Source organism: Metopolophium dirhodum, chromosome 1 (assembly GCF_019925205.1).
Source record: "Metopolophium dirhodum isolate CAU chromosome 1, ASM1992520v1, whole genome shotgun sequence".
NCBI classification, from domain to species: Eukaryota; Metazoa; Arthropoda; class Insecta; order Hemiptera; family Aphididae; genus Metopolophium; species Metopolophium dirhodum.
Window position 1 is genome coordinate 136,793,473 of NC_083560.1, and position 144,179 is coordinate 136,937,651.

At 32.6% G+C, this 144,179-nt stretch overlaps 14 protein-coding genes, 1 long non-coding RNA gene and 1 pseudogene across 15 annotated transcripts; 7 read left to right on the forward strand and 9 right to left on the reverse strand.

The window, feature by feature from the left end:
• Positions 1 to 7,037: 7,037 nt before the first annotated feature.
• On the forward strand, positions 7,038 to 9,374 carry LOC132932589 (putative zinc finger protein 840). Its single transcript, XM_060998967.1, has 4 exons — positions 7,038 to 7,098; positions 7,583 to 7,819; positions 8,978 to 9,118; positions 9,181 to 9,374. Exons 1-4 carry the CDS (start codon positions 7,038 to 7,040, stop codon positions 9,372 to 9,374), a joined length of 633 nt encoding a protein of 210 aa, XP_060854950.1.
• A 1,274-nt stretch (positions 9,375 to 10,648) lies between these two features.
• On the reverse strand, positions 10,649 to 11,948 carry LOC132932590 (uncharacterized). The gene is made up of 5 exons (XM_060998968.1): positions 11,845 to 11,948; positions 11,607 to 11,757; positions 11,274 to 11,525; positions 10,755 to 11,129; positions 10,649 to 10,654 (listed from the first exon to the last, which is right to left on the reverse strand). Exons 1-5 carry the CDS (start codon positions 11,946 to 11,948, stop codon positions 10,649 to 10,651), a joined length of 888 nt encoding a protein of 295 aa, XP_060854951.1.
• A 12,283-nt stretch (positions 11,949 to 24,231) lies between these two features.
• LOC132937329 (uncharacterized) lies at positions 24,232 to 27,054 on the reverse strand. Its single transcript, XR_009663651.1, has 5 exons — positions 26,936 to 27,054; positions 26,720 to 26,823; positions 25,688 to 26,023; positions 24,729 to 24,938; positions 24,232 to 24,628 (listed from the first exon to the last, which is right to left on the reverse strand). It is a non-coding gene; the product is annotated as an uncharacterized LOC132937329 (long non-coding RNA).
• Positions 27,055 to 30,465: 3,411 nt separating this feature from the next.
• Positions 30,466 to 31,303, forward strand: LOC132932591 (uncharacterized; annotated as a pseudogene).
• A 2,449-nt stretch (positions 31,304 to 33,752) lies between these two features.
• LOC132932592 (uncharacterized) lies at positions 33,753 to 34,499 on the reverse strand. The gene is made up of 2 exons (XM_060998969.1): positions 34,316 to 34,499; positions 33,753 to 34,120 (listed from the first exon to the last, which is right to left on the reverse strand). Exons 1-2 carry the CDS (start codon positions 34,497 to 34,499, stop codon positions 33,753 to 33,755), a joined length of 552 nt encoding a protein of 183 aa, XP_060854952.1.
• Positions 34,500 to 41,086: 6,587 nt separating this feature from the next.
• On the forward strand, positions 41,087 to 48,459 carry LOC132932593 (uncharacterized). Its single transcript, XM_060998970.1, has 3 exons — positions 41,087 to 41,238; positions 47,524 to 48,080; positions 48,179 to 48,459. Exons 1-3 carry the CDS (start codon positions 41,087 to 41,089, stop codon positions 48,457 to 48,459), a joined length of 990 nt encoding a protein of 329 aa, XP_060854953.1.
• An 8,707-nt stretch (positions 48,460 to 57,166) lies between these two features.
• On the forward strand, positions 57,167 to 59,000 carry LOC132935958 (uncharacterized). The gene is made up of 2 exons (XM_061002602.1): positions 57,167 to 57,332; positions 57,420 to 59,000. The coding sequence occupies exons 1-2, from the start codon at positions 57,216 to 57,218 to the stop codon at positions 58,983 to 58,985; spliced, it is 1,683 nt and encodes a 560-aa protein (XP_060858585.1). The 5' UTR covers positions 57,167 to 57,215; the 3' UTR covers positions 58,986 to 59,000.
• Positions 59,001 to 60,932: 1,932 nt separating this feature from the next.
• Positions 60,933 to 63,082, reverse strand: LOC132932594 (zinc finger MYM-type protein 1-like). Its single transcript, XM_060998971.1, has 6 exons — positions 63,071 to 63,082; positions 62,925 to 62,999; positions 61,955 to 62,260; positions 61,771 to 61,891; positions 61,467 to 61,704; positions 60,933 to 61,398 (listed from the first exon to the last, which is right to left on the reverse strand). Exons 1-6 carry the CDS (start codon positions 63,080 to 63,082, stop codon positions 60,933 to 60,935), a joined length of 1,218 nt encoding a protein of 405 aa, XP_060854954.1.
• A 2,797-nt stretch (positions 63,083 to 65,879) lies between these two features.
• Positions 65,880 to 66,359, forward strand: LOC132932595 (uncharacterized). The gene has a single exon (XM_060998972.1). It carries the CDS (start codon positions 65,880 to 65,882, stop codon positions 66,357 to 66,359), a length of 480 nt encoding a protein of 159 aa, XP_060854955.1.
• Positions 66,360 to 75,393: 9,034 nt separating this feature from the next.
• Positions 75,394 to 77,983, reverse strand: LOC132935834 (uncharacterized). The gene is made up of 2 exons (XM_061002465.1): positions 77,820 to 77,983; positions 75,394 to 77,732 (listed from the first exon to the last, which is right to left on the reverse strand). Exons 1-2 carry the CDS (start codon positions 77,934 to 77,936, stop codon positions 75,624 to 75,626), a joined length of 2,226 nt encoding a protein of 741 aa, XP_060858448.1. The 5' UTR covers positions 77,937 to 77,983; the 3' UTR covers positions 75,394 to 75,623.
• Positions 77,984 to 93,252: 15,269 nt separating this feature from the next.
• On the forward strand, positions 93,253 to 95,842 carry LOC132935847 (uncharacterized). Its single transcript, XM_061002476.1, has 2 exons — positions 93,253 to 93,416; positions 93,504 to 95,842. The coding sequence occupies exons 1-2, from the start codon at positions 93,300 to 93,302 to the stop codon at positions 95,610 to 95,612; spliced, it is 2,226 nt and encodes a 741-aa protein (XP_060858459.1). The 5' UTR covers positions 93,253 to 93,299; the 3' UTR covers positions 95,613 to 95,842.
• A 9,040-nt stretch (positions 95,843 to 104,882) lies between these two features.
• LOC132932597 (uncharacterized) lies at positions 104,883 to 105,362 on the reverse strand. Its single transcript, XM_060998973.1, has one exon. The coding sequence runs from the start codon at positions 105,360 to 105,362 to the stop codon at positions 104,883 to 104,885; it is 480 nt and encodes a 159-aa protein (XP_060854956.1).
• Positions 105,363 to 108,159: 2,797 nt separating this feature from the next.
• Positions 108,160 to 110,309, forward strand: LOC132932598 (zinc finger MYM-type protein 1-like). The gene is made up of 6 exons (XM_060998974.1): positions 108,160 to 108,171; positions 108,243 to 108,317; positions 108,982 to 109,287; positions 109,351 to 109,471; positions 109,538 to 109,775; positions 109,844 to 110,309. The coding sequence occupies exons 1-6, from the start codon at positions 108,160 to 108,162 to the stop codon at positions 110,307 to 110,309; spliced, it is 1,218 nt and encodes a 405-aa protein (XP_060854957.1).
• A 1,173-nt stretch (positions 110,310 to 111,482) lies between these two features.
• LOC132935835 (uncharacterized) lies at positions 111,483 to 114,072 on the reverse strand. The gene is made up of 2 exons (XM_061002466.1): positions 113,909 to 114,072; positions 111,483 to 113,821 (listed from the first exon to the last, which is right to left on the reverse strand). Exons 1-2 carry the CDS (start codon positions 114,023 to 114,025, stop codon positions 111,713 to 111,715), a joined length of 2,226 nt encoding a protein of 741 aa, XP_060858449.1. The 5' UTR covers positions 114,026 to 114,072; the 3' UTR covers positions 111,483 to 111,712.
• A 19,071-nt stretch (positions 114,073 to 133,143) lies between these two features.
• Positions 133,144 to 134,178, reverse strand: LOC132932599 (ATP-dependent DNA helicase PIF1-like). The gene has a single exon (XM_060998975.1). It carries the CDS (start codon positions 134,176 to 134,178, stop codon positions 133,144 to 133,146), a length of 1,035 nt encoding a protein of 344 aa, XP_060854958.1.
• A 1,834-nt stretch (positions 134,179 to 136,012) lies between these two features.
• Positions 136,013 to 136,366, reverse strand: LOC132934632 (uncharacterized). Its single transcript, XM_061000960.1, has one exon. The coding sequence runs from the start codon at positions 136,364 to 136,366 to the stop codon at positions 136,013 to 136,015; it is 354 nt and encodes a 117-aa protein (XP_060856943.1).
• Positions 136,367 to 144,179: the final 7,813 nt, after the last annotated feature.

Consider the following 144,179-nt stretch of genomic DNA (forward strand, 5'->3'; position numbering starts at 1 on the left):
AGTTTAGCATACGGTTGCCGCATGATGCCATGAAATTCGTACTTGCCGCGGTAATGCGCTTCCTGTCGCCATCCATCATGATTGTTAACCTCCTAAGTACATTCACAGGATAGCAGACTACCTCCTCTTTCCAGGGACGTATTTTTTATAGCTGTAGGGTGGATGGTTATTTTTAAATAATTTTGCTAAGCTATAGTTTAGCATACGGTTGCCGCATGATGCCATGAAATTCGTACTTGCTGCGGTAATCATCTCCTCATCGCCAACCAATTCAAATGTTAACCCTAGAAACGTTTTAAAAGGATAGTAGTCTACCTCCTCTTTCCAGGGACGTATTTTTTATAGCTGTAGGGTGGATGGTTATTTTTAAATAATTTTGCTAAGCTATAGTTTAGCATACGGTTGCCGCATGATGCCATGAAATTCGTACTTGCTGCGGTAATCATCTCCTCATCGCCAACCAATTCAAATGTTAACCCTAGAAACGTTTTCAAAGGATAGAAGACTACCTACCCTTTCCAGGGATGTTTTTTCTAATAGTATGTGTAATTTAAATAAAACCGTGTGAGTCTAATATGTAACATACCGGGTGAGATATATACATGTGTAATGTTCCACACTACCCAAGGGGTCTTACACGTAAGCGCGTTTTTTTTTTGATAAGGTGGTTCGCCAGTAGCCATATCCACCAGTTAAACACCCTATCTAGTTTTGTACCTACAGTTATGCGGTTGAAGCATTACATTTCCATTTATTCGACAAATTTTAAATGTTATGTCTCCTGATAATATGTCTTCACTGAACATACCGTTAGGTTTGATTTACAAACAAGGAAAAACAATAATTGTATCCCAATGGCCAGGTTTACTCTATTAGTAATTTCGATATAATTAGAAACCAACACAAAACATAACAGCTTTATAATAGAAGCTTTACATTACCATTTATCCGTACATTTTAAATATACAAACCGATAAATATATAAACCGACGCGCAATTTTTAGTAATTTTGATGAAAGCAATAAAGATAATAGTTTTGTACCTACACTTATGTAATCGAAGGATTACATTACCATTTATCCGTACATTTTAAATGTAATATCCTATGATAATATGTTGTCACTAACTTTAGAGACAATTGATATGAAAACCGACGTGCATTGTTTAGTAATTTTGATGACAGCAATAAATATAATTGTTTTGTACCTACAGTTATGTAATCGAAGGATTACATTTCCATTTACACGTACATTTTAAATGTAATATCCCCGGATAATATGTCATTACTAACCGGACCGTTACGTTTCATTTAGAAACAAGGAAAAATCCATAATAATTTCCCAATGGCAAACTTCTGGACACCAAATCATTCGGCACATTACACATGTTATAAATGGCCGCAATCAAAACGACGTGCTCCAGATGAAGATATATTTTTTTTTTGCAAGAAACCAACGTGCAACGGTTCCGTTCAATGTTTAATGATTTTGATGAGAACAATAACGATATTGTCGAAGTAAAAGAATTAATAATTGGAAACGATTATAGTCGTGATCGTCCAATGGTTATACCTTATTATTTATCATTGAAACGTACTTACCGCTTGTCGTCATTGTCGAACATCCTTCATCGTTCAGTAGAGATTGCAAAATGAACGGCAGTGAAATTTGTGGTTAATAGATAGCTCATGCCATCAACACGATAATATACTGACAGTGGTGCCTCATGATTACAAAAGTTGAAATTAGAGAATTTGAAATGTGGTGTCTGCATTTGGTCGTAGGGCTGCGTCTTTTTTTATCAGGTTTTGCGCCCGTTACTGTACATCGTTAGCGCTTCCTGCCGCCATCCATCATGATTGTTAACCTCCTAAGTACATTCACAGGATAGCAGACTACCTCCCCTTTCTAGGGACATATTTTTTATAGCTGTAGGGTGGATGGTTATTTTTAAATAATTTTGCAGCAGAGCGACATCCACTTGCCCACCTTCTTAAGTATTTAAGATACTACTCAAATACTTTAATTGTAAAGTATTTCAAATACTACTCAAATACTTTGAAGAAGTATTTGGAATACTTTTCAAATACTTTTGGTTTTTAAAGTGGGTTTCTAATTATCGGGATATAAACACATAGGTAGTAGGTATTCTAATAGTTATCTAATAGTTTGAAAGTGAATATTGTTATTCAATATTCAATAACTTTCTTTAGAAATCTACTTTTCACAAGCCTTTGGGCTTCGGCTAACACAATAATACAGAACATTAAATAAAAATATTATTCTATTATTGTAGTTGACAATAATATTTTTCCAACCAATTATTTCGAATAAAAATAAAATGTTTGAAATAAAAAACCAAAGTATTCAATACCAAAAAGTATTCAATACAAAAAAAAGTATTTAAAATACCATTCAAAATACTTCATGCTGAAAGTATTTAAAAAGTTATTCAATACTTTTACTCAAATACTTTTACTTAAATACTTTACAGGACTGGCGATGAGGAGATGATTACTAATTCAAATCATTAAAAATAGCAACAATCAAGAAGCCAATCCAAACATTTTAATAAGACACAATAATAATATCCAAGACATCAAAGTACCTGCAATAGAAAACCAAACAAAGGAATTTTATACAAATGAATCGAAACTATTTAATTACATAAATAAATATTATATTTTTTTATTTTTATACTAATGTACATTGGCATTTAAATTATTGATATCGATCGGTGTGGCTCGTGAATGATAATTATTGATATCGATCGGTGTGGGTCGTGAATGATAATTATGACTAATGGTTCTGAAACATGAAATGTTAATAAATCAATTAGTTATTTTTTAGCTTGAGGCAATAGGTAATTTATGTTTTTTATGATAACTTACATTTTGTCGTCGATGCCGGGTTAATAGGTTAGGTGCGCCAAAAGCTTGTCCACAAGGGCATTTAAACGGACAAATATAGGTATGTTTGACATTATCATGGTAACTTAGGTTACGTTGATCTTTAAATACCATTTTGCATTTACTACATTTGTGTTTCACCAATAACTTGTGTTGCATGTCTATGTGCATCTTTAGGTTGTGTTTCAATAGAAATGACCTTCCACATACTGTACAATCGTGCCCTATACCACCAAAATGTGTGAGGAAATGCCTTTCTAAGTTGTCTCTGCGCTTAAATAATTTGGGGCAATATCTGCATCGGTGTGCTCCAGTCACGGAGTGTGTAGTGCTATGGTTCATGTACCAAGATTTATATTTGAATTGTTTTTTGCATTCTCTGCATTCATATAAGTCTTCCGGAACTACATAAATATCAAAATGATGCATTAGTAAAAATAAAATATATAGTTAGCATTGTCATTACTTTCATCGGTAGTTGAATTGGTAGAATCACTACTATCGCCATCGTCACTGCCACAACTACTATCATCATCATTGTCTTTGACCCCATCATCCTCATTATTGATAATATCCATAATATCATCAAGAGTCATAGGAATTGCTGTAATTTAAATATATTAACTATTTTATTTTAACAGCCAGCATATTTCAATATACTATTACCTTTCACATCAGAACACTTTGTCACCGTTGTTGGCTGTGTCACTATTACTTTCTGTGTCTTTTTAACGGGAATCAGTGGATCCATTTTTACTGTTGTAATAAAAAAAAAAAAATTAGTCTACTATATGAGCACTGACTGATGAGACAAAAATATATAGTTAGCATTGTTATTACTTTTATCTGTAGTTGAATCGGTAGGATCACTGCTTTCACCATCGTCACTGCCACAACTACTATCATCATCATTGGCTTTGACCCCATCATCCTCATTATTGGCAATATCCATAACATCATCATGAGTCATAGGCATTGCTGTAATTTAAATATATTAACTATTTTATTTTAACAGCCAGCATATTGAAATATACTATTACCTTCCATATCAGAACACTTTGTCACCGTTGTTGGCTGTGTCACTATTACTTTCTGTGTGTTCTTAACGGGAATCAGTGGATCACTGCTTTCACCATCGTCACTGCCACAACTACTATCATCATCATTGTCTTTGACCCCATCATCCTCATTATTGGCAATATCCATAACATCATCATGAGTCATAGGCATTGCTGTAATTAAAATATATTAATTATTTTATTCTATAGTATATGAGCACTGACTGATGAGACAAAAATATATAGTTAGCATTGTTATTACTTTTATCTGTAGTTGAATCGGTAGGATCACTGCTTTCACCATCGTCACTGCCACAACTACTATCATCATCATTGGCTTTGACCCCATCATCCTCATTATTGGCAATATCCATAACATCATCATGAGTCATAGGCATTGCTGTAATTTAAATATATTAACTATTTTATTTTAACAGCCAGCATATTGAAATATACTATTACCTTCCATATCAGAACACTTTGTCACCGTTGTTGGCTGTGTCACTATTACTTTCTGTGTGTTCTTAACGGGAATCAGTGGATCACTGCTTTCACCATCGTCACTGCCACAACTACTATCATCATCATTGTCTTTGACCCCATCATCCTCATTATTGGCAATATCCATAACATCATCATGAGTCATAGGCATTGCTGTAATTAAAATATATTAATTATTTTATTCTATAGTATATGAGCACTGACTGATGAGACAAAAATGATCATTTGCCCAACCCCAAACTTTTCCAAAATAATTTATTTCACCTGCTTTTTTGGAGTAGAATCCCCTACCGTTGTCTTCGCAGGTCTGGCACTGACATTCACAATTCTGAAGTCCAAAAAAATCAGGGCCATACCACACTGTAATTTCCTCGTTTGAACTTATGGAACGAATAGTGTTCACGCAAGACAATGTTTTGTTCCTGCTATGCCACTGTACATTTGGTTTGCAATCATGATTAATGAAGGCAACAGGACCAAGAAACATATAATCCCTGTCATTGGTACTAGATGCCACAGTGGAAAAGTCATTGACACCCGGAACCAAAAATTGGTTGCTGAAAGGAAACAGTTGTCCGCACAGTTCGAATAACACTGTTTTATTAGGTATATATTTTTTCGCCACTACCTTAGCACCTAATTTAAGCACATTATAAATTAGTATTACAAAAAAAAAAAAATCACCATAAATTATTACCATTCACTTCATTAAATCGATCATGTGGTACTATCTTATATGGAACATCTGGTGAAATAAATTTCGTATAAATATCTCTTTGTTTTTTTACTATTGCCACTTCGTTATCTTTGATATTGAACGATTTTGTACCATTTCTGTGAGTCTTTATGCCCAAACGTGGTTCCACAATGACTTTTAAACATGAGTCATCAGCGAGGCATAAGACAGCAGCACGTCGATCCTACAATACAAATGCATATACTAAAACAAAACATTTAACCCTACACTGCATGATATTTTGTATTTAAAAAGTAATTACATTTATTGGAATAATTATGGTTTTAATAAATAGTACTTACAATTATGATTTCAAATATACTTTTTTTAGAATCTATTGCGGGTTTACAGTTTGATAAAATATGATAAACACATCGGTACTAGACAAGTCATAAGATATTGGGTAGTGAAAATAAGACATATGATAAATATTACTGTTACCATTGTTGTTATGATGATATTGATATCACTATACAACCTGGTATGTTGAGAAATGTCTACAATGCGCATTAATGAAGAAATATGAAATAAAGACAGTTATTTTCAAATAAAATCAGTATGTAATCAAATGGTTACACTATGCAGTGTAGTAATAATATAATAATAATAATATCACAATAACGATTATTTTAGTGTAAACAATAACGTATATTTACAGATTTCAGTGGCCAGTCTGCATCATCCATGCTCAGATTTCGGTTTTATTATTAAATAAATAATAAATATTCTCTGCAATAACAATAACAATTATTAGAAAAACTCATAAGGGAATTCGGTATTTTTTGCCAAATATTCCAATTGTTATATTGAAGCGATGTTAATCTATTATTTAAAATAAAATGCCGTATGTTAACCGACTAAATTATATTTCGGTAAAAATTATAAAAGAAACATAAAATATATAGATTATTTTGTTAAGAGAGTGCCCAAAAATATTATTGGCACGCCTATGGCGGCGTAGGTATCACATCTGTCGTGTATTTATACAATATACATCATTGCATTTTTAATTCGACGGAAAACGTGGCGAAATACGCCGTGTAAAGCCCAGGATTTTTAATTCACACTACTAATAGTCTAATATTGTATGAAATTGTTATAAATTATAAGGGCCGTTTAACATAATAGTTAATACTCACATGGTCGTCTACAGTCATATTCATGCTAATCGCTATAGTCGTTGTTCGTCACCATCGAGTACAGCTTGCAAAATGAATGGCACTACAATTTTGTGGTTAGTAGATAGTTGCATTCAACACGTACTGACAGTGTTGCCGCATGATAGAAATGTTAGTACAGTGCGAATAAACGAAGGTTGGGTTAGATGAAATAATATATATATATATATGAATAATTAAATAAATAAATATTAAAACATTAAAAAAACACAATCATCCAACATCTTATGATAAAACACATGCTATCTCTCTTAGTCCGTTTGGCATGATAACATTTCATAAGATGTTGGATGATTGTGTTTTTTTAATGTTTTAATATTTATTTATTTAATTATTCATATATATATATATATATTATTTCATCTAGTTTAGCGCCCAGCCGAATTTTTCGATTTTTTTTCGGAATCCTATGTATTTAAACGAGTCTACAACGATATTTTCTAAAACATGCATTCTAATAGTATGTGTAATTTATGCATGCTCAATTTCAAGAGCCGAGCTTATTTAATATTACACCTTGGTACATACCATGGAATTCAAAATCCTCAATCAGTTGCTCACACAATGTCAAATTGTACATACCACATTTACATTTAATAATTTAACTGTAAGCATTTTTTTTTAAATACATTTTTACTTGTTTTACAGTAAAGACTATGGTAGTGGACCCACCAGAGTCAACTACAGTGAAAGTTCCTGAATCATCTGAAACTGAAGGTAATACTGCTATTATTTTACTTTTCATTGAATGAATTTCTGCACTATTGTCAACCAGTGGCGCCCAAGATATATTTTTCAGGTGTAGCAAGAAAGAATTTAACCCACCCACCCACCGGCCACCCTCTTACAGACTTAAAATTATATTATTTTATACATTTCATCATATTTTAGTTGATAATATTAGTAAATATTAAGGTATTAGTTAATATAAATTGTGATTATTTATGAACATATTTCAAGTTGATTTTTTTATGTTATTATACCCATCCTCCCCTTATTTTCAAGGTGTAGCGACCGCTACACCTAGTAATAGGGTTGGACGCCACTGTTGTCAACTATATACCTATTGTACCCAACCATAATATTAAATGAAAAATCATAACTTAAACACACAATCATTTATAAACTTTAATCACCTTAACTCCTTAATAAAGGATGTAAATTGGACAGAGATTATTATTAAATTATAATTGATTTTTAGAGACCATCAACACAACTGAAACCAGACACGTGATTGATGACAGCTGTGATTTAGAGTTAACTCCAATTGACGTTAGCGACGCATTTTCCAAAGGAGACTTGGGTGGAACGCAATTCCAGTCGTGTTATACATGTCATTGTAAAGCTACATTCAAACATGAGTCATGGTACCTGAAGCATCAATTGACACACGGGCCAGGAACTTTTGAATGTAACAAATGTTCAAAAGTGTTCAAACGTAAGGATAACTTGAGACGACATTTAACGATACATTTCGGTGGCACAGTATACAAATGCAAAAAATGTCCGGCAACTTTTAATTTAAAATTCAACTTGTCATATCATACGAAAACTAAGCATAGTAATGCTTCTTCTTCTTCATGCTCAAAATGTGACAAAAACTTTTGTGACGTTAGGCAACTAAAGTACCATGATAACAGAATCCACACTGGAATAATGCCATTTAAATGTACCGTATGCAATATCAGATTCCATGCTCCAAATGAATTATACCGTCATCGCAAATTAATGGTGATTATACAATTTTATAAAAAAAACTATTATGTTAGTGTATTAAACTAAATTTTTTTTTTCAGAATCATTGCAGTACATAACATGTCTATAAGTGTATGAGGTTTATGTTTGAGTATTATTTTACATTACATTTTTATAACATAATAAGTAAACTTTCATATAATTTAACAATGGATGTATTGATTTTACAATTATGTATGTATTTTTTTTTTTTTTTATATTACTTGTATACTATTGCGTACTACGAGGTACTTGCTTACATCTAATATACATTACATTACAACTGCTGAAAATTCATTGTTCTTTTGTTCTTTTTGACATTGAAAATCATTGCAAACGCATATGACACATAAATACATATGTAAACTAAATCGACACACTACACAGTCTATTAGACATTGATAATAAACGAAACGTAGTATTGTGTTGAGGTTCAGAGTGCTAACTACATAAGTCTAAAAAAAAAAATTGCAAAAAAAAGGGTGTCCGGTAAAGTAACAAAGTTCCAAAAATCGTAAGATAGCGAACTTCATTAAGCCATAACTTCGAAACTAAGTCCGACCGCCAAATTCTGACTTCACCATCGTTCTCAGTATAGTTAACTACATAAGTCTAAAAAAAAAAAAACCCAAAAAAAAGGGTGTCCGGTAAAGTAACAAAGTTCCAAGTCAATAAATGAATATAAATTTTTTTTGAAATCTGCTGAATATGTGAGTTTTATTAGTTACATTTTGGATTTTTATTTTTGTTTTTAAACATTTAATTTGTTCATTTTTGTCTAATCAGTCGTTACTCATATAGTAAAGTAGACTGGTTTTTTTAAATCATAATATGACCTTCATCCATTGTGATTTATATACAGCAGTAACAATTGATCGCCATAGACTATATGACAGTGATGATGATGTAAGCAATAATAGTTCTGATGATGAGAGTGATGAGAGTAAATACAATTATGCTAGTTCTACCAGTGACGATTGTACCAATTCAAATAGTGATGAAAGTAATAACAATGCTAACTGTATATTTTATTTTTATGGAGGCATTATTTGGATATTTTTTTAGTTCCAGATGACAAGTATGAATGTGCTGATTGCCACAAATTGTTTAAATTTAAATCGTGGTACAATAACCATATGACAACACACGCTATTGTTGGGGTACATCAGTGTCAATATTGCCCTAAGAAATTCAAAAGAAGGGAAAATCTTAAAAGGCATTTCTTAGTAATATATGACATGAGTTGTAAATTTATTTAATATTAGAGTCTTATTAAAGCTAAAACAATTAAAATTTAATTTTTTAATGTTTAATACCTTTCGGATAAAATAAATTTATAAATTTCATTAATTCAGAATTATCTGAGTAAAATTTTAATTTTGATTCTGAAAATTGATTTATTATAACTGGAGTTGTAGGAGGTCTGTATGTTATTGATTCCAAAGCATGCTGGTTTTGTATCATTTGAAGAATTTCCTCCACGGTTAGTGATGAATCCATAGATTTTTTGGGCAATAATTGGAGCAAACTCTTTAAATTGTTTTGATAATTCTGTACCTCAGTTATGTAATTTTCTTGAATTTTGTCGTAGGAAACGTTTGGAAAATGAATTTTGAGAATGTGATCTATGAAATTTTTAATAAAGAAGTATTTTTGTTGAATGGATTGAAATATTTTTATCAGTGTAATATTAAGTGTAAGAATTACTTCGTCGAATAGACGAATGCTAAGTAATTGACGTTTATACGACAAATCGTTATCAATAAAGAGTTGAATAACAATACGTAGAGAATTACAGGATTTTGCAAAGCTATAGTTTAGCGTACGGTTTCCGCAAAGAGGAGGTAGTCTGCTATCCTGTGAATAAGTTTTTAGGGATAACATTTGAACTGGTGAGCGATGAGGAGATGATTACTGCAGCGAGTCCGGATTTATGGCATCATGCGGCAACTCTACCTCACCACCACTTTATGCAAATTGTAAGTATCCAAAATGCATTTCCCAAAAAGGGGATATCCTAACGAAGCCAGGGATGTGCTTGGCTAAGTCGTGGTACAATAATTCGATTTTTAATGAATTATAAACCGAATCGTTTCTACCGGAGTAGAGTATATTACGTACAATTGATACATATCGTACGAAATAAAATATCATAAAGCAAGCGTTTGCTGAACTAAAATTTTGAAAAATTATTTAAAAATAACCATCCACCCTACAGCTATAAAAAATACGTCCCTAGAAAGAGGAGGTAGTCTGCTATCCTGTGAATAAGTTTTTAGGGATAACATTTGAACTGGTGAGCGATGAGGAGACGATTACCGCAGCGAGTCCGAATAGATTGCATCATGCGGCAATCGTACGCTAAACCATTATTTTGAAAAATTATTAAATAATAACCCACAGTCCTACAGCTTTAAAAAGTACATCCCTGGAAAGGGTAGGTAGTCTGCTATCCTGTGAATAAGTTTTTAGGGATAACATTTGAACTGGTGAGCGATGAGGAGACGATTACCGCAGCAGGTCCATATAAACGTCAAACCTGAAATGAAGAATGGATAATTCTAACAGTTGAGTAAATAAAATTAAATAGTATTTTATGGATAATATTTCTGTATGTATTTTTGTATTTTTGAAGGTGCTCGATAAAATTGTAATTTTGAAGATGAAAATGATTTTAATGTTGATGGTGATAAGTTTGATTTTTGGAAATAATTTGTTGGATTCTGAGAGTGATGTTTTGCTATTAGTTCTTTGATTTCTTGTGCTGTCAATGTTGAGTCTTTTGTTATTTTTGGAAGTGTGGCTAAGAGGTTTTGTAATTCTTTCTTGTAAATTTCTGTTTCATTATTATAAGTTCTGTGTATAGTATCGAAGGTTGTTTGATGGATGTCTGTTATATAAATTAAAAATTTTTTGATGAAATTGATTTTTTTTTGAAATTTTTCGAAAATTAGTTCCCTATTGACTGGTCCTGTACATTTTTGAATATATTTCGAAAATACTGTCGTTGGAAGCTGAAACAAACACACAATTAGAAAGATGATTTAAATTTGTGAACCATTAGTGCCTTCCCAGAATGCATTTCGTAATGAAAATATTATAATAATATTTGTATACTAAAAATTGCTGTCTTGGTTAAAACAAATAAATATAATTACATTATAAAATATTGCTGTTTTCATGTACACTTCTTCTGTTATGATTAAAATTTCATTTATAATGCCTTCATCTTTGTGTTTTGTGATTTCTTCAATAATTGATAATTTTCCCTGATATTCGTTTTTAATATTTTTTGTTAGGTAATTTTCTTCTGTTAACTGTAATAGTACTTTTTTAGTTCCTGATTTGTTAATAAAACGATGCCTTATTATGCACATTACTACGGTGATATGATTATAAATATTGTACAACTATAAGAAAAATAATTGTAATTCCATTAATACACTTTAAATAATTATATAGTAAGTAAATTTCTAAACATTATATCATACTGTGTGTTTTTTATTGACGGAATATTTGTAATAGATATAAAGGCATGCCAAAATCAAACGTTTGTTAAAATCAATTATTGTTGGGACGAAAAATTCAACTATCGATTCATCATCTACAATTATTTGAAAATTCCCAATGGTTGTTGGCAATCTGTTTTTTTATAAATTAATATAAAATTATAATATGTTTAATGAAGAATTAATTATTTTAGTGATATAATATGGTTTTTTAACTTACTGTGGTTGACTGTATCCCATGTCATTGAATGGATTGGTCCACCAACTTTCCAAAGTTGAAATAAACAAGTTGAATTGTATATCTACGGAATATATGTTGTTCATTGTAATAAACGATGAGTTATTAATAATTGATCTTCCGTTTGAATCAACAAAACCAAATATTTGACTTGAGTATGTGTTGATATAATTCACAATGATATTCAATTTCACCAATTCTTGTTTTTTTAGCAAAAGTGCTTTTAACACACTAACGTCACAGACTTGGACACTGAAAAATGGTATGCAAGATGATTAGTTTGCTCAACATTACGCAATTTCACTTACCTATTGAGCGTAGGAGTTGTTTTATAGAAAATCAGAGAAGATAACATAAAATCTATATTTTGTATACACTTGACGTACTTGAGATATTCATTTATTGTTTCAGATGGTTCCAATGATGTAGGTTGGTTGTTATAACAAAAATTTATTGTGTCTATGGATTTAATTTGTGAATGTTCTTGAATGGGAAGTTTTTTTGCAATTAAGAATTTGGAGTAATGTATGACTTTTTGACTTTTTAAAATATCTTTTGTTTGTTTTTTTAGAACTGCTAATTTTTTTTTTCCGATTTTTTTGTCAAATTTAAAATTTATGTAATCTGTAGCAATTTTGTTGATTTTGTTAATATCTGAAAATACAATGCTTTTTTCAAGCTCCTCAGCTTTTATGTAATTAAATATATTTTCAATGTTAGTGTATCTTGTAAGAACCTGTTATTAAATATTGTGTCATTATTGTTATGTGTGTGATTGTAAATATATTATAAAAATTGTGACTTACATTTTCTTTTGTATTAATAAAATATTGAATCAAATCACAATTTTTTATTAATAGACCCTTAAATAACTCAACACCTTTCACGTTTGTTCCAAAACTTTGGATGAAATGGTATAAACAATCCATAGTCAGTTGTGTGGTGCTCGTAAAGTGCAACATTGAAGAGGCAATCGACAATATAACATTCTGTTAAAAATAAATGAATACCATTTTGTATTGATAATATTACAAAAAAAATTTTGGTAAGTAAAATTTAAGTGTCGGATTATCTAAAAAAAGTCATGAATAGCTTACCGCTGGACGTTCTCTGGATACATTAGAAATCTTTTTTACATGAAAAAAATCTATATGCCATATAAGGGTTTGTTCATATATGAAAGATTTATCGCAGAAACAACACTGAATCGTTATGCATTTATACTGGTGTTGTTGTACATTATAATTGCGATCACTTCCCCCTAGCAAATTAACTAAAAAAAATAAAACAAAAAATTCTGATAAGTACATGTCAGTACCACCACAAACATCACAGTTCCTGTCACACTTCCATTCTCAAGTGGTTAGGTTAGGTTAATAACCCACAGTCCTACAGCTTTAAAAAGTACATCCCTAAAAAGAGGAGGTAGTCTGCTATCCTGTGAAATTGTTTTCAGGCATAACATTTGAACTGGTGAGCGTTGAGGAGATGATTACCGCAGCGAGTCCGGATTTATGGCATCATGCGGCAACCGTTTGCTAAACTATAGCTTTGCAAAATTATTAAATAATAACCCACAGTCCTACAGCTTTAAAAAGTACATCCCTGGAAAGGGTAGGTAGTCTGCTATCCTGTGAATAAGTTTTTAGGGATAACATTTGAACTGGTGAGCGTTGAGGAGATGATTACTGCAGCGAGTCCGGATTTATGGCATCATGCGGCAACTCTACCTCACCACCACTTTATGCAAATTGTAAGTATCCAAAATGCATTTCCCAAAAAGGGGATATCCTAACGAAGCCAGGGATGTGCTTGGCTAAGTCGTGGTACAATAATTCGATTTTTAATGAATTATAAACCGAATCGTTTCTACCGGAGTAGAGTATATTACGTACAATTGATACATATCGTACGAAATAAAATATCATAAAGCAAGCGTTTGCTGAACTAAAATTTTGAAAAATTATTTAAAAATAACCATCCACCCTACAGCTATAAAAAATACGTCCCTAAAAAGAGGAGGTAGTCTACTATCCTGTGAATAAGTTTTTAGGGATAACATTTGAACTGGTGAGCGATGAGGAGACGATTACCGCAGCGAGTCCGAATAGATTGCATCATGCGGCAATCGTACGCTAAACCATTATTTTGAAAAATTATTAAATAATAACCCACAGTCCTACAGCTTTAAAAAGTACATCCCTGGAAAGGGTAGGTAGTCTGCTATCCTGTGAATAAGTTTTTAGGGATAACATTTGAACTGGTGAGCGTTGAGGAGATGATTACTGCAGAGAGTCCGGATTTATGGCATCATGCGGCAACTCTACCTCACCACCACTTTATGCAAATTGTAAGTATCCAAAATGCATTTCCCAAAAAGGGGATATCCTAACGAAGCCAGGGATGTGCTTGGCTAAGTCGTGGTACAATAATTCGATTTTTAATGAATTATAAACCGAATCGTTTCTACCGGAGTAGAGTATATTACGTACAATTGATACATATCGTACGAAATAAAATATCATAAAGCAAGCGTTTGCTGAACTAAAATTTTGAAAAATTATTTAAAAATAACCATCCACCCTACAGCTATAAAAAATACGTCCCTAAAAAGAGGAGGTAGTCTGCTATCCTGTGAATAAGTTTTTAGGGATAACATTTGAACTGGTGAGCGATGAGGAGACGATTACCGCAGTGAGTCCGAATAGCTTGCATCATGCGGCAACCGTACGCTAAACCATTATTTTGAAAAATTATTAAATAATAACCCACAGTCCTACAGCTATAAAAAATACGTCCCTGTAAAGGGTATGTAGTGTGCTATCCTGTGAAATTGTTTTCAGGCATAACATTTGAACTGGTGAGCGTTGAGGAGATGATTACCGCAGCGAGTCCGGATTTATGGCATCATGCGGCAACCGTTTGCTAAACTATAGCTTTGCAAAATTATTAAAAAATAACCATCCACCCTACAGCTTTAAAAAATACGTCCCTAGAAAGAGGAGGTAGTCTGTTATCCTGTGAATAAGTTTTTAGGGATAACATTTGAACTGGTGAGCGATGAGGAGACGATTACCGCAGCAGGTCCATATAAACGTCAAATCAGTGTATAACTTTACGCGGATACCTCTACACTACGAGATAATGGTAATAACGTTTTGTAACTTTGGCGATACACTTTCTTAAGGTCCCCGAACAACGTCGTAAGTGCTGGTGTCGATCGGGGTAGTCGTGGTTTTTCGTCAAAAAATCAAGGGGTACCCCCCCGTTGAGAACTTTTGGAGTTTGTCCGGCATCATGCGGCAAATATATTATATTATATCAAAATTTTGGAACATTCTTAAAAAATAACCATCCACCCTACAGCTATAAAAAATACGTCCCTAGAAAGAGGAGGTAGTCTACTATCCTGTGAATAAGTTTTTAGGGATAACATTTGAACTGGTGAGCGATGAGGAGACGATTACCGCAGCGAGTCCGAATAGATTGCATCATGCGGCAATCGTACGCTAAACCATTATTTTGAAAAATTATTAAATAATAACCCACAGTCCTACAGCTTTAAAAAGTACATCCCTGGAAAGGGTAGGTAGTCTGCTATCCTGTGAATAAGTTTTTAGGGATAACATTTGAACTGGTGAGCGTTGAGGAGATGATTACTGCAGAGAGTCCGGATTTATGGCATCATGCGGCAACTCTACCTCACCACCACTTTATGCAAATTGTAAGTATCCAAAATGCATTTCCCAAAAAGGGGATATCCTAACGAAGCCAGGGATGTGCTTGGCTAAGTCGTGGTACAATAATTCGATTTTTAATGAATTATAAACCGAATCGTTTCTACCGGAGTAGAGTATATTACGTACAATTGATACATATCGTACGAAATAAAATATCATAAAGCAAGCGTTTGCTGAACTAAAATTTTGAAAAATTATTTAAAAATAACCATCCACCCTACAGCTATAAAAAATACGTCCCTAAAAAGAGGAGGTAGTCTACTATCCTGTGAATAAGTTTTTAGGGATAACATTTGAACTGGTGAGCGATGAGGAGACGATTACCGCAGCGAGTCCGAATAGATTGCATCATGCGGCAATCGTACGCTAAACCATTATTTTGAAAAATTATTAAATAATAACCCACAGTCCTACAGCTTTAAAAAGTACATCCCTGGAAAGGGTAGGTAGTCTGCTATCCTGTGAATAAGTTTTTAGGGATAACATTTGAACTGGTGAGCGTTGAGGAGATGATTACTGCAGAGAGTCCGGATTTATGGCATCATGCGGCAACTCTACCTCACCACCACTTTATGCAAATTGTAAGTATCCAAAATGCATTTCCCAAAAAGGGGATATCCTAACGAAGCCAGGGATGTGCTTGGCTAAGTCGTGGTACAATAATTCGATTTTTAATGAATTATAAACCGAATCGTTTCTACCGGAGTAGAGTATATTACGTACAATTGATACATATCGTACGAAATAAAATATCATAAAGCAAGCGTTTGCTGAACTAAAATTTTGAAAAATTATTTAAAAATAACCATCCACCCTACAGCTATAAAAAATACGTCCCTAAAAAGAGGAGGTAGTCTGCTATCCTGTGAATAAGTTTTTAGGGATAACATTTGAACTGGTGAGCGATGAGGAGACGATTACCGCAGTGAGTCCGAATAGCTTGCATCATGCGGCAACCGTACGCTAAACCATTATTTTGAAAAATTATTAAATAATAACCCACAGTCCTACAGCTATAAAAAATACGTCCCTGTAAAGGGTATGTAGTGTGCTATCCTGTGAAATTGTTTTCAGGCATAACATTTGAACTGGTGAGCGTTGAGGAGATGATTACCGCAGCGAGTCCGGATTTATGGCATCATGCGGCAACCGTTTGCTAAACTATAGCTTTGCAAAATTATTAAAAAATAACCATCCACCCTACAGCTTTAAAAAATACGTCCCTAGAAAGAGGAGGTAGTCTGTTATCCTGTGAATAAGTTTTTAGGGATAACATTTGAACTGGTGAGCGATGAGGAGACGATTACCGCAGCAGGTCCATATAAACGTCAAATCAGTGTATAACTTTACGCGGATACCTCTACACTACGAGATAATGGTAATAACGTTTTGTAACTTTGGCGATACACTTTCTTAAGGTCCCCGAACAACGTCGTAAGTGCTGGTGTCGATCGGGGTAGTCGTGGTTTTTCGTCAAAAAATCAAGGGGTACCCCCCCGTTGAGAACTTTTGGAGTTTGTCCGGCATCATGCGGCAAATATATTATATTATATCAAAATTTTGGAACATTCTTAAAAAATAACCATCCACCCTACAGCTATAAAAAATACGTCCCTAGAAAGAGGAGGTAGTCTACTATCCTGTGAATAAGTTTTTAGGGATAACATTTGAACTGGTGAGCGATGAGGAGACGATTACCGCAGCGAGTCCGAATAGATTGCATCATGCGGCAATCGTACGCTAAACCATTATTTTGAAAAATTATTAAATAATAACCCACAGTCCTACAGCTTTAAAAAGTACATCCCTGGAAAGGGTAGGTAGTCTGCTATCCTGTGAATAAGTTTTTAGGGATAACATTTGAACTGGTGAGCGTTGAGGAGATGATTACTGCAGAGAGTCCGGATTTATGGCATCATGCGGCAACTCTACCTCACCACCACTTTATGCAAATTGTAAGTATCCAAAATGCATTTCCCAAAAAGGGGATATCCTAACGAAGCCAGGGATGTGCTTGGCTAAGTCGTGGTACAATAATTCGATTTTTAATGAATTATAAACCGAATCGTTTCTACCGGAGTAGAGTATATTACGTACAATTGATACATATCGTACGAAATAAAATATCATAAAGCAACCGTACGCTAAACCATTATTTTGAAAAATTATTAAATAATAACCCACAGTCCTACAGCTATAAAAAATACGTCCCTGTAAAGGGTATGTAGTGTGCTATCCTGTGAAATTGTTTTCAGGGATATTAATTATTATGGAACATTTAAATGAGTTTATTAAAAAAAAAAATAGAATTTAATAATTTATGATAATAATAATTAATAATACCTACCTAATTATTATTAAAAATTTTAATAATAATTTTATTCGATTTTACCTATACATTTTCTTGTTTAATAATTAAGGTTAGGTTAGTTAAGAGGACGCTACACCCGCATGCGTTGTCTCCGTCTAACAAACGCACAACATAAAAAGAAACTGTTTTGCACGGGAAAGAACCGAACCGTTTTTGCTATGTTGTAAATTTGTTAGACGGAGACAACGCATGCGGGTGTAGAGTCCTCTTAATAGATTTTAAATTATACAAAATGTAGGTATAGGGGGTGTGGGGGCAAAGCCCAAACAAGTTTACCCTACAAATTTATTTCGACCCCCCCAATGAAACATTCTCAATTACGCCACTGGTTGAACAGGCCACAGGCACATGAACTGCTTGATGGAAACAAGCAAAAAACTTTTTTTTCTTGTCACTTTTAATTGGGCATGTCAACACAAAAAAAACCATCGACCCTACAGCTATAAAAAATACGTGACTTTGTAAAGGGTAGTAAAGGATACTCTGCTATCCGGTGTACATAGAAGATATTACTCACAATCGTTGAATGATAATAAATTGTTCCTTCGATGCCCTTGGCAGGGCAAATTTGCTAAATAAAGCTCAGTACTCCTTTTTGCCGCGTCAACAATAGTCTTGCTCCTTGTCGAGATCATAATTACACGGATAGTACACGACCAAAACAAAAAACGGACAATAACAACGAGTGTTGAAACGATACTCAATAAAAAGGATTGATATTTATGACGCTTTCATAATAACATAGAAGTAAAACATATGCGGCAAACACTATACATATGTCCTAGTTAGTGCGTGCGTTTTATATATCGTCCATGCTGTTCTGCACGCAATGTGATAAATATTTTTTGGTTAAATTATTGATAATGAATTTACTTTGTGTGTTTTACCTAAACTGTAGGGACATCTTCATCAAAGAAACGCTTTTATTTTAGAATCCATAGTAAATAATAGTGTAACAAAGTCCCACAAAACAATACTTTTTAGAAAGAAAAAATAACAACATATTTTGTAGGCTTAATGGCACGTGACAAGAATTATGAAATTATTATCTAGATTTATTATTTTTAATAAACATGCAAATGATAAATGTACCTACAATTAATACAATAATGCCTGACTGTTTAATGTAATTATTAGTTCGTAATATTTAGTCTATATTGCTTTGTTTGGCACTACAGATATTTGATAACCTCTTATGTACTTCGCACGGGCCACGTTCAAATCCAAAATTGAACTTTATTCATATTTGTTACATAATACATAGGTACCATGTAAGAAAAGGCACTATATTAACTATTTAAATAAGTAAGATTAAAAAAAAAGTTTGTTTCAAAATAAAAATTATACAATTATTAGAAAATTATTTTATCGTGAATTGAGCTAACCCATTATATATGCTACAAAGTCAAATTAGAGGATTCAGCCGTATTAACTATTAACATATTAGAACAATTAATTAGGTCAGGATTGGTAGGTATACTCTGGAATTCTCAAAATAACATTGTTAAATCATTGATTGTTATTATTTAATATGGGTAATATTTACGTAATACAACTCGCATAACAGTGTACCTATAATAGGTACCTGCATCATATAACATAGGTAAGTGATAAGTGTATCTATGATTTATTTGGTGACCCATTCACCATTGACCATTGTATCAAATATCTAATATACATTATACAATGTTCATAATATATCACTCTGTAATGATTTTTATCTGTCTCAACAATGGAAAACAACTCAAAACATAAAAAAACGTAAAAAAATGTAAAAGTTAGTGACTAACAATAAAATAATCACATGGAAATATCGAACTATTATAATATAACAGGAACCAGTGTTTTTTTCACTTACAAAAATTTTAAGTATAATATATTATTATTCGTATAGCATAGGCGCAAATAGCCCAATATTTTGATGGGACACTAAAACCCCATGATCTTCCTATATTATTTTCTAAAAATTATATATGCTTATAGTACTAAGTACGGAACTTTGAATTGTGAGATTAAGTCCTCTCCCCCCCCCCCCCCCTATTTGTGCCAATGATTTGTAGCTTATAAGTTATAGTCGTTATAGGTACCAATATCATGTACCTACCTACCACAATATTAAATATTGTTATTAATATTTTTAGATTTATAAATCTATTTGCTTGTAGCGGATATACATCAGACAATATAATAAATTATATACATCCTTCAAACAGAATATTAGCATATTCTAATTATTAATCATGCAGCCACGCCTAATTATTTTGTTACCATAAAAAAATTATATTTATTAACATTTATGTGAATAATTTTTGATAATGTTCAACAATTTTAACACAGTTTACTGTGTACAACTTTTTATTTTTCCCATGCAGAAGGGTGCTTAACATTTTCAAGTACCTACCTAGCTCAATTGGTCATTGGAAATCACAAATTACATTAATATTATTTTAATGTAGGTAAGTATACTATATTTTAATTTTCATTTTGTTTTTTATTTTTTATTTAAGAAGATTTACCTAATAAGATGTAATAATAATATATTATAATAGATTATTTTAATTTTGTATTCACAATTTAGATGCTGCAGTTGGTCCCAAATATTCTAATATTGTTTTGCGTTTTTAAAGAATATTTTATAATCACAATTGTATAATTTAATAAGTGTTTTTTTTAAAAAATACTTTTGTGTCTGCTATTACCTTTAAGAACAGTAAAAACGCATAGATTTCTTCAACAGTATCTTTTCTGATATGAAAGTAAATCTACTAGGTGCCTACTCGGGGGGTCAATAGTAAAGTAAGTTTTCAAAAGCGCCAGGAAAAACAAAATAAAAAGCAAGGAAAAACGGGAATTTTTATGCAAAATATGTTTTTCACAAAATTGAATTTGGTTTTTGGTGTACCTAACTCTAAAACAAATGATCGTAAATACATGACATTTTTTACTCAATGTTCATAAATTTTAAAATGCATTTGAAATTAAAAATGTATAAAATATTCTACTTTCATAGCCAAGAATTGGAAATGTAGGTAGAACAAGGGTTAAGTAGGTTATTCTTGAACAAAAAATCTCAAAAATCTCAAAAATATAAAAGCACAGTTTTTATTATAGTCATTTTATGTTCAAATTTGGTGGAGGAAATTACATATTAAATAACCAAGAATAACGATTTTAGCCATTTTGTATTGTAATATTACAATATATTGATTTAATATACCATACCTAATTTACGCTCAAAAATTCAAGTTGATGCCGTTAGCTTAAAAATTAGAGTGAATCGACCTATTATCAAACTTGATGGTAAGAACATTATCTGTGTTTTGTTGGAAGTATTTTTCGTTAATTTAGTTTTTAAGTGAGTTATGAGCGTTTTTAATTTACATTTATTATACACTCTATAACTCACTTAAAAACTGAATTATCGTAAAAAACTTCCAACAAAACATAGATAATGTTTTTACCATCGAATTTTATAATAGCTCGATTCACTCTAGCTAACGGCATAAAACTTGAATTTCTGTGCGTAAATTTGGTATGTTACTCGGAGAAAACACATGCGGGTGTGGCGTCCTCTTAATAATAACTAATAAGTAATACAAATATAAATATAATATAAAATATCCACACTGACAAACCGTCACCGCTCAGAATCGTTTTTCGTATACAAAGATATTATATCATTGAATTCAAATTTAACACAATCCATTACAGTGACCCACTTGTAACCTACAGTACAGCAGAGCACCTTTTTTTCTTTTGTTTTTCCTTGCTCTTTTGAAAACTATTGAGAAACCTCCCGTTGTCAAGAATTCACCAACTAGATTCACTTTCTCATCGAACGAGATACTGTTGAAAAAAATCAAAGCAATGTTACTGCCCCAAATGGTGATGATAGACACAAACAATTTTTAAAAAAAAAAACCAAACATCATTGTAATATCAATACCTACGCTCCGCTCAGAATCTAAAATTTAAGTTTTTTAATGTTTGTTATATGGACATTCAAATGACAGAACAAGTTCTGTTGATGACGGTTTAGTTATCCACGGAATATAATCCGTGTAATTACGTGAAGTGGAGAAACCGCGGTTCCATAAGGTACGTGAAATGGATGCAAACGTTGTTGTTCATTTCGTGAAACGTACAATAACACGATGCGCAACATATACATTTATTTAATATACAATTAAACAATTTAAAACAAATAAATTATGTACTGACTACTTATGACTCATTGTGTCCATCGAGATATAAATATATAAAATTAGCAAGAATTCGGATACAGGATTTACCCCACTGGGTGTATATTATAGTGTATGTCTATATGTCCTGTCGCGGCTGTCGGTATCATCAAAGGATCTTAAAGGTACCTTAATTATTATAAATAGATCACTGCGATATATTTTATTTTATTTAATGAAATAATTTCAACCTCTGAAGCCTATTGTGTTAGACCACTTGTGTTCAAGCTGTGGACTTATACGCATCTCCTGTTTTAAGCCAACGTTTCCATTTAAACAAGGCAATTTTATTTAAATTTACGTTTCGCATTGAAAATGGACGTTATTGTCACTAATAGGTCGAAAGACGTTTATGCCCATGAAGGATTTCAATATATATTCGATAGGATGAGCGCAGACAATATCACAAAATATTATAGATGTCGCAGAAGGGATATTAATTGTAAAGGACGAATTCACGTAAATAACCGACATGTTTTAGTTAAGGGAACCCACGGTGGTCATGACGAATCTCCTGTGGATGTAGAGGTAAGTTAAATTATAATCAATATTGAAAGGATAGACGTTTTATTTAATAGTTAAATTGTAATGTTGTATGCTTGATTAATTAACAGTAAATATTCATTGTCATTAAATAATTAAATACTACATTTTTTAATTTTTTTACATGTGCACGTAATGCAATTAAAAAAATTGTAAACATTTTGTTTTGTAATGATTAAAAAAATTTATATTTTCAGACTTGGGTAGTATTCCGATTACAGTATTCGGAATACTTTTTAAATACTTTTTTTTGAAAGTATTCTATACGGTATTTTGAATACTTTTTACGATTATTCTGAGTACAGTATTCGGAATACTTATCTTCTTATATATGTATACTCTAATAGTCTAATATATTACTAATTATTACTTATTAACTATATTAATTTGAATATAATTTATAAATTATAACTCATAAATAGCCAGATAGGTGTATATTATCGAGATTATAATAGTGTTCATTCATAAACATAGAATTGAAAAAATAATATTTTTGCTATTGAAATCTAAATCCACTAAAAAAAAGTATTCGAAAAATATTTGGAATACTTTTTGTGAAATATTCCAAATACTTAGGAATGTTATTATCATAAAGTATTCGAATACATATTCTGAATACTTTTTTTAAGTATTTTAAAAGTATTTTACCCAAGTCTGTATTTTATTTTCTATAACATAAATGTTTTTAGAGGATAGGATTGTTTACTAAAAAAATGTTCAATTAATCTAATCTATATTTTAATTAGATGGCTTCGACAATATGTAGGATAAAAAGAAGAGCTGCTGATACATTGGAAGCCTCGGCCGTAGCAATTAACCAGTGTATAGGTAAAATAAATATTATAACATATTTCTTACGTCTTACAAAACATTAGTTTATTCACTAAAACATAGTATAAAAAACACTTTTCATTGGAGCCAATATTATTATGTCAAATATGAATACAATAGTTAATTCAGATTTTATTAATTTACTTTAGTTGAATGTACAATGCAATTAATTATTGAATAATTATTGAATATTATTCTTTTTATGTCATTAGGATAGGTACTTATTAGTTATTAATATTTTATAATTAAATTTTTTAAGTAAAATTAATTTAATATAAATATTATAAATATATTTGCATGTATATTGCATATTTGTATGTATTATGACTTAAACTATAATGTATTAATTTGTTTATATGGGTTATCTGTTGCTGGTAAAGGAGCCTTATCATCTATAAACACACTAAAAAAAACTGTGCGACGGGTAAGACGTCAAAATGGGCCACAAATTCCTGTTGCCCCTTTAACATTATTTGAATTAGATATCCCTGACAGTTTTAAGGAGTATGAAGTCGAACCAGGAGTATTTGAGAATTTTTTATTATGTGATACTGGCCCTGAGAATAATAGAATTCTTTTATTCGGTCGTCAAAAAGGTTTAGAAGTATGTTCTTAAATCATTTTGATAGTATTATCTCCGTCTTAATAATAAAACCAATTCATTTTTAAGAATTTCTAATTTTTGGATTCATTTTAGATATTATCAACATCTGAACAATGGTTTGTAGATGGGACTTTCAAAATAGCTCCCATACTATTTTCTCAAGTGTTCGTAATATTAGGATGTCGAAATGGAGGTGTACATCCATGTGTTTATGCCATATTGCCCAATAAAAGTCAAGCAACATACAATAATTTGCTTGTACAAATAAAAAATTTATCGCCAGGCATCAACGTAGGAAGTGTCTCTGTGGACTTTGAACTAGCGATCCACAACGCGTTTAGGAACGAATTTCCTGAAGTAGAAATTCGTGGGTGTTTTTTCCATCTTCTTCAGAATTTGAAGAAACAAATTGGAACTGCGGGATTGATGGCGTAAGCTGAAATATAAAATTTTAAATGTAAACTATGTACAAATTATAATTATGTATTTTTTTTTTAGTTCTTATAGAAATAACGCAGATTTTAATTTATACGCACGTATGATAACTGCCTTGGCGTTTGTTCCTCCCATAAACGTTGTTGAAAGCTTTGAAATATTAAGTGAAGAGTTGGAACGGGTAGAGCCTACATTACAACCAATTTTAGATTGGCTGGAAATGTATTATATCGGAATATTGAGAAGAGAAGGCTTGAGGAGGGTACCAGCATTTCCGATTGAGACATGGAACTTGTACAATAGAGTCTTAACTGAACAAATGGTAAGACATAAAACATTTTTAAAAATAATCTTATGTTTCTATACAACAGTAATAAATTATAGTAGTAATTATTAAACAATTATTTATTAAGATCAAGTTAGGAAAAGAAATTAACACATGTTAAAATAAAAGTACTATGGAATTAATTAATTATTATAATACATTTTTATAAAAAATTGAGCTCAATAATTAATCAATACAAAATGTATAGTATTGGTGTAGCATTTGCACTGTATTATACACTCATTCATTTTGTTATACAATTTATATGGGATATTCAAATTTCAAACTCATATAATATAATATAATTTATACACAATTATAGGTTGTGTAAGATATAAATGATATAAAATCTTAAGAAATTAGCATCTTTTTTGGTTTAAGTATAGATTGTTTCATTAATTAATAATGTATCATGGGAGGCACACAATTACAATCACAATCACAATATAATATAATAAATATACAATCTTATGCATACTTAATATAATATTTTATTATTTTATTTTATTTAAATTGTTCTATCTATTGCTATATTATCATTATTTAACTTTTAATTTAAAATAAATAAATATAATAGTGTGTCAGTGACCCAACTATAATCAAATGTTAAATAATATTTTTTAAAAGTGTCCAATTTATAAAATTTACAGATTTTAGTCAATAAGAATAATAAAATTCCATTTATGTAGTAATATTAAACCAATTTTTTTTATACTTTTAAAATAGCTGATTTACTTGAATTGGTTTTGTTTAAAATAGAAAACAAACAACGTAGCAGAAGCTTCTCATCGGCGACTGCAAGCACAGCTCAGCATGAATCATCCGACGATCTGGCAGTTTATAATTGAATTGAAAAAAGTTCAGGCAGAAAGAGATCTGTATTATGAGTTTCTTGTTGGAGGCCATGAACCACCACCATTAAAAAAAAAATATGTCGAAGCATCAGACCGCATTTTAAATTTAGTTCAACATTTCAGGGACCGTAATATTATTGAGTATTTGAGAGGTTTAGCCCATAATTTTGTAATGGACCATTAATAAAAAATGATAATATTCACTGTTTCACAATTTCTGCAAAAAATAATAATTCACAAACCTAATTTAAGTTAAATAATAACCAAGGATAAAAACATACTTATTTTATAGACTAAATTGGATATCCTTTATTGCAGAGAATTTAGATTCATGAGGTTGATACATATATCTACATTAAACAATTTGTCTAAATATTAAATTTCTTATTTAATAAATACCTATTAATGTAGTGTAGTCACAAACATAATAGATACCTATTTTAATATTCAGTGGGAATAACTAATAGGCGATATTATGAATTAACCTAACCTTAGACCTTACAATCAAAAACTTATCAGAAGTTAGCCTCTTTTAAAGATCTTAACAACACATAACTACATAAGTAAATAGGTAATAATATTTTAGTATATTACTATATGGTACATGGTCATAAATTATGAATATCCGATTACAAATTATAGAAATATCAAATATTTTACTTATCATACCTAATAATTATGAGTTCCAATCTAATTTTAAAGGTGAGTACGGAGAGCTTAAAAGTTCATTAGAATGACTCAAAATTAGTATTCTATTTATGTCTATGGTATATTGGTATTAATAAGTAACATCATGTGGCTTGAATTTTGAGTTAATTCACTTACCTATTCGTCATAAAAGTTAAATTTCACGTGCGATTCACTAATATTAAACTATTTAAACATATAAGTCAATTTTACAAGTTATACTCACGTTATTTAAGTTGAAAAGTTAAAAACGTCAATCAATAGGTAGGTAGTAGATAGATGATGCGTGCTGAGTAGTAACAGACATGAGACAACAGTAATCAGTACCAACTATAAAAATGAAAAGTAAGAACATTAACTACCCAGCCAGACGCCAGTACCCACCAGCGACCATAGAATGACAGATAAATAAATTAGTAATTAGTTATTTTTCATACAATACCTGGAAGCGATAATATGCATTGTGCATATAACCAAATACTATATACGATCGTATATAGTATTTGATATAACATTACAACTACTTACTGCTCAGTATTTATTTTCGAATTTGAAATTTTTTAACGACTACGAGATAAGAGATTACTGATACTGATTTGATTACTGATATGATTACTGGTAGCATAGAACAATTATACTGGTAGTCTGTTGAATAGATAACAAAGATATGGGCACAATTATAAATTATGGATAATAACCGTGGTTGTAGCATAGACCTAATACCAAATACTATATACGACTATACGGGACAGCTATGGTAAAAACTGGCGTCCAGTTCTTATCAGTTCCACCCGAGATTGTAGTTGTGATTGCCGTAATTTACCCCTTAAAAATAAATAAGTTTATACCTATAAATATCATATTTAAGGAGTAATTTTAGGCAATTTAATAGCAATCTCGGGGGAATTGATGAGACGGATCGCCAGGTTTTACAGTAGTAAGTGTACCGTATTGTCGTATATAGTATTTGCTTATACTAAGGTTCCATCTATTACATAGACATATAATACATTGAGTAAAAAATGTCATGTATTTACGATCATTTGTTTTAGAGTTACACCAAAAACCAAATTCAATTTTGTGAAAAACAGATTTTGCGTAAAAATTCCCGTTATTCTTTACTTTTTATTTTGTTTTTCCTGGTGCTTTTGAAAACTTACTTTACCTTTGACCCCCCAAGTACCAAGTAGTTCACTCCAAGGTTTATAGATAATTATTATCTATAAGCCTTGGATTCACATTCCTATCAGAAAAGGTCCTGTTGAAGAAAATCTATGCATTTTTACTGTCCTTAAAGGCTATCACCTTTAAGGACACAAAAAAAATTTAAAAAAAAATACTTATTATATTATACAATTGTGATAGTAAAATATTCATTAAAAAGCAAAAAATTATTCCAATAATTATCAAAATTATTTGTATGTTTGGGATCAACAGTATCTAAATTATGAATACAAAATTAAAATAATCTATTATAATATATTATTATTACATCTTATTAGGTAAATCTTCTTAAATAAAAAATAAAAAACAAAATGAAAATTAAAATATAGTATACTTACCTACATTAAAATAATATTAATGTAATTTGTGATTTCCAATGACCAATTGAGCTAGGTAGGTACTTGAAAATGTTAGAGTATACATATATAAGAAGATAAGTATTCCGAATACTGTACTCAGAATAATCGTAAAAAGTATTCAAAATACCGTATAGAATACTTTCAAAAAAAAGTATTTAAAAAGTATTCCGAATACTGTAATCGGAATACTACCCAAGTCTGAAAATATAAATTTTTTTAATCATTACAAAACAAAATGTTTACAATTTTTTTAATTGCATTACGTGCACATGTAAAAAAATTAAAAAATGTAGTATTTAATTATTTAATGACAATGAATATTTACTGTTAATTAATCAAGCATACAACATTACAATTTAACTATTAAATAAAACGTCTATCCTTTCAATATTGATTATAATTTAACTTACCTCTACATCCACAGGAGATTCGTCATGACCACCGTGGGTTCCCTTAACTAAAACATGTCGGTTATTTACGTGAATTCGTCCTTTACAATTAATATCCCTTCTGCGACATCTATAATATTTTGTGATATTGTCTGCGCTCATCCTATCGAATATATATTGAAATCCTTCATGGGCATAAACGTCTTTCGACCTATTAGTGACAATAACGTCCATTTTCAATGCGAAACGTAAATTTAAATAAAATTGCCTTGTTTAAATGGAAACGTTGGCTTAAAACAGGAGATGCGTATAAGTCCACAGCTTGAACACAAGTGGTCTAACACAATAGGCTTCAGAGGTTGAAATTATTTCATTAAATAAAATAAAATATATCGCAGTGATCTATTTATAATAATTAAGGTACCTTTAAGATCCTTTGATGATACCGACAGCCGCGACAGGACATATAGACATACACTATAATATACACCCAGTGGGGTAAATCCTGTATCCGAATTCTTGCTAATTTTATATATTTATATCTCGATGGACACAATGAGTCATAAGTAGTCAGTACATAATTTATTTGTTTTAAATTGTTTAATTGTATATTAAATAAATGTATATGTTGCGCATCGTGTTATTGTACGTTTCACGAAATGAACAACAACGTTTGCATCCATTTCACGTACCTTATGGAACCGCGGTTTCTCCACTTCACGTAATTACACGGATTATATTCCGTGGATAACTAAACCGTCATCAACAGAACTTGTTCTGTCATTTGAATGTCCATATAACAAACATTAAAAAACTTAAATTTTAGATTCTGAGCGGAGCGTAGGTATTGATATTACAATGATGTTTGGTTTTTTTTTTTAAAAATTGTTTGTGTCTATCATCACCATTTGGGGCAGTAACATTGCTTTGATTTTTTTCAACAGTATCTCGTTCGATGAGAAAGTGAATCTAGTTGGTGAATTCTTGACAACGGGAGGTTTCTCAATAGTTTTCAAAAGAGCAAGGAAAAACAAAAGAAAAAAAGGTGCTCTGCTGTACTGTAGGTTACAAGTGGGTCACTGTAATGGATTGTGTTAAATTTGAATTCAATGATATAATATCTTTGTATACGAAAAACGATTCTGAGCGGTGACGGTTTGTCAGTGTGGATATTTTATATTATATTTATATTTGTATTACTTATTAGTTATTATTAAGAGGACGCCACACCCGCATGTGTTTTCTCCGAGTAACATACCAAATTTACGCACAGAAATTCAAGTTTTATGCCGTTAGCTAGAGTGAATCGAGCTATTATAAAATTCGATGGTAAAAACATTATCTATGTTTTGTTGGAAGTTTTTTACGATAATTCAGTTTTTAAGTGAGTTATAGAGTGTATAATAAATGTAAATTAAAAACGCTCATAACTCACTTAAAAACTAAATTAACGAAAAATACTTCCAACAAAACACAGATAATGTTCTTACCATCAAGTTTGATAATAGGTCGATTCACTCTAATTTTTAAGCTAACGGCATCAACTTGAATTTTTGAGCGTAAATTAGGTATGGTATATTAAATCAATATATTGTAATATTACAATACAAAATGGCTAAAATCGTTATTCTTGGTTATTTAATATGTAATTTCCTCCACCAAATTTGAACATAAAATGACTATAATAAAAACTGTGCTTTTATATTTTTGAGATTTTTGAGATTTTTTGTTCAAGAATAACCTACTTAACCCTTGTTCTACCTACATTTCCAATTCTTGGCTATGAAAGTAGAATATTTTATACATTTTTAATTTCAAATACATTTTAAAATTTATGAACATTGAGTAAAAAATGTCATGTATTTACGATCATTTGTTTTAGAGTTAGGTACACCAAAAACCAAATTCAATTTTGTGAAAAACATATTTTGCATAAAAATTCCCGTTTTTCCTTGCTTTTTATTTTGTTTTTCCTGGCGCTTTTGAAAACTTACTTTACTATTGAAAAACGCCTAATAAGTTTAACTGGGACTTCATTTTGTGTATTTAATCTTTTACTTTCTTTTTTAAAACCTACTTTAAACATAAATTCTGTTAAAAAAGAGAATAGATTACTTATTTTCTTAATAAAAATAAAACTGGGTATTAGCTATTCAGCAATCAGTGTGTTATTTGGAATCGATCCTTCTACAGTTTCAAGAATATTTACTGAATGTCTTAATTTTTGAAGTTCAAAGACTAAAGACTTTATTATTTTTTGGCCCGATAAATATTCAGTAAAACAATGTTTACCTGAAGCTTTTAAAATAAATTATCCAGATTGCAGATGTATTATTGATTGTACTGAAGTTAAGGTCGAGCAACCAAATACTGTAGAACAACGGGTTTATTTATATTCAAGATATAAAAGTAATTATACAATAAAATTTCTTGTGGCAATCAACCCAAATGGTATGATTTGTTTTGTTTCAAAATGTTATGGTGGTAGGTCAAGTGACTCATATATTACAAACGATTCAGGATTTTTAAAAAAAATTAGAACCCGGTGATCAGGTACTTGCTGACAAAGGGTTTCCTGGCATACAAACTGAAATTGAAAATAGTAACAGTATTTTAATTATGCCCCCAATATTGCATAATGGCCGTTTTTCCGAGACAGAAATACTGGAAACATATAGTATAGCTAGTGTTCGTATACACATTGAAAGAATCTTTGCACGAATGAAAATGTATGGTATCCTTAATAAATTAAAAATTAACCTTCTTCCCCATGTTGATGATATTGTACATATATGTTGCGTTTTAACCAATCTGCAATTACCTATAATTAAGTCTTAAGGTGTATTTTTTTTGTTTAATAGTTAAAAATAAGTTATGATTTGTGTACCTACCTAATTAATACTAACTGTATTAACACTGTATACTGTATATTAATAATTATTATGCCTAAAAATGTAACTTTATATAAATATAATAAATATTATATAAAAAAATATTAAAATTATTATAAACTAACATTGATTTATAAAATAAACTTTATTTCACAAATATGCATTACATTTTTATTTATAAAAATTATCAATTAGTATTGCACATTATAACAATTGCCTGGAAGCTAATTCTGGCAAGTAATAATTAAAAAAAAATGTTTCTATTTTTTTTACAGTATTTGATAAAAATAATTCATCTCTTTGTATAGTCAATGCCACTGGTTCAATATTATTATAAGTAAAAAATTCACATGTTAATAAACCAGTACAGTACATTAATACACTTAGCATATCATACGATCAACCAGAATAAATATTCAAATGCATACTAATCCGCGCTCTAATGATAATCAAAGCCCATATCATATACACAGAAAATGATATTTGTCAAATATTTTTTTGACCAGATAATAGTGTAATACTCAATATTATACTCGCAGTTATAAACGAAACTTATATTTTCCAAAAATATGTTTGACACATTAACATTTTGTTCGAAAATTCAAAATCTTAAAATAAGTAATGTAACCAAATAATTTGTTCAGAATATTTGATTTATATACAACTATAATGTCTGTCCATTAAAAAATAATTTTAGTCAAAAAATATAGCGGTCGTGTTTTGTGGAAAAAAAATATAATATAAACAGAACTACTACTCTTATTGAAATTCTATTAAAAACAAATTTGGCTTATCAATTTCTTGATTATTCATTTTTAATTTTTTTTATCTTTTAAATTATCAGTATTTTTAAAACGATATTTATTTTTTTAGTTATTGATGTTTTGACACTGCGTGTTTGAACTCATAAACGAAAAAGCGTACCTACTTACATACTTTATACCATATTGTATCGGTATTATATATTTTGACAGTCGACATTGTTTCGGGTTTTTCTTCACGCTTTTTCATTACGTACTTTCCACACGCGTCACTGGTGCATTATTCAAAAGGTATGATACTTATGATACTATATTAGTTGATGTTGATTATATTATATTATATTTATTATATATTATAATTTGTAAGTATTATATTAGTATTAGTATTTATATTATATTGATTATATTAGGTAGTATAATACTATATTTCTTATAACATAGGACATAATGAATACAGAACAAATTACTGGATGGTTAGAAGAGAATATAAATGAAGATGTAGATTTGTTAAAGTTTGATGACGGGAATGAATCAGATAAAAGTAACAATGAATTCGTTGAGAACACTAATCATAACTCAAATTCTGAGGAATCTGATGAGGAATGTGTAGAAAATTTAAATTTATGGTTATCGGGTCCACAATACTTGAGCAAAGATAAAAAATCTTATTGGAATATGCATCAACCTCCTAAAAATACCCGCACAAGGTCACATAATATAATTAGACAGCTGCCGGGTGTAAAAAAAATGCTCAAAATGATAAAACTATAGAAGATGCGTGGACATTATTTTTTCCTGATAATATACTAGAACAAATTGTCAAATACACTAATAAACGATTAGATAAGTTTAGATCTAGCTACGCTAGAGAAAGAGATGTTCTTCCAACTAATTTGATTGAAATAAAGTCAGTTATAGGCCTTTTATATCTTGCTGGCATTACGTTTTGATGACTCTGATACACGTGAAGATCGAAAAAAACTTGATAAATTGGCACCGATCAGGGAAATGTTTGATGGATTTATTGATAGGTCTAAAAATTACTACAATTTTAATTCAAATGTAACTATAGATGAAATGTTAGAAAGTTTTCGTGGCCGTTGTTCTTTTCGTCAATATATGCCGAACAAGCCTGCGAAAGATGGTTAAAAGTGCACGCGTTAGTCGATTCTAAAACATACTATGTTTACAATTTGGAAATATACGCAGGTCAACAACCAGAAGGTCCGTATAAAGTAGATAATAGTGCAAGCGTGGTAATCAAAAGATTAATTGGTACACTTCATTTCCTCTGGCAAATAACCAACTAAAAATTCATAATTTGACAATGGTCGGGACTGTGAGGAAAAATAAAAGGGAAATACAGTCGACTCTCGATAATTCGAAATTGACGGGACTGTTGAATAACTTCGAATTACCGAGAGTTCGAATTGTTGAGTAGTTCGAAATAACAAGGGCAAAAAAAATTCGAATTATAGAGTTAAGAAAAAAATTTTGTTTTTTATTATTGTACATACATACATACATACATACATATTAATTATTTTAGTAAATTAGGTGATATGACATACATATTAGAGTTATTTATTGTTAATTTTAACAATTTTAATTATTTATTATTATTATAAAAAATTATTATTTTTTAAAGAAATCTGTAATGGTTTTCTGCTTTATTGAATTTAGTTTCATTTTTTCAATAGTATTTTCTTTAGTAAATAAAGCATCAAAAACCTCAACAGTGACTTCTGACTGGAGCGAAAAATGTCGTAATTTTTCCAAGGATGAACTGGCTTCTTTTAAAGTCACAAGAGGTAGAGGACTTGTGTCATCTTCATTGTCTTCATCAATGCTTAATGTATTTTCCAAAATTTCGGCGTCAGAGAGGACTCCCCATACAGCAACATCTTCATCTACATTGACATAATCAGTGAAAGATACATTTTCTTGAGTTGGCAGGGAATTCCATTGTATCGATTCAATATTCAACTGGTCGTTTTCTGTTTCTTAAATTTCTATGGTAAATCCCGATTTTTTAAAACACTTGAGTATCGTAGAAGGAGCCACTTTTTTCCATGCCTTATCAACAAATATCATAGCAGTCAATACACTAATGTTTGGCGTTTGTTCACTTTCAATGCATTCCAAAACATTCTTTACAACTTCTTGACGGTAAAAAGTTTTACAATTCTTAATTATACCTTGGTCGAGTGGTTGCAACTTCGATGTGGTGTTAGGAGGAAAAAATTGAAGTTCTATATTAATTAAAGGTGGGGGGTTATTATGAACTGTACAGTTGTCTAAAAACAGCAGAATTTTTCGTTCCTGTTTTTTCATGTCTTCATTGAGTGAAAACAACCATTCATTAAATAATTCTGTCGTCATCCATGCCTTTTTATTTGAACGATAAGTTATAGGAAATTAACGTATGCCCTTAAAACACCTTGGTTTGGCAGCTTTTCCTATGAGGAGTGGAGTTAACTTTTCGGAGCCGTCCATGTTTAGGTACTGCTAATAAAATCGTTAACCTGTCTTTACTATGTTTCCCGCCGTGGTATTTTTCTTCTTTAAAAGTAAAAGTTTTATCTGGTAAACATTTAAAAAATAGAGCGGTTTCATCTGTGTTGAATACGTTTCGTGGCTCGTAATTTTTTAACAAAGTTGAAAGTTTACGATGCCACTCTGAACACACGTTATCGTCAACACTAGAACTTTCTCCACAAATTTTTTTGAAAAAAATACCGTTTCTTTTCTTAAAATTCGTTAACCATCCATCACTAGCTGAGAAAAACGGGATGCCCAACTCTTTGGCGAATGATTTTTCTTTTTCTTTGAGTAAGAGGCCACTTACAGGCACATTTTGCCCTCTGCATTACCTAACCCATTGTACTAAATACTCTTCTAGTCGTGGATGCTCACCTTTACTGTTTCGTTTCCGACCACCGCTTGATGACGCAGTGATGATTTTATTTTTGTCCTTCAAAATCGTAGACAGTGTACTTAAAGGAATGTCAAATGTCTTAGCCACTTCGGTTTTTTTGTCACCTCTTTCAACCGCTTCATTCAATTGTTTTTTTTCCGAAATCGTCAAAGATTTGTATTTTTTAGAATAGTGCGTCACATGAACTTGACTTTACAACCGACCAAACGAAACTAAAATAAAACTACATTCGGCTGACGGCTATCGACGACTCGACGAGTTAAATTACGATTAGAGACGATTAAGAAATAAAACGATAAGGTTCTTACAATAATATTCTATAGTTATCGACAATAATAATCTAAATTTCTCAGTTCGTCGTTAGACTCCGTACAGTCAACACGTTGCTTATCGCGTTTCACGAGTACCGATTTTAATAGCTTCCGATAGCAGTATACTATACACGCACCATATCGCAGGTAATATGCTCGTTATTAATACTACTAGCTAAGATACAATACACCCAGCGGGCGCAAGCCCACAACACTATAAAATGTTTACAAAACTACCAGCTTTAAAAAGCCCCTCCATTCGTCAACCACCTTATCCAAAAGATGCACAAAAACAAAAAAATAAAACGTCACCAACCACACCCAAAAGCTTACCCATATTAAATTCATTAAAAAGCACATCAAATCCTAAACCGCTACATCAAATGTCACCAAAAAATTCACCCAACGTCAACACTTCAACCAGTTCTATCTACACGGATATCAACAAACAATCATTCGCCTCAACTGTAGCAAACAGCTTAATACCCAAAAAAGACCAAGCTTTATTAATCGATATAGACGACAACATCCCACCCAAAGATTACATCATTGCAATCGGCAAATTAGTCCAACCGTCTAATATTCTATTTGCGTCCCGTATATCTAAAGGTCGCTTATGTATATTCCTATCAAGCAGCTCATTAGTAAATAATCTAATTGATAATAACCCATTTATCACAATACTACACCAACGATTCAAATTACGAAAATTTTTCAATCCGAATAAAAGAATAATATTATCTAACGTATATCCTAATATACCACCTGACATAATCGCAAACGAATTTATCAAATTAAATATACCTCTTTATAGCCCTATAACACCGCTAAGGGCCGGAATTCAAGTTGAAGACTTCACGCATATTTTAAGTTTTCGTCGACAAACTTTTATCCAACATGACGATCTTATCAAACTCCCACCTTCCATACTTATAAATTACGAAGACACCAACTACAGGATCTTTTTATCAGATGACTCTCTAACCTGCTACTTGTGTAAGGCCCAAGGTCACATTGCGTCTCATTGCTCAAACCAGATTAATTCACACAACATAATGTCACAGGTAAACAACGATCAACCCATTGCAAACACACCGTCTAAATTAGACGTCTCGTCAAACACATATAATACCCCTATAGTACCTACCTCCACATCGAACACCGACACATCTCCCCTTGAAACACCCAATATCACTTCTGAGCCTACACCGCCATCAAATCTTCCACCAACATCATCGATGACATCAAAACCAACACTTCAAAATTTAGATGCGATTCCAAACTCTGACGTTATCCTAATGGAAATTGATCAACCAACACGCAATAAAAGATCTCTCCCCGACTCATTTCTAACTCACTCTCCACCTCCATCTCCATTAGAACCAAATTAAAACTCAAAAGCAATGCCTGCTCCACAAAACCCAGTGGCCCCCCAAAACGAAATCATCGAAAAAAAAAAGAAAAAGAACAAAAAATCAAAATCAGCAGCACTAACAACATTTTTAGAAAATATCGATGCTTATCTAGAACCAGCAAAAAAACTCTTCACCGATCAAAACAATTTTAAAATCGATTTTATTACCTTTAAACACATTTTTGAAAATAATCAAGGCCACTTCGAACCATCTACAATTTATAATGAATACAATATATCAAAAGAAGATTTATTGGACATTATTATGTCTATCAAACCAACCCTACAAAATGGTAGCATCAAAAACAGATTAACCCGCTTCACAAAAACGTTAAAAGCAGAACCCTATGATTCTGACGAATCAGAAGCTTAATTCATATTTCAATACATAATCAATGACACATATCAATCCTTCACAAGACCGCAAATCTAACATTATAAAAATAAAACCTACAATGCAGCACAACAATACAAAATATAACATACTACAATGGAACCTAAATGGTTTCTACAAAAGAATCAGTAATCTACAAAGTATAATAAACAAATACTGCCCTGAAATCATTTGTTTACAAGAAACAAATTTTACAAACTATAAAAAAAACACACTAAAAGGATATACAAATTATACCAAAATAAGAACTAACGCAATCAGAGCCAGCGGAGGTATCTCAACATTTATAAAAGACTCATATTCTTCCGAAGAAATACTAATAGATACTCCACTTGAATCCGTAACTATTTCTGTTCAACTCAAACAAAAGATTACAATCTGCAACCTTTACCTCCCTAACCAATCTCTTTTCACCGAAGCAGACTTAAAAAACATCATTCAACAACTCCCTCCGCCGTTCTGTGGTATCACCCGTATTAGACAATACGCGGTAAACCAACTATCGCCTTACCCTCGTATTCTCTAGTTAATGACACTCTCTAAAGTTAATTAGAATGGCACTGTTAACTCCTTGAGGTACGATGGTAGGCGCTTGTCAATTCTTAGTTCGTTCCTATCTAGTTGAAATGACTCAAAGATTACATATACCTTGGCACTATTCAGTTTAATAAAACTTCATTGACACATAGTACGTATATCCCGGCGCTGTTCCTAAGGTAAGAACGTAAGAATGACTAAAATAATGTTTAACTCGGGTTTTCAGGTCGGAAACACTTTTATTGTATTTAAAACAAACATAAATAAAACACTTAGCAAATTCAGATCGCCTAGCCCGTACTACGATCGGCGTTTCACACGCACGTCGTAGCTACGTCCTCGCCGAATCACTCAGCGACAACCGGGCCGTGCCTGCGCGTACGGCGGTGTTATATAGAAAATATTATTGTCGCCTCAGCACATTATTGCTTCACTGGCCTGACCTATGTCAATAATTTACAATTTGAAATATTCCCACCTATATTACATATATATAAAATAATATTATTTTGACGACTGTCTGCAATATACGACAGTTCATTCTCCTAGGTGACTTCAACAGCCACAACAAATTATGGGGCTGCATAACTACAAACACTAGAGGGAAAATAATCGAATCGGTCATAGATTCTGAAAACCTAATTACACTGAACAACGGTAAACCAACTCATTTTGGCACAGTATCCGGTACGCAATCAGCTATTGACTTATCTTTCACAATACCTTCTTTAGCTCCTCACCTTACATGGGACACATTATCTCATCCATATGGAAGCGACCACTTGCCCATAATCACGAAATTAACGTACAGAAATACAGAAGACATTCAAGTAGGCAAACCAAAATGGAAACTAAACACCGCTGACTGGAATCTATTCACATCCCTCTTAGAACAAAAAATAGATTCAATTGAATTTGAAAAACCAAAAATTAACAATTTAAATGAAGTTACACAAAATTTCACAAATATTATTCTAGAAATAGCCAACTTAACAATAGGACAAACTCAGGTATGGCGAAACTCACATAAACAACATAAAAAATGAAGCAAAATCTAAACTCAATATAATAAAAACACTAAGTAACCTCGAATGGGGTGCAGAAAGCAAAACATTACAGACAATACACAACTCAATAATCCTCTCAGCACTAGAATAAGGCTCAATACTATATGCAGGAGCATCTGCGGTTACAATCAAAACTTTAGATCCTATTCACAATACAGCCCTAAGATTGTCAATTGGTGCTTTCAAAAGCAGCCCTGTTCTCAGCATCATAAACATCACAGGCTCTAAATCACTTGAAAAAAGGAGAATAAAACATACATTGGAAGACTCTTCAAAAACATTAATAGCAACAAAAAATCACTTCAGCACTATATTAAGAAACTCAATCAACCAATTCCAAAATAACGATATAAACAATCTTGGCACTCGTACAGCCACCTATGCCTCAGACCTCAATATTACTTTTACAAACCAAATTAATCCTCAAGTCTCTGAACAACCACCATGGATTACCTCAAATCTTCTCATCTATCTCAACCTAACTGAACACAAAAAAAAAAGAAACCGATTCCTACATTTACAAATCAAACTTCTTCGATTTAAAAAACAGTCTTCCACCACATCAAGAAATATATATTGACGCATCCAACAACACGGAAGGAACTGCTATCGCAATAATCCAGCCAAACTCCCAAACAGCATTTCAAATCCCATCATACAACTCAATCTATACAGCAGAATATCTAGCTCTTTTAAAAGCCACAGAATTAGCTGCCTCCTCGGATATCCAATCTTCAACCATATACACAGACTATCTCAGCGCCCTCACAAACTTAGCAAATACACAAAAAACAACCCAATAGGCAACCTAATATTAAACATTATATTCTTATCCAAAAAAGACATCAGATTTCTATGGGTACCTGGACACAACAACATACCTGGTAACGAAATTGCAGACGAAATAGCCAAAAGGGCAACGAAAGAACCAACTGATTTCTGGAATATAACAACACATTTAGATACAAAACTCTTTATAAACACTAACCTTGACCAAACCTGCCTTCAAGAATGGAAATCAGTAAGAAACAACAAGCTAAGAGAAATAAAATCATCCACCCTCCCTTGGTTGCCTGACACATCACTCCCGCGTAGACATCAAATCGTACTCAATAGATTACGAATTGGCCATACACGTTACACTCATGAACATCTAATGAGCAAAAAGGATATGCACCTCATGCAACACCGTGACCACTGTCAAACACCTTCTAACAGAATGCCTCCTCACAAAAGACACCAGAGACAAACTCATGCTCCCAAGCAACCTTTGTGAAATACTAGCACCAAATACGGAAAGAACATCTTCACTCCTAGAACTTCTCAAAGAAACAAACCTTCTGCAAAAAATATAACACAAATTCTAACATACCACATACAATTCACATTTTTATATATTATTAGTATCATATTAATTATCTTATATACGTTTTTTTTTTCTCTTCTGTATGCTCTAGTATCATTAAGTAAACTATAATTAAACTGTAACATGTATATCTTAAACGCCAATAACCCTGGCAGTTGAGGCGTATTTCTAAATAAAAAAAAAAAAAAAATCTAAATTTCTACACGATTGTATAGTATTTATTAATAAAAAGATTATAAGAATACAGATAAAATACATTTGGTGAATATACTTCGAATTTCCGAGCATTAAACAAATGATACTTCGAATTGTCAAGTGTTAGTGGCCAGTTTTCCAAAATTTAATTTCAAATTACCAAGTGTACTTAAATGCATTGTTTTTGTTTGAATTACCACGTGGTTTTCAAGGAACCGAGTATTTACTTCGAATTACCGAAGGTTTCGAATTATCGAAGGTTTGAATTATCTAGAGTCGACTGTACCTCCATTATTTACTCAAAAACTAAAAGAAAGACCCATCAACTCAAGTATTTTTGGCTTTCAAGAAAATATGACTTTATTGTCTTATAAACCGAAACAAAAGAAGATAGTGTTGTTATTATCAACCATGCATCATAGTGATGAAATTGACCAAGATTCTGGGGAAAATTGTAAACCTGAAATCATAAATCATTATAATTCTACAAAGGGCGGAGTTGATACTGTGGATTTTATGAAAGGAAATTATTCCACAGCCAGAAATAGTTATCGATGGCCAATGACAATTGTTTTTCGTTGTTGAACGTTGGTGGCATAAATAGCCAAATAATATATACAAATAATACACGACATATTTTACCAAGAAAAAAATACCTCGCTAATTTAGCAAAAGTATTAGTTCTGCCAGAAATGAAAAAAAGAGTACAAACTCAAAATATTCCGATTTCAATAAAAAATAGAATACATGAAATTACTGGCACAAAACAAGAAAAATTTGAAAAACAAGGTAAGGTACCAGGAAGCTGTGGTTATTGTGATTGGTGAAAAAATAGAAAAACTAAAACTGTATGTGGAATATGTGAAACATATATTTGCAAAGAACATAGTGGACAAACAGTATGTGTTAATTGTCAAAATTCAAATGAGGATCATTCAGAATAATATCAAAACCGTATCGTATTCAAACATATTCATTCAATCAAATTATTTTTCATTTATTTTCATTTTAATCTTAAGTATAATAGTTCCATTAATACCAATTTTTATTGTAAAATATAATAAATAAATAAATAAAGTATAATTTTTGTAAATCATTAATAAATGCATTTGTATGTAAAATTTTAAAAAAAAATATGAGATATAACTGAACGGTCAGGAAGACCTTGTGCGACCACATGCGTTACATACAATGATGCGACTCATGCTCCTCATGAATCTGCCTCCCGAGAGAACATGCCGGTTTTGCCCATCCCTCTACATCACCTTGCTGTCGAAACTGGTTCCCCTATGACAGGGTGTCGCGTGGGGAACTAGTTTTGATCGGTGCGTGGCATGATCTCTTGTGGGACAGAGTAGATATAGTATATTATTTAAGATGTTACGAACCATAATATTTAAGGTCGAACCACTCGAACCGAACATTAAAATAGTAAAATTGGTTATTATTTAATATTTAATATTTATTTATCATTTAGCCACCATGCCACAGAATTATTGACTAAATATTTTGGATTAGTGATACGGCCCAGGGCTAGGAACTTTATGCATTTGCATCTTTCTCAGGAAGCTGCATATTTCAAATCTGATTCGATAAAAATTCGTTTCATGAACCATACAGTTGAAATACAACAACTTATGTTGCATATTTTTGCATATTTTACTAAATTTATATGATTATGCATATTTAAAGATTTTGAGTACCTATATAAATGCATTTTATGGTAAACATTTTTAAGAAATCTACAACAAGTTTTTGATACTTGACTATTGTAAATTAAATAATTTAAAAATAAATAGCCGCCGTACACGGTTTCCTAGTCTATATTTTGAATTATACTATACCGAGTAATAGTTGAAATATTGTGTAAATGTTTATAAATATTATAAATTATAATCGTCTTATTTAATTAAAATGTTTTCAAGAATAAAATATTTATTTTTACCAATAGCTGTCATTATTGCCGTCGGCGACGCTCGCCCGTATGGTTTATAGTGTTTTTACTAAGAAATAAGAATTGGCCTTTAATGACCGTAATGATTAATAATGGTTTTAAATTTATATTGAAGTCGCTCGTTAGATAAAATTAAACAAAATACCCATATACCAATGGGCAATGATATTGACATATTGTATGTTCGTACTATAATATGCTTTAAGCTTATAAAAAGCATTTAGTATTAAGTATTAACCTTTTCAAGCTACCTGTTACAAGTAATAATTATCATGCATTAAGAAAATTAGGCAATCTAAAACTTGTGTTTGGTAAGTAGGTATCTACCTAGTTACTATACTTATAGTTATTAAACTAAAATTATGTACCTATAGGTACCTAAATAAATTTAAAAACAAGTCATTAATTTCAATTTATTAAAAAATGTAATTCTTTATTAATATTATTAAAACTTTAAATCACTAAAACTATAGTAATTAATAAAACAAATTTATAATTTAGTGACCAAGCATAAGAATATTTAGTAATTTATTGTAACTTATTGTAATATTATGATCTATAGAACTAGGATAGGCACTTATCTGTATCTTTCATAAAGATAGAAAAAATACATACAAACATATCAATTAAAATGTAACTATACTCTTTATTGTTAAGTAAAAAAAAACAATAATAATAATAATAATAATAAAATACATACAAAAAAAGGTGGATAAGTGGATGTCGCTCTGCTGTACAGTAGGTTACAAGTGGGTCACTGTAATGGATAGTTTTAAATTTGAATTCAATGATATAATATCATTGTATAAGAAAAACGATTCTGAGCGAAAACGGTCAGTCAGCCTATGATATTAACAAGTATATTTGATGATATTATTGTGAATAAAGTAATTTATATATAAGCTATTTACGTGGAGCCTTGTTTTAAATTTTCAATCCTTAGCCATAAAAGTTAAACAATTTATACATTTTTAACTACAAAATAATTAATAAATTATAAATTTGATAAATGTTGTAAAAATTTGAACTTTAAATGCTTATAAAAAAAAATTGTGCCTATGTATTTTTAATATTTTTCAACTGCTATTAGAACGATATATCAGGAGCCTTATATTAAATTTTCAGGTTTTTTTACCCAACAAATAAAAATTTATTGATATTTATAGAAAAAAAAATTGAAAACTGACAATGTCCGTAAACAGCTCAAAAAGAGTCAAAATATTTTCAACATTTTATGGTGTATACAAAATGCTAATATTACCATTCAGTGAAATTTTCAAGTATCTACAGTCATTCGTTTTTTAATTGCAATAAAATAAGAAAATTGTTACATGAGAAATCGAGTGAATATCAAATGTTGTAAAAATATAAATTTCAGACGCTCATAAAAATTTAATTTAAGTTTCTTGTGGACATTTTTTTTTTGATAAAGGTACACAAACTTATGAGTAATCTTATATTACATTTTAAAATCTTAGATTTAAAAAGAAAAATTTTTATGAATTCTCAAGTCAAAATAATTTGCTAATTTTCGTGATTTTTCCGTATTTTGTCAAAATTTGAACTTTAAATGCTTATAAATAAAAACTGTGACTAAGGATTTTTAATTTTTTTCATCTGCCTTTGAAACAATAACCTAGGAGCCTTCTATTAAATTTTCAATCTTTTTTACTCAACAGATAAAATTTTATTGATATTTATAGAAAAAAAAACTAAAAAAATTTTCAAAATTGTATGGTGTATAGAAAATGCTAATATAAATATTCAGTCAAAATTTCATGTCCCTAAGGTCATTTGTTTTAGAGTTACACCAAAAACCAAAATCGATTTTCTCGAAAACAGATTTTGCGTAAAAATTCCCGTTTTTCCTTAATTTTTCTTTTGTTTTTCAATTTTAACTTATGACCCCCCAAAGTCCCAACTAGATTCACTTTCCTATCAGCAAAGTTACTGTTGAAGAAAATCTAAGCACTTTTACTGTCCTAAAAGGTGATGACAGACACAAAAAAAAAAATAAAAAAAAAACACATCATTGTAAAATCAATACATTCATCGCTTCGCTCAGAATCTAAAATTATATGGTATGTAACAATGCAATAGCTACTGACTTGTGAACATCAATTGGGAATGAAAAACATTTAAACATTATAGAATCCACATCTATTGATATTAGTGGAGGATTTGGAATAATATCATGAGCATAAAATATTTTTATGATATCTGATGACATTGGATGGTGGAACATTGGAGATAGGTTATACTTAAGAACTTTAAATTTAATTGTACCATTTATAAATTTAAGTATGTGTACTACTTTTATTAAACCATGATCTTTTACATAAATAAAATTATCTTTTAATATAAAAGATAGTACTATCAAATTAGCAGTTGTTCAATAAAATTCTTCCATTGTCACCAATATTTCAATAATTTAAGTTAGGTACTAAGACATCGAGCCAAGGCAGTAGCGGTGGAAGGGAGGTCCCTACCCCATTATTTTTAAAAGTAGAACAAGTGTTTTTATATTTTGAACGTACAAATGATGTGTCTAGTATCCATTATAAAAAAATGTTGGACCCCCACCCCATATTTTTTTTCAGTTACGGCCTTGCACCGAGTAATTCCTTTCTGTAATACTTACGTAACATATTTTGAACAAACGGCTTTCAAATGTGTATTTTAAACTATATAAAAAAAAATTAAATAAGTTAAAAAACACTAACTTCTATTCTAACTTAAGTTACTATTTTTACCAAACTAACTTAACTACCTCGCTAAGTTAGAAATTTGCAAATTTAAAAAACTAATTTATATTCTAACTTAGTTAGTTTTTGTATCAACATAACATAACTTTAACTAGTTGAAAAAAATGAATAACTTGCCCAGCTTTGCTAAAAAACTCATAGAAAGTTATAGGTTACTATTGGTCATTGGTTTCTTTCTACTTTTTTAATTTATCAATTAGTTACAATATAATATGATAATCATCTTGAAACAAAATTAAATAATAGCAACTACATTATTTGTTTCCATAACATATTAGTTACCTATATCTTTATTAAAATTAAATACAGTGAAACCTCTACTAACGGACACCTCCCAATAGCGGAAACCTCCCAATAGCGGACGTTTTTTGGGAAACGGGGACATTTTCACTACTTTTCAATAGGAAAACCTCCGAATAGCGAACTCTCCGAATAACGACATTATTTTATTAGGGGATTTTTAAAACAATGGTAAATCCCTAATCATTATTTGAAAATACAATCTGTAATATGCCTATCTGTAATACGTATTCACATTCGTATGCACTCTTGTAATAATGTAACATAATTACGATAACAAACTCGTTATGGGACGATACGATTATGACAAATTCGGTTATCGGTGAAGCGATTATGTGTTATGACAAAATTATGTCAGTTAGTGACGGTTTTCGACGCGATGACTACGTTAAAACGAAAGCGGTTGTCGCTTCGCGAAAAAATTGGCATTTTAGATTACCGTAAAAACAACGGAAACATAGGAATTCGTGCACTCGCAGAAAAGTTTCAAGTTGGAAAAACACAGATCGCGGATATTGTTTCTAACACAGAAGAAATGTATAAAGCGTGGGTTGAAAATGGAAATGAAGAATGAAAATTAACGAAACTAAGAAAATGTGAAGGCAGTGTGATTGATAAAGAACTTTTGGTCTGGTTTAGCAAAACTCGAGAAAAAAATTTACCAGTTTCGGGACCAACAATACAAGAAAAGGCTAAACAACTTGCTGAAGTTCACGGATTAAACGACTTTAAAGCTTCAAAAATCTAAAAATGTAATAATAAATAATAAATAATAATTTTTGATTTTGATTGTAAAAATATACTTTAAATAATAATATGTAATTTGTAAAAATATAAAAATGTAATAACTTACAATAAATAATAAGTAAAAACATTACATATATGTACATACATAGTACATTATTATACAAATAAATTTCAAAAATGTATCCCTTCTGAATAACGGACACCTCCGAATAACGGACAAAATGTTGGTGACCAAGAGTGTCCGCTATTCAGAGGTTTCACTGTACATGTATAATAATTATTTATGTATAATTTTAAAAATGTATAGTTCAATAAACTTAGGCTAGCAAATTGTTAGTTGTTGCTGTAACACTGTATACGCATATGTTTTCTGTTAACTGTGTTCCGTTGTTTGTGGAAAATATTTATTAAAATCAAGGAGCATAGGTAAAACTATATACAGGGCCGTATTTAGAGGGGGGCAATGGGGACATCTGCCCCGGGCGGCCAAATATTGACTTATTTAGGGGGGCGGCCGGGCACCGCTGTAGCCTGGTGTAATATTGTATCAATAAATATTTTTTTGGAAAGAATTTGTACTATGATTTGTACCATCATTTTTTGGCGTTATATGGCAATTAATATTATTTTAACATAGGTAACCACGGTCCGCGATTGCAGATAGACAACACAACCATGACATAACCACAGTTATTATAATCTATCATCATATCTATTATCAAAATTATTTTCAGCTATTCTCATAGATATGGCTACTCTTGACAGTTAAAATATTATTTTTTAAATTGACTGATAATACCTATCTGATTTAACCGATGTTATATTTTTTTGAAAGTTATTAATCTTAAAAATGCCCGTCTTCTATAACTATGTAAATATCTATTATTAAGTAACATTCATAAATTATCATAAATGAGTTTATTGAGTTGCATGAAAGTAAAAAAAAATTATTAAAATAGTATCTACATACTATTGAACATAAAAAAGGTAGGTACATGATATTTATGCTTACTATATATTACAAACAGCTCGAGCATGCTTATGCATTATAACCTGCAATGCAAATTGTATAAATTAGACTAAAGTATAACTTTTGTATTGTAGATAAGTGGCGTTAGGTATATCATGTATTGATTTATTATGATTAATATTTAACAGATCATTGCCAGTTAGTTATTGCTTTGCTTGCTACTTGCTAGTGTCTAGTTCGCTCAATTTAGTTGGAAAAAATGCTGCAAGTTGCTGCCATGATGCAAATGAATTTTTTAGACGCCTACAAAACCTTTATACATTTTTCTCTATTTCTACACACCGTTGGAAAATTCTAAATTTATCACTCAAAAGTCTTTCCGAAACTCGGTGGTCAGCAAGAGACGAGCGTGTAAGTCTCTAAACAAAAATTGGTGTTCGGTTTTAAGTGCGTTAACTACAATAACTGAAGATAAAAGTGAAAATGTTTCAACTTGCTTTGAAGCAAAAGGTTTATTGAAAAGTATAAAAACCTTAAAAACATCATTTATGTCCATATTTTGGGGAGATATATTAGAACGGTTTAATGCATGTAGTAAGAAACTACAGTCAATTCAAATTGATTTGGGTATTGTGGTAGAAATTTACCAGTCGTTGATAGGTTTTGTACATGATATTCGGTGTGATGACATGTTTAATGATTACAAAACTCGAGCAATTGAGAAATGTGGCATTTCAAGTTTGAATACAAATAATAAACGTGAAAAAAAACGTAAAAGGTTTTTTGATGAAGGCAACGGTGAGGAACAAGTCTTTGATGATGAATATGAAAATTTTAAAGTAAACACTTATTTTATGATATTAGACCAAATTAAATCTGATTTAGAAAAAATAAAAATTGCCTATGACAATTTAACTTCAAAGTATAATTTTTTTTATCACTTGTCAGAACTAACACCTGCTGAAGTTAAAAAAAATTCTGAGTCACTGCAAAGTTTATACAAAAGTGATTTAGGATCCTCATTTCCTATAGAATGCGTTCATTTTCAAAGTCATGTTAAAAGCTTAAAAAAACAAAAATGTGTTTTCCAAAAACAATTTTAGAAATTAGTATTTATATAAGAAATTACAACCTTGTAGAAGTCTATCCATACATAGACATTGCATTGAGAATGATACTCTGTACTCCAGCTACAAATTGTTCAGCTGAACGGTCTTTCTCTACACTAAAGAGAGTTAAGAGCTATTTAAGATCAACAATGAAAGAAGAAAGACTAAATGCATTAGCTGTTCTCAACATTGAATCAGAACTCACAAGAGAATTAGACTACAAAGATATTATAGAAGATTTTCCCAATAAGCAATCTAGAAAAAAATTATTGTAATAATCTATTTATAAATAATCATTGTGGGCCCCCCAGCCACCAAAATTTTTTTTTTTTGCCTCCCAAATAATATACCTAACGTTATATTATAAAAGAGTCATCTGAGAATCATTTATGATTCATTCGTTATAGAAACTGGAACCATTTGAGTTTTTAATATTGTAGGGCGTTAAAATAAAATGATGGCCAAAGAAAACACAAAAATAATATTAAATCATTTAACCAGTGTATAATAAAATTCACGACATTCTTACATTACATTCGACTTATACGATATGCGGTCGGGTATCGATAACGAATGTTAACGATTAACGTCTAATAGTCGACGACCGTATCGTTCCGCGTACACAAATATATATATATATAATAAACAAAAGATAAAGATATAAAATAGCGTGTGCGTGTTACTAGCAGATACAGACAAAAAAAAACATTGAAATAACAAATATTTGTAGTAATACATGTGATACAGATAATAATATAAAAAAAATAAAAAACAAATGACAATGACAATTTTCTCTGATCAGATTTATTTAACCCATTTTTTGTAACGATCTGGTCCTATAATACCTTCGTACGGGCGTCGCGTGACCTGAAAACCTTCAATGTCACTCACGACATATCTATCCCGATCTAACACTTTTTTAATAACGTACAGTCCTCGAAATTTTGGGATTAGTTTTTTATTTCGTCCGACTGTTACGTCCGTGTTGGTTACCATTACATAATCGTTCTCTTTATAAATAGTTGCCTGTTTATGTTTCGCATCATAATATATCTTATTCGCTTCCTGAGATTTAATAATACGATTCGCTGCCTCCGTCCTCATACTCTCGAAATCAATTACATCCTCAGACACTATGTTATCCAATATTCTACGTATTTCATCATTGACTTCGCCTATTTGATTTATTCCAAATAATAGCATACTTGGACTTTATCCCGTGGACCTGTGTACCGTGTTATTAATGGCGAATTCGGCCTTGTATAAAACTCGATCCCATTTATTTATAGAATCTGTTAGCTTAGGTACGATGGATTTTTTTACGATTTCGACCTGACCGTTTGCCCTGGGGGTGCCCGAGGCTACTAATATCAACTTTACTGATTCACTTTCAACAAATTCCGAAAAAGTTTGTGACGTGAAAGACGTACCCCGATCACTTATTATTCGATGTGGTTTGGAATATGTTCGAAAATAATCACGTAAGTGTTTAATCACTTCGTCAGATTTCGTAGTACGGCACAAATAAAGGCGGATGAATTTTGTGAAGACGTCAATGACAACAAAAATATACTTATTTCTGGAGCCTGTTTTTGCTAATAGACCCAAATGATCGATGTGTATGGTTACGAATGGTTTGTCCCCCTTTGGAATATTAAAAAGTAAACCTTCCTTTTTACCACTGGGAATTGAAAACTCAATACACTTCAAACAATTGGACGGTTTTTATGAGAAGGGGCACAAGTCATTTTTTGTTGGTTTTCAGGAGATGCATAAAACATTCCAAAATTTTTATTTTCTACTTAATCTAAATTTCTTTTTTGTTTATGTTTTATTTATAATTGTCCACGTTTTTTCAACTTCCTTTCATTATAGAAATTACATTATTATTCAGTTATTAATGACTTGTGACCAATTGCACATACAATATTGACTTGTGACCTTTCTCATATACTGACTTGTGCCCTATTGCACATTTAATAAAAAAAAGATATTGACTTGTGTCCTTTTTCATACACTTCAAAATAAAATACTAATTAATATAATACTGCTTACTGATTAATATAAATTAATATTCTCAAAAGTAATAAAATAGACATACAATTATTAATGAAGTATAATTTTATTATTTAAATAATAATGATAACAAAGTAAGTTTTAATAATATTGCACACCTTCTTTGGTGACTAGATACTGATTAAAAAAATATTAAAAATCAATACAAATATTTAATAATATTGTACACCTTCTTTGGTGACTAGATACTGATTAAAAAATAATAAAAATCAATAAAAATATTTAATAATATTGCACACCTTCTTTGGTGACTAGATACTGATTAAAAAATAATAAAAAATCATTAAAAATATTTAATAATATTGCACACCTTCGTTGGTGACTATATACTGTTTAAAAAAATAATAAAAATCAATAAAAATATTTAATAATATTGCACACTATTTTTGGTGACTAAGTATACTGATTAAAAATTAATAAACATCAGTCAGTTTAAATATATAATAATAATAATATTAAACACCATAACAATAAAATATAGCTGTAAGGGTAACTCCATTTAAACGTTACTCATCATCGGATAGTACTGGGTCATTTAAATTTTTCTTTGTTTTTAAATTTTTATAAAACTCATGGAACACATCTGGAATCAGTGGTAGTAGTGATATAAGATCTTTTTTTTTTCAACTGTAATTGGTAGTTCTTCGTCATAGGCCAAAGGTAAGCTACTTACATCACTATTTTTACGGGTCAAATCTAGTTCAAAAAATTCAGCTTCATCTTTTAGTGATGTCTTGTAAAGAACTGTATTCTTTTGGTCTTTAACGTAACTCATCCATTTCACATCACGGAATACAAATTTTTCTCCATTTGTATTTTTTTTTTTTTTGGTACTTGGTTTTTAACAAACTGTTAAAATCATAAAAATTGCTTTGCTTCATATCAATTACATCAAACTTTTCTCTTCCCACCCAGCGAATCATTTGAGTCCAATCATAAGGGTGGTTTATGGGTAAAGGGTATCGTTTGCGTCCTTTTTCAATACGTGCATGATCCTAGTCACACTCCATTCGTGTGTGACCCGGAACTAAAAATTTGTGATCAATTATAGTGACAATATCTTGATGCTCCATAAACCAAAGAACCATTGCCATCATAATACTGTTCTTGTTTTGGCCAGAGCAACAGTCACTATACATGACTACATGGTTAATTTCTGTTGAGAGACATTTTAAATAATTAATAACACAAGAACCAATATCATTCCCTCCCCTCTTTGCAATAGGTTCACTCCATATGAAACATGATGCTGTTGAAGTATTTATATTATGAACAGTTAAATTATATGTCCATAACTGGCGCTTGTAAAATGCAACCGAAGACTCTAAAAGTGGAGTTGGGAGGCACTGCTGGAGATCAAATGATAAAACGCATTTATTGTTAGTAGATGTAGAAGAATCAATTCTTTTTGAAGAATATGCTTCTTCGGCATCATCCTGATGGTTTTTTTTTTCAATGTTTAATTCGTTTCTTTTTTCACATGAACATTTTGATAGTTGCATTTTGATCCTGTCACATTGAGCACAGGTATCTTTTTTTGGATTTTTCACTTTCAACCCTGATAGTTTAAAATGTTTTTCATAAATGCTTCTCCAAACAGGAGTTGGGACAGTTTTTGTATATTCGTTGTAAGCAGCTTGGAGTGTAAAATAAGGAGGTAGATACTTTTTACTGGTAACTTTTCGACAATAATGACTTTCATATGTTGGGAGTTTCTTAATATGATCTTTTACAGCTTGTATGTCCTCAGGGGTTCTTTTATTTTTTGGCTCTGTGTGACCCCTTCTATCAAGTGTCACATTATTAGCAATAGATTCCAATTTTTTATTGCAAACATTGCGCAGAAATTTAGTAGTTTCGCCAAAAATTTTTAAAAAGCAGCCCTTGCAAACCTGAACTAAGAGTTTATTATTATTAGGAATAAAATAATTCATAGTTATATTCCTGTTATTTTGTTTTTCCGGTGTCAATCTATGTTTCCGGTTTACTTTTGTGTTGTGAAAAGTTACTAATCCAGAAATATATGAAGTTCTTCTATTGTGGTTTTTCATTGACCAATATGTAGCAAATAATTTCTCACGTAATTCATCGTCAATTTTTGAATTACATTTTGCTCTACAGTTTGGTAGTTCTTTTGAGCATCTACTTTCAACAGTTTTACCTTTATTAGTGCAATATTTGTTACCAGAATTCCTGTTTGTCTTTATGTAATTTCGATACTGAACAGTCTCACCTTTTATGCTAACTCTGGCTTTCCTGCCAATAACCGGATTAGCCTCTTGTTCATTGTTAGTCAACAATAAAGTGTCTTCTGGGGTGCCAGGAATTTCATTGTTAACCAACAATAATGTATCTTCTGGAGTGCCAGGAATATCATTGTTGATCTGCAGTAAGGACGTATCTTCTGGGGTGCCAGGAATAATACTTATATCGTCCGAATGATTAGAATACTATTCCAACCGGTCTTCACTACTCACAGCCTAAAGTTGAGATTGAATGAAAATTATTATTTGAATAGACAAAAAATACTATTTTAAATAAAAATATAAGCTCTACTGAAATTAAAAAAATGTATTCTTCATAACATTATTGCTATAAAAGTTACAATTTTAATAATTATTAAAATTAATAAAATAAGTTAATCACCTTGGACACAAATGCATGTAATTTCTCATGATTGTTATACTCATATACTAGCTTTTCAGGCTCATTTAGTGAACAATTATTATTATACATATATTCATCTTCAGTTATAACTTCAAAATCATTTCCATTCAAATGTATAATGTTATCTTTTGGTTCCTGAGTTGACTATTTGAACAAGTTTTATAAAAATAATTAGGTACCTAACTACCAAATTCTATAAATTGAACATAATTGTTTTATTTTATAAAGTACTTACTAATTTATTATATACTTCTAACTCATTATTATTTGTATGATTCTGTGAGACATTCACCCATTCCTGTAGAATTCAATTAATTATTTAACTTATAAAATTACATATTCTTAATTCACAATGAATATTATACATTAAAGTAAAATAATAATTAATATTTTATTTCTATGTGTCAATATTAATAGCTATAAGATAGTCAACTATTAGTTGGTTTGTTTATATTTTAATTATCCCCACTGAAGAAACCCATGCGAAAGAGCATGAATTTTTACACTATTATAGATGAAATATAAATAAGTATAATATACTTAAGACTAGTTTAAAACATACCTAATCTATTTAAGTTTATAAAAATAATAACTGATATAGTAAGATATAATAAAATACAATAATTTAAACAAAAAGTAAAAAGAAAAAAAATCTAATAATAGGTACTTGATAACTTAAATAATTAATAGAAGCAATACACAATTTTATTTTAGCAAACTTGTAATTCATATAATATAATATAAATAATTCAGTTATCTATGTCTACAATGACAAGTGTTTTTACTTGTATTACATAAATATTTTTTTAACATAATATAGTATTTTTCTCTATATTTAATAAAGAGCCAATTTTATATTTTTAATTTTAATTATAATATAATAATTCTAGGATTTAGATTGTTAATTACTTGGATTTTCTGCTGTGGAAGACCATTAAAATCTAGTTTCCTTTTTGCAGAGTATTTCAGATTAGTTTTTGAAGCTTTAAATTACATTATTATTCTGAATTAGTTATTGGTATAACAGAACTAATATAGATAGATAATAATATAAAGATACTCACTTGTAACACGAGACAATAAATTTAGTGTTCTTTTAGACATTGTGTTAGCTAATAAAAAAGATTATAAACAATATAAACTAATACAATAACATTATATTAAGAGTTAAAATTTAATATAATATGACTTGTGCCCTTTTGAATAAAAAAAAAATCGTTAATTTTGACTTGTGTCGTATCGCATTTTAAAATACTGTGATAACAAATCCTCGTGCGACCACGACAGTGCTACCATTCGATTGGGCGTAAAATTTCACACAAAATTAACGAAAAAAAAAAAATGTCAAAAAATGACTTGTGCCCCTTCTCATAAAAACTGTCCAATTATCGATATAATGTCGCACTTTGGCCTTCATACCAGGAAACCAGTATATACGTGAAATGTTTTCAATTACTTTCGATAATCCTACATGGGCCATGTCGTCGTGGCACGATCGTATAAAATTTGTTACCATAGATTCCAGAACATAGAACCTAACATGCTTATTTTCTTTCCGATAAACTAAACCATTACGTAGTTCGTACAACTTATCATCAGCGTTCTGTAATTTATCTCTAATTTTGACAATATTTTCGTCGGTATATTTGTCTCGAAAAATGAGTTGAATAAATCGATTAAATACTCGCGGGGAATTTGTTAAACCAAATGGCATTTTTAAGTACTCGTACTGTCCCAATGGAGTAACAAAAGACGTATATTGGACAGATTTTTCATTCATACGTACATAGTGGAAACCGTTCTTTAAATTTAAAGAAGTAAATATTTTTTTTTTTTTTTAATCGATCTAACTGATCGTCAATGAGTGGGGTCGGAAAATTATCCTTAATCGTAATTTTATTTAGCTCTCTGTAATCTACACATAACCTATAACCACCTGATTTCTTACGGACCAACACTATCGGACTACTGTACGGGCTATTGCTTTCTCTGATAATACCTTCAGTTAACAATTCATCAATAATAACTCGTAAATCGCGTTGTTCACTGTAAGACAGACGTCTAGGGCAAAACGTAATTGGTTGTTCGTGTTTTAAAATTATTTTCATATCAAAATCAAAATCCTCGTTACGTAACTCCTATTTGAAGACTAATCGACATCATATAATTCACTAAATATATTCCTCAGTTCTGAATTTAATTTGGGGTTCACATTCAACGCTGTATTATCGTTACTTTTATCGACACAATCATCGTAATCGGTACACAATATTTCTTTAAAATTAATATTGGTTTCGTCCGAATTCCCCGTGTCTAATTTTACTATGTCTATCGTATTATTCTTAAATTCAATTTTAAATCCTTTTTTGCTTAAAAAGTCCCTTCCCAAAATTGCATTCGCTTTCATGGTATAATTAGACACAACATAAAATTTTAAATACATTTCAAAATTATTAATTATTACGTTCGTTTAGAATATACCGAGTATATCCAACCTCGCGCCGTTCATACCACAAAAATGTTTTTTACTCACCGTTTGCGTGGTATATAATATAGTTGGAACTAACTCACTCTTGATTATACTGATTGGACTTCCTGTGTCAACCACAGCGTTGACATTGACGCAGTAAGATTCTGACTCTTCCACTGGAACGTTGTACCTCGTGCGGCGCTGGACACTCATCAGGCGAGTCCTACGCTCGTACAACATCAATGCTCATCAATCCGGCTGACTTTTCCCTTTTTCCGTCATCATTACCTCGCATGAGTACTGGACAAAATCCTCGTTGGTGTGCCGTCGACCCACATTCGTAACACGCTCCCTTTTCACGTTTAGGTTTTGGGCACTGCAGTGACAAATGAGTTTTTGAGCCACAATTGAAACAATATGCACGCGGCGGTGCTGCACCTTTTCCTCCTACGGCCACTTTTACGTCCTCTTTTTTAATTGTCACAGCATTGGTTGGACTCGACGTCACCGATTTTTGTAACATGACTTCTTTAGTACTTGATATTTGCCGAAATCGTACAGAACGGGACGTATCGAGCAATTCATATTCTACCATGTCACTTAATAAATCGTCTTCGTCCACGTGGTTTCGACCAAACAAGTACATACTCAACTCTTTCGAGTATAAACCTTCTAGTATTTGAATTTTACTTTCGTAAAATGACATACCAATTTGTCGACATAAAAATACCTTTTCGTGGTAGTACTCACGTACGTTCTCGTTGGGTAACTGGACGCGCCGCGACATTTGTTTCCAACGGTCGCCCATCATAACTACGCCGACAAAAGTTTTATGAAACTGTCTTTCAAAATCTGACCAGTGTTCTATCTCTCGGGACGCAAACCAGTGTCGAGCCACACCTTCTAAGTTGGCCCGCACAGATTGGAGTTTGAAATTATCCGGCCAACGATGTAAATTCGCTACGCCGTTTACAGTTTGAATCCAATCGAGAGCTTGCGAACCCGTACCCAGACCGTTGAATATCGGAATAGACTTGTTCAGGTCAGGAGCAATCGTTATATCATTCGTTGGTCGATTGCTGTTTTGTTGAACTTTAAACAATTCCATTAACATACTGTTTTGTCTTACGAGTGTGTCGACCAAGGTTTGCATCTACCGGATTCACGGGAAAACCTGGCGACGCTGATGAAGATGACGTAGATTCATGGTTTTTATTCATCTCTTCCGTTTTATCGTTCCCTTGAGGTGGATTAACTACTTCCGGCTTATTCTTTGCATTCAATTTATTTTTGTCATTCGTTTCGTTCATTTTGGTACCTTCATTGTTTACTCGCATTCCGTGTTAACACAGGCATTCGTACATCATCCACTCATTCATTCATATCCCACTTCTGAAACTGTAGGGCGTTAAAATAAAATGATTGCCAAAGAAAACACAAAAATAATATTAAATCATTTAACCAGTGTATAATAAAATTCACGACATTCTTACATTACATTCGACTTATACGATACGCGGTCGGGTATCAACTACGGTTGGGACCAGTGTTGCCAGATGTACGGTTTGGATCGTACTTATACGGTAATTTAGAGCAAAGTACGATCTACGATCTTACTTTGAGGACCGTACATAAATGTACGATCTTACAAATTTCAACAGACCATTGACATTTATTTAGATCTATGCTAATCATACGCTATGGATGGGGCCATGCCCATCTCGACCGAGTAAACAATTTGAAGCACATATAAATATATAAATATATGAACATATTATATTATATTATGATAACTGATAAGATATAATATCTTAAATCATGATTTACCTTGTATTTTTTATTGTTCTTGATAAGAATACAATATTTTATATCTTTGTTGGTGTTGCGTCTTTATATTTTCTATTTACAATGTCGGACATAGAAGATACGCCAGAGGTTTGTTTAGATTTTATTAGTAATTTGATTAATTATTTATGTAATATATTTGAGATAAAATACTCCTAACCAAATTATTTACAATAGGTGTTTGAAGAAGAAGGACCGTCGACACCAAAAAAGAAAAGATCTCTAAGGAATGAACTTTCCAAACATGAAAAAGAAAAACACAGAAAGCAAAAATATAGAGAAGAATGGGAGAGCAATAAGGAATTTAAAGGTTGGCTTAAACCTGAAAGGGATAATCCCTTTAAGGCTAAATGTATCATGTGCAACGTGAGTTTTGTTTCTGAACTGAGTTGCATTAAAAAACATTGTAACAGTTCGAATCATATAAAGTCACTAAAAAGTTCGTCTCACTTTAAAAATATTATGTTAAATTTTCAAGTTATGGCGAAATCTAATCCTTTAAATAATTCTGTCAAAACCGCAGAAATTAAATTGTCTGCTCTTTTAGCTGAACATAATGTAGCATTTTCATTAATCAACCATTTAGAGCCCTTATTAAAAGAAATTTTCCCAGACTCTAAAATTTGTAAAGAAATGAAATTGAAACGAACTAAAGCTACAAACATTATTACAAATGTAATTGCGCCTGTGGAAAAAGAAATGTTAAGTCTAAAACTGAATAAAAGTAAATTTTCAATTATGATTGATGAGTCAACCGATGTTGCTTGTATATCTACCATGTGTACTGTAGTACGGTTTTTTGATACAGAGTCCAAGATTATTGTTACAAGGTTTTGGGACTTAGTACAGGTCTTTGATGTAAAAGAACCAGAGACAGTTGATAAAGGAGCAACTTCAGAAAATCTGTTTAGTAAATGTATTCAGTCATTTGAAAATCATAATGTTGATGTAAAAAACATTGTTGGATTTGGTTCTGATGGCTGTTCGACAATGATGGGGTCTAAAAATTCTGTTTCAAGCCGGCTGAAAATCACATTCCCGGGAATCTTCGTAATGAAATGTATTTGTCATTCTCTTCATTTATGCTGCAGTGAAGCATGCAAGTCCTTGCCCCGAAGAATTGAAGATTTTGCTCGGAATGTATTTAATTTTTTCAGCCACAGTAGTAAGCGACAGAGCCAATATATAGAATTTCAAAACTTTTTCAATATTTCTGTACATAAATTGCTGCACCCATCTCAGACGAGGTGGTTGTCGCTATTTGCTGTTGTCCAGCGTATTTTGGAACAGTGGATGGCTTTACATTCATATTTTAATGAAAAGTGGTTTTCAGAAAAACTTGTTGCTGCAGAAAATATTTATACCCAGCTGAATGACCCTTTTACAAAAATGTATTTTTTTTTCTTGGAATGGGTGTTGCCAAAATTTAGTGCATTAAACCAGTATTTCCAAACTGAGCAAGTGGTATTGAATAATTTAAATGAAAAAATGGAATTAGTTTACAAGGAATTATTACTATGTTACATGAAAAGGGACTATGTTCTCCAAACTCCATTAGCTACATTGAATCCTGCCGATCAAAGTAAATTTATGAGTCCTTCAGAAGTTTATTTAGGAGTTAAAGTCCTTACTCATACAAAAACCCCAGCTATAGTACAAAGGCCAGATTTGCTAAAAGAATTTATTTCTAGATGTGTTGATTTTCTGAAAGTTAGCTGTGTACAAATAAAAAAAACGTTATGATTTTTCTAACCCAATTTTACGATTATTAAATTTGTTAACACCAAAGGTAGCTCTTTCTTCAAAAACTAGGATTGAATATCCATCTGTGTTATGCCTTACACAACTACTGCCTAGAATGGTGAATCAAGATCAAATTCAACTTATTGATGATGAATGGCGAACATTACCATTAGTGGCTTTACCAGAAAATATTAAATTAGAAAATCAGCCTGATAAATTTTGGTCATTAATACTTGATTTGGAATCAGGTCAATTCAAAGAACTTGCTACATTTGCTTTGAATGCATTTTGTCTGCCTCACTCTAATGCTAGCTGTGAACGAGTTTTTAGTAAAATTAATTGTATTAAAACAAAATCTAGAAATAGATTGATTGTTAAAACGGTAGCTTCTACAGTTATAGCTAGTGAATGCATTAAAAAAGAAAATGGGAACTGCATTACATTTCAACCAACTAAAACAATGGTAGACAGTATGACATCATCTACATTGTACCCAACAACAAATAAGACTGATACCTTTGAAGACTTTTTTCTAGAAGACTGAATTATTATTTAAAATCTTTATTATAAAAAATGTTTTTTCACCAAAAAAGAAAAGACTGTTAATTTAAAATTGTTTTGTTTTATACATTTATAATCATGTTATAAAAACATAGTTATTATAAAATATGTTTTTTTTTATCAAGGAAGATAATACTTTTAATTTGTTTTGTTTTATACATTTATAATCATGTTATAAAAAACATAGTTATTATAAAATTTGTTTTTTTTTTATCAAGGAAGATAATACTATTAATTTGTTTTGTTTTATACATTTATAATCATGTTATAAAAACATAGTTATTATAAAATTTGTTTTTTTTTTTATCAAGGAAGATAATACTATTAATTTATTCTGTTTTATACATTAATTATAATCATGTTATAAAAACATAGTTATTATAAACATTGAGGTATATAATATAGTTTATATACCTCGATGATTATAAAATATGTTTTTTTTTTATCAAGGAAGATAATACTATTAATTTATTTTGTTTTATAGATTTATAATCATGTTATAATAAACATAATTATTATAAAATATGTTTTTTTACCAAAAAATAAAAGACTTAATTTAAATTCTAAAATCAGAACTATTTTCGATTTTGCGAGATCTAAGTTAAATTTTTGTGTACGGTTTTGAACCAGAAAAACGAACTTGGTTGTACGGTTTTGAACGAGAAAAAACGAACTTTTTGATAAGACTGTACGATCGCTACAATTTCATAATCTGGCAACACTGGTTGGGACTACTACCTGTCGATAACGAATGTTAACGATTAACGTCTAATAGTCGACGACCGTCGACAGGTCGTTCCGCGTACACAAATACATGTATATAATAAACAAAAGATAAATATATAAAATAGCGTGTGCGTGTTTGGTCGGTCAGACGACGACCAAAACGTGCGCAGCTGTACAATATTATTTAATAAAAATAAAAATTAAAGAAATCACAATAGTTACTATTTAGGTTGGTTCTTTATACATTATTGTACTTTTTGTCATTGTAGTTCTTAATTGTATAATATGTGTTAAGTAAAAATTATAATCGAGTGTACAAAATGACAATTTTCAAAAAATTGTCATAATTTTGAATATTTTCACCATTTTCAACTTCACTGTATATACGTTTCGTTTTCATGTTCAAAGGTCCAACAACATCATCGTAAATAGTTGTGAAATGACGAAGCTCAGTAACTAATTTTAAGTGGTCTATTGATGCAAGTTCAGATAATTTTTTCAGTGCAGTACCTGGTAAGCCTTCTTTAACATCCTCAAAATGTTTGGGGAGTAAATATTGCATATCTGTAATTAATATTTTATTATGAGAAAATCTTTCTGTGAAATCATTCTGCAATCGGTCTATTATGCATCTAAACACTTCAACACGATATTTATCTTTCACATTAAGTGGAGTTTCATCTCTACACAGTTCATCGGCAATTCGTTTTTTGATCTAATACGAGGTTGAGGTAATTCACACTCAACAATTACATTTTCAGACAGTTTAAGATCCTCTAAACTATTATTCATTTGTTCTGAAAACTGTTCTGCTTCATTAAAAATATCTTCAAAATTTATTGTAGAAATATGTTTAATCGTTTTTTCAACCATTTCCCAGGCAGACAGTAAATTCAAGTTGGATGATTGTAAATATGTTGAAGTAAGACCAACTGTGGAAAATATGTTTAAAAAAAGGTGAGCAGTTAATATGATTTGGAATTCGCATAGTTTATCCCTCAAAGATATGGCTTCTGAAGAGGTTTTTGAATCAAATGTACCACAGGTCACAACATAATCCAGAGCACTGATAACTGTAGCATATAAATTGTCATCTCCTTTAAATTTCCATTTTAAAGCCTTTTCTCTAGACCACCAACGAGTATTACCAATTTTTTGGAGTTTCTTTAACTTAAGATGACCTAAGTGCTATACTGTTCTTGTTTTTTCTTCCATATATCCATACGTTTATATGATTCTGAAAAGAATGTTGACAGCCGATTAAGCAGTCCAGACAAATTTATAGCAGCTATATTTGAACATGTGTCACAAATACATAAATTTAATGTATGAGCATAACACCAAACATATACACTTTTTGGATTTTCTTTTTGTATGTGCGCACGGAGACCATTAGATTCACCACGCATGTTGGCTGCTCCATCAAATGATTCTCCAATTATTTTTTTAAAGTCAATACCATGATCATTAAAACATTTTTTAAGAATTTCAAAATAACCCTTTCCAGAAGAATCGTTAACCTTTAAAACTGAAAACAACCGTTCCTTAATTTCACTATTTACCACATATCTAAGAAAAAGCGCTTGATCTTCCGCTCCAATGTCTTGAGTACTGTCAACCTGAAAATATAAGAAATTAATGTATAACATGTATAGTGAAAAGACTATAAGTTTATATTTTACTTGAATGCTAAACTGCTTGTCAGCCAATTCAGTTCTAATAATTTTTCTCATACACAAAAGTATTGCATCAATCACCTTGTTTACTGTAGTTTTGGATAGTAAAGTTACTAAGTTTCCTCTTCCTTTGAATATTTTTGACTGACTATCCAGTTTTGTTTTACGCTTTTTGCTTTGGTCAATCGCTAATTTCAAGTATTCGTTTAAAATTGAATCACGACTAGCAGTAAATTTTAGTAGTTCAAGAAAATTCCCATGGTTCAGACTAGGGTAGTTTATATCTAATGTATACAATGCTTCTGATTGAAACTACGTTGAATTCCCCTTGAAACTACTATTACCCTAAATAGTATTTTGCTCTCGATAACTCGATATAAAATGAATCGTTTTTCGTTATCTCGAATAAATTGCTTCACAAAAGCCGGTTTTCAACTACTATTTCTGATGATAAATGGAATTTTGTAGCTGATCATCTTAATTTAGATGACAGAAGTTTTTCATGTGGAAATAGACAACAAGTAATATTAAGCAAAATTTAATGACAGATATTTAAAAAAAAAATAATATATTCAGTCATTTCAATTATTTCAGTATTTTAAGTATTCAAACTATGTATTTTAGGCATTCATATTATTTATTATTCATATACATATCGTATTTCATTTATTTTAAATTTTTTAATAATACTCGATATCTCTAACTTTTTTCTATCCCCCTTGAGATTTTGCATAACGAGAGTTTACTGTATTATTTTATTTATTAGTTGTTAGTAGTTACTGTTATTAGATGTTATTTTTATATGTATATTGTTAATACGTTTGTACTATTTAACTATTAGGCACAAGCCTGTTTATTATAACAAATAAATAAAAAAAAATAGATAAATATTATGCACACAGATGCAACAGAAACATAATATTACATAAAACATTAATAATTTCTAGATACTAAAAATTGTAATAGTTTGACAAACCTTAACAACGGTGGAACTGGTGGAAGCAGAACAATTTATATCTTCTCTGTTTTTAACCTGAACAGATATATTTTCCTAAAAAAAATTTAAAAATATAGTTTAATATAGTTCATAATATAATAATAATAATTTATTAAGGTGGGTACACACCGGAGCATTTAGCCGTAATGTAACAGAGTTCGTGCTCACCTGAATGTTACAATGTTACAATGTTACAACGTTACACGATCAGTGTGTACGATAGAGTCGAGCGCTACCGTGTACCTATTTGGTTGTTCGCCGGTCTATCCATCAGTTATTCACAGTTTGTTCTCGAGTTAGTTCACATCGTGTACAATGTCTTCTGTGAGAAATTTACAAGTCGCTAGCGCATCATTTATTTTAATTCATTCTATTTTAAAAAAACGAAAAAATAAAAAAAAAGTGAAAGAAGATGGTGGCAAACAAATTTAATGAAGTCTAGGGACATATGCAGTGGATCATATTTATTAAATTGTCTTCAGGAACAGGAAATAAGTGGACAGTACAGAAACTTCATTAGAATGTCGTCAATTGATTTTGAATATCTAATAAATTTGATCGGTGAAAAAATCTCCAAAAAAGATACGAATTTCCGAAAAGCCGTTCCTGTGAAAGAAAGATTAGCTGTTACGCTACGATTTTTGGCAACTGGTGATTCCTATCAAAGTTTGCAGTACCTGTTTAAAATGTCAAAACAAGTTATTGGACAGATTGTTCCCGAAGTATGCCAAGCAATTGTGGAAGCTTTAAAAGAAAATATACAACTATGCATGTTCTATGAACATTTTGAATTATATACACTTTTTAAAGTTTCGAACATAATTTAAAAACAAATCAAATATAAATAAATTATTCCTGTTTAATAATACAAATAAAAATGATAATACAAGTCCTTTTTTTGCTTATTAATAATAATAATTATTATAATGATAGTAAAATAATAACAAAGAAATAAAATAACAAATGTCAAATACTTATAAAAACAAATAACAATAATATTGATGACTCAAGTCCCTTTTTTGCTTAATATTAATAATAATAATAGGTAATTGTTATTATTATAATGATGGTTTAATAATAAAATATTAAAACAAATACCTAATAATAATAATAATATTGATAATTCGTCCTTCTTATAAAAATATAATAACAATTGTAATTTTAATAATATATAAAAATAATAATATTGACGATTTAAGTCCCTTTTTCTGTTTTTTAACTATTAATTATAATATTAATAAATTTAAAAAAAATAATAATAACAAATGTTAATAAATGTATTTTACACTTATTATAATAAAAAAAAAAACAATTACATTTTAATCTAACTGCTTAAAATTTTGTTTAATTTTAATTAAGATCATAGGCATTAAGAGTGGGGGAAGTGTTAGTATTATAAGCAGGAGGCGGAGGGCTAGGATTGTATGTAGAAGACGAAGGACTAGGACTGTAAGTAGGAGGTATAGAGTCAGGATTGTATGTAGAAGACGAGGAACTAGGATTGTAAGTAGAAGGTATAGGGCTAGGATTGTAGTTAGAAGACGAAGGACTAGGAATATAAGTAGAAGGTATAGGGCTAGGATTGTAGTTAGAAAGTGACATATGAAGAGGATGGATTTGATTTATATTATTAGCAGGTTAGTTATATTCATAAAACCCCTGGCAAGCTTTAAAAATGATGTTACCGAACTCATGTTGAACAGCATTTCTTGTTTGTGGGGAAAAACTTTGTAGCTTAGTTTCTATGTATTTTCCATACGCACTACATTCCGTTTCTTCTACCGGTTTTGCCGCAGCAGTTAAAATTGAAAATGCCTGGTCAAGCATAATATCATCATCTGTTTTTTTCTTTTTTTTTTGGATGAGATGATGGAGTATTGAAAATCACTGAATCATTTAGGTTTTCAGTGGATTGTAACACATCGACTTCGGGTTCTTTATTCTGATTTTCAATTTCAACTTGTTCTTCGACGACCTTAAGTATACAAAAAAAATTAATTGAATATAAATATTGATTTTATACATATATATCTACTCAGCTGTACAGTGGGTTACAATTGAGTTACTGTAATGGATTGTGTTAAATTTCAATCTAATGATATAATACAATTTTATAAGAAAAACGATTCTGAGCGAAGACGGTCAGTCAGTCTATAATATCTTACTAAGTTTGATGATATTATTGTGAATAATAGTATTTATTAGTATTTAATACAGTTGGTTAAATTCATTTTCCCCAAAAAAATTACATTTGAAAATGTCATTGCGTGTTTATAAAATATAACAATATACTCTAAAAGTTTCATATACCAACAAATAATATTTTTAAATTACAACAAAATAACTAAAATCATTATTCTTGGTTTTAATATGAAATTTTGTCCAAATTTGAATTTAAAATAACAGTAAAAATAACTGCATTTATATATTTTTTAGATTTTTTGGTTACAGTATGAACTATTTATGAAAATCTTTGTTTTAAATTTTCAGCCATTAGTTATAAATACTGAACATTTTATAATTTTTTATTTACAATGATTAATAAATTTCGAGGTTTTGATAAATTTTGTCGAAATTCAAACTTTAAATGCTTATAAAAAAAAAATTGTGACTGCTGATTTTTAATATTTTTCATCTTACTTTGAAACAATATATTAGGAGCCTTCTATTCAATTTTCAAGAATTTTTACCCAACAAATAAACTAATATTTGAACTTCAAACGCAGTGATAATAAATAAAATTTAAACAATAAAAAATTTGAAAAATAAAATTCGAGTACCCATAATTAATATTTTCTTCTAAATTGTGATAATTTTTATACAAATATAATATATTATTATTTAAAAATTTAGATACCTACGACATCTGAAGGCTGGTTAGCTATTTCAGGAGGTTACGAAGATCGTTGGAATTTTCCCCATTGTTTAGGAGCAATGGACGGAAAACATGTAGTCCTACAAGCTCCATTTAATAGTGGAAGTGAGTATTTTAATTACAAAGGAAATTTTAGCATTGTATTATTTGCACTCGTTGATTCCAACTATAACTTCATTTACGTAAATGCCGGATGTCAGGGTAGAATTTCGGATGGCAGAGTTTTCAAAAATTGTGAGTTATATAAAAAAATGGAAAATAACTCGTTGAATATACCAGCCCCAATACCATTACCGGGAAGAGAAATACCACTGCCATATTTTGTACTTGGTGATGAGGCATTTCCACTGAATGAACATGTCATGAAAGTGTTTTCGGGTTTACATCCCAAAGGTTCTGTTAAAAGAAATTTCAACTATCGCTTATGCAGGGCCCGCCGTGTTGTCGGAATTTCATCTTCGGTGTTTCGTGTTTTACGTAAGCCTATTGGAACCCGAAAAAGCAGAGGTTATAGTGATGGCTGTAGCACACCTCCATAACTTTTTACGGAAAAGTATGAATTCCGTGAACATTTATACCCCGAGTGGCACATTTGACAGAGAAGTTGGTGGACAGATAACTGAAGGAAATTGGAGATCAGAAAACAACAACATGACGTCTTTATTACCAATCCGGAATATGCCTCGTAGATCGGCGTTGGATGTAAAAGAACTTCGAAACGAAATTGCAAATTATTTTGTAAATGAAGGGGCGGTTTCGTGGCAAAGTGACTACGCATAATTTTATTTTATTTTTTTACTAGTACCTACATATAGTGTGTTTTATTAATTTTTATTTATAATTATTATACATATTGATTATACATTTAATAAACATAATACATTCATACATTTATAGTTTTTACTTACAGTATCTAATGTAGGTCGTGGATTGTCCTTATCCATAATAAAGGCAAAATGTTTGAATGCGAACCATGTGCTCTCATAAACTTCGTCTGTTCCTTGTATAAAAATATAATAAAAATATATTATAAATTGCAACTCTATGTAGCTACCCAGAAGAGTTGTCAAATTTATCGAACTTTTCATGTTAATTGTATTTTAAATTAATTATATATTGTTGAATTATAAATGTAAATAATTTGCACGGAGGTAACTACTACAAAGTCAATGTCACAAATTATGAATGAACACGTGCGATTGCGGCGTCCGAATCGCCCGTGTGTTATTAAAAACTAAAATTAATGGAAAATACATTGGGAAAGTATTTTTAATACTAGTTGAGGAACGTTCAAAATTAAACATGCGCGTTCGAACGCGACCAAACGTGCGTCTCATTGCCGTGTGTGAATAAGCCCATATAAAAGTACATTTTTAATTTTAAATACTGTTAAACAATAAAGTTTGATAACGTGTTAATTGTTATTAACATCAAAGTTTCAAAACATTTTAATTTTAAGCAACGATTAACACAAAATGTTATAACGTTTTGATTCTAAATAACGAAAACGAAATATTTTTTCAAATTCAATCCCTGATTATTTTAATATTTATAAAAATTGTTTTATAATTACCTGTGCCAGTTCTCTGACTATTTTTCATCTTCATTTTTTCTCGTCGAAATGATGCATTAAGGCTGGTTATTTTTTTCCTACATTCATCTGGTGTAATTTTCATTTCTTTGGCCAAATCATCCCACGCATCGGATTTCGCAAATTTGTTGTAATACTTTGGGTCCTTTGGGAACCATAGTACCGGTTTATTTTTGTAGCATTCAATGAGATCTAACACTTTTTCGTTAGTCCAATTCATTTCAAATTAATTGATTTAAATAAAACACTTATTGGTAAAATTTAATTGAGTCAAGTAAAAGTACTGATATGAGGATCAGCGATCAGGGCGATTCGATGCGAGCAACTAGTTTACCGTACACACTAGCGTCGCGTCGTAATGTAACATTCCTTTGATGTTCGTCAAAATACCGACACTCTGGTGGATCGACGGCGTCGCGAGCCGAGCACGTACGAATGTTACAGTAACACCGTACACACTTGAGCATTACAGTTACATTACAGCTAAATGCTCTGGCCTACCCACCTTTAAACATTTTGATAGTTTGACAAACCTTAACAACGGTGGAACTGGTGGAAGCAGAACAATTTATATCTTCACTGTTTTTAACCTGAACAGATATATTTTCCTAAAAAAAATTTAAAAATATAGTTTAATATAGTTCATAATATAATAATAATAATTTATTAAACATTTTGATAGTTTGACAAACCTTAACAACGGTGGAACTGGTGGAAGCGGAACAATTTATATCTTCACTGTTTTCAACCGGAACAGATATATTTTATATAACGGGGGGGGGGGGGGGTCTAAGGAGTCCGGACCCTCCTCCCCCCAAATGATTCGTATTTCATACATGTTAAATGTTGTGTTTTTACATGATTAAGAAAAAAAAAATTTTATCATACAATATGACAATACGATTTTGTAAAAAAAAAAACAAAGATTAAGATATCAACATTTTCTATTATTATCATGGCTTTTGTTATCAGTTTGGTACCAAACATGGTTGAAATAGAGAATGGTAAACAAGCCGACCCCGCGTAGCGTATCCCGCCTATGTTCCGGTAACCGTTTTCATAATACGGGTAACTAGTGATGGGCAAATTCCTGGGAATATAATAAGTTTTTAAATATTGATCATAATTTTCAGTTTTAAATTAAACTTATGGCTGTAAATGATCCAAATTACAGTTCTTTACTGATATTATTTTAGTTTGGATTTTTATTATTTAAAAAAATGTTACTAAGTAACCATAATTTCATTTTTTAATTAAAATGTGTACAATGATCACAAAATTAACTATCCAACTTTTATTTTAGGTTAAAAAATAAAAATAAACATACTGAAATACTGAATAACTTTTACTTATACATGTAATGAACAATATATATTTATATATTACATTAGGTACTTCAGTATCATTATTTTTTTTTTTTTTTTTTTTAAATTCATTTATTATAATAAATTATACATAGCTCAAAAAGAGCAAATTTACAATAATATAATAATAAGATGAATCTATCTACCACCTGTAAGCAAGCTTGTGGTGATGGTAGAGAGTTACAAAATCTAGTAATTAATACAATAATTGATAAAAATATAAATAAATAAACAAATACATGAATTTTAATATACATTAACAGTAAACACTAGTCTAAATGAGTTTCTAACCAGTTGAAAATTAATTTTTTGAGATTCGACTTTTTAAGATTCCTGGAGTTATCGTATATACTTATTTTAATATTAATTGGCAGTGAGTTGAAATATGTGGGACTAAGATAATTAACAAATTTTTGCCCAAAAGATTTTTTAGTATAAGGTATCTTAGCATTGTATGCTCTATTTCCTCTTTTTTCATTAATGTTAACGACGTCCACCCATTGATAATAGTTTTTAACTATGAAAAATATAGCTATTTTTTTGTAAAGTTTTTCTAGTGATAGAACATTGAATAGTTTAAAGTTTTCTATTGTTGATCTTTCTAGGCTTATCTTACTCAGACAGATCCTAATTATTAATCTTTGTTGTATTATTAGTGGCTGTAGTGCGTTTTTGGCTGTACCTCCCCAGACCAACAGGCCGTATTGTAATATTGCTTGATATAAGGCAAGATAAATTATTCTTAAAGTATGAACTGGTAAAAAATTCCTTAATTTATAAAATTTGAAAGACACTGTTCGTAGTCGTGACACAATATTACTCACGTGTAGATTCCATCTCAAGTTATTATCGATTATTAATCCTAGATATCTAGTGCACGACACTCTGAAAATACTTTGACAAATTAACTCACCACAAGGTTCATTTCCACAATTGTGTATTTTTAAATGATCAAAATTATTTTCATCCTTATGAATAAAGAAATTAATAAAATTTGTTTTCTTATAATTAATTGTAAGTTTTCTTTGATTCAAGTAACCTAATACTTTTTTGAAACTGAGTGTAGCTTTTGTTCGAACGTTATCCCAAGTATCACCAGAAAAAAGTAAACAAGTATCATCTGCATACGTTACGACTTGTCCATTGATATCAAGATCACATATACTATTTATATATAATATAAACAAAGTAGGACCCAAAACACTCCCTTGAGGTACTCCACAAGTAATTAACATTTCATCCCCTAAAATGCCATTGATTTTTACTTTTTGTTTTCTTTTGTCTAGATAACTCTTGAACCATTTAAAACTTGATTTTTTTATACCAAAATTAGGAAGTAAATTGATAAGTTCAGCATGATCCACCGTGTCAAAAGCTTTAGCCAGGTCCAGAAAAATTCCTGTTGCTTTTTTACTGTTATCAAGTGCATTATATATAAATGATGTCGCATTATATAACGCATTTTCAGTACCTAATTTAGGTCTGAAACCGAACTGGTTTTTAGACAGAATATTGTTTTTTTCTAAAAATTGTATTAACCTACTTTTTATTACCTTTTCAAGTATTTTGGCGAAATTACTGATCATTGAGATAGGTCTATAGTTACTAATACTTGTTCGATCACCACTTTTATATAATGGTTTTATAATGGCTAGTTTAAATATATCTGGAAATGTACCTTCCGATATGCTTAAGTTATAAATATGGGTTAATGGTACTGAGATATTTTTTGCTATGAGTTTTAGTGTTTTAACTGATATGCCATCATGTCCAGCTGCTGTCTTATCTTTTAAATTGTTGATAATTAATAAAACTTCGTCGACACTGACTTTTTCATTAAAAATTGTATCAAAAGATTCAGTTGTATTTGGTTCATCATAATGAAAATTCGATTTATTTATCAAGCCTCCAAGGTTACTCCCAATGGTTGTAAAATACTTATTAAAAATATTGGAAACCCTAATTGGGTTTAAAGATGAATTGATATTTTCATTACCAAAAAATATTGAATGTATTTCCTCATAATTTTTAATTTTGCAATTTGTATTAGCTACATCATTAATCAGTTTAAATGTTAATTTTGGGCTATATGAAACCTCTTTGAATTTATTTATGTAATGATTGTTTTTAGCTAATCTTAAAATTATTGAAAATTTATTTTTATAAAGTATGTAGTGTGCACGTAATTTGTGATTACTTGGGTGTTTATGAACTTTTAAGGATAGTTTTTGTTTATTACGTAGAGAGCAAAGCAAGCCAGGTGTCATCCATTCTTTTAGACATTTGTTTTTTGAATTGGCTGTTTTAGTTATTGAGGTCATACTTATAGCACTATCAACCATATTAATAAAAACATTGTAGCATTCATTAACATTGTTATTAATATACACTTTATTCCAATTGTATTTTTTTAATATTTCATTCAGATCGCAGTAATTTATTGTCTTATATACGTTATTACTTTTTTGTTGATTCTGGTTATGTATTTGAATACCTATAACTGTTGAGAAGTGGTCCGTAATACTAGTTTGAATCACACCAGCCTCAATTTTACCGTTAACGTTAATGTTATTATTACTTTTGACAAAAATATGGTCTAAACAAGAATGTTTGCTACCTAGCGGTGTTCTAGTAAACACATTAATAAATGATTCGTATCCATATTGTGATATCTTATCAAGATATTCGTTATTAGTGAAATTCGGACCCACAATGTTTATATTCATATCACCAATTATAATTTGATAGCCTTTATTATTTATTTCGTCTTTTAGAATGTTATCTAAGATGGGCAAAAATTCATTGATGTCACTTGAGGGGGACCTGTATACACATAAAATGGTAAATGGAGTATTATTTATTACAAAATTTAGTTTCATAAGATTAGCCACAGTATGTTTGTATTCAACTGATTCTATACATAATTGTGTTCTGGTAAATACAATTATACCATCATTTTGGTTTCTTTTAATACTCGAGAAAGACAGTCTATGTCCAGGAATCTTAAAATTACAGTATTCTACATTATGCCAGGTTTCAGTTAATATTATTACATCTAATTTACAGCAGTTAGTATCACTGTTAAGAAACAATAAAAATTCATTAAAATTCATTATTAATAAAAATAAAAAGAAACAGTACTCTTAAATCTTAATTAATACTTTTAAAATAACAATATTATGAACTTATGATCAAAATTAGAAAACAATTAATAAAGTATCCAAATTACTACTTTGTATTTAATTAGGTTTTAAAAATAAACATAACTACTAAATAACTTTTTACTAATAAATGTAACAAATAAAATAAAAATATAACTAGACTTCAGTCTCTTTGTTTAAATCACTTTAAAATAATAGCAAAACAGTACCCTTAATTAATACTTTTATAATTATAATATTATTAGTATTAAATGCATGGTCATTTTAGTGGCATTTTTACAAGAATATTGAAATTTGCAATAACAGCATTCAAATATCTTTTTGCCTTTTACAGTTTTTTCTAGGTAATATGACCAACAATTTCAACAAAAAATTTGATAAGCAACAAACAAATAACGAACTTTATATAGGTACTAACACAATATACACTAGATTTAAACACAACAAATTGTAACACAAATGTTAAGAAGTTTGTGAAGTGTGAAACAAAAAATTAACTTACAGTACTATGGTAACAGAAATTAAAAGTATAAAACTATGTAAATTATTCTATAATCAATTATAATCTAATATATTGCTTATCAATATTATGTTGGTCAACAAAGCAGTTTAGCCAATTAATGTGAACAAAACATACTAATTAATACTGTTACTCTAGTACAGAGTAATACAGTAGTATAGACTGTCATTCTATTCCCACTCAATTTTTTTTTTTTTTTTTAAGGATATTTCTCGAGAGGCTGGGGAATATTCCTAGTGGCACATCACTACGGGTAACCATGGGTCTAACATTATGTTTGAGTTTGGAACCGTTTTCATGTTTTTCGGAGGTTAGACTTCAGATGGACGAACGGTTTCTCTTATTTATGGTTATGCATTACGCGATCTACGAAACCGTTGGAAACTCTGCTACTCGGCTACTCGCACGTGTTATTTAATTTTTTTTCTGTGTTTTGTTAAATTTCATTGTGGCTTAAATTGTTTAACACGAACTTTCTGTTTTAATTTAAATAAAATGAACAACAAACCAAAAATAACGTCTTTTTTCACTGCGATTCGGTGTCGGTCTGCAGAGTCCACTTGTAGTAGTGAGGCCTCTAGCGGGACTTTGAATGTGTAAAGGTCTGTCAACGAAGACGATGAGCAAAGTTTGAATAAGAAATTAAATTCTCAGGTATGTTACAATTAGGTATTTACTGTTTGAAACCTGAATTTATTCTTAGCTTGTTTATATAATTGAAATCTATAGTCGTTAAGCTTGCTTTCTTCATAGACCATAGTTATACATTTTGCTAAATGCTTATACTTATATTTTTTAACATGTGAAATGTGGATGGACTATGGTATTTACACTGTTGGCTGGCTTATGAAATTTGCTTGACGGTATTTGACATTTACATATAATATATAGAATAAAAAATGTGAACAACAACGATAAAGTTATAACTCCGCAAATGACATTTGTTTGTTTGCAAATCGTTCCTTAACTGATAAAGAAAAAATTGAAAAAATTTTTTTCTTACTTTTTTAAGCGTAATAATATTACAAACTACAAATACAGCATTCTCGCTTGAAACGCTTCTAGTATTTGACTTAATTGGTCGGCAGAGTCCTACCCCCACCTCCACGTGGTGCCGACTGGAAACGGAATTCCGGTTCCGGCCAACGGGGGAGGCACAGAAGGCAAACTGTATAAAACCGAACACCGGCGGGTCAACACGAGCGACCAGAGAGGGCCAACATCGCCCTCCAACTACCGACAACAACACAGACCGAAGGCTCGATGCATAGACGACCGGGAAGGTTAGACGGGGACCCAGGGGCTAGTAAACTCAGCGCCCCAGTATCATCATCCGAAACTGCCCCACAGCGGCAGGCGTGCCCCGGGGCATTAGTAGGACGCCCACAACACGATTCGTCACCGTCCGGGTGATCGCGATTGATCAGAAAGGCCGCTAGTCCGAACGCCTCAAGAAACCGCCGACCGCTCGACGCACCGAGCAGCACGAACGAACGAACGAACGGAGGAAACAGAAGGAAAACTGAACAAACCAAAACACCGGCAGGCATCAGATCAGAGCGGGCAAACATCGCCACCACCCGACAACAACAGCCGAAGACGGACTCTGAAAGACGAGCGGAAAGCCGCTCCACACCGGCGCACACGCACCCCCAATCACCTCATCCGAAACGGTCCCACAGCGGCAGGCGTGCCCCGGGGCATTAGTAGGACGCCCACAGCACGGTTGGTCACCGTCCGGGTGATCGCGATTGAGAGTGAGAGGGGCCGGGCCCAGCGTCAGGAGGCGCCGCAGACCGCAAGGCTCGCAGAAAGACGAGACAACAGGAAAACTGGCAAACCATCACCGGGGAGACGCAAACTCCAGTACAATGGAAGGAGAACCGCGAGGCACGAGACTCGAGGCCGACTGGCTAACAAGCCGGGCCGGGAAGACCATGAACGTGACTTCAAGACTGGCGGGCAGCAAAGCCGGGTCGAGAAGTCAACAAATGCAACCAGCGGGCCTTAAGCCAACAATGTTATTTTATTAATAAAATGTAAAAATTAGTTTCAATGTGCGCCCATTAAGGGACAAAACAAAAGGTGTGAATATTAAATTGTATAAAATGTCACATTTATTTAATTTCAATAAACGATGGCGGCGTCGCGGAAGTAATGCGAAAGCAGTTCCCGCGACGCCGTCGGTTCAAACAGGAAAAAAAAAAAGAAAAGTATTTGACTTCATTAACTACTTACAAAGAATTGTAATAAAGCAAGTTATAGGCATAATAGGTACAATATTGTAGCTGTAGGAACGGTTTTTTGAAATGAGTAGACACTTTTAATATACACAACACATTTATTCAACGACGACACGTTTATTCATATACTATAATATGGTTATCACAGACAGATATTGTAATACGTGTGACGACGACCACGGTCAGTGTTGCCAGATTATGAAATTGTAGCGATCGTACAGTCTTATCAAAAAGTTCGTTTTTTCTCGTTCAAAACCGTACAACCAAGTTCGTTTTTCTGGTTCAAAACCGTACACAAAAATTTAACTTAGATCTCGCAAAATCGAAAATAGTTCTGATTTTAGAATTTAAATTAAGTCTTTTATTTTTTGGTAAAAAAACATATTTTATAATAATTATGTTTATTATAACATGATTATAAATCTATAAAACAAAATAAATTAATAGTATTATCTTCCTTGATAAAAAAAAAACATATTTTATAATCATCGAGGTATATAAACTATATTATATACCTCAATGTTTATAATAACTATGTTTTTATAACATGATTATAATTAATGTATAAAACAGAATAAATTAATAGTATTATCTTCCTTGATAAAAAAAAAAACAAATTTTATAATAACTATGTTTTTATAACATGATTATAAATGTATAAAACAAAACAAATTAATAGTATTATCTTCCTTGATAAAAAAAAAACAAATTTTATAATAACTATGTTTTTTATAACATGATTATAAATGTATAAAACAAAACAAATTAAAAGTATTATCTTCCTTGATAAAAAAAAACATATTTTATAATAACTATGTTTTTATAACATGATTATAAATGTATAAAACAAAACAATTTTAAATTAACAGTCTTTTCTTTTTTGGTGAAAAAACATTTTTTATAATAAAGATTTTAAATAATAATTCAGTCTTCTAGAAAAAAGTCTTCAAAGGTATCAGTCTTATTTGTTGTTGGGTACAATGTAGATGATGTCATACTGTCTACCATTGTTTTAGTTGGTTGAAATGTAATGCAGTTCCCATTTTCTTTTTTAATGCATTCACTAGCTATAACTGTAGAAGCTACCGTTTTAACAATCAATCTATTTCTAGATTTTGTTTTAATACAATTAATTTTACTAAAAACTCGTTCACAGCTAGCATTAGAGTGAGGCAGACAAAATGCATTCAAAGCAAATGTAGCAAGTTCTTTGAATTGACCTGATTCCAAATCAAGTATTAATGACCAAAATTTATCAGGCTGATTTTCTAATTTAATATTTTCTGGTAAAGCCACTAATGGTAATGTTCGCCATTCATCATCAATAAGTTGAATTTGATCTTGATTCACCATTCTAGGCAGTAGTTGTGTAAGGCATAACACAGATGGATATTCAATCCTAGTTTTTGAAGAAAGAGCTACCTTTGGTGTTAACAAATTTAATAATCGTAAAATTGGGTTAGAAAAATCATAACGTTTTTTTATTTGTACACAGCTAACTTTCAGAAAATCAACACATCTAGAAATAAATTCTTTTAGCAAATCTGGCCTTTGTACTATAGCTGGGGTTTTTGTATGAGTAAGGACTTTAACTCCTAAATAAACTTCTGAAGGACTCATAAATTTACTTTGATCGGCAGGATTCAATGTAGCTAATGGAGTTTGGAGAACATAGTCCCTTTTCATGTAACATAGTAATAATTCCTTGTAAACTAATTCCATTTTTTCATTTAAATTATTCAATACCACTTGCTCAGTTTGGAAATACTGGTTTAATGCACTAAATTTTGGCAACACCCATTCCAAGAAAAAAAAATACATTTTTGTAAAAGGGTCATTCAGCTGGGTATAAATATTTTCTGCAGCAACAAGTTTTTCTGAAAACCACTTTTCATTAAAATATGAATGTAAAGCCATCCACTGTTCCAAAATACGCTGGACAACAGCAAATAGCGACAACCACCTCGTCTGAGATGGGTGCAGCAATTTATGTACAGAAATATTGAAAAAGTTTTGAAATTCTATATATTGGCTCTGTCGCTTACTACTGTGGCTGAAAAAATTAAATACATTCCGAGCAAAATCTTCAATTCTTCGGGGCAAGGACTTGCATGCTTCACTGCAGCATAAATGAAGAGAATGACAAATACATTTCATTACGAAGATTCCCGGGAATGTGATTTTCAGCCGGCTTGAAACAGAATTTTTAGACCCCATCATTGTCGAACAGCCATCAGAACCAAATCCAACAATGTTTTTTACATCAACATTATGATTTTCAAATGACTGAATACATTTACTAAACAGATTTTCTGAAGTTGCTCCTTTATCAACTGTCTCTGGTTCTTTTACATCAAAGACCTGTACTAAGTCCCAAAACCTTGTAACAATAATCTTGGACTCTGTATCAAAAAACCGTACTACAGTACACATGGTAGATATACAAGCAACATCGGTTGACTCATCAATCATAATTGAAAATTTACTTTTATTCAGTTTTAGACTTAACATTTCTTTTTCCACAGGCGCAATTACATTTGTAATAATGTTTGTAGCTTTAGTTCGTTTCAATTTCATTTCTTTACAAATTTTAGAGTCTGGGAAAATTTCTTTTAATAAGGGCTCTAAATGGTTGATTAATGAAAATGCTACATTATGTTCAGCTAAAAGAGCAGACAATTTAATTTCTGCGGTTTTGACAGAATTATTTAAAGGATTAGATTTCGCCATAACTTGAAAATTTAACATAATATTTTTAAAGTGAGACGAACTTTTTAGTGACTTTATATGATTCGAACTGTTACAATGTTTTTTAATGCAACTCAGTTCAGAAACAAAACTCACGTTGCACATGATACATTTAGCCTTAAAGGGATTATCCCTTTCAGGTTTAAGCCAACCTTTAAATTCCTTATTGCTCTCCCATTCTTCTCTATATTTTTGCTTTCTGTGTTTTTCTTTTTCATGTTTGGAAAGTTCATTCCTTAGAGATCTTTTCTTTTTTGGTGTCGACGGTCCTTCTTCTTCAAACACCTATTGTAAATAATTTGGTTAGGAGTATTTTATCTCAAATATATTACATAAATAATTAATCAAATTACTAATAAAATCTAAACAAACCTCTGGCGTATCTTCTATGTCCGACATTGTAAATAGAAAATATAAAGACGCAACACCAACAAAGATATAAAATATTGTATTCTTATCAAGAACAATAAAAAATACAAGGTAAATCATGATTTAAGATATTATATCTTATCAGTTATCATAATATAATATAATATGTTCATATATTTATATATTTATATGTGCTTCAAATTGTTTACTCGGTCGAGATGGGCATGGCCCCATCCATAGCGTATGATTAGCATAGATCTAAATAAATGTCAATGGTCTGTTGAAATTTGTAAGATCGTACATTTATGTACGGTCCTCAAAGTAAGATCGTAGATCGTACTTTGCTCTAAATTACCGTATAAGTACGATCCAAACCGTACATCTGGCAACACTGACCACGGTCCGGCAAAAGCTGCTCCCGTCGCGGTTGTCGGTCGCGTTCTCGCTGACGTCGATAGAGACGCCGCAGTCGTTGCGATAACGACCGCAACATACTCCCCCCTGAGTCCATGAGACGCGCCCGAGCAACCTAGTCCACGGGGAGGATGACCGGGTCCCCGGGCGTCACCTCCGTGGCCTGAATCCACCGCTCCACCGCGGCCAGCTGCTGCTCCTGGGTGCCTGGCTGCTGGGCCAGCTGCTGCTCTGCTGGCTTTGTGGCTGGCGGCTGCACCACGGACTGCTGGGATTGCGGCTGTACCATGGGCTACTCGTCTGTCTGGTCGGCTTGCGGCTGCACCGCTGGCCGCCTGAACCGGCCACGCCCATCCCGGACGTCGTGGCGCTGGTGAGCCGGCGCTGCTCGGCGAGATGGCACTCGCCCGGGTGGTCCTGCCCTAGACCTGTAGGTGCTCGAGTGGACCGGCGAACCCCCGCTCGAACAAAGCCCATGCAGTCGGGCTTGCTCGTATCCGGCCGAACGACGCGGTGGCCGCGCGTTCAGCCGACCAACCGCTCACCATGTCCTCCGGTCCATCCCCAAAGGGCCTCCTGGCTTCCCGCAACAACTGCGCGGCCATCGCCCGAGCTTTTCCACATGCGTGGCAATCATGCCGCGGGATGGGCGGTGGTTGCGGTTTGGTGGCGGATGATTTGGTCGTTCTGCCATCTGAAACAAGTATGATTAGTTAGTGTTCTCTGACGGTCCTACAGCTCGCTTCATCGCTGAGACATGTAACTTAGTAGGGCGTTTACCCTCCGTCAAGAACACTCCGGTTCCTAGTGGTTTACCCAACTTAACCGGACCTAACCATTTCGGGGCGAACCCCGCATGATAAACGATTCCCCGCACTTGACTGCGGATGCGCTTTGTAGTATACACAATCCCCTACTGACAGATTGCTTCTTGTTGAATGTAAACAACACACCCTGTATTATGTAGATTATAAGCAAATTATTCATACTGTAGTACAGCAGACGCTGAATAGGCATTTTATATTTCTATAGCATATTCGTTCTATGTAGTAGCCTGTAGGACGATCAGTCGTTGATTTATATTACGCCTCGGAGCACTATAGTTATTCATATCAATATACAAATTATTATATTATGACATATATCCGATCTTATTTTTATTTACCTTTAGCTTCTGTATATCACCTATACTTCAACACTTCTTCCCGGGGATTCTGGGGGTATATGGGTACTGTGGGCTTTGGGGCCGGAAACCACCGGGTAACCCCATCTACCACAGCAGTATCGTCCGGTTCCACCGGAGAATCTTCGATTTCTACCGGAGGATTCCACACTGCTCCGGACAACTCCGGATCATTTTTGCCCGCGTCCGGTGATCCTTCGGCCAGCTCGAGTTACCAATCTCCGAGGGCCTTGATCATTTTGGCCGGTGACTGTTCGATGTTTCGGTTTTCTCTGTTTCTTACGGAGTACAACACGTGTGGCAGGTAGACATCCCACAGATGATGAGGCTTATCAACAAGTAAGGTTCGGAACCCTTTCTTCAACTCTTGATTTTGCCTTTCTACCTGGTTGGCACGTGGGTGGTATATTGGAGTCGTCCATCCTTCCACTCCACACCTTTTTAGTGCGTCTCCCAATGCCTTGGACACGATCTGCGGGCCATTATCTGACAATAATGCCCTAGGGTACCCGAACCGTGGGAACAACTCCCGTTCGAATGTATCCACAATCGATTTGGTCGTCGCCTTTCCTAGGGGGTACGCCTCTACCTAGCGACTGTAACAATCAGTTACTACCAAAATCGTTGTCTTACCCCGCTGCGTTCGTGGGTATGGACCCATAAAATCGATGCTCAGCACCTCCCAAGGTTGCCGTGGGACTCGGGTGCATATCCGATCTTCTGGTTTGCGATTCAGTGGTTTTACACATGCACAGACGTCGCACGCCCGCACGTAATTACGCACTGCTTCTCGCATACCGGCCCAAAAGAAACGACTCTTTATGCTTCGGTACGTTTCTTTCCACCCTGGGTGATTCGCTGTATTGTGGTCGTGAAACCTTTGTAGCAGAATCTGGGCCTCGTCAACCGGGACGACCACCCCCTCTTCTCCATGTGCGATGGATCCAGGGTGGCGGTGCAACACCTTGTACCGTATGACGTACAACTTCCGAAACCGACCGAACCTTGCACCGACTCCGGAGAGTTTAGCAACTATCTCTCGTATGTTCTGGTCGTTTTGTTGCCACTCTCGGACAACTTGAAATGTGACGTTTCCGTCCTCCCTCTTCGGCTGGATCGCTCTACACTGGGTGACAACCACACCGGATCCTCCGGACATGCCGGACAGATCACCGAAGACTCCGGAAGTTTATCCGGACACTCCGGGCCGAATCACTGGGGGATCGTGGATGTTGTTCTCTTACGATTCTTCGTCCACTGTATTCGGTCCCACCGGACAACGGGGTAGCGCGTCGGCTGCTTCATTTTCTACTCCGGGCGCGTGCTGGATTTCAAAATCGAAAGCCTCGAGTTGTAGCGCCCATCGCGTTAGTTTGCTGTTGGTACAGCGAGCTTGCTGTAACCATCGGAGTGCCGCGTTATCGGTAAATAATATAAACTTACCAGACTCAAGATACGGCCTGAACCTGTCAACCGCCCAAACTATAGCTAGACATTCATGTTCAACTGCCGAGTATCTTCCCTGTGCTGGATAGAGTTTTTTGCTGGCGTAGGAAATGATTTTCCTGTCACCACTCTCCCCCCGCTGAAAGAGAACGGCACCAACTCCGACTTCGCTTGCGTCGGTCTGTAGATTGAATGGCTTACCCGGAAGGGGAGGGCAGAGCCGTGGTGCGGACACCAGAGACTCCTTCAACTTCCGGAATGCCTCTTGCTCAATTTCTGACCAACGCCATTTGGTCCCTTTGGCCAACAGACTCGTGAGTGGTGCTGTGATCTCGGCGTAGTGTGGCACGAACTGACTGTTCCAACCACAAACGCCTAACACCCGTAACACGTCTTTAGACTTCTTTGGAACCGGTAATTTTTGAATCGCCGTCAGTTTTTCCGGCTCCCGGTCTATTCCTTCACCGTCCACGACGTGACCTAGGAATTTGATCTGTGTCACCCCAAATGTACATTCTTTTGGCTGGCACGTCAGACCGTAAGACTGGAGTCGCTCCAAGACTCTCTGCAAGTGGTTTAGATGTTCATCGGGGCTCTCAGAGTATACCACAATATCATCCAAATAAACCAACACAAATTTACCAACTAACCCACGGAAGACTTCGCTTACCAAGCGACAGAATGTGGCGGGGGCGTTTTTAAGTCCAAAGGGCATTACTCTGAACTGGAATAATCCTCTTTGGGTCCTAAACGCCGTGAGTGGACATGTCTCTGGTGAGAGACCCACCTGCCAGTATCCTGATTTCAAATCCATGGTGCTGTAAATCTTCGCTCCACCCATTCCTCGGACCATGTCATGGAGATCCGGCATCGGGTGAGCGTCCGACTCCGTCTACATGTTCAGACGGCGATAGTCAACGCAAAATCTACGTGAACCATCCCTTTTCTTCACGAGCACCACCGGTGCAGCCCATAGAGATATACTAGTTTCAACAAAACCCTGTTCCTCCATGTCTCGCAACATTTCGGCAATCACCTCGTTTTTCTCTCGGGAGTACCCGTAAGCGTTTAGAGCCACTGGATTTGGATCCTTGAGACGGATCTGGTGCTCTATCACCCGAGTTCTGCCTACTTCTCCGGAGAAAACCTCCGGATATTGGCATAGGACTTCTTTGACCCGTATACCGTACTCTCCTTCGGGTAAACCTGCGGTTGTTAAGTCCACTCCTACGGTGACCGGAGTTACTGGATTTCTCCAACTTACAGAAACACGTATTTCTTTCCCCAGGTGGATTATGCAACCACTGTAGTCCCAAGCTACTTGTTGCTCCACGAGGAAATCATGGCCCAGAAAGACATCTCCAATGAGAGTAGAAAATATGCTTTTAATTAAATAAGGAGTAAAGATGATAATATCTATACCCCTTGAATAATAATATTTATTTAGCTACTTGCTGAGGCATATCTATTTTCTATAATTTAAAATGAGCCGTTAGCTAATCAAGCGTTGTCATTTCATTTGTTTCCCTTTTTTCATAAAGTTCTACAATATATTATAATTTTTTAAAACTTCTTAGTTATTTTTCAAAAATAGGCTCATACAATAATTTAATGTACGGTTACTTCAGTTGCCTTTGATTATTGAGACTAAGGATTTCATGTATGTAACAATGTAGGTTGTAACCTTTCACAATATCATTTGAGTGAAGTGAATGTATAAAGAAAATCAGATAGTATGTGTGTAACTCAGTTGATCATTTTATGCAGACTACCTTTTTCCAAATTATGTTTACAGTTTTATCGGTAAGTAAAATGTTTAACTCAAGTATTAAGTAGGCATTAGAAAATATATGTATTATATAATAATAATAAATTTTATTTTTATTTTAGTTGAATGCAATAGACAACAATGAAGTATAAGTACCTATATTAACATAAATAGGTACCTACTAAAATAAATTAAAATAACAACACAATAATAAATTATAGATAAGTATTGATATTTTAATAAATGTTCAAAATGATTACCATCCATATCCAAACAAAGAGATAACCGTTTATATAGTCACTTCACTAGTTGTAGTTTTTTTTAATACTCATGAAGGTATTTTATTATATATTTCAACAATCCTATTTTTCAAATCATTGATATTATTCGACTCCTCTTTATAAACTTCGCCTTTTAAAAATCCCCAAAAATAAAAATCGAGAACATTCATATCTGGAGAACGTGGTGGCCAAAGAATTGTTGAGCCTTGAGTTCCTATCCATTTACCACTAAAAATATCATCTAATAAAGCACGTACAGCTAACATATTATGAGCTGGTGCACCATCATGTTGCCAAATCATATTAAGGCGTTGATCTAATGAAATATCTAATGATTGGAGTTAATCTAATGGTAGTTCGTTTTTTAAAAAATTAAGATAACTGTTTCCATTAAATTATTTTCAAAAAAATACGGACCTATCAATCTATCATTAATTATGCCCTACCATACATTTATACCCCATCTAATTTGTTTATTACATTCTTTAATCCAGTGAGGATTTGTATCGCTCCAATAGTGAGTATTGTGGTGGTTTACGGTTCCATTATTATGGAATCTTGCCTCATCAGTCCATAAAATCTTTTCCAAAATAGTGGAATCATCTTCTAGCTGAACCATCATATGAGCAACAAAAGTAAAACGACGTTCATAATCTATTGGCTGGAGTTGCTGAACACGAGTCGATAAGTAAGCATGATATTGATACTTTTTTGAAATTCTTTGAACAGCAGAATATGATAAATTTAAATATTCTAAAAAAATATAATATTCCGTCAATCGAGGTGACTTGGAACGATTTTGACATACTTCTTGTTATTCGGAACTTAAAAAAAATCGCACTGAACTACATAAAATACATAAATGTGTGCATACGTCTCATGAATAGGATAAGACCTTTCATTTAGTTTTTTGACCAAAACTGAACTTAAAAAAAAATAAAAACTACGTGTTCCAAGTCACCTCAATTTTTGGGTGACTTGGAACAGCTATGAAAATTGTATGTGAAATTCAATTCAAGAACGTTAAAGGTGACTTGGAACAAAATTTTTATTTTAAAAATTAACACAAGAACATGCTTAATAAATATTAAAAAGAAACAAGTTAACTTTACCTTTTTTTAACAGTAAACTCAATATTTAAATAATAAAATATCAATAACATGATAAAAACAAAATAAAAACTCTTTCTAAATAGATCTTCAACAGGCAATCTTTTTAATACTTTTTCTCTGTCAATGGGATATATTCCTGTTGCTTCAAACCCTGCTTTTATATTGCTAATTTGTGAAACTGAAAGCTTTTCCAACGTTTTTTTAAGTAATTTAGGAAAAATCTCTTTTGGAATTGTACCTCTCCTAGTTCTTTAATAAGCTTTTAAAACTTTTCGCCATGCAATTTTAACTGGCCTAAAGCAAGACACGTCTAAAGGTTGTGTCAAATAAGTGCTATTGGGTGGTAAAAATATAAATTTTATATCATTTTCTTTACATAACTGGATAATTTTCATTGACATATGACTTGCTAGGTTATCCCCAATAACTACTTTATTACCTTCCAACCGTCGAAAATGGGGTATAACAACAGTTATGAACCAATCTTCAAAAATACTTTGGTCGAACCACCCAGATGGCGTTCGATTATACCTGCATTTTTCTGGACCTCCAAGAGTCCATGAATCCCATAACTGTGTGGATTTATATACAACATAAAGGGGTAACATTGACCCAGCAGCATCAACAGAAAACATCACTGAGGTTGCTGACTTTGTTGAGTCCATTATATTGTCAGCATGCTTCGAGGTTTTTCTTACCAGGACTTTAATTCGACCAGGATCATCAACAAAATTTGTTTCGTCGTAATTAATGATATTTTGTGGAGGTATACCTGAGAGAGAAATTTCCAAATTATTATAATATTCATTAATTACTGTTCTTGACACTGCAGCTCGTGAACGTTTTATATTTTCACCAAGTCGTATCTTTAGAGCTTTACTGTGTCTTTGAATAAAATTTTTATACCAAACTTCACCAGGTAAATTGTTTTTAAATGGTTTAAGATTTTTGCCAGCACGATCCAAGTATGATTTTACTAAATTTTTCACATCATCTTTTTCAAACGGAAAACCCCAATCAGAGGCGTACAATATAGCATCTACAATACATTTTTCTTCTAAGGGAGTTAATACATTTTGTCCACCATGTTTATTAACGTTTTTTTTATTTATTTTTCTACTCAAAGTAGAAATGGATATACCATATTTCTGATATGCTTCTCTGTATGAAAGTTTTTTTTGTCTTACCTCATCGAGGGCCTGTTGAAGTGTTTCGTCACTGTAATTTATATATGTCCGGCTACCCGGTATACGCTTGTATTTGTTTGGCATTTTTGGTATTCCAAGTCACCCTCAATTTTCTTCTGTAAAATAAAACTTAAGTTATAAATTTGGCAAAAAATGTTTAAGGACTTTTAACTACAAAACTCTGCTTTTGAAGTGTCCTTTAATGTATAAAAAATATACAAACCTTTAAATTTGACTTCAATCACAAACATTTGAAGCACTTTTGAGAGCAATGATAAAATCGCTGTTATCATAAGAAATGTTTGGTTATTTTTTTTGGTGGTAATGATAAGAACAAGCACATGGTTGATGATAACATTTATTATCACAAATATTGTACATTTAATTTGAATGGAAGCAGAATTAAATTATATAATTTTGTTTCATAGATAACCTTATACGTTTAAAAAAAAAACCGAAGTGTTTCATTTCACCTCGCAGTTCCAAGTCACCTCGATTGGCGGTTATTGAAAATGTATATTATATTATTGTTTATTAAAATTTATTTATTTTTTAGGTTTACTTGCTACAACTCTTAATGATATATGCTGGCTTTCAATTAATTTGCATAATACTTCCAATGAATTATTATCAGTTGTCACAGTATTTCGTCTTTTTTTTTTGTCATAAATGTACCATTCATACTGAGTTGTTTATTAATTCTATAAAACATTGAATGACCTGGACACTGGCGATCAGCATAACGCTGCTGATACAACCTATAAATGCATATTATACTTATTTTTCTCATTATACTGTATTTAATTTTATAAGAAGTACATAATTTGTATGTAAAATATAAGTGTGAAAATCATATTGAAGTTTTTTTTAAATTAACTTGGAAAATGAGTTGCCTATCTATTTGTATGTTGTAGTTTTTAGATTTTGTTTTTATATTACCTGATTTTTTTATTCTTAAATTGTATAGTATAATAAAATATTGTTAATATCCATATTTTTCTGTAAACATTTACATTATAATGTAAGATTGAACACTTAGGTGATTCAAGTTAATAAAAATAAATAAAAAATATATGTTTAAGTTTATTTAATGAATAAATATACATATGTAATATTGTTTACCTTGCAGCAGCTCTGGAAATTTTCCCAGATCCTATGAAACAATGCAACATATTAGTTTTTTCAATATAAGTATACATATTAATATGATATGTATACTTAATTTGCATTAATGGATATGAAATCAATATAAAATAAAATAAAAGTCGACAAAAAATATAACATTAGATAAATTAGTTTTATTAAAACATATTGTAGTCAATGTACAGATAAAGATTCAAAAGTTAAACAGTAACAACAAAGTTAAAAGTACTTTAAAATGATAAAAGTTTGGGATAAACCCTCACGATACTGATATTGATTGATGTTAGGAAATACCAAAGATAATCGTAAATGGGTATAGGGTAGTGATGAATACACTCAAGTAGGTAAGTAGGTACCTTGCGATAAGTCACAGTTATGATCCAATTGGCAATTACTTATTAATTATTATAATATGGCACTATGACAATCAGTTATTGTAACGAGTATGTGCTATAGGTACATTGTACAAAGATTATCACTATTATACCTTGGATTCGATTTTAATACATTTAGCTTCTGGTCTTTATAATGGATAATATGTATTATTATTACCAATGCGGCCATAAACTAAATGAGTGTTATAAAATACATTTTGGGGCAAAACTTAAGCTTACAGTACAGTGTACTTGATAAATTGATTTGAAAAGTGTAATATCTTTTACCTTGCTATAAAAATCCTAGGGTAACTCTACTGTCTAAGTGGTATTTACACACAAGCACCACCCAAAACCATCCAACTTTGAGAGGCTATATCTCGTCAACGGATTAACGAAAAATGAAAATTTAAATGTGAAAAGTCATTAAAAAAATAGCCTTATTATTTTAAGTATAGATTGTCATTTGAAAATCAAAAGTTGATAGTGGTTTACCCAATAAATATAGGGGTGAAAAATAAAAAAAAATATATAGTTCTAGAACAGCATGGATATAAAATTTTGAAAAAAAAAAAAAAATTGAAAAAAGTAAATGGTTTTGAGAAATATTGAGTGTTTTACGTTAAATGAATCACCCTGTATACCAAAAAACTAGTATATGGGGCACTAATGGGACTTTTATTCTTAACCCTTTCAGTCACACATTAAAAAAAATTTCTAACATCAATTTTTTTTTGGAAATGGTTATTTATTTTACTTATCATATTACATAAAAAAATAATAAAAAAAAAATAATTTTAGTCTTTGTACTTAAAAAATGGTGGTTAATACGTCAAACCACTGTGACAGTCGACACACGCATAAATTAATTATTATTTAGCATGAAATGCTTTAAAACAATTTTTATATGGTGTCATACACAAACCAACTCCACATGATGAACATTCCCATGTTGTTCTTCGGGGATTTTCTTTTGTACTACAATGATGACATCTTCTGGAAGTACATGTAGATGGTATATGCCCAGCATTTGAATATCTTTTTTCAATTGGTATTTTTGATTTGAACATATTAATAGGTTTGGGTGGTGTTTTTTACCCTTTTTTTTGGTTCTACCCTAAACCTACCCAAGTTTTTATTTGTTTTCAGATTTTTATAGAATTCATGATACACTTCAGGAATAAAAATTAACATTGACATAAGATCTTTTTTCTTTTCTTCAGTTATACCCAACGGATTTGTATATGCTATTGGTATGTCCATGGGTACTTCTTTGTTTTTTGATAAGTTTAACTTCAAAAATGGTGGCCTCATTTGTAAGTTGTAACTGATCATTTTCCGCTGATAGTATGGATAGTGAGCCCAAAATAACACTTCTTTCAAATGCATCATCATTATTCTATTAAAAAATATACATAATTAATTAATTTTATAAATATCACTAACTATATTATGCACTATTCATGCAAAACAAAATACCTGATCTACAGGCATTACTACTACATCATTAACATATTCCAAAATATTATGTTCATAAAATGGCATCGGTTTGCTTCCTTCTAATAGCTGGGGTGTGCCCAAAATAACACTTTCTTCAAATTCATGAACATTATTCTATTTGAAAAAAAAAAGTTAATTAATCTTATAATAACCTATATGTATATGCTTGCAAAATAAATTACCTGTTCTATAGGCAAAACAGCTTCATAATTTATATTTTTCACAATATTAAGATCATCGTTGGAAATTTCATTTACATAATTAGCATTATCCAAAATATTGTAATCATCATTGGAAATTTCAATCACATAATTGGTATCATCCAAAGTTATATTGCCAATTTGTGTTCCATATGATGGTTGAGATTCATTGACCCATTGCTAAGAAACAAGAATCAAAATATTAACATACTACACAGGTACATTAAATTGCAAATTCTTTACAATTTTAACTAAATAATGAATAATATGTACAAAGAATATAATATTCAATTTCTGATCTAAAAGATTTTTTTGATTTTTAGTTTAGTACATAAGTGTTTAAAATATGCAACTTAATTAAAATGTTGCATGTATATTTAATATTAAATAGTAAATATTAATTAACTACAATATAATTAAAGTTAGATATCTATAATAAATTAAGATATGTAACTATTTTAATTTTAGTAATGTAGGTAAGTATTATAATCATAGTATAATACCTAAAAATTATAATAACTTACTATGTATAGGTAATACTAGAACTCAATATAATAATTTATTGTATTTCAAATTTCAATACTCGGGTCAAGTATTAATGTTTTGAAATTAAAATATGATTACTAATTATTACTGAATAATAACTACCATTTAATGATATACTGCAATATTATACCTACTGCAATAAATGCGTTGATAGGTTGATAACAATATAAATCTCTAGTTAACCTATTATGAGTATGAAATTAATGTTCACTTACTCTTACATAATCCATATTATATTGATCATTATATTTTTCACATGTAGTCTTATGAAAAAGTTTGGTCAAATTTCTACAGTAGGATGGCTTAGTGTATGCTGCACTAGGCTCAATGGCATCTGTAGAGAAGTTGATACAAAATATTGAATTTTTTATAATGGTAACTGAATGTAATAAGTAACAACGTTTAAAATAATAATTTTTTATTTAAGTAGGTACTTACTGTTACAAGCCAACTTTAATAATTGTTGAGTTCTTTTTGACATTTTTATACTATTAAAATACCTACCTATAGGTTCCATCAATATTATAATCATTATTATAAGCTGTACAAAAAAAACTATAAATAATATTATTAATAGTATTATAATTCAGTGACTTGACTTGTTTCTCACTAAATCGTTTAATTATTTTTGACTTGACATTTTTCTCACAAAATCATTTAACTGTTATTGAGTTGACACGTTTCGCACACAAATATAACACAATAACAAGTCACCGTATGTTAACAACAGTGTTACCAATCGATGCAGCGTAAAATTTCCTACAATTTTGATATATAATATAAAAATAACCAAAAAGTTACTTGACACGTTTCTCACAAAGTCCGTCCATATAATTATATCAAAAAAAAAAAAATTTAAAAACCTGCATGTTTAAGTGTTAAGCAAGTCAGTCAGCACCGTCTAAGACGAAATCAAAATGAGCAATCTGTCTTCTGCGGATAGAATGGTAGGTATGTGCCGTCACATGACCGGTGCTTTTTCTTATGTAAAAAGTGTAAAGTCGAAACCGTGTTGGAGTGTCTAGAAATACAGTCATATCAAGTCAAAATCTATTAACTTTAAAGTTCGTCAGCTAGGTTGGCTATCCGACTTAGTCGACTTAGTCGGATAGCGAGCAATGTGCTGCAGAAAATAAGTCTAGTATGTCTAGCTGCTATAAGTGAAGAGAAAAAATAGTATTTTCCATGAACCCAATCACACAACATTCGAAATAACTTACGAAAAATAAGTATGATTATTAGTATAATTAGTATGATATAATAACAATGACAATTTAAAGAAAATAATATGTGTTGAATTCCTAATAATTTAAATAACATATAGGTACATAATAAACAATATACAGTCATATAATGTAAAATTAACATGTATATTATTATATTATTTATGAAATATAAAGTGAATAAAAATGCAAAAAAGCCAATTGACGGGCGGCCGTGCTTTAGAATACACGGTACAGTCGTTGCCGCCCGAAGAGAGCTACGACGGTTTCGAACCCGGACCTACCTGTCATACTATGTTTGGGGAACCTACGCCTAACCTATCGAGCCACAGTTTGTGATGCCAACTGCGGTCAAAACTTCAACAGTTAAGCTGTGTGTCTACGGAGCGACGTAAACCAATATATTCGATATACATCGATGTAATCGTATATAATTCTATGTATCATAATTCTACACACTGTTTAAACTTTAATTGTGATTTTATTCACTTATATGACCGTTATTATGTATGCTTGAATAATACATTTATTTGTGTTTAATAATATATTTAATTGTGTTTAAGTTAAGAAATATACCAGCTACGTTATTAAGGACCAAATAATACGTCTACAATCACATAATGCAATATTTATTGAATCAAAAACAAAACAAAAAAAACAGTATATATTTATTGTGCACTTGTGCGTTGGAACGAAGACCGACTGACATTTCGTGAACGCGAATTTTTAAGTGTACAAACCGCATATTCACGGGGTTCAAAAGAAATAAACTTAAATCAATTAAGGCAATTGAAAAGACGAAACGAAAAGCAATAATAACGACCTACGCTGACGTCGATTGGCTATGGACCAATATCGCGTACAAACCACGCGGCTTTTAAAAGAAACGAACTATATGTGAAAATGTCTAAAAGTCGAAAAACAGCGTAAAAAGCGTAACATTTTTCGAAAACGTTTAAAAACCGACCGCCGCCGTCGCGGCGAAGGTACGCGATTGATGGTGCTATAGGGAATCGACGGGATCGGTCCGGCGGACTGGGGAAACAGAGCGGTGTTTAATTTTTTCCGCCATGAGATCCTCCATGAATTCCCTATAGATCAGTTGTTTTTCTTGTGATTTTATAGTATTAGACTAGCTCTCCGAGTGTCGCTGGGGGAGACCCCCAGACCCCCAGGAGTTGGTTATGAGTGTTTTCGATGTCGGAAGCCGCAGTGGTCTTGTGGTCTGGTCATCAACCGAAGCCGACGCGGTGTACGGGTGATACAGAGGTCTAGTGATAGGGATCTGTGAAAAAATTCAGTGATAAGGATTTTAGATTTTGATAAGGATGGTGGATTAGTGATAAGGATTTTGGATTACTGGTAAGGATAAGGAGCCACCGTCTTTTTTTGAGTGTCTAGCAGGTCAGTCACCTCGAATGAAGTTCGCCGTAGTAATAAGGGTAGGCCATCCGACTTTGTCGGATAGCGGACAATGTGCGACGGCTGGGTCACGTCGTCAGGTAAGCAATCCGACTGCGTCGAATCGCGGACAGCGTTCATTACTGTCACCGAGAACGGAAAAATTAATTACGTGAAAAAATATTCAAAACATTTCGGGCTTCTATGCGAGTGATATAACCTCCGACTTTTTAGGGTGTCTAGCGACCTGCTGAGTCAACTCAGTGGTCCGAGTAGGCAATCCGACTTCGTCGGATAGCAGACAATATGCGACGGCCGGGTCACGTCGTCAGGTATACAATCCGACTGCGTCAGATAGCGGACAGCGTTCTTTACTGTGAAAAAAATTGTAAAACATTTCGGGCGTCCATGCAAGTCATATAGCCGTCGTATTTTTTTGAGTGTCTAGCAGGTCAGTCACCTCGAATGACGTTCGCCGTAGTAATAAGGGTAGGCTATCCGACAATGTGCGACGACTGGGTTACGTCGACAGGTATGCAATCCGACTGCGTCGAATCGCGGACAGCGTTCATTACTGTCTCCGAAAACAGAAAATTAAGTAATAATGTACGTGAAAAAAAATTCAAAACATTTCGGGCTTCTATGCAAATCTTATAGTAACCGTCTTTTTAGGGTGTCTAGCAGGTCAGTCACCTCAGTGGTCCGGATAATTATATATATGCAGTATAATGTTATACTATGTATACTATGTATATATGTAAATAAACTTTAGGTATATAATAAGCAAACCCATATAATGTTACAAATTACAATAACCAATACGATCTACAAAAACATTAAACATTTCCATGCGTAATATATATTGGAAATATTATGTGAATTTCCAGCGGCCACGTTAATAATTTCTGTCGTCATAAGCTTAGTAGTAGAGTAGAGCAATATAGAAGCGAAACTCGATCAGCGGATCGGGGTTCTGTTTCCCATACGAACCTCCGAAAAACACGGAAACGTTTCCGCGCACCAACATGATGTTTGACCCAAGGTCTCCCGTATCGTGTAATCGGGGGATACGTAACGCGGGGTCGGCTTGTTAAAAGTCGCGCCTACAACTTACTGTAAGTCATTTGCTGATAGCGAGAGGATCGACGATAAACGGTCGGTGATAAGGCCTACCACTTTGGCGGTATTCTGTCAAAGGCGGGAATGTTTGAAAACCATGTTTGCGTGTGTATTAATGAATTTGAGTGATGATCCTGTGGCATTATTATGACTATATGAAAATTTTTTGCAAAAATGAAAAAAAGAATGATGGTCAAAAGTGTAAGGTGTAATGCTGTGTTCGAATGAATAATATAAAAATATAAAATATCGATATAATATGTCAATTCAATAAATCAGCCGTGCGATATCGTCACCCGCATGGGTTACCTGCAGTGTTGCCAGATGTACGGTTTGGATCGTACTTATACGGTAATTTAGAGCAAAGTACGATCTACGATCTTACTTTGAGGACCGTACATAAATGTACGATCTTACAAATTTCAACAGACCATTGACATTTATTTAGATCTATGCTAATCATACGCTATGGATGGGGCCATGCCCATCTCGACCGAGTAAACAATTTGAAGCACATATAAATATATAAATATATGAACATATTATATTATATTATGATAACTGATAAGATATAATATCTTAAATCATGATTTACCTTGTATTTTTTATTGTTCTTGATAAGAATACAATATTTTATATCTTTGTTGGTGTTGCGTCTTTATATTTTCTATTTACAATGTCGGACATAGAAGATACGCCAGAGGTTTGTTTAGATTTTATTAGTAATTTGATTAATTATTTATGTAATATATTTGAGATAAAATACTCCTAACCAAATTATTTACAATAGGTGTTTGAAGAAGAAGGACCGTCGACACCAAAAAAGAAAAGATCTCTAAGGAATGAACTTTCCAAACATGAAAAAGAAAAACACAGAAAGCAAAAATATAGAGAAGAATGGGAGAGCAATAAGGAATTTAAAGGTTGGCTTAAACCTGAAAGGGATAATCCCTTTAAGGCTAAATGTATCATGTGCAACGTGAGTTTTGTTTCTGAACTGAGTTGCATTAAAAAACATTGTAACAGTTCGAATCATATAAAGTCACTAAAAAGTTCGTCTCACTTTAAAAATATTATGTTAAATTTTCAAGTTATGGCGAAATCTAATCCTTTAAATAATTCTGTCAAAACCGCAGAAATTAAATTGTCTGCTCTTTTAGCTGAACATAATGTAGCATTTTCATTAATCAACCATTTAGAGCCCTTATTAAAAGAAATTTTCCCAGACTCTAAAATTTGTAAAGAAATGAAATTGAAACGAACTAAAGCTACAAACATTATTACAAATGTAATTGCGCCTGTGGAAAAAGAAATGTTAAGTCTAAAACTGAATAAAAGTAAATTTTCAATTATGATTGATGAGTCAACCGATGTTGCTTGTATATCTACCATGTGTACTGTAGTACGGTTTTTTGATACAGAGTCCAAGATTATTGTTACAAGGTTTTGGGACTTAGTACAGGTCTTTGATGTAAAAGAACCAGAGACAGTTGATAAAGGAGCAACTTCAGAAAATCTGTTTAGTAAATGTATTCAGTCATTTGAAAATCATAATGTTGATGTAAAAAACATTGTTGGATTTGGTTCTGATGGCTGTTCGACAATGATGGGGTCTAAAAATTCTGTTTCAAGCCGGCTGAAAATCACATTCCCGGGAATCTTCGTAATGAAATGTATTTGTCATTCTCTTCATTTATGCTGCAGTGAAGCATGCAAGTCCTTGCCCCGAAGAATTGAAGATTTTGCTCGGAATGTATTTAATTTTTTCAGCCACAGTAGTAAGCGACAGAGCCAATATATAGAATTTCAAAACTTTTTCAATATTTCTGTACATAAATTGCTGCACCCATCTCAGACGAGGTGGTTGTCGCTATTTGCTGTTGTCCAGCGTATTTTGGAACAGTGGATGGCTTTACATTCATATTTTAATGAAAAGTGGTTTTCAGAAAAACTTGTTGCTGCAGAAAATATTTATACCCAGCTGAATGACCCTTTTACAAAAATGTATTTTTTTTTCTTGGAATGGGTGTTGCCAAAATTTAGTGCATTAAACCAGTATTTCCAAACTGAGCAAGTGGTATTGAATAATTTAAATGAAAAAATGGAATTAGTTTACAAGGAATTATTACTATGTTACATGAAAAGGGACTATGTTCTCCAAACTCCATTAGCTACATTGAATCCTGCCGATCAAAGTAAATTTATGAGTCCTTCAGAAGTTTATTTAGGAGTTAAAGTCCTTACTCATACAAAAACCCCAGCTATAGTACAAAGGCCAGATTTGCTAAAAGAATTTATTTCTAGATGTGTTGATTTTCTGAAAGTTAGCTGTGTACAAATAAAAAAACGTTATGATTTTTCTAACCCAATTTTACGATTATTAAATTTGTTAACACCAAAGGTAGCTCTTTCTTCAAAAACTAGGATTGAATATCCATCTGTGTTATGCCTTACACAACTACTGCCTAGAATGGTGAATCAAGATCAAATTCAACTTATTGATGATGAATGGCGAACATTACCATTAGTGGCTTTACCAGAAAATATTAAATTAGAAAATCAGCCTGATAAATTTTGGTCATTAATACTTGATTTGGAATCAGGTCAATTCAAAGAACTTGCTACATTTGCTTTGAATGCATTTTGTCTGCCTCACTCTAATGCTAGCTGTGAACGAGTTTTTAGTAAAATTAATTGTATTAAAACAAAATCTAGAAATAGATTGATTGTTAAAACGGTAGCTTCTACAGTTATAGCTAGTGAATGCATTAAAAAAGAAAATGGGAACTGCATTACATTTCAACCAACTAAAACAATGGTAGACAGTATGACATCATCTACATTGTACCCAACAACAAATAAGACTGATACCTTTGAAGACTTTTTTCTAGAAGACTGAATTATTATTTAAAATCTTTATTATAAAAAATGTTTTTTCACCAAAAAAGAAAAGACTGTTAATTTAAAATTGTTTTGTTTTATACATTTATAATCATGTTATAAAAACATAGTTATTATAAAATATGTTTTTTTTTATCAAGGAAGATAATACTTTTAATTTGTTTTGTTTTATACATTTATAATCATGTTATAAAAAACATAGTTATTATAAAATTTGTTTTTTTTTTATCAAGGAAGATAATACTATTAATTTGTTTTGTTTTATACATTTATAATCATGTTATAAAAACATAGTTATTATAAAATTTGTTTTTTTTTTTATCAAGGAAGATAATACTATTAATTTATTCTGTTTTATACATTAATTATAATCATGTTATAAAAACATAGTTATTATAAACATTGAGGTATATAATATAGTTTATATACCTCGATGATTATAAAATATGTTTTTTTTTTATCAAGGAAGATAATACTATTAATTTATTTTGTTTTATAGATTTATAATCATGTTATAATAAACATAATTATTATAAAATATGTTTTTTTACCAAAAAATAAAAGACTTAATTTAAATTCTAAAATCAGAACTATTTTCGATTTTGCGAGATCTAAGTTAAATTTTTGTGTACGGTTTTGAACCAGAAAAACGAACTTGGTTGTACGGTTTTGAACGAGAAAAAACGAACTTTTTGATAAGACTGTACGATCGCTACAATTTCATAATCTGGCAACACTGACCGTGGTCGTCGTCACACGTATTACAATATCTGTCTGTGATAACCATATTATAGTATATGAATAAACGTGTCGTCGTTGAATAAATGTGTTGTGTATATTAAAAGTGTCTACTCATTTCAAAAAACCGTTCCTACAGCTACAATATTGTACCTATTATGCCTATAACTTGCTTTATTACAATTCTTTGTAAGTAGTTAATGAAGTCAAATACTTTTCTTTTTTTTTTTCCTGTTTGAACCGACGGCGTCGCGGGAACTGCTTTCGCATTACTTCCGCGACGCCGCCATCGTTTATTGAAATTAAATAAATGTGACATTTTATACAATTTAATATTCACACCTTTTGTTTTGTCCCTTAATGGGCGCACATTGAAACTAATTTTTACATTTTATTAATAAAATAACATTGTTGGCTTAAGGCCCGCTGGTTGCATTTGTTGACTTCTCGACCCGGCTTTGCTGCCCGCCAGTCTTGAAGTCACGTTCATGGTCTTCCCGGCCCGGCTTGTTAGCCAGTCGGCCTCGAGTCTCGTGCCTCGCGGTTCTCCTTCCATTGTACTGGAGTTTGCGTCTCCCCGGTGATGGTTTGCCAGTTTTCCTGTTGTCTCGTCTTTCTGCGAGCCTTGCGGTCTGCGGCGCCTCCTGACGCTGGGCCCGGCCCCTCTCACTCTCAATCGCGATCACCCGGACGGTGACCAACCGTGCTGTGGGCGTCCTACTAATGCCCCGGGGCACGCCTGCCGCTGTGGGACCGTTTCGGATGAGGTGATTGGGGGTGCGTGTGCGCCGGTGTGGAGCGGCTTTCCGCTCGTCTTTCAGAGTCCGTCTTCGGCTGTTGTTGTCGGGTGGTGGCGATGTTTGCCCGCTCTGATCTGATGCCTGCCGGTGTTTTGGTTTGTTCAGTTTTCCTTCTGTTTCCTCCGTTCGTTCGTTCGTTCGTGCTGCTCGGTGCGTCGAGCGGTCGGCGGTTTCTTGAGGCGTTCGGACTAGCGGCCTTTCTGATCAATCGCGATCACCCGGACGGTGACGAATCGTGTTGTGGGCGTCCTACTAATGCCCCGGGGCACGCCTGCCGCTGTGGGGCAGTTTCGGATGATGATACTGGGGCGCTGAGTTTACTAGCCCCTGGGTCCCCGTCTAACCTTCCCGGTCGTCTATGCATCGAGCCTTCGGTCTGTGTTGTTGTCGGTAGTTGGAGGGCGATGTTGGCCCTCTCTGGTCGCTCGTGTTGACCCGCCGGTGTTCGGTTTTATACAGTTTGCCTTCTGTGCCTCCCCCGTTGGCCGGAACCGGAATTCCGTTTCCAGTCGGCACCACGTGGAGGTGGGGGTAGGACTCTGCCGACCAATTAAGTCAAATACTAGAAGCGTTTCAAGCGAGAATGCTGTATTTGTAGTTTGTAATATTATTACGCTTAAAAAAGTAAGAAAAAAATTTTTTCAATTTTTTCTTTATCAGTTAAGGAACGATTTGCAAACAAACAAATGTCATTTGCGGAGTTATAACTTTATCGTTGTTGTTCACATTTTTTATTCTATATATTATATGTAAATGTCAAATACCGTCAAGCAAATTTCATAAGCCAGCCAACAGTGTAAATACCATAGTCCATCCACATTTCACATGTTAAAAAATATAAGTATAAGCATTTAGCAAAATGTATAACTATGGTCTATGAAGAAAGCAAGCTTAACGACTATAGATTTCAATTATATAAACAAGCTAAGAATAAATTCAGGTTTCAAACAGTAAATACCTAATTGTAACATACCTGAGAATTTAATTTCTTATTCAAACTTTGCTCATCGTCTTCGTTGACAGACCTTTACACATTCAAAGTCCCGCTAGAGGCCTCACTACTACAAGTGGACTCTGCAGACCGACACCGAATCGCAGTGAAAAAAGACGTTATTTTTGGTTTGTTGTTCATTTTATTTAAATTAAAACAGAAAGTTCGTGTTAAACAATTTAAGCCACAATGAAATTTAACAAAACACAGAAAAAAAATTAAATAACACGTGCGAGTAGCCGAGTAGCAGAGTTTCCAACGGTTTCGTAGATCGCGTAATGCATAACCATAAATAAGAGAAACCGTTCGTCCATCTGAAGTCTAACCTCCGAAAAACATGAAAACGGTTCCAAACTCAAACATAATGTTAGACCCATGGTTACCCGTAGTGATGTGCCACTAGGAATATTCCCCAGCCTCTCGAGAAATATCCTTAAAAAAAAAAAAAAAAATTGAGTGGGAATAGAATGACAGTCTATACTACTGTATTACTCTGTACTAGAGTAACAGTATTAATTAGTATGTTTTGTTCACATTAATTGGCTAAACTGCTTTGTTGACCAACATAATATTGATAAGCAATATATTAGATTATAATTGATTATAGAATAATTTACATAGTTTTATACTTTTAATTTCTGTTACCATAGTACTGTAAGTTAATTTTTTGTTTCACACTTCACAAACTTCTTAACATTTGTGTTACAATTTGTTGTGTTTAAATCTAGTGTATATTGTGTTAGTACCTATATAAAGTTCGTTATTTGTTTGTTGCTTATCAAATTTTTTGTTGAAATTGTTGGTCATATTACCTAGAAAAAACTGTAAAAGGCAAAAAGATATTTGAATGCTGTTATTGCAAATTTCAATATTCTTGTAAAAATGCCACTAAAATGACCATGCATTTAATACTAATAATATTATAATTATAAAAGTATTAATTAAGGGTACTGTTTTGCTATTATTTTAAAGTGATTTAAACAAAGAGACTGAAGTCTAGTTATATTTTTATTTTATTTGTTACATTTATTAGTAAAAAGTTATTTAGTAGTTATGTTTATTTTTAAAACCTAATTAAATACAAAGTAGTAATTTGGATACTTTATTAATTGTTTTCTAATTTTGATCATAAGTTCATAATATTGTTATTTTAAAAGTATTAATTAAGATTTAAGAGTACTGTTTCTTTTTATTTTTATTAATAATGAATTTTAATGAATTTTTATTGTTTCTTAACAGTGATACTAACTGCTGTAAATTAGATGTAATAATATTAACTGAAACCTGGCATAATGTAGAATACTGTAATTTTAAGATTCCTGGACATAGACTGTCTTTCTCGAGTATTAAAAGAAACCAAAATGATGGTATAATTGTATTTACCAGAACACAATTATGTATAGAATCAGTTGAATACAAACATACTGTGGCTAATCTTATGAAACTAAATTTTGTAATAAATAATACTCCATTTACCATTTTATGTGTATACAGGTCCCCCTCAAGTGACATCAATGAATTTTTGCCCATCTTAGATAACATTCTAAAAGACGAAATAAATAATAAAGGCTATCAAATTATAATTGGTGATATGAATATAAACATTGTGGGTCCGAATTTCACTAATAACGAATATCTTGATAAGATATCACAATATGGATACGAATCATTTATTAATGTGTTTACTAGAACACCGCTAGGTAGCAAACATTCTTGTTTAGACCATATTTTTGTCAAAAGTAATAATAACATTAACGTTAACGGTAAAATTGAGGCTGGTGTGATTCAAACTAGTATTACGGACCACTTCTCAACAGTTATAGGTATTCAAATACATAACCAGAATCAACAAAAAAGTAATAACGTATATAAGACAATAAATTACTGCGATCTGAATGAAATATTAAAAAAATACAATTGGAATAAAGTGTATATTAATAACAATGTTAATGAATGCTACAATGTTTTTATTAATATGGTTGATAGTGCTATAAGTATGACCTCAATAACTAAAACAGCCAATTCAAAAAACAAATGTCTAAAAGAATGGATGACACCTGGCTTGCTTTGCTCTCTACGTAATAAACAAAAACTATCCTTAAAAGTTCATAAACACCCAAGTAATCACAAATTACGTGCACACTACATACTTTATAAAAATAAATTTTCAATAATTTTAAGATTAGCTAAAAACAATCATTACATAAATAAATTCAAAGAGGTTTCATATAGCCCAAAATTAACATTTAAACTGATTAATGATGTAGCTAATACAAATTGCAAAATTAAAAATTATGAGGAAATACATTCAATATTTTTTGGTAATGAAAATATCAATTCATCTTTAAACCCAATTAGGGTTTCCAATATTTTTAATAAGTATTTTACAACCATTGGGAGTAACCTTGGAGGCTTGATAAATAAATCGAATTTTCATTATGATGAACCAAATACAACTGAATCTTTTGATACAATTTTTAATGAAAAAGTCAGTGTCGACGAAGTTTTATTAATTATCAACAATTTAAAAGATAAGACAGCAGCTGGACATGATGGCATATCAGTTAAAACACTAAAACTCATAGCAAAAAATATCTCAGTACCATTAACCCATATTTATAACTTAAGCATATCGGAAGGTACATTTCCAGATATATTTAAACTAGCCATTATAAAACCATTATATAAAAGTGGTGATCGAACAAGTATTAGTAACTATAGACCTATCTCAATGATCAGTAATTTCGCCAAAATACTTGAAAAGGTAATAAAAAGTAGGTTAATACAATTTTTAGAAAAAAACAATATTCTGTCTAAAAACCAGTTCGGTTTCAGACCTAAATTAGGTACTGAAAATGCGTTATATAATGCGACATCATTTATATATAATGCACTTGATAACAGTAAAAAAGCAACAGGAATTTTTCTGGACCTGGCTAAAGCTTTTGACACGGTGGATCATGCTGAACTTATCAATTTACTTCCTAATTTTGGTATAAAAAAATCAAGTTTTAAATGGTTCAAGAGTTATCTAGACAAAAGAAAACAAAAAGTAAAAATCAATGGCATTTTAGGGGATGAAATGTTAATTACTTGTGGAGTACCTCAAGGGAGTGTTTTGGGTCCTACTTTGTTTATATTATATATAAATAGTATATGTGATCTTGATATCAATGGACAAGTCGTAACGTATGCAGATGATACTTGTTTACTTTTTTCTGGTGATACTTGGGATAACGTTCGAACAAAAGCTACACTCAGTTTCAAAAAAGTATTAGGTTACTTGAATCAAAGAAAACTTACAATTAATTATAAGAAAACAAATTTTATTAATTTCTTTATTCATAAGGATGAAAATAATTTTGATCATTTAAAAATACACAATTGTGGAAATGAACCTTGTGGTGAGTTAATTTGTCAAAGTATTTTCAGAGTGTCGTGCACTAGATATCTAGGATTAATAATCGATAATAACTTGAGATGGAATCTACACGTGAGTAATATTGTGTCACGACTACGAACAGTGTCTTTCAAATTTTATAAATTAAGGAATTTTTTACCAGTTCATACTTTAAGAATAATTTATCTTGCCTTATATCAAGCAATATTACAATACGGCCTGTTGGTCTGGGGAGGTACAGCCAAAAACGCACTACAGCCACTAATAATACAACAAAGATTAATAATTAGGATCTGTCTGAGTAAGATAAGCCTAGAAAGATCAACAATAGAAAACTTTAAACTATTCAATGTTCTATCACTAGAAAAACTTTACAAAAAAATAGCTATATTTTTCATAGTTAAAAACTATTATCAATGGGTGGACGTCGTTAACATTAATGAAAAAAGAGGAAATAGAGCATACAATGCTAAGATACCTTATACTAAAAAATCTTTTGGGCAAAAATTTGTTAATTATCTTAGTCCCACATATTTCAACTCACTGCCAATTAATATTAAAATAAGTATATACGATAACTCCAGGAATCTTAAAAAGTCGAATCTCAAAAAATTAATTTTCAACTGGTTAGAAACTCATTTAGACTAGTGTTTACTGTTAATGTATATTAAAATTCATGTATTTGTTTATTTATTTATATTTTTATCAATTATTGTATTAATTACTAGATTTTGTAACTCTCTACCATCACCACAAGCTTGCTTACAGGTGGTAGATAGATTCATCTTATTATTATATTATTGTAAATTTGCTCTTTTTGAGCTATGTATAATTTATTATAATAAATGAATTTAAAAAAAAAAAAAAAAAAAAATAATGATACTGAAGTACCTAATGTAATATATAAATATATATTGTTCATTACATGTATAAGTAAAAGTTATTCAGTATTTCAGTATGTTTATTTTTATTTTTTAACCTAAAATAAAAGTTGGATAGTTAATTTTGTGATCATTGTACACATTTTAATTAAAAAATGAAATTATGGTTACTTAGTAACATTTTTTTAAATAATAAAAATCCAAACTAAAATAATATCAGTAAAGAACTGTAATTTGGATCATTTACAGCCATAAGTTTAATTTAAAACTGAAAATTATGATCAATATTTAAAAACTTATTATATTCCCAGGAATTTGCCCATCACTAGTTACCCGTATTATGAAAACGGTTACCGGAACATAGGCGGGATACGCTACGCGGGGTCGGCTTGTTTACCATTCTCTATTTCAACCATGTTTGGTACCAAACTGATAACAAAAGCCATGATAATAATAGAAAATGTTGATATCTTAATCTTTGTTTTTTTTTTTACAAAATCGTATTGTCATATTGTATGATAAAATTTTTTTTTTCTTAATCATGTAAAAACACAACATTTAACATGTATGAAATACGAATCATTTGGGGGGAGGAGGGTCCGGACTCCTTAGACCCCCCCCCCCCCCCCCCCCGTTATATAAAATATATCTGTTCCGGTTGAAAACAGTGAAGATATAAATTGTTCCGCTTCCACCAGTTCCACCGTTGTTAAGGTTTGTCAAACTATCAAAATGTTTAATAAATTATTATTATTATATTATGAACTATATTAAACTATATTTTTAAATTTTTTTTAGGAAAATATATCTGTTCAGGTTAAAAACAGTGAAGATATAAATTGTTCTGCTTCCACCAGTTCCACCGTTGTTAAGGTTTGTCAAACTATCAAAATGTTTAAAGGTGGGTAGGCCAGAGCATTTAGCTGTAATGTAACTGTAATGCTCAAGTGTGTACGGTGTTACTGTAACATTCGTACGTGCTCGGCTCGCGACGCCGTCGATCCACCAGAGTGTCGGTATTTTGACGAACATCAAAGGAATGTTACATTACGACGCGACGCTAGTGTGTACGGTAAACTAGTTGCTCGCATCGAATCGCCCTGATCGCTGATCCTCATATCAGTACTTTTACTTGACTCAATTAAATTTTACCAATAAGTGTTTTATTTAAATCAATTAATTTGAAATGAATTGGACTAACGAAAAAGTGTTAGATCTCATTGAATGCTACAAAAATAAACCGGTACTATGGTTCCCAAAGGACCCAAAGTATTACAACAAATTTGCGAAATCCGATGCGTGGGATGATTTGGCCAAAGAAATGAAAATTACACCAGATGAATGTAGGAAAAAAATAACCAGCCTTAATGCATCATTTCGACGAGAAAAAATGAAGATGAAAAATAGTCAGAGAACTGGCACAGGTAATTATAAAACAATTTTTATAAATATTAAAATAATCAGGGATTGAATTTGAAAAAATATTTCGTTTTCGTTATTTAGAATCAAAACGTTATAACATTTTGTGTTAATCGTTGCTTAAAATTAAAATGTTTTGAAACTTTGATGTTAATAACAATTAACACGTTATCAAACTTTATTGTTTAACAGTATTTAAAATTAAAAATGTACTTTTATATGGGCTTATTCACACACGGCAATGAGACGCACGTTTGGTCGCGTTCGAACGCGCATGTTTAATTTTGAACGTTCCTCAACTAGTATTAAAAATACTTTCCCAATGTATTTTCCATTAATTTTAGTTTTTAATAACACACGGGCGATTCGGACGCCGCAATCGCACGTGTTCATTCATAATTTGTGACATTGACTTTGTAGTAGTTACCTCCGTGCAAATTATTTACATTTATAATTCAACAATATATAATTAATTTAAAATACAATTAACATGAAAAGTTCGATAAATTTGACAACTCTTCTGGGTAGCTACATAGAGTTGCAATTTATAATATATTTTTATTATATTTTTATACAAGGAACAGACGAAGTTTATGAGAGCACATGGTTCGCATTCAAACATTTTGCCTTTATTATGGATAAGGACAATCCACGACCTACATTAGATACTGTAAGTAAAAACTATAAATGTATGAATGTATTATGTTTATTAAATGTATAATCAATATGTATAATAATTATAAATAAAAATTAATAAAACACACTATATGTAGGTACTAGTAAAAAAATAAAATAAAATTATGCGTAGTCACTTTGCCACGAAACCGCCCCTTCATTTACAAAATAATTTGCAATTTCGTTTCGAAGTTCTTTTACATCCAACGCCGATCTACGAGGCATATTCCGGATTGGTAATAAAGACGTCATGTTGTTGTTTTCTGATCTCCAATTTCCTTCAGTTATCTGTCCACCAACTTCTCTGTCAAATGTGCCACTCGGGGTATAAATGTTCACGGAATTCATACTTTTCCGTAAAAAGTTATGGAGGTGTGCTACAGCCATCACTATAACCTCTGCTTTTTCGGGTTCCAATAGGCTTACGTAAAACACGAAACACCGAAGATGAAATTCCGACAACACGGCGGGCCCTGCATAAGCGATAGTTGAAATTTCTTTTAACAGAACCTTTGGGATGTAAACCCGAAAACACTTTCATGACATGTTCATTCAGTGGAAATGCCTCATCACCAAGTACAAAATATGGCAGTGGTATTTCTCTTCCCGGTAATGGTATTGGGGCTGGTATATTCAACGAGTTATTTTCCATTTTTTTATATAACTCACAATTTTTGAAAACTCTGCCATCCGAAATTCTACCCTGACATCCGGCATTTACGTAAATGAAGTTATAGTTGGAATCAACGAGTGCAAATAATACAATGCTAAAATTTCCTTTGTAATTAAAATACTCACTTCCACTATTAAATGGAGCTTGTAGGACTACATGTTTTCCGTCCATTGCTCCTAAACAATGGGGAAAATTCCAACGATCTTCGTAACCTCCTGAAATAGCTAACCAGCCTTCAGATGTCGTAGGTATCTAAATTTTTAAATAATAATATATTATATTTGTATAAAAATTATCACAATTTAGAAGAAAATATTAATTATGGGTACTCGAATTTTATTTTTCAAATTTTTTATTGTTTAAATTTTATTTATTATCACTGCGTTTGAAGTTCAAATATTAGTTTATTTGTTGGGTAAAAATTCTTGAAAATTGAATAGAAGGCTCCTAATATATTGTTTCAAAGTAAGATGAAAAATATTAAAAATCAGCAGTCACAATTTTTTTTTTATAAGCATTTAAAGTTTGAATTTCGACAAAATTTATCAAAACCTCGAAATTTATTAATCATTGTAAATAAAAAATTATAAAATGTTCAGTATTTATAACTAATGGCTGAAAATTTAAAACAAAGATTTTCATAAATAGTTCATACTGTAACCAAAAAATCTAAAAAATATATAAATGCAGTTATTTTTACTGTTATTTTAAATTCAAATTTGGACAAAATTTCATATTAAAACCAAGAATAATGATTTTAGTTATTTTGTTGTAATTTAAAAATATTATTTGTTGGTATATGAAACTTTTAGAGTATATTGTTATATTTTATAAACACGCAATGACATTTTCAAATGTAATTTTTTTGGGGAAAATGAATTTAACCAACTGTATTAAATACTAATAAATACTATTATTCACAATAATATCATCAAACTTAGTAAGATATTATAGACTGACTGACCGTCTTCGCTCAGAATCGTTTTTCTTATAAAATTGTATTATATCATTAGATTGAAATTTAACACAATCCATTACAGTAACTCAATTGTAACCCACTGTACAGCTGAGTAGATATATATGTATAAAATCAATATTTATATTCAATTAATTTTTTTTGTATACTTAAGGTCGTCGAAGAACAAGTTGAAATTGAAAATCAGAATAAAGAACCCGAAGTCGATGTGTTACAATCCACTGAAAACCTAAATGATTCAGTGATTTTCAATACTCCATCATCTCATCCAAAAAAAAAAGAAAAAAACAGATGATGATATTATGCTTGACCAGGCATTTTCAATTTTAACTGCTGCGGCAAAACCGGTAGAAGAAACGGAATGTAGTGCGTATGGAAAATACATAGAAACTAAGCTACAAAGTTTTTCCCCACAAACAAGAAATGCTGTTCAACATGAGTTCGGTAACATCATTTTTAAAGCTTGCCAGGGGTTTTATGAATATAACTAACCTGCTAATAATATAAATCAAATCCATCCTCTTCATATGTCACTTTCTAACTACAATCCTAGCCCTATACCTTCTACTTATATTCCTAGTCCTTCGTCTTCTAACTACAATCCTAGCCCTATACCTTCTACTTACAATCCTAGTTCCTCGTCTTCTACATACAATCCTGACTCTATACCTCCTACTTACAGTCCTAGTCCTTCGTCTTCTACATACAATCCTAGCCCTCCGCCTCCTGCTTATAATACTAACACTTCCCCCACTCTTAATGCCTATGATCTTAATTAAAATTAAACAAAATTTTAAGCAGTTAGATTAAAATGTAATTGTTTTTTTTTTTATTATAATAAGTGTAAAATACATTTATTAACATTTGTTATTATTATTTTTTTTAAATTTATTAATATTATAATTAATAGTTAAAAAACAGAAAAAGGGACTTAAATCGTCAATATTATTATTTTTATATATTATTAAAATTACAATTGTTATTATATTTTTATAAGAAGGACGAATTATCAATATTATTATTATTATTAGGTATTTGTTTTAATATTTTATTATTAAACCATCATTATAATAATAACAATTACCTATTATTATTATTAATATTAAGCAAAAAAGGGACTTGAGTCATCAATATTATTGTTATTTGTTTTTATAAGTATTTGACATTTGTTATTTTATTTCTTTGTTATTATTTTACTATCATTATAATAATTATTATTATTAATAAGCAAAAAAAGGACTTGTATTATCATTTTTATTTGTATTATTAAACAGGAATAATTTATTTATATTTGATTTGTTTTTAAATTATGTTCGAAACTTTAAAAAGTGTATATAATTCAAAATGTTCATAGAACATGCATAGTTGTATATTTTCTTTTAAAGCTTCCACAATTGCTTGGCATACTTCGGGAACAATCTGTCCAATAACTTGTTTTGACATTTTAAACAGGTACTGCAAACTTTGATAGGAATCACCAGTTGCCAAAAATCGTAGCGTAACAGCTAATCTTTCTTTCACAGGAACGGCTTTTCGGAAATTCGTATCTTTTTTGGAGATTTTTTCACCGATCAAATTTATTAGATATTCAAAATCAATTGACGACATTCTAATGAAGTTTCTGTACTGTCCACTTATTTCCTGTTCCTGAAGACAATTTAATAAATATGATCCACTGCATATGTCCCTAGACTTCATTAAATTTGTTTGCCACCATCTTCTTTCACTTTTTTTTTATTTTTTCGTTTTTTTAAAATAGAATGAATTAAAATAAATGATGCGCTAGCGACTTGTAAATTTCTCACAGAAGACATTGTACACGATGTGAACTAACTCGAGAACAAACTGTGAATAACTGATGGATAGACCGGCGAACAACCAAATAGGTACACGGTAGCGCTCGACTCTATCGTACACACGGATCGTGTAACGTTGTAACATTGTAACATTGTAACATTCAGGTGAGCACGAACTCTGTTACATTACGGCTAAATGCTCCGGTGTGTACCCACCTTAATAAATTATTATTATTATATTATGAACTATATTAAACTATATTTTTAAATTTTTTTTAGGAAAATATATCTGTTCAGGTTAAAAACAGAGAAGATATAAATTGTTCTGCTTCCACCAGTTCCACCGTTGTTAAGGTTTGTCAAACTATTACAATTTTTAGTATCTAGAAATTATTAATGTTTTATGTAATATTATGTTTCTGTTGCATCTGTGTGCATAATATTTATCTATTTTTTTTTATTTATTTGTTATAATAAACAGGCTTGTGCCTAATAGTTAAATAGTACAAACGTATTAACAATATACATATAAAAATAACATCTAATAACAGTAACTACTAACAACTAATAAATAAAATAATACAGTAAACTCTCGTTATGCAAAATCTCAAGGGGGATAGAAAAAAGTTAGAGATATCGAGTATTATTAAAAAATTTAAAATAAATGAAATACGATATGTATATGAATAATAAATAATATGAATGCCTAAAATACATAGTTTGAATACTTAAAATACTGAAATAATTGAAATGACTGAATATATTATTTTTTTTTTAAATATCTGTCATTAAATTTTGCTTAATATTACTTGTTGTCTATTTCCACATGAAAAACTTCTGTCATCTAAATTAAGATGATCAGCTACAAAATTCCATTTATCATCAGAAATAGTAGTTGAAAACCGGCTTTTGTGAAGCAATTTATTCGAGATAACGAAAAACGATTCATTTTATATCGAGTTATCGAGAGCAAAATACTATTTAGGGTAATAGTAGTTTCAAGGGGAATTCAACGTAGTTTCAATCAGAAGCATTGTATACATTAGATATAAACTACCCTAGTCTGAACCATGGGAATTTTCTTGAACTACTAAAATTTACTGCTAGTCGTGATTCAATTTTAAACGAATACTTGAAATTAGCGATTGACCAAAGCAAAAAGCGTAAAACAAAACTGGATAGTCAGTCAAAAATATTCAAAGGAAGAGGAAACTTAGTAACTTTACTATCCAAAACTACAGTAAACAAGGTGATTGATGCAATACTTTTGTGTATGAGAAAAATTATTAGAACTGAATTGGCTGACAAGCAGTTTAGCATTCAAGTAAAATATAAACTTATAGTCTTTTCACTATACATGTTATACATTAATTTCTTATATTTTCAGGTTGACAGTACTCAAGACATTGGAGCGGAAGATCAAGCGCTTTTTCTTAGATATGTGGTAAATAGTGAAATTAAGGAACGGTTGTTTTCAGTTTTAAAGGTTAACGATTCTTCTGGAAAGGGTTATTTTGAAATTCTTAAAAAATGTTTTAATGATCATGGTATTGACTTTAAAAAAATAATTGGAGAATCATTTGATGGAGCAGCCAACATGCGTGGTGAATCTAATGGTCTCCGTGCGCACATACAAAAAGAAAATCCAAAAAGTGTATATGTTTGGTGTTATGCTCATACATTAAATTTATGTATTTGTGACACATGTTCAAATATAGCTGCTATAAATTTGTCTGGACTGCTTAATCGGCTGTCAACATTCTTTTCAGAATCATATAAACGTATGGATATATGGAAGAAAAAACAAGAACAGTATAGCACTTAGGTCATCTTAAGTTAAAGAAACTCCAAAAAATTGGTAATACTCGTTGGTGGTCTAGAGAAAAGGCTTTAAAATGGAAATTTAAAGGAGATGACAATTTATATGCTACAGTTATCAGTGCTCTGGATTATGTTGTGACCTGTGGTACATTTGATTCAAAAACCTCTTCAGAAGCCATATCTTTGAGGGATAAACTATGCGAATTCCAAATCATATTAACTGCTCACCTTTTTTTAAACATATTTTCCACAGTTGGTCTTACTTCAACATATTTACAATCATCCAACTTGAATTTACTGTCTGCCTGGGAAATGGTTGAAAAAACGATTAAACATATTTCTACAATAAATTTTGAAGATATTTTTAATGAAGCAGAACAGTTTTCAGAACAAATGAATAATAGTTTAGAGGATCTTAAACTGTCTGAAAATGTAATTGTTGAGTGTGAATTACCTCAACCTCGTATTAGATCAAAAAACGAATTGCCGATGAACTGTGTAGAGATGAAACTCCACTTAATGTGAAAGATAAATATCGTGTTGAAGTGTTTAGATGCATAATAGACCGATTGCAGAATGATTTCACAGAAAGATTTTCTCATAATAAAATATTAATTACAGATATGCAATATTTACTCCCCAAACATTTTGAGGATGTTAAAGAAGGCTTACCAGGTACTGCACTGAAAAAATTATCTGAACTTGCATCAATAGACCACTTAAAATTAGTTACTGAGCTTCGTCATTTCACAACTATTTACGATGATGTTGTTGGACCTTTGAACATGAAAACGAAACGTATATACAGTGAAGTTGAAAATGGTGAAAATATTCAAAATTATGACAATTTTTTGAAAATTGTCATTTTGTACACTCGATTATAATTTTTACTTAACACATATTATACAATTAAGAACTACAATGACAAAAAGTACAATAATGTATAAAGAACCAACCTAAATAGTAACTATTGTGATTTCTTTAATTTTTATTTTTATTAAATAATATTGTACAGCTGCGCACGTTTTGGTCGTCGTCTGACCGACCAAACACGCACACGCTATTTTATATATTTATCTTTTGTTTATTATATACATGTATTTGTGTACGCGGAACGACCTGTCGACGGTCGTCGACTATTAGACGTTAATCGTTAACATTCGTTATCGACAGGTAGTAGTCCCAACCAGTGTTGCCAGATTATGAAATTGTAGCGATCGTACAGTCTTATCAAAAAGTTCGTTTTTTCTCGTTCAAAACCGTACAACCAAGTTCGTTTTTCTGGTTCAAAACCGTACACAAAAATTTAACTTAGATCTCGCAAAATCGAAAATAGTTCTGATTTTAGAATTTAAATTAAGTCTTTTATTTTTTGGTAAAAAAACATATTTTATAATAATTATGTTTATTATAACATGATTATAAATCTATAAAACAAAATAAATTAATAGTATTATCTTCCTTGATAAAAAAAAAACATATTTTATAATCATCGAGGTATATAAACTATATTATATACCTCAATGTTTATAATAACTATGTTTTTATAACATGATTATAATTAATGTATAAAACAGAATAAATTAATAGTATTATCTTCCTTGATAAAAAAAAAAACAAATTTTATAATAACTATGTTTTTATAACATGATTATAAATGTATAAAACAAAACAAATTAATAGTATTATCTTCCTTGATAAAAAAAAAACAAATTTTATAATAACTATGTTTTTTATAACATGATTATAAATGTATAAAACAAAACAAATTAAAAGTATTATCTTCCTTGATAAAAAAAAACATATTTTATAATAACTATGTTTTTATAACATGATTATAAATGTATAAAACAAAACAATTTTAAATTAACAGTCTTTTCTTTTTTGGTGAAAAAACATTTTTTATAATAAAGATTTTAAATAATAATTCAGTCTTCTAGAAAAAAGTCTTCAAAGGTATCAGTCTTATTTGTTGTTGGGTACAATGTAGATGATGTCATACTGTCTACCATTGTTTTAGTTGGTTGAAATGTAATGCAGTTCCCATTTTCTTTTTTAATGCATTCACTAGCTATAACTGTAGAAGCTACCGTTTTAACAATCAATCTATTTCTAGATTTTGTTTTAATACAATTAATTTTACTAAAAACTCGTTCACAGCTAGCATTAGAGTGAGGCAGACAAAATGCATTCAAAGCAAATGTAGCAAGTTCTTTGAATTGACCTGATTCCAAATCAAGTATTAATGACCAAAATTTATCAGGCTGATTTTCTAATTTAATATTTTCTGGTAAAGCCACTAATGGTAATGTTCGCCATTCATCATCAATAAGTTGAATTTGATCTTGATTCACCATTCTAGGCAGTAGTTGTGTAAGGCATAACACAGATGGATATTCAATCCTAGTTTTTGAAGAAAGAGCTACCTTTGGTGTTAACAAATTTAATAATCGTAAAATTGGGTTAGAAAAATCATAACGTTTTTTTATTTGTACACAGCTAACTTTCAGAAAATCAACACATCTAGAAATAAATTCTTTTAGCAAATCTGGCCTTTGTACTATAGCTGGGGTTTTTGTATGAGTAAGGACTTTAACTCCTAAATAAACTTCTGAAGGACTCATAAATTTACTTTGATCGGCAGGATTCAATGTAGCTAATGGAGTTTGGAGAACATAGTCCCTTTTCATGTAACATAGTAATAATTCCTTGTAAACTAATTCCATTTTTTCATTTAAATTATTCAATACCACTTGCTCAGTTTGGAAATACTGGTTTAATGCACTAAATTTTGGCAACACCCATTCCAAGAAAAAAAAATACATTTTTGTAAAAGGGTCATTCAGCTGGGTATAAATATTTTCTGCAGCAACAAGTTTTTCTGAAAACCACTTTTCATTAAAATATGAATGTAAAGCCATCCACTGTTCCAAAATACGCTGGACAACAGCAAATAGCGACAACCACCTCGTCTGAGATGGGTGCAGCAATTTATGTACAGAAATATTGAAAAAGTTTTGAAATTCTATATATTGGCTCTGTCGCTTACTACTGTGGCTGAAAAAATTAAATACATTCCGAGCAAAATCTTCAATTCTTCGGGGCAAGGACTTGCATGCTTCACTGCAGCATAAATGAAGAGAATGACAAATACATTTCATTACGAAGATTCCCGGGAATGTGATTTTCAGCCGGCTTGAAACAGAATTTTTAGACCCCATCATTGTCGAACAGCCATCAGAACCAAATCCAACAATGTTTTTTACATCAACATTATGATTTTCAAATGACTGAATACATTTACTAAACAGATTTTCTGAAGTTGCTCCTTTATCAACTGTCTCTGGTTCTTTTACATCAAAGACCTGTACTAAGTCCCAAAACCTTGTAACAATAATCTTGGACTCTGTATCAAAAAACCGTACTACAGTACACATGGTAGATATACAAGCAACATCGGTTGACTCATCAATCATAATTGAAAATTTACTTTTATTCAGTTTTAGACTTAACATTTCTTTTTCCACAGGCGCAATTACATTTGTAATAATGTTTGTAGCTTTAGTTCGTTTCAATTTCATTTCTTTACAAATTTTAGAGTCTGGGAAAATTTCTTTTAATAAGGGCTCTAAATGGTTGATTAATGAAAATGCTACATTATGTTCAGCTAAAAGAGCAGACAATTTAATTTCTGCGGTTTTGACAGAATTATTTAAAGGATTAGATTTCGCCATAACTTGAAAATTTAACATAATATTTTTAAAGTGAGACGAACTTTTTAGTGACTTTATATGATTCGAACTGTTACAATGTTTTTTAATGCAACTCAGTTCAGAAACAAAACTCACGTTGCACATGATACATTTAGCCTTAAAGGGATTATCCCTTTCAGGTTTAAGCCAACCTTTAAATTCCTTATTGCTCTCCCATTCTTCTCTATATTTTTGCTTTCTGTGTTTTTCTTTTTCATGTTTGGAAAGTTCATTCCTTAGAGATCTTTTCTTTTTTGGTGTCGACGGTCCTTCTTCTTCAAACACCTATTGTAAATAATTTGGTTAGGAGTATTTTATCTCAAATATATTACATAAATAATTAATCAAATTACTAATAAAATCTAAACAAACCTCTGGCGTATCTTCTATGTCCGACATTGTAAATAGAAAATATAAAGACGCAACACCAACAAAGATATAAAATATTGTATTCTTATCAAGAACAATAAAAAATACAAGGTAAATCATGATTTAAGATATTATATCTTATCAGTTATCATAATATAATATAATATGTTCATATATTTATATATTTATATGTGCTTCAAATTGTTTACTCGGTCGAGATGGGCATGGCCCCATCCATAGCGTATGATTAGCATAGATCTAAATAAATGTCAATGGTCTGTTGAAATTTGTAAGATCGTACATTTATGTACGGTCCTCAAAGTAAGATCGTAGATCGTACTTTGCTCTAAATTACCGTATAAGTACGATCCAAACCGTACATCTGGCAACACTGACCACGGTCCGGCAAAAGCTGCTCCCGTCGCGGTTGTCGGTCGCGTTCTCGCTGACGTCGATAGAGACGCCGCAGTCGTTGCGATAACGACCGCAACATACTCCCCCCTGAGTCCATGAGACGCGCCCGAGCAACCTAGTCCACGGGGAGGATGACCGGGTCCCCGGGCGTCACCTCCGTGGCCTGAATCCACCGCTCCACCGCGGCCAGCTGCTGCTCCTGGGTGCCTGGCTGCTGGGCCAGCTGCTGCTCTGCTGGCTTTGTGGCTGGCGGCTGCACCACGGACTGCTGGGATTGCGGCTGTACCATGGGCTACTCGTCTGTCTGGTCGGCTTGCGGCTGCACCGCTGGCCGCCTGAACCGGCCACGCCCATCCCGGACGTCGTGGCGCTGGTGAGCCGGCGCTGCTCGGCGAGATGGCACTCGCCCGGGTGGTCCTGCCCTAGACCTGTAGGTGCTCGAGTGGACCGGCGAACCCCCGCTCGAACAAAGCCCATGCAGTCGGGCTTGCTCGTATCCGGCCGAACGACGCGGTGGCCGCGCGTTCAGCCGACCAACCGCTCACCATGTCCTCCGGTCCATCCCCAAAGGGCCTCCTGGCTTCCCGCAACAACTGCGCGGCCATCGCCCGAGCTTTTCCACATGCGTGGCAATCATGCCGCGGGATGGGCGGTGGTTGCGGTTTGGTGGCGGATGATTTGGTCGTTCTGCCATCTGAAACAAGTATGATTAGTTAGTGTTCTCTGACGGTCCTACAGCTCGCTTCATCGCTGAGACATGTAACTTAGTAGGGCGTTTACCCTCCGTCAAGAACACTCCGGTTCCTAGTGGTTTACCCAACTTAACCGGACCTAACCATTTCGGGGCGAACCCCGCATGATAAACGATTCCCCGCACTTGACTGCGGATGCGCTTTGTAGTATACACAATCCCCTACTGACAGATTGCTTCTTGTTGAATGTAAACAACACACCCTGTATTATGTAGATTATAAGCAAATTATTCATACTGTAGTACAGCAGACGCTGAATAGGCATTTTATATTTCTATAGCATATTCGTTCTATGTAGTAGCCTGTAGGACGATCAGTCGTTGATTTATATTACGCCTCGGAGCACTATAGTTATTCATATCAATATACAAATTATTATATTATGACATATATCCGATCTTATTTTTATTTACCTTTAGCTTCTGTATATCACCTATACTTCAACACTTCTTCCCGGGGATTCTGGGGGTATATGGGTACTGTGGGCTTTGGGGCCGGAAACCACCGGGTAACCCCATCTACCACAGCAGTATCGTCCGGTTCCACCGGAGAATCTTCGATTTCTACCGGAGGATTCCACACTGCTCCGGACAACTCCGGATCATTTTTGCCCGCGTCCGGTGATCCTTCGGCCAGCTCGAGTTACCAATCTCCGAGGGCCTTGATCATTTTGGCCGGTGACTGTTCGATGTTTCGGTTTTCTCTGTTTCTTACGGAGTACAACACGTGTGGCAGGTAGACATCCCACAGATGATGAGGCTTATCAACAAGTAAGGTTCGGAACCCTTTCTTCAACTCTTGATTTTGCCTTTCTACCTGGTTGGCACGTGGGTGGTATATTGGAGTCGTCCATCCTTCCACTCCACACCTTTTTAGTGCGTCTCCCAATGCCTTGGACACGATCTGCGGGCCATTATCTGACAATAATGCCCTAGGGTACCCGAACCGTGGGAACAACTCCCGTTCGAATGTATCCACAATCGATTTGGTCGTCGCCTTTCCTAGGGGGTACGCCTCTACCTAGCGACTGTAACAATCAGTTACTACCAAAATCGTTGTCTTACCCCGCTGCGTTCGTGGGTATGGACCCATAAAATCGATGCTCAGCACCTCCCAAGGTTGCCGTGGGACTCGGGTGCATATCCGATCTTCTGGTTTGCGATTCAGTGGTTTTACACATGCACAGACGTCGCACGCCCGCACGTAATTACGCACTGCTTCTCGCATACCGGCCCAAAAGAAACGACTCTTTATGCTTCGGTACGTTTCTTTCCACCCTGGGTGATTCGCTGTATTGTGGTCGTGAAACCTTTGTAGCAGAATCTGGGCCTCGTCAACCGGGACGACCACCCCCTCTTCTCCATGTGCGATGGATCCAGGGTGGCGGTGCAACACCTTGTACCGTATGACGTACAACTTCCGAAACCGACCGAACCTTGCACCGACTCCGGAGAGTTTAGCAACTATCTCTCGTATGTTCTGGTCGTTTTGTTGCCACTCTCGGACAACTTGAAATGTGACGTTTCCGTCCTCCCTCTTCGGCTGGATCGCTCTACACTGGGTGACAACCACACCGGATCCTCCGGACATGCCGGACAGATCACCGAAGACTCCGGAAGTTTATCCGGACACTCCGGGCCGAATCACTGGGGGATCGTGGATGTTGTTCTCTTACGATTCTTCGTCCACTGTATTCGGTCCCACCGGACAACGGGGTAGCGCGTCGGCTGCTTCATTTTCTACTCCGGGCGCGTGCTGGATTTCAAAATCGAAAGCCTCGAGTTGTAGCGCCCATCGCGTTAGTTTGCTGTTGGTACAGCGAGCTTGCTGTAACCATCGGAGTGCCGCGTTATCGGTAAATAATATAAACTTACCAGACTCAAGATACGGCCTGAACCTGTCAACCGCCCAAACTATAGCTAGACATTCATGTTCAACTGCCGAGTATCTTCCCTGTGCTGGATAGAGTTTTTTGCTGGCGTAGGAAATGATTTTCCTGTCACCACTCTCCCCCCGCTGAAAGAGAACGGCACCAACTCCGACTTCGCTTGCGTCGGTCTGTAGATTGAATGGCTTACCCGGAAGGGGAGGGCAGAGCCGTGGTGCGGACACCAGAGACTCCTTCAACTTCCGGAATGCCTCTTGCTCAATTTCTGACCAACGCCATTTGGTCCCTTTGGCCAACAGACTCGTGAGTGGTGCTGTGATCTCGGCGTAGTGTGGCACGAACTGACTGTTCCAACCACAAACGCCTAACACCCGTAACACGTCTTTAGACTTCTTTGGAACCGGTAATTTTTGAATCGCCGTCAGTTTTTCCGGCTCCCGGTCTATTCCTTCACCGTCCACGACGTGACCTAGGAATTTGATCTGTGTCACCCCAAATGTACATTCTTTTGGCTGGCACGTCAGACCGTAAGACTGGAGTCGCTCCAAGACTCTCTGCAAGTGGTTTAGATGTTCATCGGGGCTCTCAGAGTATACCACAATATCATCCAAATAAACCAACACAAATTTACCAACTAACCCACGGAAGACTTCGCTTACCAAGCGACAGAATGTGGCGGGGGCGTTTTTAAGTCCAAAGGGCATTACTCTGAACTGGAATAATCCTCTTTGGGTCCTAAACGCCGTGAGTGGACATGTCTCTGGTGAGAGACCCACCTGCCAGTATCCTGATTTCAAATCCATGGTGCTGTAAATCTTCGCTCCACCCATTCCTCGGACCATGTCATGGAGATCCGGCATCGGGTGAGCGTCCGACTCCGTCTACATGTTCAGACGGCGATAGTCAACGCAAAATCTACGTGAACCATCCCTTTTCTTCACGAGCACCACCGGTGCAGCCCATAGAGATATACTAGTTTCAACAAAACCCTGTTCCTCCATGTCTCGCAACATTTCGGCAATCACCTCGTTTTTCTCTCGGGAGTACCCGTAAGCGTTTAGAGCCACTGGATTTGGATCCTTGAGACGGATCTGGTGCTCTATCACCCGAGTTCTGCCTACTTCTCCGGAGAAAACCTCCGGATATTGGCATAGGACTTCTTTGACCCGTATACCGTACTCTCCTTCGGGTAAACCTGCGGTTGTTAAGTCCACTCCTACGGTGACCGGAGTTACTGGATTTCTCCAACTTACAGAAACACGTATTTCTTTCCCCAGGTGGATTATGCAACCACTGTAGTCCCAAGCTACTTGTTGCTCCACGAGGAAATCATGGCCCAGAAAGACATCTCCAATGAGAGTAGAAAATATGCTTTTAATTAAATAAGGAGTAAAGATGATAATATCTATACCCCTTGAATAATAATATTTATTTAGCTACTTGCTGAGGCATATCTATTTTCTATAATTTAAAATGAGCCGTTAGCTAATCAAGCGTTGTCATTTCATTTGTTTCCCTTTTTTCATAAAGTTCTACAATATATTATAATTTTTTAAAACTTCTTAGTTATTTTTCAAAAATAGGCTCATACAATAATTTAATGTACGGTTACTTCAGTTGCCTTTGATTATTGAGACTAAGGATTTCATGTATGTAACAATGTAGGTTGTAACCTTTCACAATATCATTTGAGTGAAGTGAATGTATAAAGAAAATCAGATAGTATGTGTGTAACTCAGTTGATCATTTTATGCAGACTACCTTTTTCCAAATTATGTTTACAGTTTTATCGGTAAGTAAAATGTTTAACTCAAGTATTAAGTAGGCATTAGAAAATATATGTATTATATAATAATAATAAATTTTATTTTTATTTTAGTTGAATGCAATAGACAACAATGAAGTATAAGTACCTATATTAACATAAATAGGTACCTACTAAAATAAATTAAAATAACAACACAATAATAAATTATAGATAAGTATTGATATTTTAATAAATGTTCAAAATGATTACCATCCATATCCAAACAAAGAGATAACCGTTTATATAGTCACTTCACTAGTTGTAGTTTTTTTTAATACTCATGAAGGTATTTTATTATATATTTCAACAATCCTATTTTTCAAATCATTGATATTATTCGACTCCTCTTTATAAACTTCGCCTTTTAAAAATCCCCAAAAATAAAAATCGAGAACATTCATATCTGGAGAACGTGGTGGCCAAAGAATTGTTGAGCCTTGAGTTCCTATCCATTTACCACTAAAAATATCATCTAATAAAGCACGTACAGCTAACATATTATGAGCTGGTGCACCATCATGTTGCCAAATCATATTAAGGCGTTGATCTAATGAAATATCTAATGATTGGAGTTAATCTAATGGTAGTTCGTTTTTTAAAAAATTAAGATAACTGTTTCCATTAAATTATTTTCAAAAAAATACGGACCTATCAATCTATCATTAATTATGCCCTACCATACATTTATACCCCATCTAATTTGTTTATTACATTCTTTAATCCAGTGAGGATTTGTATCGCTCCAATAGTGAGTATTGTGGTGGTTTACGGTTCCATTATTATGGAATCTTGCCTCATCAGTCCATAAAATCTTTTCCAAAATAGTGGAATCATCTTCTAGCTGAACCATCATATGAGCAACAAAAGTAAAACGACGTTCATAATCTATTGGCTGGAGTTGCTGAACACGAGTCGATAAGTAAGCATGATATTGATACTTTTTTGAAATTCTTTGAACAGCAGAATATGATAAATTTAAATATTCTAAAAAAATATAATATTCCGTCAATCGAGGTGACTTGGAACGATTTTGACATACTTCTTGTTATTCGGAACTTAAAAAAAATCGCACTGAACTACATAAAATACATAAATGTGTGCATACATCTCATGAATAGGATAAGACCTTTCATTTAGTTTTTTGACCAAAACTGAACTTAAAAAAAAATAAAAACTACGTGTTCCAAGTCACCTCAATTTTTGGGTGACTTGGAACAGCTATGAAAATTGTATGTGAAATTCAATTCAAGAACGTTAAAGGTGACTTGGAACAAAATTTTTATTTTAAAAATTAACACAAGAACATGCTTAATAAATATTAAAAAGAAACAAGTTAACTTTACCTTTTTTTAACAGTAAACTCAATATTTAAATAATAAAATATCAATAACATGATAAAAACAAAATAAAAACTCTTTCTAAATAGATCTTCAACAGGCAATCTTTTTAATACTTTTTCTCTGTCAATGGGATATATTCCTGTTGCTTCAAACCCTGCTTTTATATTGCTAATTTGTGAAACTGAAAGCTTTTCCAACGTTTTTTTAAGTAATTTAGGAAAAATCTCTTTTGGAATTGTACCTCTCCTAGTTCTTTAATAAGCTTTTAAAACTTTTCGCCATGCAATTTTAACTGGCCTAAAGCAAGACACGTCTAAAGGTTGTGTCAAATAAGTGCTATTGGGTGGTAAAAATATAAATTTTATATCATTTTCTTTACATAACTGGATAATTTTCATTGACATATGACTTGCTAGGTTATCCCCAATAACTACTTTATTACCTTCCAACCGTCGAAAATGGGGTATAACAACAGTTATGAACCAATCTTCAAAAATACTTTGGTCGAACCACCCAGATGGCGTTCGATTATACCTGCATTTTTCTGGACCTCCAAGAGTCCATGAATCCCATAACTGTGTGGATTTATATACAACATAAAGGGGTAACATTGACCCAGCAGCATCAACAGAAAACATCACTGAGGTTGCTGACTTTGTTGAGTCCATTATATTGTCAGCATGCTTCGAGGTTTTTCTTACCAGGACTTTAATTCGACCAGGATCATCAACAAAATTTGTTTCGTCGTAATTAATGATATTTTGTGGAGGTATACCTGAGAGAGAAATTTCCAAATTATTATAATATTCATTAATTACTGTTCTTGACACTGCAGCTCGTGAACGTTTTATATTTTCACCAAGTCGTATCTTTAGAGCTTTACTGTGTCTTTGAATAAAATTTTTATACCAAACTTCACCAGGTAAATTGTTTTTAAATGGTTTAAGATTTTTGCCAGCACGATCCAAGTATGATTTTACTAAATTTTTCACATCATCTTTTTCAAACGGAAAACCCCAATCAGAGGCGTACAATATAGCATCTACAATACATTTTTCTTCTAAGGGAGTTAATACATTTTGTCCACCATGTTTATTAACGTTTTTTTTATTTATTTTTCTACTCAAAGTAGAAATGGATATACCATATTTCTGATATGCTTCTCTGTATGAAAGTTTTTTTTGTCTTACCTCATCGAGGGCCTGTTGAAGTGTTTCGTCACTGTAATTTATATATGTCCGGCTACCCGGTATACGCTTGTATTTGTTTGGCATTTTTGGTATTCCAAGTCACCCTCAATTTTCTTCTGTAAAATAAAACTTAAGTTATAAATTTGGCAAAAAATGTTTAAGGACTTTTAACTACAAAACTCTGCTTTTGAAGTGTCCTTTAATGTATAAAAAATATACAAACCTTTAAATTTGACTTCAATCACAAACATTTGAAGCACTTTTGAGAGCAATGATAAAATCGCTGTTATCATAAGAAATGTTTGGTTATTTTTTTTGGTGGTAATGATAAGAACAAGCACATGGTTGATGATAACATTTATTATCACAAATATTGTACATTTAATTTGAATGGAAGCAGAATTAAATTATATAATTTTGTTTCATAGATAACCTTATACGTTTAAAAAAAAAACCGAAGTGTTTCATTTCACCTCGCAGTTCCAAGTCACCTCGATTGGCGGTTATTGAAAATGTATATTATATTATTGTTTATTAAAATTTATTTATTTTTTAGGTTTACTTGCTACAACTCTTAATGATATATGCTGGCTTTCAATTAATTTGCATAATACTTCCAATGAATTATTATCAGTTGTCACAGTATTTCGTCTTTTTTTTTTGTCATAAATGTACCATTCATACTGAGTTGTTTATTAATTCTATAAAACATTGAATGACCTGGACACTGGCGATCAGCATAACGCTGCTGATACAACCTATAAATGCATATTATACTTATTTTTCTCATTATACTGTATTTAATTTTATAAGAAGTACATAATTTGTATGTAAAATATAAGTGTGAAAATCATATTGAAGTTTTTTTTAAATTAACTTGGAAAATGAGTTGCCTATCTATTTGTATGTTGTAGTTTTTAGATTTTGTTTTTATATTACCTGATTTTTTTATTCTTAAATTGTATAGTATAATAAAATATTGTTAATATCCATATTTTTCTGTAAACATTTACATTATAATGTAAGATTGAACACTTAGGTGATTCAAGTTAATAAAAATAAATAAAAAATATATGTTTAAGTTTATTTAATGAATAAATATACATATGTAATATTGTTTACCTTGCAGCAGCTCTGGAAATTTTCCCAGATCCTATGAAACAATGCAACATATTAGTTTTTTCAATATAAGTATACATATTAATATGATATGTATACTTAATTTGCATTAATGGATATGAAATCAATATAAAATAAAATAAAAGTCGACAAAAAATATAACATTAGATAAATTAGTTTTATTAAAACATATTGTAGTCAATGTACAGATAAAGATTCAAAAGTTAAACAGTAACAACAAAGTTAAAAGTACTTTAAAATGATAAAAGTTTGGGATAAACCCTCACGATACTGATATTGATTGATGTTAGGAAATACCAAAGATAATCGTAAATGGGTATAGGGTAGTGATGAATACACTCAAGTAGGTAAGTAGGTACCTTGCGATAAGTCACAGTTATGATCCAATTGGCAATTACTTATTAATTATTATAATATGGCACTATGACAATCAGTTATTGTAACGAGTATGTGCTATAGGTACATTGTACAAAGATTATCACTATTATACCTTGGATTCGATTTTAATACATTTAGCTTCTGGTCTTTATAATGGATAATATGTATTATTATTACCAATGCGGCCATAAACTAAATGAGTGTTATAAAATACATTTTGGGGCAAAACTTAAGCTTACAGTACAGTGTACTTGATAAATTGATTTGAAAAGTGTAATATCTTTTACCTTGCTATAAAAATCCTAGGGTAACTCTACTGTCTAAGTGGTATTTACACACAAGCACCACCCAAAACCATCCAACTTTGAGAGGCTATATCTCGTCAACGGATTAACGAAAAATGAAAATTTAAATGTGAAAAGTCATTAAAAAAATAGCCTTATTATTTTAAGTATAGATTGTCATTTGAAAATCAAAAGTTGATAGTGGTTTACCCAATAAATATAGGGGTGAAAAATAAAAAAAAATATATAGTTCTAGAACAGCATGGATATAAAATTTTGAAAAAAAAAAAAAAATTGAAAAAAGTAAATGGTTTTGAGAAATATTGAGTGTTTTACGTTAAATGAATCACCCTGTATACCAAAAAACTAGTATATGGGGCACTAATGGGACTTTTATTCTTAACCCTTTCAGTCACACATTAAAAAAAATTTCTAACATCAATTTTTTTTTGGAAATGGTTATTTATTTTACTTATCATATTACATAAAAAAATAATAAAAAAAAAATAATTTTAGTCTTTGTACTTAAAAAATGGTGGTTAATACGTCAAACCACTGTGACAGTCGACACACGCATAAATTAATTATTATTTAGCATGAAATGCTTTAAAACAATTTTTATATGGTGTCATACACAAACCAACTCCACATGATGAACATTCCCATGTTGTTCTTCGGGGATTTTCTTTTGTACTACAATGATGACATCTTCTGGAAGTACATGTAGATGGTATATGCCCAGCATTTGAATATCTTTTTTCAATTGGTATTTTTGATTTGAACATATTAATAGGTTTGGGTGGTGTTTTTTACCCTTTTTTTTGGTTCTACCCTAAACCTACCCAAGTTTTTATTTGTTTTCAGATTTTTATAGAATTCATGATACACTTCAGGAATAAAAATTAACATTGACATAAGATCTTTTTTCTTTTCTTCAGTTATACCCAACGGATTTGTATATGCTATTGGTATGTCCATGGGTACTTCTTTGTTTTTTGATAAGTTTAACTTCAAAAATGGTGGCCTCATTTGTAAGTTGTAACTGATCATTTTCCGCTGATAGTATGGATAGTGAGCCCAAAATAACACTTCTTTCAAATGCATCATCATTATTCTATTAAAAAATATACATAATTAATTAATTTTATAAATATCACTAACTATATTATGCACTATTCATGCAAAACAAAATACCTGATCTACAGGCATTACTACTACATCATTAACATATTCCAAAATATTATGTTCATAAAATGGCATCGGTTTGCTTCCTTCTAATAGCTGGGGTGTGCCCAAAATAACACTTTCTTCAAATTCATGAACATTATTCTATTTGAAAAAAAAAAGTTAATTAATCTTATAATAACCTATATGTATATGCTTGCAAAATAAATTACCTGTTCTATAGGCAAAACAGCTTCATAATTTATATTTTTCACAATATTAAGATCATCGTTGGAAATTTCATTTACATAATTAGCATTATCCAAAATATTGTAATCATCATTGGAAATTTCAATCACATAATTGGTATCATCCAAAGTTATATTGCCAATTTGTGTTCCATATGATGGTTGAGATTCATTGACCCATTGCTAAGAAACAAGAATCAAAATATTAACATACTACACAGGTACATTAAATTGCAAATTCTTTACAATTTTAACTAAATAATGAATAATATGTACAAAGAATATAATATTCAATTTCTGATCTAAAAGATTTTTTTGATTTTTAGTTTAGTACATAAGTGTTTAAAATATGCAACTTAATTAAAATGTTGCATGTATATTTAATATTAAATAGTAAATATTAATTAACTACAATATAATTAAAGTTAGATATCTATAATAAATTAAGATATGTAACTATTTTAATTTTAGTAATGTAGGTAAGTATTATAATCATAGTATAATACCTAAAAATTATAATAACTTACTATGTATAGGTAATACTAGAACTCAATATAATAATTTATTGTATTTCAAATTTCAATACTCGGGTCAAGTATTAATGTTTTGAAATTAAAATATGATTACTAATTATTACTGAATAATAACTACCATTTAATGATATACTGCAATATTATACCTACTGCAATAAATGCGTTGATAGGTTGATAACAATATAAATCTCTAGTTAACCTATTATGAGTATGAAATTAATGTTCACTTACTCTTACATAATCCATATTATATTGATCATTATATTTTTCACATGTAGTCTTATGAAAAAGTTTGGTCAAATTTCTACAGTAGGATGGCTTAGTGTATGCTGCACTAGGCTCAATGGCATCTGTAGAGAAGTTGATACAAAATATTGAATTTTTTATAATGGTAACTGAATGTAATAAGTAACAACGTTTAAAATAATAATTTTTTATTTAAGTAGGTACTTACTGTTACAAGCCAACTTTAATAATTGTTGAGTTCTTTTTGACATTTTTATACTATTAAAATACCTACCTATAGGTTCCATCAATATTATAATCATTATTATAAGCTGTACAAAAAAAACTATAAATAATATTATTAATAGTATTATAATTCAGTGACTTGACTTGTTTCTCACTAAATCGTTTAATTATTTTTGACTTGACATTTTTCTCACAAAATCATTTAACTGTTATTGAGTTGACACGTTTCGCACACAAATATAACACAATAACAAGTCACCGTATGTTAACAACAGTGTTACCAATCGATGCAGCGTAAAATTTCCTACAATTTTGATATATAATATAAAAATAACCAAAAAGTTACTTGACACGTTTCTCACAAAGTCCGTCCATATAATTATATCAAAAAAAAAAAAATTTAAAAACCTGCATGTTTAAGTGTTAAGCAAGTCAGTCAGCACCGTCTAAGACGAAATCAAAATGAGCAATCTGTCTTCTGCGGATAGAATGGTAGGTATGTGCCGTCACATGACCGGTGCTTTTTCTTATGTAAAAAGTGTAAAGTCGAAACCGTGTTGGAGTGTCTAGAAATACAGTCATATCAAGTCAAAATCTATTAACTTTAAAGTTCGTCAGCTAGGTTGGCTATCCGACTTAGTCGACTTAGTCGGATAGCGAGCAATGTGCTGCAGAAAATAAGTCTAGTATGTCTAGCTGCTATAAGTGAAGAGAAAAAATAGTATTTTCCATGAACCCAATCACACAACATTCGAAATAACTTACGAAAAATAAGTATGATTATTAGTATAATTAGTATGATATAATAACAATGACAATTTAAAGAAAATAATATGTGTTGAATTCCTAATAATTTAAATAACATATAGGTACATAATAAACAATATACAGTCATATAATGTAAAATTAACATGTATATTATTATATTATTTATGAAATATAAAGTGAATAAAAATGCAAAAAAGCCAATTGACGGGCGGCCGTGCTTTAGAATACACGGTACAGTCGTTGCCGCCCGAAGAGAGCTACGACGGTTTCGAACCCGGACCTACCTGTCATACTATGTTTGGGGAACCTACGCCTAACCTATCGAGCCACAGTTTGTGATGCCAACTGCGGTCAAAACTTCAACAGTTAAGCTGTGTGTCTACGGAGCGACGTAAACCAATATATTCGATATACATCGATGTAATCGTATATAATTCTATGTATCATAATTCTACACACTGTTTAAACTTTAATTGTGATTTTATTCACTTATATGACCGTTATTATGTATGCTTGAATAATACATTTATTTGTGTTTAATAATATATTTAATTGTGTTTAAGTTAAGAAATATACCAGCTACGTTATTAAGGACCAAATAATACGTCTACAATCACATAATGCAATATTTATTGAATCAAAAACAAAACAAAAAAAACAGTATATATTTATTGTGCACTTGTGCGTTGGAACGAAGACCGACTGACATTTCGTGAACGCGAATTTTTAAGTGTACAAACCGCATATTCACGGGGTTCAAAAGAAATAAACTTAAATCAATTAAGGCAATTGAAAAGACGAAACGAAAAGCAATAATAACGACCTACGCTGACGTCGATTGGCTATGGACCAATATCGCGTACAAACCACGCGGCTTTTAAAAGAAACGAACTATATGTGAAAATGTCTAAAAGTCGAAAAACAGCGTAAAAAGCGTAACATTTTTCGAAAACGTTTAAAAACCGACCGCCGCCGTCGCGGCGAAGGTACGCGATTGATGGTGCTATAGGGAATCGACGGGATCGGTCCGGCGGACTGGGGAAACAGAGCGGTGTTTAATTTTTTCCGCCATGAGATCCTCCATGAATTCCCTATAGATCAGTTGTTTTTCTTGTGATTTTATAGTATTAGACTAGCTCTCCGAGTGTCGCTGGGGGAGACCCCCAGACCCCCAGGAGTTGGTTATGAGTGTTTTCGATGTCGGAAGCCGCAGTGGTCTTGTGGTCTGGTCATCAACCGAAGCCGACGCGGTGTACGGGTGATACAGAGGTCTAGTGATAGGGATCTGTGAAAAAATTCAGTGATAAGGATTTTAGATTTTGATAAGGATGGTGGATTAGTGATAAGGATTTTGGATTACTGGTAAGGATAAGGAGCCACCGTCTTTTTTTGAGTGTCTAGCAGGTCAGTCACCTCGAATGAAGTTCGCCGTAGTAATAAGGGTAGGCCATCCGACTTTGTCGGATAGCGGACAATGTGCGACGGCTGGGTCACGTCGTCAGGTAAGCAATCCGACTGCGTCGAATCGCGGACAGCGTTCATTACTGTCACCGAGAACGGAAAAATTAATTACGTGAAAAAATATTCAAAACATTTCGGGCTTCTATGCGAGTGATATAACCTCCGACTTTTTAGGGTGTCTAGCGACCTGCTGAGTCAACTCAGTGGTCCGAGTAGGCAATCCGACTTCGTCGGATAGCAGACAATATGCGACGGCCGGGTCACGTCGTCAGGTATACAATCCGACTGCGTCAGATAGCGGACAGCGTTCTTTACTGTGAAAAAAATTGTAAAACATTTCGGGCGTCCATGCAAGTCATATAGCCGTCGTATTTTTTTGAGTGTCTAGCAGGTCAGTCACCTCGAATGACGTTCGCCGTAGTAATAAGGGTAGGCTATCCGACAATGTGCGACGACTGGGTTACGTCGACAGGTATGCAATCCGACTGCGTCGAATCGCGGACAGCGTTCATTACTGTCTCCGAAAACAGAAAATTAAGTAATAATGTACGTGAAAAAAAATTCAAAACATTTCGGGCTTCTATGCAAATCTTATAGTAACCGTCTTTTTAGGGTGTCTAGCAGGTCAGTCACCTCAGTGGTCCGGATAATTATATATATGCAGTATAATGTTATACTATGTATACTATGTATATATGTAAATAAACTTTAGGTATATAATAAGCAAACCCATATAATGTTACAAATTACAATAACCAATACGATCTACAAAAACATTAAACATTTCCATGCGTAATATATATTGGAAATATTATGTGAATTTCCAGCGGCCACGTTAATAATTTCTGTCGTCATAAGCTTAGTAGTAGAGTAGAGCAATATAGAAGCGAAACTCGATCAGCGGATCGGGGTTCTGTTTCCCATACGAACCTCCGAAAAACACGGAAACGTTTCCGCGCACCAACATGATGTTTGACCCAAGGTCTCCCGTATCGTGTAATCGGGGGATACGTAACGCGGGGTCGGCTTGTTAAAAGTCGCGCCTACAACTTACTGTAAGTCATTTGCTGATAGCGAGAGGATCGACGATAAACGGTCGGTGATAAGGCCTACCACTTTGGCGGTATTCTGTCAAAGGCGGGAATGTTTGAAAACCATGTTTGCGTGTGTATTAATGAATTTGAGTGATGATCCTGTGGCATTATTATGACTATATGAAAATTTTTTGCAAAAATGAAAAAAAGAATGATGGTCAAAAGTGTAAGGTGTAATGCTGTGTTCGAATGAATAATATAAAAATATAAAATATCGATATAATATGTCAATTCAATAAATCAGCCGTGCGATATCGTCACCCGCATGGGTTACCTGCCTTGACTCTTGTTATTGTCGCCGCTCTAAGACTGCACCGACGACCCGACGTCCGACTATAACCGTTATTAAACATCCGACAGCCGTGAATAACAGAAAACACGTGAGTATACAATTTAGTATTAATTTAATTTGTTGCTTTTTAAAACGTTGATCGCAGATCGTAGGTATTAATCAATCAATATAATGTAACACATGCTTTCCGTTCAACGAATTTAATATTTTATCATACCATCGACTTAATAATACCGACAGATCACTTATTGTTTGTTTTACTATACACTTTCATTATTGCTTTTTATTTGTCAACTTCAGAATGAGTAACAAAGTCTAAAACATTAACGGCAATTGCCAAGCGTACATCAGGGCCTTGTTTTTTTAACACGTTCAACGCGGATCGTATATAATAATTTATTAATTTAAATAATAAAATAATAATATAAATTTGCGAAGAAAATCGAGCCTTAGTTTTGTCTGCAACACATGCTTTCTGTGAAACTAAATATTTTTTCTATTTTTTGTTTTTGTTTTTAACACGGTCACCGCCGATCGTATTTATCAATTAATTCGAACGCTGGCTTAGTTTTAGTGTGCACCATATTATGCATTTCGTTAGACAAATTGAATATTTTATAATGCCACAAACATAATAATGCAGACCAATCAATTGTTCTTTTCAACTGTCTTATTAAATTTAGAATGAGCGTCTTCAATATAAGCCACAGCTGCACAGTTTATGTGAACCACGGGCAAGACCGCGCTCAGCGTAAGTATAAATTTGTATAAGATCATTGGTTAATATATTATATATTATCTACCCGTTTCAGAATGTTATAACTGTTATGTATATTATGTATATAATTGTAATTTATATTGTAGCCAAGCCCAGAGGTGGCCCGTTGAAAGGGGGCGGTGGTGGTGGTGATGGCGATGGCGGTGGTGGTGGAGGCCGCGACCGAAGTAAGCATACATTTGTATAAGACTATTGGTTAATATATATATATTGTATACAATAATTAGAAACGATTAAAATGATATCTACCCGTAATATACGGGTATTATACACGTCTTGCCCGTGGTTCACATAAACTGTGCAGCTGTGGCTTATATTGAAGACGCTCATTCTAAATTTAATAAGACAGTTGAAAAGAACAATTGATTGGTCTGCATTATTATGTTTGTGGCATTATAAAATATTCAATTTGTCTAACGAAATGCATAATATGGTGCACACTAAAACTAAGCCAGCGTTCGAATTAATTGATAAATACGATCGGCGGTGACCGTGTTAAAAACAAAAACAAAAAATAGAAAAAATATTTAGTTTCACAGAAAGCATGTGTTGCAGACAAAACTAAGGCTCGATTTTCTTCGCAAATTTATATTATTATTTTATTATTTAAATTAATAAATTATTATATACGATCCGCGTTGAACGTGTTAAAAAAACAAGGCCCTGATGTACGCTTGGCAATTGCCGTTAATGTTTTAGACTTTGTTACTCATTCTGAAGTTGACAAATAAAAAGCAATAATGAAAGTGTATAGTAAAACAAACAATAAGTGATCTGTCGGTATTATTAAGTCGATGGTATGATAAAATATTAAATTCGTTGAACGGAAAGCATGTGTTACATTATATTGATTGATTAATACCTACGATCTGCGGTCAACGTTTTAAAAAGCAACAAATTAAATTAATACTAAATTGTATACTCACGTGTTTTCTGTTATTCACGGCTGTCGGATGTTTAATAACGGTTATAGTCGGACGTCGGGTCGTCGGTGCAGTCTTAGAGCGGCGACAATAACAAGAGTCAAGGCAGGTAACCCATGCGGGTGACGATATCGCACGGCTGATTTATTGCATTGACATATTATATCGATATTTTATATTTTCGAACACAGCATTACACCTTACACTTTTGACCATCGTTCTTTTTTTCATTTTTGCAAAAAATTTTCATATAGTCATAATAATGCCACAGGATCATCACTCAAATTCATTAATACACACGCAAACATGGTTTTCAAACATTCCCGCCTTTGACAGAATACCGCCAAAGTGGTAGGCCTTATCACCGACCGTTTATCGTCGATCCTCTCGCTATCAGCGAATGACTTACAGTAAGTTGTAGGCGCGACTTTTAACAAGCCGACCCCGCGTTACGTATCCCCCGATTACACGATACGGGAGACCTTGGATCAAACATCATGTTGGTGCGCGGAAACGTTTCCGTGTTTTTCGGAGGTTCGTATGGGAAACAGAACCCCGATCCGCTGATCGAGTTTCGCTTCTATATTGCTCTACTCTACTACTAAGCTTATGACGACAGAAATTATTAACGTGGCCGCTGGAAATTCACATAATATTTCCAATATATATTACGCATGGAAATGTTTAATGTTTTTGTAGATCGTATTGGTTATTGTAATTTGTAACATTATATTATACGTATATATACATTATATATACAGTGTACCAAGTCACTATATGTACAACTATTGATTGAATGGTACTTAAAAAAGTAAATAATATAATATGTGTTTCCGTCTCATCCGAGAGTTACTTTTCATAGCAATTGATCCAGTGGCAAAATAAATTATATCAATTCACGGTGACCTAGTATGTAGTAGCACACTACATAATATTAAAGTTTTTAGTGAATAAAATAGTATCATCAATGGTGTTTTATTATGTAAAACAAATTATGTAAAAAATAATCAACAGCAATTTGCAGTGTTGTTGCGTGTACAAAATGTTGCATTATACATTATCTTATATAATAAATTATAAATTAAATATTGTTATTAAGATATCCAATTGTGTGTATAGTATCTATGGTTTTTTAAATTGTTATTTTAGTTATATTAGTTAGGTTAGGTTCTACTCATGTACCAAATAGGACAAAACTGTTGTGCTTATTAATTTACTGTATTTTAAAAAAATTGTTATTGAACAAATGGTGTTTAACACAAAACAATTAATACAATGTCAATTATATAAATATTGAAATAATTACATTTATATATAGTAAGTAAATAGTAATAAAATCTAATTATATAGAATCTAATAGTAATGAAATCTCAATCATGAGTAAAACAATTAATAAAAATATGTCAATACGTTAATACAATTAAGTAATGTCTCAACCATTAATAATACAATATAAATCAATCAAGTAGTTCAGCGAAATACAGTGTACAAAATATTAAAAATATTGTGAGTACAGTGAAATTGACTGATTAATGTCAATAGCATATATATGATTACATAAAAACAAAGGAGAACCATTAATACAATATAAATTAATACTACTTAAGAAAGAAATACAACAATAAAATGGTGTAATAAATATTGGGAACATAGTGAAATTAACTTATTAATGTTATTTATACATCATATAATATAGGTACATTAGAATCTTAATGTGTGAAATAAAATACAACATTTAAATTAAATTGTCTGTACTATCTGTACTATATCATACTATTCAATAGGATGTGGTACAATACAAAATATAATACAGACATTACATACATTGTTTGACATTAGTTACGAATTCACATTATAGTGAATTCGCATCCAGAGAGAACCACGAGGAGGTTGTCAAACTTTCTCTCCGTTTAGCCCGAAGGCAAGGTCCACGAAGTACCTCCACACAGACCACGTAGAACAGCGGTGTAACGTATTATGTTTGAAAAATATGTCACACATGTTAGGTTTAAAGTCACCTAGACTATCATCATCATCTTTGAACATCGGGCGCATGTAGAACACAGACCACGTAGAACAGCGGTGTAACGTATTATGTTTGAAAAATATGTCACACATGTTAGGTTTAAAGTCACCTAGACTATCATCATCATCATTGACCATCGGGCGCATGTAGAACACATACCACGTAGAACAGCGGTGTAACGTATTATGTTTGAAAAATATGTTACACGTGTTAGGTTTAAAGTCACCTAGACTATCAGCAGGCGTCACCTAATTATAATATACTTACCATTGTCACCACTCGTTGCATTACAGAACTTCCCTGTACACTATGTTCTTGGTGACGAATCGGCCGCTGTCATCGGCGTACATGCCGACTCTCACGGACTGTGCGTTTCTCACCCTCGAAAACGCTACGTACAGTTGCCCGTGCGTGAACACAGGCGACGTCAGTAACAAACCTACACGGTCGAACGTCTGACCCTGCGACTTGTTGATGGTCATGGCGAACGACAATCTCACCGGGAATTGAAGGCGCCGCAGTAAGATGGGCAGGTCGTCCTCACCGCTGGACGTGAGCGGTATCTTGGGCACGACGATGTCGTCGTCCTGTGCTTCACCGCCCAAAATCCTAGCCTTGAAATTGTGACGCCGCAGTTCGGTGACCACCAACCTCGTACCGTTGCACAGTCGTCTCCTCGGATCGAGATTTCTGAGCAACATCACGATGCACCCCACCTTCAACGTCAGCCGGTACGGCGGCAGGCCGTCCGGTTCCAAGCTGTTGAGGAACTCCGTGGGAAAATTGGCCACTTCGTCGGGATCGTCCGCCATCATGGTGTCGACGGCGGTGTAGCTCATCTGAGCACCGTCGACGCGCTCCAGCACGTCCCTGTTGACACCTCTACAGTCTTCGTTGGTGGGACACACAACGATTCTCCGAGCGAATTCGTCGACGTTGGCCAACGACATTTGCTGCGGGTACACGAAATCGATCAAATCATCAACGTCGCATACCATTTGCCGCGGGATTTGCACGGTGTTCGGAACGCCGTCGACCGCGGGCAGTCGGCCGTTGCCGAGCTCAAGCAACCAAGTCGCAAAGTCCGCGTCGTGGTCCGCGCGCATGTTCTGGACCAGATTGAAGCGCTCCATGACGCGCCAAAGACCGTTTTCCTTGATCGACGACATGACGATCTCGGCTCTCGTCCCTCTCCGGACCACGGGCAATATCTGCCTGAAGTCGCCGGCGAACAGCATGGTTTTACCGCCGAACGGTAATTCCGATGCCATGACGTCCCTGAGCAGGCGGTCCACCACCGTCAGTTGCAGTCCCGGCGACATTGGGGCTTCGTCCCAGACGATGAGCGCCGCGTTGCGTATCTTCTGCGCTCGCTCGGACTGCATGGTGACGCTGGACGTCGAGTCTTCGGTCAGCGTGCCGAAAGGCAGTCCGAACGTCGAGTGTACGGTCATGCCGCCGTCCATGAGCGACGCGGCGATACCGGTGAACGCCACGCACAACACCTCCCGCTGCGGAGGTCGGTGCCGAAGCGCCCATATCAGGCATCCGTACAGCGTCGTTTTTCCGGTACCCCCGGGTCCGTCGACGAAGAAAGTTTTCGCCACCTCGCGTTGGTCGTCGACGGCCGCCATCACGCGGTCGTACACCGTTCGCTGTTCGGCGTTCAAGGCGTCTACTTGTGGGGCCCACCGTGCCGGTTAGTTATATAAGTATACAATTTAATCTATAATTTACAGAGTTGGTATTAGTATATTAGTAGTATATTAGGTGATCAAGGTGATAACAGTGTACACATAAAATATTCAAAATTTAAATTATTATTATTATTATTATTATATTATATTATATTTTAATTTATTTTAATTTAATTTAATTTTAAAATTTGTATCAGGTGGAATACATTATAACTGTATAATATTATTTAAGAATGGCAAAGCTGTAGGAATGTTAATTTATGCCAACGAAAATAACAATCCATAAAAGCGTGTTTCTCATTGCCGAGGTGTTGAAGTTTACAATTTGAGACAGTATATTATGTGATCACGGTTAAACTTAGATCAGGTTATAAACCAAAATTTATATCTATTAGGTATGTTAGTTAATTGGTGTACTTAATGTCATTGATGTTTAGTTCTGTATGCAATGTAATGTGTATAAACAACTTGAATGGAAAAGCATAAAATAACAAATTTAATGTAATAATAATAATACCTAAAGAACACACATTAAATGTTAAGTATATAATATAGCTAGTATACAATAGTAAAAAAACTAAAAGTTATCGGTAAACGATTACAACTACCCTAAAAACCTAAAAAATAGTGAGTAAAATAATTCATACACACTGGACACACTGCTAAAAATGACACATGCATAAAATATTGTTATATGCTAATAATGATAGAATGGTAATAATTTTCAATGCAATACCTATAATAAAAATCTATCAATAATAATGTACACCACCTATAGAACTCTCTGTAGAAGTACATAATATAAGGTACAACCGACATATTAATTAATATATAATATTATAAAAATCTTAAGACACTATTAAATCATTTATTAATTAACTATTTATTTAATTTATGTTTATTATACACAGCTTGAATGAAGACACATGAAAAAAAGGATTAAATGTAATATAAAATTATAAAAATCTTAGACACTATTGATGGGAATTATTAAAAATTAATAAATGATTTATTAGTTAACTATTTATTCAATTGATGTTTATTACTGTATAATAATAATAGTTTATAAATGTAGAAGTTCCGAAAGTTTTGCTCAACTGAATATTCTTATTAAAATGTAGAAATGTTTTCATAAAAAAGTAAAGTTCTTTAATCATTTAAATTTTAGTTTTTAGCCAATGTCAAACCAAAGTAATTTTATTATTTCAAACTAAAACGTGTACATATTTAAAATTAAAAACAAAACAAGAGTAATACAATGGAATAAAAACAAATGTAATTAAGTAACAGAATTTTTAAATTTAAGATTTTTATGTGAATTTTAAAAATTGTCCAATTTAATATTTAAAATTCCTGAACATAAAAAGTAGTAAACACACTAAATAAACATATACAATATACTATTATAATCATTATACCTAAATTTAGAAATATGTAAATTATAAAATTAAGTTAAGACTCACTTGGCAATCTCATCCTGGTCCTGAACTTCCAACGTCACACGGTCGTGTCCCTTGTATATATACTTGTAGATATACATGACACTCTTTATGGACGTACATATCTCGACGTTGATGTGCGCGTCATACTTGGCCAGAAGGTAAGGGTTGTATGGCACTACACACTCGTTACCAACCTCACGACCTCTCACAAGTACCACCCGGCCGTCATCCGGTCGGCGGTACTTTGGATATCCGCCGTCCGCAACGTACACAGTCTCCTCTGCGTACGCTTTCGGGAAATCTTTGGAGCATTTGTTGTCCATCATGCACGGACACTGTGGATTGACTGTTCCACACGGCCCGTGGATCATGTGAGACTTGACGCAGTCGTGTAAGCGCCTGTCGATTGCGGGGTCCGGCAAGAAGGCGCAAACCATGTCGTCCACGTCCTCTGCCGTGCGGAACTTACAGTCCTCTGCCAGGATTATCAGTATATGCGCATGGGGCAGACCACGTTTCTGAAACTCGATAGTGTACACGTAAGCGCCGACATTACCAAACACACGATTCACAGTTATGTCACCTATTAGCTCCTGTAGCTTCCTGTTGAACACTCTGGCCACCAGGTCCGGCCTGTCGCTTGCCGTGCTGTGGGCAGCCAGGTTTTCAGTGATCTCTGGCCACCTGGGATTGCACGTAAACGTTATGAACAGGTCGGGTTTCCCTTTGGTACGCACTATGGTGATGGCGTCTTGATAATTCATCTTGTTGAATCGGTCGCTACCCGTGAACGTCGACGGCAATATGACCCTACGCCCGACCGCCATGGGATCGACGTGGAGCTGTTGGTTCACATGGTCCATGAGCCCTTGATACGCATCAGCGAGGAGATCCCTCTGGTGCAAACGTATGTAGTTCAGATTGTTCGACTCCATTCGAACATACTGGTCGCACACATACATCTGCAACAAGAACCGACCTTGATGTAATAAACTAAACAGTGCATGCCTTTGGTCGTTATTTCCCTGATATCTAACAGCCAAACGGTAGCACGCAAACTCTCTGATACTGTTGTGATTGCGGACATTGTTTCGTCGGTTGCCCGCTTGCAACATCCCGTTATGCCAACCGGCCTCGCCGTACGGGAAAAACAGCGGATACAACATCGGATCCGAGTGACACGACCCTTGTGAAATGTAACGAATGGTATATATTATTTAAAGTGAATTGCTAAATCAACGATTTGTAGTAGCTGGGGGTTAGAGGTTGGAAGTGTGATTGTGTTGTGAGTATAGCAAGTACATAACCGCAAAAGAAAGGTAATGTGTAAAAAAAATATTAACTCTGATCTCTTTGTATTCCAAGGATTTATAGTGTATATTTGTAAGTGATGTCTGTTATGAAGTCCAAACAAATCATGAAATTAAGCACCGAAGTAATGTGACTATATTATGTTTGATAAATTATATAGTACACTACATACAAATCATAACACGACTTATTGTCATACTATGAATATGGTTGTAAAGAATTTAATATTTTTAATTTAACTTTATCTAATATTTTATGTATACATAGGTCCCCTAGATCGAATAGCAATACCTGATCTATTATGATTAAATTATATCCTGAATAGAATTCCTGGCCTGTCTATTTAACATTCTAATCACTGATAAATCTTTGAACGACACTTATTATCGGAGATGCGAACAATAATATAATATAAATATAAATATAGGAGACCGCTGCAGGATTTGTCAAAATATCAGTAAAGCTTATTAAAATAATTTTACCTCAGAATTTAATAGATTCATTCAGAACCTTAATTTAAAAAAGTAAAAATTAAGTAAAATTCTGAAAAAACTGTTTTTGTTGCGTTTTCTATTTATAATTGAACTCAGTTTTCTAAGCACAAACTAATAATATAAAATGATAGTCATAAAACTGACAGTGCATATTATTTGTCAGATAATTAGGTTTAATATTAAGACTGCAATTTGAGATGGAACATCCATATACAACATATTAATATGCGCTTACAAACTATTATTACTTGACACTATATCAATCTATTTTACAATATGGGATAACTATATGGGGTGGTACCTCTGAAAACACACTAAAACCACCAATATAATTTGATATACATAAATAAACGTGAATCTATAAGATACAACCTAAATATCAATTATTCAAAAAACAGTATTGGCCAGATATTTCTAGACTATTTAGGACCAACTTATTTCAATAATCTAGAAATTAATTTTAAGAAGTATCTAATGTTTTTATAACTAATTTGTTATCTCAATTACATAGTTTATAAGTTTCTCATTTTTGTTATAATTGTTATAATTCTATCGAGTCTTTTTATAATTATATATATTAATAATTATCACATGCGAATTATTTATCAATATCAAAAACCTTATTTATGTTAATTACTGTTATTATTAATCTTAATTAATTATTCGCTATTTATCTGTGCACTTTTTCTGTCCATTTGTTAAAAATTGTTATAATGTTTGATTTAAAACTGTTTGAATAAATAAATAAATTGTATATGCTGTGCAATCTCTATAAAGAAATAACTCGATACCTTCAACTTAAAGAAGGTAGCTAAACCAAATTGTTTGTTCAGCATACTTCAGTATTACTGCACAAGTGAACGGGTTAGGTATTAAGGTAATAAGGTCGGTTTTGACCTAACGAATTAGTTATTAAGTAATTATATTTCAAAAGAATGTCCAAAATGTAGTGTATACTTAATGTAAATTTAAAATCGCTGGCCACGTCATTATTTATCCTCTGATAAGTTTGGCCTTGGATACACATCGTTCGCGGTCCACGCCCACGCAAACGCCTGTCGTCTGTGCCACAGCTAAACGCAGCGAATGCCAGGGCGTTGTTGTACCGGCGAATGTCGTCTCGGAATCTACGACCATCCTGTGAATCTCCAATCAACAAACTCATTAGCAAAAAAGGGGCGGGCAACAACGCGTGTTGTCCTGCAGCGGTCACTTGACCGTTGTTACAGCAAGTGGAGAAGTGCCTATTGGCATCCCGGCCCACAACCTCGCCTTCGAAGTGGCGGGCGTTACACTGTGTGCAGATTCTGTTTAACGCGCCCGCGTTGTGCTGCTCTGGAAGCGGGTGTGTCACGCCTGCCTGCCTGTCAATTATTGGCGCACGCCCTCGGGGTTGTTCACCCTCGGCAAGTGGTCGGAACTGCAATGATAAGTTTTATTTATGGTTTTTTTATAAGTAAGACATATTTACTGACCTCTTCGTCGACGTCTGGCTGCAACTCGTCGAGCATGTCCTCAAACTCCAGTTCCGCTTGCACTTCGTCCATCTGCACTTCTACCACTTCTACCACTTCCACGTCCTCCCATCCGTCCATCTGGACTTCTACCACTTCCACGTCATCCCCTCCGTCCATCTAGACCTCAACAAATGCCATGTCCTCCACCACTTCCATCTGGACCACCTCGTCCTCTACCACTTCCATCTGGACTACCTCGTCCTCCACTTCCTCCACACCTTCCATCAGGACCTCGACAAATTCAATGTCCTCCACCACCTCTACTCCTTCCACATCATCCCCCACATCCACTGGGACGCCAACGACTTCCACATACTCCACACCCTCCACTGGGACGCCGACGACCTCCACGTCCTCTCTTTCTTCCATCTCAACGTCCCCAAGCACCTAAAAGTTAGGTTGAGTTTAGAGTAGGTACAATTGTATTGATAATTCTATATAATTATAATAATAATATTTTTTTTTAAATAGTTACAGAATAATGTTTAGCTGAATGTGTGTTCAATGTGATCAAGTCACACCCATATACAAGCCCTGCCTAACCTTAATACAATCTTTTATGATAACATTGCAGTAGGTATATTGAGATAATAAAAGATGCACTGAATTTTGTTACAGTGAAATAAATAAATTTTAACTTTAAATTAAAACTTTGGTTGAATGAAGTTTAAAAAGTGAGCTGTATATTGAACGCCATAACTATATCAAATATTGGCAATAATGTTTGTAGAATGTTTTTGCTGTTGTCAATTTGTACTGGGAGTACAGTGTACCTACACACTTTATTTGAAATAAAATTAGTTATAAAATCATGTGAGAATTATAAACCATCAGCACAGCAAGTAGGCTATTGGATTTGGTTTGCAGTCTAGTAAAGTATCAAACTGTAGCCACTGTGAAATACCTACCACATGGGTGTATATAAATAATAAACACATTTTAATGCACACCTTAGTAAAAGTTGATGTATTAGGTAATATTTAAAACTAAGTGAGATAATTGTAACTCACACTACCTACAATTGTGTATGAGTGGACAATGACTTACATTTTAAAAACGTATTGTACTCTTTAACAGTAAGTGTCATATGCAATAAGTGCATTTATATTAAATCACATGATAAGTTGAATATAAGGTTTATGTTACACTAATAGAAGCATACATGATATGATTCAAATTATTTTTTAAAGAGTCTTCAATGTGATAAAATTAAGTACACCTATCAAATAATACACAGGGTGCACAGTGTACATATTTTATTTTAAACAAAGTTAGTCATACAAATAAAGTCAAGAAAGTATTGAAATAATCTTACTGTATAACAGTAAGTGTTAAAGTGAAATTGCATGATAATTTAAGGTTTATGATACACCCATAAAAGTATACATGTTATAGTAAGTCTAAGTCTAAGAGTACCACATGTGAAATGATAAAATACCTATCTAGTACCCAACTTACAAATAAAGGAGAGTAAACCTAGGTCAGTAGTAAGTAGTGAGTGGTGGTAATATTAAGAAGTGTGTGAAGTATGTTGTTTATTGGTTGTGAACACCCAAAATAAAAGTTGAAATACAGTGAGTTAACTGTAACTTACACTACCCATTGTGTATGAGTAGATAATATACAGTTTAACATGACATTTTGATAGAAAAAAGTCCAATTGAACAACATTATATAATATAATTTAACACAGAATGTTAACCAACAACAATAAAAGTACCTATTGTATTTGGTTTGCAGTCTAGTAAAGCATCAAACTGTAGCCGCTGTGAAATAATAAACACATGTGATATTTTAATGCACACCGTAGTAAAAGTTGATGAATTAAATAACGTTTGAAACAAAGTGAGATAATTGTAACTCACACTACCTACAATTGTGTATGAGATGGCAGTTTAACGTGACCTTTTACCACACATTAGTAGTAATATTACACTGTAGTGTATAGGGTGTACAGTGTACATATTTTATTTTAATCAAAGTTAAAGAAAGTATTGAAATAATCTTAACATTGCTAACAGATGTGACACATGTTCTTAAATGATAAAATACATATCCAGTAATGAGTCAAGTAATACTTTGTGTAGTAGTTGTATTAAGAAAATGTAAATTCATGTAAGAAAACGTCAAGCACTCTGTTTAGGTTAAGTCAATATACCCGTAATAATTTTAGTTAATGTATTAAAATAAGCTTTACCCAGTGTTTAATATCCAATTACAATGTTGAACAGCAGTAACGCAATTGAATAACGAAGTATACAAGTAGGTAGTGTTTAAGACACTGTCTGAAAAACACTATATTAAGTCAATCCCATATTGTAAATGATCAAAATGTATATCAATGTGATATTATCATGACCTTTGTTACAGAACCGTAGTACATACCTATTTATTATGTTTAGTAGTATACTTGTATGTTGCTACAAAATAGTTGAATGTCATTGAGTTAAGTTATTAAATCAAGTTTGAAAATAATACACAGTAGGTACCTACATTAAACTTATGGGAGTACACGGCAGTAATAGTGACAAAGTGTCGAGGTCCACCATAATAAAATTTATATTCACCAAAGACGGCAGTGCTGTGTGCAACAGACGGCGGCGATGTGCATTTCCTACAGGGTAGTCATAACCCGGAATAAAGTGCCTTGAACACACCTTGGAGGTGTGGTTCACAGCAAAACCCTGGGCCACCACAAATGCCACCCACTCAAGACGACGACGCACGTCGGTTGGAAATCTAAAGGTGACATATTATTGATTTTATTACATTGATATTCATTGACGTGTTTTGTGAAATCGTAAATACCCGTGTATTGAAACGCCGTTGATGTCGTCCACTATTCCGCATAGAATGCAGCGTTTGACCATATTGAATAGCCTAAAGACATCACGAACAGGTTATAGTAAATGTATCAGATTTATTTATATAAGTAAAAAGTAAAATATACTAAATAGTAAATAATATGAAAAACTCGTTCAAAAAAAAAAAATCGTTGTAATCGAATATAACGACGGTATCAGTCTGTTATCAGTGTTGATGTATTTTTAGAATTAATAGGTATACACCTTACATTGTAATGTACGTAAGAGAAAATAGGAAAATGTGAAAAATGACATACCCAGCTCGTCGTAGCACACCTAACTGTTTGCGTAAAAATATGCTAAAGCGACTAAAAACATGTCATGAAAAAAAATAGTCGCCGAAACGGCCAACGGGCTTACGTCGATCAGAGCAACTGATAATTGTCAATACGAATGCGGCTATAAAAAAGTTAAAAAAGTACAATGAAACTGCGGTATCAAAAACAAAAAAAGCGACGTGGTCAAAATAACGGAAAACGATGTGTGTGTAGGTAGTTAAACGGCACGCGCTACCGCGAATACACGTGTGTGCGGAAAAGGTAATCTGAATATTATAGTGCCTATCTTGACTTGTACTCACCGGTATGAAAAGCGCCCAAAACAAAGCACACCAAAACACGGAGAAAAGCTCTAAACAACAAACTCTATCACTTTATAGTTACTTTTCTGTGTTCGTAAATGTGCGTTGCGAGAGCGCCGGTCACGAGATGACGTTGGATAACACGGACGCGCACCGCGTCGCTAAAGTTGTCCCCCCCACACCACCGAGGACGAATGCGTATAATCATAATCTACTGGTCATACTGTAACAACTACGTGGTATTGCAGTGATATATTGCATACACACACACACACACATACCCACAAACACACAATATACACATACTTATGCATATTAATTACGCAAAACAACCACAACAAATATTATAGTGTGTATATTCACGGACAACATTGTTGAAAGCACATACTGCTCGTAGGTAGCTATTGAATCAACTCGACCAACTATCTCGCTTTAAGCTGTAATATAAAAAAAAATTGTATTAATGACCTAAGCAATAAATACCGAAAAATACCTACCTATGTGAATTAATAAATCCACACTTCTAAATATATAATAATATAGTCCATCAATTACCAACTGACTTCCCAGTTAATCGATATATATATATGTATAATATGTCATAATATAACGTATAGTCAATTATAATATAATAATAATTGTATATAAAGTCAACAGCACATATTATTGTGTAATAGCTTAAAAATACAAACTACCTACATACTGTATAGGTACATTTATAATATGTTGTCGTATTATACATCTGAGTTAATTTTACACGTAAATACACAGGCACACTAATGATTATCAATTATCATTCTTAATTACTATTCCATAATTACAAATTACCTTTCGTTGAGTGTGATAGCAAAAGATAAATTACGAAAAAAAATTCCAAATTAACACGGCCGCCGCAAATTATCTTCAATCCGGGCGTCCGGCATCGAAACCACGACCCCCGGGTCATCCGCACCGACGCCTTAACTACCTACCTACCTACTGAGTTGATGACTGGCGTCGAATCTATGACTGTTAAGCCGTTTCAACGTCCCGGCGAATTACGAACGCGGTCCCAGCGTCCGCAGAGGGCTTTTGAGCCAGCGATCCCACCGCTTTGGGCAGCGGACGACCGGCTCCGCCACCCTCGGACGTCGAAATCAAACCCTCCGACGCACGTATTTATGCCTGTATATAGTATTACCCACTCGACGGCGGCGATATGGGCACTCGGCTCTCGGCGTCGTCCCGCGGCCTCGGAACTCGTCCCGGAGGAAGTACGGCCTATAGATTTAGCGGGGAACGCGAATAAGGGGCAAACGGGGAGGGCAGACCCCTCGAAAAGGGCTAAAACTCGAATATTTTAAAAAAAAGGCAAAAAACGCGCGCAACGGCGGCGGACGTAAAGCGCGTCGTTTCGGCCGCGGAGGGCAAAAAGGTAC

Bases quoted from the DNA above. Each gene is read 5' to 3' on its own strand.
- LOC132932589 (XM_060998967.1), top strand. From the start codon at position 7,038: ATGGTAGTGGACCCACCAGAGTCAACTACAGTGAAAGTTCCTGAATCA. The intron at 7,099-7,582 runs GTAATACTGCTA...ATTGATTTTTAG, and splicing joins TGAATCATCTGAAACTGAAG to AGACCATCAACACAACTGAA. The intron at 7,820-8,977 runs GTAAGGATAACT...ATTTATATACAG, and splicing joins ATGTTCAAAAGTGTTCAAAC to CAGTAACAATTGATCGCCAT.
- LOC132932590 (XM_060998968.1), bottom strand. From the start codon at position 11,948: ATGAACAACATATATTCCGTAGATATACAATTCAACTTGTTTATTTCA. The intron at 11,758-11,844 runs GTAAGTTAAAAA...ATAAAAAAACAG, and splicing joins ATGGGATACAGTCAACCACA to ATTGCCAACAACCATTGGGA. The intron at 11,526-11,606 runs GTATGATATAAT...TTTTTCTTATAG, and splicing joins CCGTCAATAAAAAACACACA to TTGTACAATATTTATAATCA.
- LOC132932592 (XM_060998969.1), bottom strand. From the start codon at position 34,499: ATGACGACAGAATTATTTAATGAATGGTTGTTTTCACTCAATGAAGAC. The intron at 34,121-34,315 runs GTATAATTAAGA...TAGAAATTTAAG, and splicing joins GTTGCAACCACTCGACCAAG to AAACAGAAAACGACCAGTTG.
- LOC132932593 (XM_060998970.1), top strand. From the start codon at position 41,087: ATGAAATTACTGGCACAAAACAAGAAAAATTTGAAAAACAAGGTAAGG. The intron at 41,239-47,523 runs GTATGTGTTAAT...TTCGGTTTTAAG, and splicing joins AAGAACATAGTGGACAAACA to TGCGTTAACTACAATAACTG. The intron at 48,081-48,178 runs GTGATTTAGGAT...AAACAATTTTAG, and splicing joins ACTGCAAAGTTTATACAAAA to AAATTAGTATTTATATAAGA.
- LOC132935958 (XM_061002602.1), top strand. From the start codon at position 57,216: ATGATTTACCTTGTATTTTTTATTGTTCTTGATAAGAATACAATATTT. The intron at 57,333-57,419 runs GTTTGTTTAGAT...TATTTACAATAG, and splicing joins ACATAGAAGATACGCCAGAG to GTGTTTGAAGAAGAAGGACC.
- LOC132932594 (XM_060998971.1), bottom strand. The intron at 61,705-61,770 runs GTTATTTTGAAA...AAATAATTGGAG, and splicing joins TAACGATTCTTCTGGAAAGG to AATCATTTGATGGAGCAGCC. The intron at 61,399-61,466 runs GTATAGCACTTA...TTGGTGGTCTAG, and splicing joins TGGAAGAAAAAACAAGAACA to AGAAAAGGCTTTAAAATGGA.
- LOC132932595 (XM_060998972.1), top strand. From the start codon at position 65,880: ATGGACGGAAAACATGTAGTCCTACAAGCTCCATTTAATAGTGGAAGT.
- LOC132935834 (XM_061002465.1), bottom strand. From the start codon at position 77,936: ATGATTTACCTTGTATTTTTTATTGTTCTTGATAAGAATACAATATTT. The intron at 77,733-77,819 runs GTTTGTTTAGAT...TATTTACAATAG, and splicing joins ACATAGAAGATACGCCAGAG to GTGTTTGAAGAAGAAGGACC.
- LOC132935847 (XM_061002476.1), top strand. From the start codon at position 93,300: ATGATTTACCTTGTATTTTTTATTGTTCTTGATAAGAATACAATATTT. The intron at 93,417-93,503 runs GTTTGTTTAGAT...TATTTACAATAG, and splicing joins ACATAGAAGATACGCCAGAG to GTGTTTGAAGAAGAAGGACC.
- LOC132932597 (XM_060998973.1), bottom strand. From the start codon at position 105,362: ATGGACGGAAAACATGTAGTCCTACAAGCTCCATTTAATAGTGGAAGT.
- LOC132932598 (XM_060998974.1), top strand. The intron at 108,318-108,981 runs GTTTGTCAAACT...AATTCAACGTAG, and splicing joins CCAGTTCCACCGTTGTTAAG to TTTCAATCAGAAGCATTGTA. The intron at 109,776-109,843 runs GTATAGCACTTA...TTGGTGGTCTAG, and splicing joins TGGAAGAAAAAACAAGAACA to AGAAAAGGCTTTAAAATGGA.
- LOC132935835 (XM_061002466.1), bottom strand. From the start codon at position 114,025: ATGATTTACCTTGTATTTTTTATTGTTCTTGATAAGAATACAATATTT. The intron at 113,822-113,908 runs GTTTGTTTAGAT...TATTTACAATAG, and splicing joins ACATAGAAGATACGCCAGAG to GTGTTTGAAGAAGAAGGACC.
- LOC132932599 (XM_060998975.1), bottom strand. From the start codon at position 134,178: ATGTCGCCGGGACTGCAACTGACGGTGGTGGACCGCCTGCTCAGGGAC.
- LOC132934632 (XM_061000960.1), bottom strand. From the start codon at position 136,366: ATGATCCACGGGCCGTGTGGAACAGTCAATCCACAGTGTCCGTGCATG.